Source organism: Vigna umbellata, chromosome 8 (genome assembly GCF_029865625.1).
Source record: "Vigna umbellata cultivar VRB3 chromosome 8, Vumbellata_1.0, whole genome shotgun sequence".
Taxonomy (NCBI): domain Eukaryota; kingdom Viridiplantae; phylum Streptophyta; class Magnoliopsida; order Fabales; family Fabaceae; genus Vigna; species Vigna umbellata.
In genome coordinates, this window is record NC_142172.1 from 27680331 (window position 1) to 27824509 (window position 144179).

The window sequence follows — 144179 nt, forward strand, 5'->3', positions numbered from 1 at the left end:
TTTGAACTTATTCTTACACACTAAAATTAATAAACAAAATCAAATGCTCTTAAGAATGGTTTCAATTCATTTTCTTTCTTATGGGTTAATTCAGTATTTTTTTTAAAAAAATGGTAAGTAAAATGTAACAATATTATGGATGACGCAAGAGATGGGCATGGCACGATGTCCCATCAAGCATCAGATAAACTAGGGCATAGGGAAGTATATTCATGGGCCACACCATAACCATGTTAGCAGGTAGCAGTTGGGTTCCTTCCCGACATGATCAGCATCAGTATGAGGTCCACACCATCGCATGGACCATCATCATCTTTCCTTTTTCTTCATTCATGGACCACCATTTATTACCTTCTCCTCTATCCGATAACCTCATCATAAAAAACAAACTTTTATTTTTTATCATTAATTAATTATTATTAAATACCACTATTTTTATCATAATTTTAATTTATTTTATTTTTAAAAAGAAGAGTGCATTTAAATTATTAGTTGTCTCAGCTATCATACATTTTAAGTTGTCTCAACCATCCTTATAATTCATTGTCATTGTCTCCGACTATTTTACGATAATCATTGTCTGGAAATTTCCCCTTTCCTTTCTGTTATAAAAAAAGACACTTACCCGTGTTTCATAGAGAGAGAAACAACAACCGTTTAATTAAGCTTTTTCGCTAATTAATTATGCCTCCTTAACATATAATCACGACTTCCGTGATTTTCCTTTCCCAACAAACAATCCAACGGCTCAAAACTAGAATGTGATTCGTGGCGTCATTTAGAAGGACATGTCAACGTCGTGTTCAAACAAGGACCACTTTCTTGCCTCTAAAATAATGTAACCGCACTCTTCCAAAATAGCCCTCTAACCTTTCGAGTTTACTCATTTTTTCTTTTTTGTATTTACACATTCCTTTCAAAACCACTTTCAACTTTTTCATCAATATCTTCATAAACGGTACTCCTTTTAAATACCTTAATTATTTTATTTTCTTGCTAAAATATATTTAAAACTTAATTAAGCTAGAAAGAATAACTGAGGCTAAACATATTTATGTTGCACGTACCAAACACTGTTCAAGATCATTGAATGTAAAGGAGAAGAGTATTAAGTGATATCATAAATGTAAAGGGTTTTGAATTTCCACCATGGCCATGCCGCCGTCGAACCCGGTTCAGACCTCGATACTCACCGCACTCCGCCATAACAGTTATCGCATTTTGCCACGTAGGATTCCACGTGGCGTTTCCCTCCCAGCTCATCGCAGTTTTGTCTAACTTCCCTTTAAATACTCTTCTGCTTTCTCCTCCCTTCTTTATCCTCTCTCTCGCCGTCTCCTGCACGAAACCTATAACTTCACGCAACCACACACATACTTTCCCCTAACCTAACCTCCTCTCCGGTGACACATTAGTCTGAAAATTCAACCGCCGTAGAAATGCGGAGGCTCCGGCGATCGCTGGTGATCTTGGGATTCAATTGACATTGTATGGAAACTCTTACCGTATCTGTAGAAGTACAAATACAATTGCAAACCCAAAGCAAAAGCGACTTTACTTAGCATAGTTTTCAAGTTATTCCATGCCTCGTCTCGTAAGCCCGAGGCAGATTAGTATCCTTATATAATAATAGTAATAGGAGGGGAAAAGGGGAGAAAATCGAAGAGACTTGTTCTGATTTCAGCGTCTACAGTTTTACCAGAACATTTATTTTTATTTTTGCTTTTTCTGACTTTCTTCGTCTCCAAATTTTAAAATCGAAGGCGGAGAATCGATAAAGCTGGTTTCGCAGAGCTGCAGAGGGTTCATTACTCTTTACACAGTTCTGAGTTCTGATTCCGACTGAAAATTAAGCTCAGGAATCGGAAATGGAAAAGACGAACAAGTGAGAGAGCGTGAGATTCGTGATGCCTTTTCCGATGAAAATTCAACCAATCGATTCTCAGGTCCCTTCCGAAGGGCCTCGGCTTGAGCTGGCCAAGCCGGTTGTGAAGTCGCGCCTGAAGCGGCTCCTCGAGCGTCAATTCTCCGGCGTTCTGAGAAATTCAGCGCCGGAAAAGATCTCCGGTGGCGAGGAACCGCACAACGGCTCCAGTGATTTCGAGCCGAGTTCGGCTTGTTTGGCGAAAATGGTGCAGAATTTCATAGAGGAGAGTCACGAGAAGCACTCCGTGTCACACCGCAACCGCTGTAACTGCTTCAATAGCAACTACGACGATAGCTCTGACGAAGAATTAAACTCGCTGGGCGGTTACGGGGACTCGAATTACTCTTCCAGCGAGGCGTGCGAAACTCTCAAGGTAAAGTGTTGTTCGAGCGGGTTGTGTTAGAAAATGAAAGCATTCGAAAATAATGAAACGCCATTTTTTCTGTTTTGGACAGGGTTTGGTAGCGTGCGCGAGCGTGCACGAGAGGGATTTGCTGGCGGACACTGCAAAGATAGTTGAGAAGAATAAGATCTGCAAACGCAAGGACACCTTCTGCAGAAAAATTGTGACTGACGGATTGTTAGCCCTTGGATACGATGTGTCAATTTGCAAATCTCGCTGGGAAAAATCTCCCTCTTATCCCGCGGGTACTTTCTTTTTCTAATTCTGAAATTTAATAATGCGGAAATTAAGATCAGCTTAAAATTTTGTTATCTTTTGGATTTAAATTGATTGATGTATATGATTTGGTGCAGGAGAATATGAATACATAGATGTGACTATGGGGAAAGATAGGGTTGTAATTGATATTGACTTTAGGTCAGAATTCGAGATTGCTCGATCGACCAAGTCCTACAAGACTGTTCTGCAGAACCTTCCTTACATATTCGTTGGCACATGCGATCGGTTGCAGAGTATCGTGAGCATCGTGTCAGAGGCAGCAAAGCAGAGTATGAAGAAGAAGGGAATGCATGTGCCGCCATGGAGAAGAGTTGAATATGTGAAAGCCAAGTGGCTCTCCCCTTACACGCGAACCACTTCCTTCAAAGACGAGAAGAAGGAAGAACAACAGCTTTTGAAAGAAAAACCAGTCACGGCTGAAGAAGTAGAAACTTCCAGAGAAGAAAACGGCACTGTGATCGAATGGAAGCCCCCGGAGCTGAAGCCCAAAGGTTCGCTTTCTGGCGTGAAGATCGTGACAGGTTTGGCTGGAGTTTTTGATGAGGATGATAACCCATAAAATTTTGTTTTTCTTTTCGGCTTTTTTTTTTTCTCTTTAATTTGTCGAAGTGAGGATTAAAATCTTTATGACTATAACTGTAACTGTGGTTCTATCCCCTTCTGTGTTTTTTCTTAAGTGAGGGATGGATTTTACTAATATCAATCAATAAAATAAAGTTAGCAACTTTCTCTCATCTCCATTATTTAATTTCTGAGTTTGGTGACAAGTTGTTTGATTCTGTTAGTTTGGCTTGAATTCTGGTTTGTTTTCTTTCCTTCAAGAAGAAAAAATGTTAGTTGATGAAGAAATTTGTTGGTGCAGTTTTAGGTGTCTTGAGGAAGAAATAAAAATAATGGAATCATACCTTACCTCCCATTGAATCCTTCAACGTTTCAGTTTAACTTAGCTGGACTTTTCTTAGTGTTCTTCTGCTCCTGCCGTTTGCCAGGTTTAAAAAAAAGTAAAAAAAACTATATAACTATATATATAAAGTAATGTTTGTTTATGTTATAATATCAATTTTCTATTCAGTATTAATCATCCTTCAAGCTCATCATAATTAGCATACATGCATACAACTGTTTCTTTTTTTTTTAGAAAAAATGTTACATGAAATCATTTCAACATAAACATTGACACACAATCACTTTTTCATGATTAAAACCTTCTCCACGCACTTTGCATTTTTATTACTATAAAATTATACCATTTAAAAAAATTAAAAAGTAGGTAATATTCTTATACAAATAATGTTACTAGGTAACAGTCTTATACAAATAATGTTTAAAAGAGTTCTTGTGTTGAAGAAAATTATTTAATACTGTGACACAACAACTATCCAGCCTATATTAGTAATTTACTATGCTGTTACTTTTAAATAGAAATGTTATCAAATAAAAAAAACTGTTATTTAATAAGGATAAATTAGCTTATAAGAAATATTTATAAATCACTATAATTCCTTTTGATAATAAAATAGAAATGTGATAATATAATGTCTAGAATTATTATAAATCAAATTAAAAATATATATATAGACACAACTCTCAAAACCGTGGGTATGATTACATTAAATGTTATTATAATATAAGAATTTATACAATGTCATTATGACGTCAATTATTTTGTACTTTTACCTATTTTTTTATGTATGATGACACTAAAATATTAATAAACATTTTTTTTTTTTATAGCTTGAATTGTAATCATACTTTTTTTTGTTATATAGTAAATTATTTTAGTCTGAGAAGACTGCAGTTCCCATTTCCCACTGCAACACTTATTCTTTTAGCTGAGAAGCTTTTCTTTTCCTTTTCTTTTTATTTTTAAATACAATGTTGTCGTTTTGTGCTACTCATACCAAATCCACCGGATCCACGTATTGTTCCAGAATCATACTCTTCCTTTTATTCATTATTACATATACACTTCTGTACAATTGCAGACAAATTCTGTGCTTTGTATGTTTGCCGCGTAATAATAATTAATCTACTAGTAATTAATTTCAGATCCAAAACATAATAAACTCATTTTTCGTACAAAAAATTAAAAAAACTCTTCATATTCATATTTTTTTTCTTCAAAATTATAGATAGTTGTGCTATTCTGACACAAAAGTAATATACTACAATAAATTGACAATTCACACTTTATATGTATTTGGTTGACACTTCACATTATCCATCTTTATCTCTTTCCTTCACTATTTTCATATCACATTTTTTGAGTTTCTTCCTTTTTTTTTTAATAAAATTTCCTATGAAATTTGATATCGGTAATACTTTAACGAATACCTGTGTCTTAAGTTAAAAACAGAAAAAAAGAAAGAAAAATAATAGAGTGGTGTCATTAAAACAAAGAGACAAAATTAGAAATAGTTTTAAATGAATAAATAAACATTATTTTTGGATAATTTTGTCAACTAGTGGTGTACAATTATAGAGTTTGTTGAAGGTCACTGACCCTTATTAAGAATCATTAATTACTTTATGAAAGAAACATCCCACCTACCCTATTTAACACATTTAATTTTCTTTTATATAAGACAATAGAGATAAATAGTAATTTTTGTATTCATATCAGTTCATAATTTTTGTAAATAGTAATTTTTAATTTAAAAAGAAAATGTATTTATATAAATGAGACAAAATTCATGACACTATCCGTATACATTGTTCAATATTAATTGAACAAATATTTCTTTTTATATTTTGTTCATTTAATATATAAAAAAGTAAAATCTTAAATATAACTTAATAAACAATAAATTATTTCAACACATCGAAACTAAATCGAACGCAAAAATGTTGGTAGTTTCTCATTTTTGTTATTTATTTAGATTATATGTGTTGTTACACGTGGAAGTGAAATACATGATCAAACATAACTGTAAGATGATTTCTTAAATTTAAAAATATGACAAAATTAATAAAATTTCCATTGTATTAGGTAACTTATAGAAATGACTCGCTAGAATTCGGTTTTCAAATTTCACAAAATCATATTATGACTAATAAGTAGAAGTGGAAATAAATTCATTCAGATTTAAAAAAAACAAATCTAGTCTATATTATTGTATTTGTTTATTTTTTGAAATAGTTATATGGTGCATTTTAAAATTATAGATACAAAGTTAAATTGAGTACTTTAAGATTCTCTTGGCTGAGTCTTGTATTTAAATTTGAATTCAATGGTTAAGTACTTGCTAATTTTATAATACAAAAGATATATATAATTAAATGCTTTTTTATTATTTATATTTATGAAAGTTTGCAAGCTTGTGAATATGTTTTTAAAATATTATAAAATTAGTCAGAAAAATTAATGAAATTTTAGTTTGATTTTATATAAATGTTTGTAAGACACAAAGGAAGTGTGTTTTGTAAAATCAATAATTTGGCTATTAATTTATAACTTACTGTACCAGGAAGTGTCGGACGCCGTACGGAAGGACGCCCAAGTAGATGATCGTCCGCCCATTTTAGTGCTCCGAGTCAGCTAAGGGGTCAACGACCGAATAGAGTAAGGCGGACGCCCATATCACGTGGGCGGACGCCCGTACCTCATTGACCGGCCAAATCACTAATCATTGTGGCTTAGGTAAATTAACCTGGTTTGGAGGTAAGTGGAGATTAGAAGCTATTGGGCTATTTTGGGCCGTGATTAACTTTTCACTAATCCCAAGCCCATAGCAAAAACTATAAATACGGGTCCACGGTGAGTGGTAGAGAGGTTAGATTGAATGCACATTTATTGCTATCCCTAAGAAAAGCCATTGCTCTGAAACTGACTTTGGCATCGGAGAGTCTTTTGCAGGTCTCCGCCCCTCAGGATTGGAAGGAGAGCTAAGACGTGAAGAGAAGATCCGCCGCTGAGACAAGAGGGCAGGAGAATTTGGAGGTTTGGAACAGCACAACCCTACACATCCGAAACATTTGGCGCCCACGTGGGGCCGTGTGATTTCAAAAACCCAATGGTGATCACGAGAAACATGAGCATGGACGACCCCGTTGAGATGATCTGAGTCTTGCAGCAAAAAATGGATGAGATGCAGCAGCGTCACGAGGGCGAACTGGCGGCCGTAAAGGCCGACTGTGAAGCAAGAATAGCCCGGGAGGTTGAAAGGGCGGATGGAGGAGAGACGCGGGCGAAGGATAAGGGGAAGACAGTGGCGGAAGAGCGTACGCCTCAGGATACCGAGTGCGACAAAACCTGGAGGCCCACCGGATCTGAGGCGGAGGGAAGTAAGGCTAAATCGGTGCAGGCGGAGAGCGCTGCCGAGGACGGGCAGATGGTAGTGAAGTCGGAGCCCTCGTCCACCTTGTTACTTCCGTTCACCCAAAACATAATGAATGTCCGAATTTCGGAGCAATTTGTGGCTCCGCAATTTAAAATGTATAACGGGACAACGGACCCCGCATCCCATATTCAGACGTTCTCAAACGCAATGGCGTTCCGAACAGGCAATGATGCCATTTGGTGCCGAGCGTTCTCGCTTTCGTTAGAGGACGAAGCATTGGAATGGTTCAACACCCTCCCTCCTAATTCCATAGAAAACTTTGCTGGGTTAAAACAGCCATTCATCAAACAATTCGCGGCCAGTAGTACCCAAGACTTGACTGTATTTGAGTTAATGACCCTCAAGCAAGGGAAGGATGAAACGTTGCGGACGTTTATGGACAGGTATCAGAAGACCGTCCGGCGCGTGAAAAGCCTGACGCCAGAGCTCGCCCTTCACTACATCCTACCGGCCCTCAAGCCGGGGCCGTTTAAGGATAGCATCTGCAGGCGAGCGCCCAAAACGATGGAAGAACTGAGAGAACGGGCGACAGATGAGATAAGGGTGGAGGAGATGAAGCTCTCGTACAAGAGGGAGAGTCAGGAGGCCAGGGGAGAAAGGACGGACGGTAATAAGCCCGGTTCGTCAACGGGAAAGTCGTCCGGTCCTAGGCACAGGGAGCAGAAAAAGGGACCTCGCTTCCAGCAGTATACACCCCTGAACGCCCCGAGGGAGAAAATCCTCCGAGAGGCCTTGAGCGCAGAGTTGATATCGGAGCCGGAAGGGATCCCGACTCCGAAGAACGCCGACTGGAGTAAGCACTGCGCCTACCATAAAAATATGGGTCATAACACCGAGGAATGCTGGACCCTCAGGGATAAAATAGAGGAACTCATCCAGGCGGGAAAGCTCAAGAAATACGTTCGTGACGAGCGCTCGCCAAAATCAACCGACCGCCCGGCTCAGAGATCGACCTATCGTAAGGATAAGTCGAGGAATTCAAGAGCGGAGCGGCCTCGCTCAGAGAGGAGACATAGTCGAAGTCGCAGCCGCAGTCGAGAACGCCCCCTGAGGGGGCACATCAACACTATTTCTGGAGGATTCGCGGGAGGAGGATTATCTTCCTCCGCCCGTAAGCGCCATGTTCGAGCCCTCCAGTCCGTACATTTGGTTGACAAGCCACGCCACTCCATGCCGCCCATTACCTTTTCAGATGAAGATTTTCACGCGCCCGACCCTGACCAGGACGACCCTATGGTCATAACCGCAGAGATAGCGCGGTACGGAGTCAGCAAAGTTCTAGTCGACCAGGGGAGTTCGGTCAACATCCTCTACTGGAAGACCTTCCTGCAAATGGACATCTCAGAGGATCTTATCGTCCCTTATGATGGGCAGATAGTGGGGTTCGTAGGAGAGAGAGTTGATACAAGGGGATATGTGGAGCTGAGGACAAGGTTGGGGACCGGTCGCTCTAGCGAGGAAAAGAGGATTCGATACCTGCTAGTAGAGGCAAACACCTCGTACAACGTACTGCTCGGGAGGCCGTGCTTAAACGCGTTCGGAGCGATCGTCTCTACACCCCACCTCACGATGAAGTACCCTTGTGAGAAGGGAACTATATGCACGATCCGGGCGGACCAGAAGACGGCACGGGAGTGTTACGCGGCGGGTTTGAAGCTGCAAATCTGACCGATGAAGAGACGGGCGGCCGGCTCTGAGGTGGCCATGGCGGACCTCGACCCAAGAACGAATACTGAGGACCGTCTGGAACCTATTGGAGAAACCCAACCTATCTTGATAGGGAGGGAACCCACTCAGACTACCCTCATCGCAAGGGAGCTGAACCCAGAGATGGAAAAGGGGTTAAGGGCACTTTTGTGGAAGAACCGGGACCTATTCGCGTGGACGGCGACTGATATGCCGGGCATCCATCCCGCGGTAATGTGCCATAAGCTCTCGCTCTTCCAAAACGCCCGCCCGGTGGCCCAAAGAAAGCGAAGGATGGGCGAGGAGAAGCGAAAGGCTGTGGAGGAGGAGGTAGAGAAACTGAAGAAAGCTGGGTTTGTTCGGGAGGTCACTTACACCACGTGGTTGGCTAACGTGGTCATGGTGAAGAAGGCCAGCGGAAAATGGCGCATGTGTACTAACTACACCGACCTGAACAAAGCATGTCCCAAAGATTCGCACCCCCTACCCAGCATAGACGCCCTGGTGGACGGCGCCTCCGGGCATCAAGTACTAAGTTTCCTGGATGCGTATTCTGGGTACAACCAAATACCCATGTACGGGCCGGACGTCGAGAAGACGGCATTCATTACGGAGAAGGCCAACTTTTGTTATGAGGTTATGCCGTTCGGCCTGAAGAATGCGGGGGCGACATACCAGCGCTTAATGGACAGGATCTTCCGGGAGCAGATAGGCCGGTGCATGGACGTGTATGTGGATGATATGGTGGTCCAATCCGCGAATGGAGATGGACACATTAAAGACCTGGAGGAGGTTTTTCGCCAAGTAAGAAAGTTCGGCATGCGCCTAAACCCCGCTAAGTGTACATTTGGGGTAGCGGCCGGAAAGTTCTTGGGCTTCATGTTGACTGCCAAGGGGATCGAGGCCAACCCGGACAAGTGTGAAGCGATACTACAAATGCAAAGTTCGGCCAACCTGAAGGAAATCCAAAGATTGGTCGGACGCCTCACCGCCTTGTCCCGATTTATCCCCAAGCTAGCGGAAAGAATGAGGCCGGTCCTGCGTAAGCTGAAGAAGGGGGCCGGCCCGGTGTGGGACGACGAGTGCGAACAAGCGTTTCAGGACGTCAAAACCATCCTTGTCAACCCGCCGGTCATGAACCGCCCAGTTCCAGGAGGAGATTTGCACGTTTTCCTGGGAGTGTCAGAAACGGCCGTTAGTGCCGTGCTAATGCAAGAACGACCTCAGGCAAGAATAATTTATTTCGTGAGCCGCACGCTCCTGGACGCTGAAACCCGATACCAGCGGGTAGAGAAAGTGGCCTTGGCTTTGTTGCACGCATCAAGAAGGCTTCGTCCTTACTTCCAGAGTCATCAGGTGATAATTAGAACCGACTTCCCCATCTCCAAGATCCTCAGAAAGCCAGACTTAGCCGGACGGATGGTGGCATGGGCGGTAGAGCTCTCAGAATTTGGCTTACGATATGAGCCAAGAGGGTCGGTCAAAGGCCAACACTTAGCAGATTTCGCGGCCAACAATCAAGCCAAGAGGGTCAGAATTCGGCTTCCTGATCTTCAAGTTCAAAGTATCCAACAATCAAGCCGAATATGAGGCTCTGGTGGTCGGCCTCGAGTTGGCAAAAGACATGGGGGCAACAAGGATAACCTGCCGGACGGACTCAGAACTAGTAGTGGGCCAAATGAATGGCAACTTCCAAGTCCGGGAGGAGCGTCTGTTGCGGTATTTCCAACGAGCAACGGAGCTCGCAAAAGCGTTCGATAAGGTTGACATACAGCACATCCCCAGGGAACAAAACACGAGGGCGGACATACTGTCTAAACTCAGTTCGGAAAAGGAAAAGGGACAGTTAACTACTGTCGTGCGACAGGTTCTACTTCAGCCTTCAGTGGAGTGTTCGGCAGTGTCCGTTGGAGGACAAGATTGGCGCACAGAAATCAGAGAAGTCATGACCCGCCAGGACGAAGGACGGACGGTAGGCCCGAGCGAAGCCAAGAAGGTCGCCCGTTACCTTGTGGTGGGGGACGATCTGTATCGAAGAGGATTCTCATCCCCCCTCCTTAAATGCTTTGGAGAGGCAGAGGCACATTACGTCATGGACGAGCTCCACAATGGCATTTGTGGTCTTCATACAGGATGGCGGACGCTAAGAGCCGGGCTACTGAGAGCCGGATATTACTGGCCTACCATGGAAGTAGACATATGGGCGTTCGTCCAAAAATGCATTCGTTGCCAAGAGCACTCCAACAACTCCCACTTACCTCCGCACGCCCTACATTCAATATCATCCCCCTGGCCGTTCGCCCAATGGGGCATGGACATTGTAGGACCGTTCCCAGTAGGACGGGCCCAGAAGAAGTTCCTCCTGGTGGCAGTAGATTACTTCACCAAGTGGGTAGAGGCCGAGCCCCTCGCAACCATCACGGCCGCCCAGGTCCAGAAGTTCTACTGGAAGTTAATATGTCGTTTCGGCCTCCCTTCATCCATCGTTACGGATAACGGCCGGCAGTTTATTGACAAGAAACTTGCCGAATTCTTCAAAAGATTGGGGATCAAGCATGTCACCAGCTCCGTAGAGCACCCCCAGACAAACGGACAAGCATAAGCAATGAACAAGACCATAGTCTCGGAGCTTAAGCGACGCTTAGGAGAAAGGAAGGGGGCGTGGGTGGACGAATTACCCGAAGTCCTATGGGCATATAGATGCACACCTCATGGGACCACAGGCGAAACCCCTTTCAACTTGACTTATGGTATTGATGCCATGTTGCCGGTCGAACTGGGTGAACCATCACTGAGGAGGCAGGTCGAAGACCTGAACCTCAACGACCAAGAACTGAGGATCGAGTTAGACTCCCTGGACGAACGGCGAGACTGAGCAGCGTTAAGGGCCGAAGCATGCAAACGCATGGTGGAAAGAAAATACAACTCCAAAGTCCGGCCAAGGAGCTTCCAGGAGGGGGACCTAGTGTGGAGGAAAGCTGGTGACGCCCGCCGAAACCCAGCACATGGAAAGTTGGTTGCCAAGTGGGAAGGGTCGTTCCGAGTAATGGAGGCCCTAGGAAACGGGGCGTATAGGCTGGAGCGCATGGACGGACGTCCCATCCCCAACACTTGGAACGCCACGCGTCTAAAATTTTACTTTAGTTAATCACCTGTACTCTTATTTCCAAAAATGAATGACAGGATATTCCTCTTCTACAAACGTTACTTTATTTTGAAGAGACCAGAAACCATTCTCAACTTACGACCAAGTTGGTGAAAAAGAGCGTTCCAAAGAGAACGACTCTCAGCTTGGCTGGGCAACGAAGCGAAGGATCGTCCGCCCCATTAAGACCAAGCTGGTGAAAAAGAGCGTTCCAAAGAGAACGACTCTCAGCTTGGCTGGGCAACGAAGAGAAGGACCGTCCGCCCCATTAAGACCAAGCTGGTGAAAAAGAGCGTTCCAAAGAGAACGACTCTCAGCTTGGTTGGGCAACGAAACGAAGGACCGTCCGCCCCATTAAGACCAAGCTGGTGAAAAAGAGCGTTCCAAAGAGAACGACTCTCAGCTTGGCTGGGCAACGAAGTGAAGGACCGTCCGCCCCATTAAGACCAAGCTGGTGAAAAAGAGCGTTCCAAAGAGAACGACTCTCAGCTTGGTTGGGCAACGAAGCGAAGGACCGTCCGCCCCATTAAGACCAAGCTGGTGAAAAAGAGCGTTCCAAAGAGAACGACTCTCAGCTTGGCTGGGCAACGAAGCGAAGGACCGTCCACCCCATTAAGACCAAGCTGGTGAAAAAGAGCGTTCCAAAGAGAACGACTCTCAGCTTGGCCGGGCAACAAAGCGAAGGACCGTCCGCCCCATTAAGACCAAGCTGGTGAAAAAGAGCGTTCCAAAGAGAACGACTCTCAGCTTGGTTGGGCAACGAAGCGAAGGACCGTCCGCCCCATTACGACCAAGCTGGTGAAAAAGAGCGTTCCAAAGAGAACGACTCTCAGCTCGGTTGAGCAACAAAGCGAAGGGCCGTCTGCTCCAGTAAGACCATGTTAGCGAAAGAATGTTCTCTCAGGAACCACTCTCAACGCGATTGAGCAACGAAGCGAAGGTTAAACATCCAAAAGCTAAGCGTTACCGTCCGCCCGGATAAGGGAAGTGCAAGCCCCACCCAGGCCGGACCATTACTAAAGTCAGTTTCAGAGCAATGGCTTTTCTTAGGGATAGCAATAAATGTGCATTCAATCTAACCTCTCTACCACTCACCGTGGACCCGTATTTATAGTTTTTGCTATGGGCTTGGGATTAGTGAAAAGTTAATCACGGCCCAAAATAGCCCAATAGCTTCTAATCTCCACTTACCTCCAAACCAGGTTAATTTACCTAAGCCACAATGATTAGTGATTTGGCCGGTCAATGAGGTACGGGCGTCCGCCCACGTGATATGGGCGTCCGCCTTACTCTATTCGGTCGTTGACCCCTTAGCTGACTCGGAGCACTAAAATGGGCGGACGCTCATCTACTTGGGCGTCCTTCCGTACGGCGTCCGACACTTCCTGGTACATAAACCCCCCAAGTCCTAGTGCACGTAGTGGACGTAGGATTTTGAATAACATCTAAAACAAGAAAAGATTTGACGCAGTGGCCATACATACTTTCCAGACGTTTCATCTCTCGGGATTTTCTTGAAGAACACTTTTTGTGAGTGTAGAGAGTGCGGGGCTATCCTGTGGTGATAGAATTCCCTGTGAGTTCTTCAAAGTTTCACTTACAAACAGAGGTTCTATCCGGTTGGGCGGACGGGCATTTAGCCCTTTGGGTGACGTGGGCACCGGAATATTTTGAACTGTCAAAATTAGGTCCAAATATTTGTAAAATTGAGCCAATGTTGCCTTGTCCGTTAAGTGTTGACAAACGATGTTAAAATTTGCTGACGTGGTGCACATTTAAAATGATGATGTATGTATTTTATATTACGTGGAATTTATTATTTAATTGTTCAAGATTAGGAATTTCTTCGTATCTAGAGATTTTTAATAAGCAGGAAGGATCATTGGATGATCAGGTTGGAAAGTTCAAAAGGCCGGAAGCTATGGCGCGTCGCGGTCGGAAAAGATCCCTCGGCCAATGGCGTCGGTGATGGTTGTTAATGGTGGTGAGCGACAACGACGGTTCATTTCGGAGGAGAGACTTTTTTCTCTCTGTTCTTGCTTTGATTCGCGTCGCAAGGGAGAGAGCTTCTTCCCTCTTTACTTTGGTCCTAGCAAGGGTTTGTAGGAAGGGGTTATGCGTTCAGGTGCAACGAAGGCACGACGAGGGTGCGGCTTGGCTTCTGCGTTTTGCGGCGAAGGTTTCGTTTGAGATTTTGAGTTTCCTATTCTCGCGTAAGGCTTGCAATTTGGGTGGATGCGTTTGGTTTCCTTTTCTGCAGTTTCTAAAACGCGATTTGGAGTTCTACCGTTACGACACTGGGTTGGGTTTTTTCTGAAATTGAATTGGGGATTCCTGCTCGCCTTATCAAAATGTGGGAAATCTTTACCTTAGCTTTCTTGGAGATCCAAGCACTTCCCTGTCATATAAAAAATGATTGATTCCCAACTTAAATGTAACATCTGACAGAGTCCCGTGTTTAAATATTTTTTATCAAACATTTGGATATAATTTAATCCATACCTCAAATTATTAGACTTTATAAACAATTTCTATGAATTTTAATAGGTTTGATTAAATTTAAGTTCCTGATAATTTTTTAGTATTTTCATCCTGTGCGAGGAGAGGCCTTTATTAAGTTGAGCTTGGGAAGAGATAAGGAAAGAAAAGAAGCCATGGAGAAGTTGAAAAAAGCTAGCTACCTCATTTAACAGCTTCCACACAGACAAGTGATGAACTATCTATTTGAATTTTTATGTTGGATAAAAATGCGTTTTTTGCTTACTCTAAAATGGGGCATTGTGTTACCAAGTGAAAAATCTTGAAAGGGTCAATCCAATAATGAGTTTAAGGTAATCACAAAATAAGCCTTTCATCATTTGTGCTGTCACATAATCATGTTCAATTTTTGCCAGAAGATGCCTTCTTTGAATTGAAAACTGATATTTTAACTCATGAGAATACAAGACTATTTTTCTGTCATCTCTTGTAAAACATGACTTGTGGAAAGGTGAAAATTTTCTTAATAGGAATCATTATACATGAATTTAATGTAGAGTATTCAAAATTTTAGAGAACACATATCTCCATTTGAACTGAATCATGGTTCAATGGCAAGTGACGGTTAACATTTAACTTCATTTAAACAGTTACACATCCAAAATAACAAATCTATTTTGGATCAGATTTGCCAATTCCTTAAAAGTAAGAACTTCGGAGAAGATAAAGCGGAAACACGTGCCAGACATAACAATTTTGGAGCATGATTAAAGCTTTTAAAAACCCATTATTACAAAGTCGTCGTCATTGCTAAGAAAAAGGTGATATGAGGTTGTTTCCGCACTCAATCTGATGACCCTGAACAAGGATGATCGAAAAAGGTGGATAGAACTCACAGGGTAAGATCTGAATTTCACAATCCCACCATGTATGAGCACATCTCGAAAACCTTTCATCAAGAGACAAGACAGGACAAGGCGAACCCTTGGACCGCGACCCGCGGTGGCCGGTTGGGTGGAGGCTAAGGCGGATGCCATGAGCGGAGGAGATGAGCGCTTCTGGGGTTCCTCTGGTTCCCTTTGGATTTAAGTGGAGGATGCATAGACCAATTGGTCTAGTGGGAGAGGCGAAAAACCCTAATGGGTTTCACACCGGTAGAATGCAGCTGATTGTCTTCTCTCCTCTTGGATTCCAATTCCCCACTGACCAAATCCCTAATTCTCTTTTTCTAATTTTATTTCAGTAAAAATGGTTTGAACAAATATCTAAATAAACAATTACATTTGGTGCCACCTCAAACATTCTGTATTTAAATAATAAATTCCACGTAATATAAAATACATACATCATCATTTTAAATGTGCACCACGTCAGCAAATTTTAACGCCGTTTGTCAACACTTAACGGACAGGGCAAAATTGACTCAATTTTACAAATATTTGGACCCAATTTTGACAGTTCAAAACACGAGGACCCACTTGAGATTCCCCAACAAATAAGAGGACGATCCGAGGGTTTAAACCTATATAATACTATACGAAAATTGTAAGAACCTAGAAAGTAAAGTATTAGAGTACATATGTATTTTAAAATAATAAGACCAAGTGTTTTAAAAAGTTAAAATATTTCAGTAAAATAAATATAATTTCTTAAACTCGTCTCATTACTTAAAACATCAATCATCTCTCTACAACCCTTTCTCTTAACTTCTTTCCCCTTCGTTCTAAGATTTCTAACTCCTCAATCATCTCTTTGACGATCAGGAAGCTCCTAGGAGATCATGGTGAAGTAATCTACACATTTATTCGATCAATTTCTAGAATAGAGCAAGTAAGTTTCTACCCTTGTTTTTTTTCATTCACGGTCTATGATTATGTCCAAGAATCTTGCATGTAGCAAATATGTTTCTTCTTTGCTTCTTTAGTAAATCAAGGTCCTAAGGACTTTTTTCTGCTTTCAATTTGGTGATTCATAGGTGTTTCCAGAACATTCCTTGTGCAAGAAGTAATAGGGATGTTCTTAGAGCTTTGTAGCATCGGTGTAAGGTAAGGGAAGCTAGAGGTTTACTTTAATTGATGTAAGTTTAGGGTTTGTATGTATGTTAACTTGACTAATGGTGATTTTTGTTTTAAGGTACTATTAGTTCATCTAAACATGTGAATTTGGTTATGTAACAATGAAATTCTGATGTGATGTAATTATGATGATATTGTGATAATGAATTGCATGTGAATATGTTGTATTAATTATTAGAATGTGCATTTAAAAGCTTGTGAAGTAATGAGTTGAAATCTATTGGGTCTTGGTATTTGAAATTGAGGTTTTGATAAGCTATTTGATGAGATAGTGTTTGGAGTATGAAATATGTCATTGTAGGTCTGGTTATGGGTTATTCAAGACTTGTTAATACCATAAGAAAGGCATAAATTTGATGCAAGAGTGTTTAGTAGTTGATGGTTAGAGTTTAGCTTGGTTGGAGTTAGTTTTAGAGGTTTGGAATGGTAAGATTTCAAATTAGAAGGTCTGGGACATAAAGGATGATTTTGGGTCTATCATAGAGTCATTTATGACTTGTTAGGACTCGTAGTTTACATAAATTTGAGTTAGAAGGTGTTGTTTTGAGTTTAGGTCTTTTGGAGTTGTCAAATGGTTGAGCACACCTAATTTCGAGTCTAATGATCAATGGAGTACTTTGGTTTAATTCTAAATATGATTTTCCATCAATTATAAGGTGTAAGAAACTCATTTGATCATTAGAACAAAGCTCAAGCGCATCAAAGACCAGTTTTGGAAGTGTGCAGTTGGTTGTCATGGGGCTCGAGCACCCCTTAGCTAGTTTTTGGGTTTTTAGGTTTTAGGTTGTCCTGTGTTTTCTGAATCACTGTTTTGGGTTCTTGGATGCATGTGTGATAATTTATTATGAGTTTTATGGTGATATATGAAGTGGTATGTTTACTTGTTTATTGAATGGAAAAGTTATGGAAATGAGTTCAAAGGTGGAACCTCTTGGTGTAGTTTCAAGTATCATTAGTATGAATGCAGGAAGCTCGATCTTGGGGGTTATCTTGACACTCTGATGGTCATTCATTCTCAAGTAGAGAGGTTTGACATATATGGTGATAGTAGTAGGATGTCTTAGTCTTGAGCGCTTCCAGTATGATCCAAGACATGGAACAAACTAATCTTGTGAGTGTGGTAGGGTGAAACCTGTTGGCAATAGCTTTGTAAAGCAGTAGAGGCCACCATAAGTTCACAACCCGCCATTACTCGACATTCATTCTAAATATGGATAGTCCAGTCTAAGTCTTGGCATGTTTTAGGATGTTTGATTTAATTGTTCTATGTGATTTAAGTATGATGCTTTATATATTAATGTATTATATGATTTGTCTTAGTATCTAGCTTACTCTTTTTGTTTGTGTTTGTAGTTATGTTTTCTTGTTCTGGTTTTGGCTATGATCATCTGGTGCATGTGAGCAAAGGGTGATGATGTTTTCCTGGAGCAGACTTAGATAGAGGGGTTGCTAATGTCTAGTAGTTGTAGTTAGTTACCTTGTATATAATTTTGATTAGTTAGTTTGTATATAAAGTTTTTTTATGATTATTTTGATGACTGTATAACTTTATAGTTCTTGTCTTTGTTGACGGTTTTTGTTTTTATTAAAAATTATAATGTTTAGGATGTTACAAAAGCTATACACTATGAAATTATAAAAAATAGATGGAAGAGAACTTAAAATGAAAAATAAAAATAATTAAATTTATGAAAATAAATAAAGCTAAATTTGATTAATGTTTATTATATCAACTAGTTTGAATATAATGCTAGTTCAAATGAAAAAAAAAACACATACAACTTTTAAAAACAAATAAAAGTATGGCTTAATACCATTGTTGGTCCCAATTTTTTTCAGCTTTATTCGAAATGGTCCTAATTTTTTTTTACGTTCAATGTAGTCCTAAAGATCGTAATTTGTGTTCAATTTAGTCCTTTTTACAAACGTCGTTTAAATAGTTAACGACCAAATTTCCAGCTCTCAATCAGTTAATGACATGTCATTTAACTGCTGACATGGACAACACCTCACCACCATCAAACCCCACCCGACCCGTCGTCGTGAAGCCCAAATACGCCACCACTCTCCCTTCATTGCGGAGCGCCGTCGCGACACTACCTCACCGCCATCAACACGCAACACAAATTTATTATTTAAAAAGATATAAATATAATTACATGATAATATTTCTTCTTGTAAAGAAAATAATTTTCATTTATATAATAAACATTGTGTCAGTAATATTCTTTTATAACATCTTATATTTATATTTAGTATTTAAGCCACTCCCTCCTTTATTTTTTTTTTCTTTTTTCTATTTTATTTCTCTCTCCCTCTGTTAAATCTCTCTTTTCTTTTTTTATTTTTGAAAAAAATCTTCATATTTCATCACTTTTATTTATTTTAAGAATATTTGTTTTCATCAAGTCATCACATCAATTAAATTTTTAAATAGAATAATTTTTTTTATTTTAAGAATTTAGTTTTTTTTTTTGTTTTTTATGGTTTAAACTCTCGTTTGGTCCTTGTATTTGTGTGTTAATCTCAAGTGGGTCATCTTTTTTTTTTCGGTCTCAATCGGGTCCATAAACTTGTAAAAATGAACCAATTAAGCCATCTTCGTTAAGTTATCATTGGCGCCGTCTAACTTTGCTTACATGTTATATTAACGGAGAGGGCTTAATTGGCTCATTTTTACAAGTTTACGGACCCGATTGAGACCGAAAAAAAAACGATGACCCACTTGAGATTGACACACAAATACGAGGACTAAACGACAGTTTAAACCTTTTTTATTTTTTCATCCATTTCAATATAGTCAATTGGAAAAACATAATTATCTTGGTTTAGCAGGTATTGAAATTTGATTATATTTAGATATTTTAATCTAAGTTTCTAAATTTTGAAATAATTTTATTATTAGGAGTTTTAGAAATTACTTTAAAGATTAATATTTTAGATAAAAATTTGTGTAATGTTTCGAGTGTGAGGTTGGAGATCACAATCAAACACCCATTCACACTTTATTTTAGCCACTTAACGTTATCTTGGGTATTCTTAATCAAATTCTTCTATGTTTTTTATGTCTGGCGAGTATCTGTTAAAGGCACTCTGACACTCAAGTAAGTAATCTAGTCGATCGGTTATCACAATAAAGTCATAAATTCACAATAAATACAAACACATACATCCTCACCTCAGACTTGTTTATAGGTTTTGAGATAAACTTATGATTAGCATAACTATAATTACGGTTACCAACGATTTATGAAGGTCTTGAACCGAGATTGTAGTCGGTATCTAACATTAAGTATTGATGATTACTGGTGTGTTTGTCTTTATTGTCCGGTACTTTTATTACGTTTTTTAGTCATATAGGTATTGGTCGTCACTTGCTTGAGATCGAACGAGTGCATGACGTAGGTGTTCGGTTTGTGTTTGTTGTAGGTCACCATGTTGTGTTATAGATTGAACGAGTTATGTCAATTTTCGGAATGTTTATGTTATGTTATTTTCTCTTATTTTTTAGGTCGTCAAGGTCTTTCATTCGTTCAGAATCGCTTAAATGGCATCTACAAAAGGTATTATAATTCTAAAGTTAGTAGATGACCGATCGGTTAGCAATGAATATTGTTATGCATGTTATATGCATGTATATGAAAGTCATACCTTAAACATTCATTTATAGTGGTTGTTATGTGCTTTTACCTTTTTGTTGGCCTAATCATGATCCAATCATAACTTTATTGGCATTAAGAGATTGATTCTTAATTACCAGTTAATCTGACCATTTTATAAGTGGTTGATAATGTCATTCAGTCAGGGTCGATTGACCACAAGGAGATGCCTAAGAGGTTGGCCTCGGGTAGTTGACCAAGAGTAGTTGGCTCGGAGGAACTCGGCCTAGAGTGCTTGGTCCAAAGGAGCTCAACCAAGAGGAACTCAATCCAAAGTGGTCAGTCCAAAAGAGCTTAGCCCAGACGAACTTGGCCAAGAGGAGTTCGGCCTAGAGGAGCTCAACCTAGGGGAGCTTGGCCTAAAAGGTTATATCGACCTCAGAGTTAGACCGTTCAGGTGATGGCTATGCGTCCAAAGTTGATCGAACGGACATATGGTACACCAACTAATTATAATTCAAAATGTTCTGATTTCAATACATATCAATTAACATTGATAAAGAGATAGAGATAAAGAAAGTGAGAGAATGATAAAAGGTTAACGTAATATCTTTCTAGACATACAAAAGACAATGTCAAATTGGATGCAATCGGGGAACAATATCTTTCTATAATATAAACACATTCATTAGAATATAAATATGGTCTGATGCACATAACTATGCACATCGAAAAATTTCTCACCAGAGTTCACTCGACAACATTAACCGGCCTTCATCTTCTTCGAAACTCATCAATGTTAGATTTGGATAAAAAATTAAACAAAAAGTGTGAAAAATGAGTGAGAGTGAGAAAGGAGTGAGAACAAGAAAGGACTTAGAACGAAAAAGGAGTGAAGTCATAGCGAGAAATATTACACGATAGAATATGTTTTTAAAATTTCATGTTGTTAATTATGTATTAAAATTATTACTAAAAATTATGAAGACTTGTAGGAATATGTAATTACATATTTGAGATAATATGTGCACTATTGTTTAATTTAATTATGAAACTTATGTTCTAATAGATATCTCCTTACTTCATTAATGGTTTAATTCTTCATCTTTATGATGTCAATATTTTATATTTTAATAAAGATGTATTATACATGATATATAATAATAAGCTTAGCCCACTAAGCATTTATCATTTATTAAATACGTCTAACAATTGGATTGTGGTGATTATATTTTAATACAACTAACGAATTAAATTAAAATTTGATAATTTACTGGGAAGAACGAGGTAGAAGGTTTATAGATATTCTTATAAAAAAGCATAGGATCTGAAACGCCAACTTTGTCGTTCCAATGCTGCAGGCATGAAACCTTGTTTTTTAGTATAATCTCTTAAACAAATAATATTTATAATATTTGTTTATTTGCATAGAGATTTGAGAAGGGACTATGAGATGGAAAGACGGGCCACAAAAGATAACGTGCAATACAATCAATTAACACCATCATTTCTCATCAAATAATAATAATCATGATGATTTATTTATAATACATCAAATTTTAAATTATTTTTAAGAAATATAATTTTACTTTTTAAAAATAATATTTTATATATTATAAAATTATATTTTATAATCAAGGATTAAAGTATGGTGTTTAAATATTATTTTTCTTTTTAATTTTGAAAGACGCAAATAGTTATTTTAATTTAAAAGTTAAAATGGAAAACTATATTCGATTTGACAGGGTAAAAATGTAACTGAACCCACAAGATTTTATTTAAAAATATACTTTTCTTTCTATCAATTTAAATATTAAACCGTGAGACATTAGCTCTGTTTTTATATCAATTAAAATACTGAGACAGCTGTATCTATAAATATTAATGTAGATAAATTTTTTTCAATTATTTTTAGCTATTTTTTAATGTATATAATTAACTTTTTATTTTATTTTTATTAATATATTTATTTTATTATTTTACTGTTTAAGCTTTTTACTGTTTTTAAATTCAATTAGTCATTTATAATAACTACTATAAAATTTAATTAATAAAATAAAATTATAAAAAATATTTATTTTATAATTATTTTTTCTAATTTTAATAATATTTTTTATTATAATAAATTATAATATGAGATGTTTTTATTTTTTCATTAAAAAAGAGTTGACACACATACATTTAAATGCACGTTTTTCTACTAATATATAATAAATCAAAATAACGATTTAAAGTGATAATTATTTTTTATGTAAAATTTATAAACCTAATTTATCTTAGGATAACTTTGAATATAGTCCTATGAATTTTGTTAGTCCTATGCGTGAAGGGAATTAGCCTTGTGTGTGGTTTGTGATAAACCCTTGAGGCTCTGACTCTATATAATCTAGAAACCACCACAAGACATGTATTTGGATAATTGAATCTAGTGTCAACTATTTTGTATATCTATATGATTTATTGTATTTAATTCATGCTTAACTTATATGTGATATGATTTAATTGTTTTAGAATAATTCTTTTGCATATTAGCTTACCCTATTGTTTCTTTTGTATTTCTTGTGTGTTTTTTTTTTTTGTTTCTTTGTGATGATTACTTAACAATATGAGTAGATGAGGAATTAAGTGATGATAAGTCTATGGTGAAAATAAGTGATAATGCGAAGTAGTCTTCTTTGACTTCTAGTAGTTATCTTGTATAGGAGTTTACACAATTCTAATTTATCCTAAGTTGTTTTATATATATTTATTATTATAGTTAATTATTTTTAAATAATTATATTAACATTATATATATTTTGAGATAATTTTTTTTATCGATTTTATAATGTTTTATATTATGTTTGTAAAAATGAAATGTTATATATATATATATATATATATATATATATATATATATATATATATATGTGTGTGTGTGTGTGTGTATTTTATTTAAAATTTTACCTATAGCATGTAAGTCTTTCTTGTTTGAAATCGAGAGGATAATATATTAATTGTTAAATCTTAATAAGAATTTGTAAGATTAAACAATAAAAATAACGTGATTTTAAGAAAGTTGTTTTAATTTTTGTTAGACATGGATTGTAATTTTATAACTTACTAATCTCACTCGCATGTATATTTTTTTTCATTATACACATAAGTGCTTATATATACAGGTATAAACCCAAATTCACAATAAAATGTAAATTGAAAATTGAGTTAGAAACTAAACCGAAATCGAAAGGCTCTGCCATAAAACCATGATACAGTGACGAAAGAAGCAAATATAAGATGTATAGAAAGGGGTAACTTTAAGTTGATTATCTTATATTTTTTTGACTTTAGTAAAAAGGGAAAATGCATTCATTGAGCATCCGAATATGACATAAAAAACTGAAAGAGAGGAAGAGAAGCAAAGAATCATTTACTTTTTTTGATAGTGTTAATTTAATGTGATGATGGTTTAAGAGAGAGTGAATTATTGTGAAATGTAACAGAATTAAGAGAGAGGATTAATGAAGTGAAGGGGAGCAGAGGACCACAGAAGAAAAAGAGAGCCTACCGAATCTACAACAGAATGAGTAGTTACAAGAGTTTGAATGAGTAAGGAGTTGATTTTTTTTGAAGGAAAAAAAAGAAAAGCAAAGGAAGAGCACAAAAGAGGAAAAAAAGTTACAAGGGATTGTTTCCCGTGAGTTCAGAGTTTCAAAGGTTTCTGCGTAAGCAAGATTGCAATTATAAGTTTTTGTCGGTGCAAAAGCCACACGAGACTTGTACCGTTTCCTCTTTCATCATCTTCATCATACCCTCACCTTTTCACTTTTTTCTCCTCTCACACCCCTCTCATATAATCTATAAATCTCTCATCAATTTTCCAAACTAAAATAAATAAACCTACTTTTCATATATAACATATTATCGCTACTTTCTATTTCTATCATACACAATTCTTGGGCCAACTTTTAAGGAAGGTAGTTAGAAGAAAGTTTTTTCCTCGACTTATAACCTAAGTTGAGTAATATGATACAAATTTGACAGCATGATAATACTTAATTCAAAAGTAATTTATACGGGAAAACGCCTCTATTTATAAACTTAGATAATCCTAAAGATTTTCCAAATTGTAAAAACAAAATTCTAATACTCTAACTTGGAGTTCAAAATGAAATCCTCTCCATTAGTAGCGTGACACATTATCATTATCAACGAAAAATTTTCTCTATTAAGAGCATGACACATGACTATTATACTAAGGAGAAATTCTCTCTATTAGGAACATGATACATAGTCACTATTAAGGAGTATTTTCCTCCGTTAGGAACATACAACATGGTCACTACTCTCTCAAGGGTTAAAAACCAAGAAGAGCAAGTCACTCTAGTGCATGTTGACTATGAAGTCAACTACAAAATCGCTCAAAGCTATGTCATCTTCAAGTCCAAAAATCCTACATTACTTGGCCCAAATGAAAACCTAGACTACTTGACCCATTATAAAGACCTAAGAAAATCCTATACTATTAGGTCCAAAATACAAGGTCCAAATAAACAAAAACTCATTGATGACCTGTGATTGTATGAGCTTGGGTTCACCTTCCACAAATTACTTCAACTTTTCTTGTATGTGTTTGGCCATGGTTGGGAAGTTTGCAATCATTGATGCTACCTCCACTTCAATAAAGCTCAATCATTACTTGTCTATACTCTTAAAAGAAGAAACGCCAAAAAAAATTGACAATGGGATCGGGAGGTTGAAATTACTCAATCTTATTAAAATTTGCAAACTTATATGGATTATAAATGTTGAAACTCTTAAATTGATTAGAGATAATGCTAATTTAGAGTATATAAATGGTACAAATCTCGTCTTATAGGTCATTTTTGTAAGGTTGAGTTAGGCTTAAAGTTTACTTCTTAATAAGATAGTAGAATAAATCTCAATATATTTTATTGTTTGTTAGGTTTATTTTTCCACTTGCTATTCGACCATTATTATATCACCTATTAATGTCTAGTTTCATGTTCGAGTCCCAACAAACAATACCAGCTTTGTAAGTTGAGTTAGACTTAAAGTCTACTAATTAACATGATATCAGAACATGTGTTAAAGTTTGTCCTAGTGTTGTTTGTTGTTTATATGGTTCCATCCGTTATTAAGTCACTACCAAACCATATATTAATGTATAGTTCTACGTTCGAAATGTATATATATCAATATAAAAAAAGTGTGTTGAAAACTACAAATTAACTAAAAATAAACTCAATTTATAATATATAAATGAATACAAATGTATCATATTATTTTTTATAAAATTGAATTAGATTTAAAATTTAAATCTTAACTATAATACACAAAATTAATAAACAATAGTCATAAAAAAGCGAATAATGTGAAAGAAATCCTTTAATATTCATCGGTGACTTGACATCATATTATTCATCAGTGATATCACATTATATTATATTATTAACAAAGAAAGAAAACGATAGAAATGTTGAAAAAAATTCTACTTGGGAGTACTCAGTTTGGGAGCACTTTTAGTTCCAAGCAGACACTTGGTAACTTTTTCAATTCGCGTACTTAGGTACACAACTATAATACAATCTTCATACACCAATTTCAATTGGACTGTACTCATATTTTCAAAACACAATTTAACAGATACTATTTTAAAGTTTTTCAATGAATTTTGAGGACCTTCAATTCAAATCTACAATGTCACCATCGGGTACTTCTGCCCTGAATCTGTATTTAAACGTTGCAGAAAAAAATTATATATTTTTTCATTTTTTAAAATACGAGAATATATACATATAATATTCTGTAGACTGTTTTGTAAATGATTAATTTCATAGAATGATAATTAAAAAAAACACACATTGTTTTTAACATTACTTCATGTTAATGTATAAACAAATGAATGGCCTGACCCAATGAATTTATTGATGGACTGGTCAGTTGAAGCTGTAAACTTTTAGGGTAGTTTCTTCTCGCACCTCCATAAATGTTTTCCTACACTCTCACATTAAGAAATTTTTGTTTTTTTCTAATTCATAAGTTAAAATGAATTTTGGATTGTATAATTTAAAAGTCAAAAATACTTTCATATTGTGAAATTCAAAAACCAAAAGTAATTTTCAGATTAATTTATAAGCCATATGACTTCGGAATCATAATACAATGCGAAAGTTATTTTTTTAAAACTTTTTTTCAACTTTTAAATTGTATATTCTATAATTTTATTTTAAAAAAAAACTTTGAGATTACATAATAAAAAAAAAAGATAAAAGTGAAATTTTCGTATATTGAGGTGTCGGTAAAATTTATGGAGGTACAAGAAGAAGGTAGAAACTGTTGGAGAAAGTTGATCGAAAAGAGTGTGGGATAAGCTATTTCTTTCTTCTTTTTTTGGAGGGGCTTTTGAAAATCTGAATCATGAAGTGGGGTGTTTCTTTCTAGGTTATCTAAATATTTTTTAATATAAATGTTACATCTCCATAAGCTCCATCATTTATTTCACTATGTTAGTTAGAGTAAATACGCTAATTACTAAGATTATATTGATTTTTACAAAAGTATTTAATAAAAATTCTTAAAATAGTTTATTTTATGAGTTTTTAATTTAGAAACTACACGTTATGCTGACTAGGTTTTTATTTGTTTAACTTTTTTATTACTTATTATATTTTGATATTTTTAATTCTTAATTTTTTTGTCAATGTCATAAATAATGTTCAACACCTTCATTCAACAACTTTTCATTTAAGTAACAAAAGGCTTCAATTCAATGCACTTCAAACCAATGCACCTTCATTTCAAAAGATTTTAATTCATTACACATTTTTTTTATTTGGATTACTAACCAATAACCACGTAGAAAAACATATATTGTGACACCTCGATTTTTGGGATGTCATCGTGTAAATCCTTTAAGACCATCAAACTTTATTTGATTAAAATGCAGAAACAAAACATAATGATAACATTGTCGGTTCAAAATGAAAATCTCAAGTGATCTCTTTTACAATAAAATATCAAGTCTGAAAACTTTTAAATAGAATAAATCATCATTCTCGAAATAAAAGATCTCAACTCTCACGTCAGCTACTTCAATCCAATCTTATTTGCAATGTCATCTACTCCCGTACAAGTATGATCATCGTAGGTGGAAACCATAACCACAACATTTCAAGGTGAGCAACCAGAATTATCATAACACAATATGCAATAACAATTTAAACACATAGTAACTAAATCGTAAACATATATCATCACAACATTAACATCCCAACATTATCATCATAACACACTAGTACAGTCAGGAGAAATGACAGCGGTTGTTTTTTCTTATAGGCAACGGTTCTCGAACTGATGCATATTCAGGCGAGGAAAAAAGTGTAATACTTTTGGCCTCGGGTGTGAACCGAGGCATAAAAGGAGAGGATTTGACATCGGTTCAACCATAACCGAAGCAGTAGAGTTTTTGGTTTTTTTATTTTTTTTTTCGTAGGACTATCTGCCTCGGTTCAGGGGAACCGAGGCCGTATTTCCCACCCTACTGCCTCGGTTGTAGCTTGAACCGAGGCAGTAGAGTCCTTTTTTTTTCAGATTCGCAAAACTTTCTGCTTCTGGTGTGGTTATAAAAATGAGGCATATATCCTTGTTTTTTTTAAAAAAATGAGGTCTGTTTCTGCAACATTCTCAACAACAGAAACAGACCTGCATATATATTTACATCCATAACAGTCCAGAATAATCCAGAAACGTATATTTTGAATGAAAATTATAATAAAACATAAATACATTCAATTGAATCATAAATCAACTTCTTAGAAGCATAAATCAATCAAATGTAATCATAAGTCAAGTTTGAAGCATAAATCAATGTAATGTACAAAGTTAAACGAATAATAATGTAGAAAAGCATCAAACAACTTAGAAACATAGACTTAGAACTTACTATATCCTAATATCTACTACGTACTATTATATAAATGAATTACATATTTAGTCAGTGCTTTTGCTCACAAGTTGAAGTGACTTATCTGGAATTGGAGCAATCCTATTGAATCTCTGCATAAAATAAAATGATTTCAATTAGTGTATTTGAAATCTAAACTATAGGGAAAATAAAATTCAAACCTAAATAATACCGTTTCCCATCCACTAGTGTAATGTGCACGAATAATGGTCATCATCCAAAACATGACGTAGTAACCACATTCATATGACCTCGTTTGTCTATTACACTACAATATATCATCATAATTATAAAATGTTAAGTAACATCATTTGAATGGAACCAAATGTAACAAAGTATGGACTAAAATACCAAACCTTAAGGGCAACCCATGCAAGCTTTTTAGCTGTAGTAGTAGATCTCCCAAATAACATCATATGTGTTGCAAGGGAGCTATTAAAAAAAATTCCTTTAGCATACATTTATATAACAAAAAAAGTCGAAACATTGAGATTCTTACCAATCTACTACATGTCTAAGAGGGCTGGGAGGAGACTTCTGCAATGAACAAAACCAGACAACAGTGTTCTCCGGTATGGAGATCACAAGTAGCTGCCAATGACACCTGAAATTGGTAATAACTTATGAATCATATACCAAAATTAATAAATGAATGTGTTGAAGTTAACAAACTTCACTTACCCATGTATATAAGGGAGAAAATATATCTCCTTCCCCATTCCAAAGCAGGTGGTGATGTATGTTTGGATATCATCAAATTTATTTCTTTCATGAGTCATAGAGGGGTCAGTGAACCCATATACATCGTTGAACCCCTACTTGTTACTAACATCAAACATATACCTAAAATGAGGAAATAATCTGATATAAGTAAGTTGATAAAATATAATTATATAAAAAAGTTTTCATAAACTTACATCATCCACAACTGAATGAGTGTAATATTAATTTCTTCTCTACCTGACGCAAGCTCCCTAACATCTTGATGATGCAAGTACAATGGGATCTGAGCTTCTCTTCCAAATGTAGTAGAATCCCAATGTACATTCATCGGCACATCTGAAATGATTTTAGCAAGCTCGTCTAACGCACCAAGAGGGTCATCCTCAGATAAATGAGTCTTCTTCGGTGTAGGACTTCCCTCTTGACCTATCTGCTGTTAAATGCAAAAATGGTTATGTTATAACGTCAATTAGAAGTAAATATTAAAATTGAGAAGTATATAGTACGAGTGTTTACCAGGGGATTAGATAGATCACCAACCAAATGTCTAGGCCAGGCGACAAAGGACTTAAATGCTTCTTCCACAGTGAAGAACTCATCTGTAGGCACAGGAAGAATGACATCTGCTATGACAACTTCATCCACCGTGACCTTCAACTCATCTTCTGAAAGTTGTACACCATGCACTACAGTGACTGTCTCATAAACTGTACCACGAGCCACTAGCATGGTCCCAGTATCAGAAAGAATATATAACTGACATGGACGAGTTTCATCCATGTTGTCCCCTGGGGCACCGGCAGCTGAACAACTTCCTTTACCGCTTCTACCTGTCAAATTAAATGTTAGGTTATGCAACAAGTAAATTAGTAACCAAAAATAAATAAGTTTACCTGTAGGGGGCACAACATGTTCCGCTACAGGAGATGGCGGAGGACGATTGCCATAATCCTCATAATGCTGCTAGAACTGACGCGCAACCATTTCAACAACTTCATCATACAACTCTGCCCGAACCTTCTTTGTGATCTCCTGCGTTATCTCTTTTCTTATGTCCTCCTTCATCTTTTCGTATGAATATGGACGCGAGGAAGACCCAAAAAACTGTCATATGCCTATGCCAGTCCCGGCACCACGCACCCGTCCTGGGTGCTCAGGTCGTCCAATAGCTGTGGCAAGAATATCCTGACGACCTTCTTGTGTGAATTGACCTTGGGAGCTCTGCTCAACCAAGGAGTCCTATCACATAACAAAAGTTCAAAATCATTAGAAAGATCTATGTAATATATATAACAAAATTAATGTAAAAATATAAGAAATTACATCTTACAATTCTTTCAGATATTTCTCTGGCAAACTCGGAAGTGTAGGAGCCCGATGGTCTTATACGGGCTAACTTCCACTTCTCGTGCCGAGATGGTGGTGAAGGAGGAGGAGGAGGGTCACCACCCTCAGAAAGTGGAAGTCTACTATCTGACTTCTGCTTCATTATTTTTTCTTCAAGCTTCCTATATCCACCACGAGACAGTAGGTGTGGATTTTTATTCTGAGCGCTTATTCCCTGTGCTTTCGACCTTTTTTCCTGTGACAAAATGAAACAATTGTCATAGTAGAGAATTATGAATGATGAATTGAATGATTTTACTGCACTTACCTGCCACGCCTCGGATGAACGAAGCTCTACAAACTGACGCCATGTTTCTTCGTCAATTGCTGAATATTTGGAACATGGATTTTCATTACTTTTTGGTCCAAATATATATCTAGACGTCAATTTTGTCTTAAACCCTCGAAATCTTTCTGCAATTGCAAATAAACACTTATTCCTTAAGCTCTCGACGTTTGGCATATCAAATGTTATCTACAACAAAGAAAGTAATAACCTTATATTAATACAGATTTATCAATATAATGAATATAGAATTTGGAGCAATATTGCTTAACTTACCAATAGATCTTGCCAGATGAGATTCCGACCAGCCTTAGAAACATAGTCAAAGGATGGAGTAAGTATAGAGATACGATCACGTGCTAGTACTCCAAGGTAAGACCTAAATACATCTGCATTTGGGCCAAATGCAACTCCAGTGACCACGTCAATAATGACAGGTGTCCTCTCACCTGCATTTCTTCTAAGTATAAGTTGTCGTAACCTCGGTTCTCCTCTCGTCCGTCTAGAAGTGGTGAGGACTTCATCGCCTGACAAAAGAGGTGACTTAGCCATATATCTGTCACAATAAATAAGATGAAAGATAAATAAAACACTTATAAAATAACATATATTATTTAACAAAAGCCATAAATATTTACACAAACATGAAATTCATACATAATCATATGGATTGGTCATATATATATTCCATCATTGTGATCTTCTCATATTGCTTGTATATCATCAATTAGAGGGTCGTCATCCAAATTTATTCTCGTTTTAAATGGATGGTTGTCAGCGATATGAAGATTACTTAGATTCTCTACTTTATCTTCAATTTGCCTTTTTCCTTGGAGAGCAACATACCAATGGTCAGACGCAGGATCTTTGACATAAAAAACCTGACTTGCTTGATATGCCATGATGAACGGTTCGTCTCCATAACCAACCTTTCGAAAATCAACAAGTGTCATACCATATTCATCTATTTTGACACCACTCATATTGTCTACCCACTTACATTTGAAGAGTGCAACGAAAAACTTAATGTAATTAACTTCCCATATCTCTTCAATTCTACCATAATATCTCATGGATCCAACTACAGGATTTTGATCCTTGGATGTGGAAAATTGTAGCGACTCAGCTTCTAGCGACTCAACTTCTAAACTGACGCCACTATTTTGTACTGTGCTTTTATCATCCAAAGTCTTTGTATAGAATGTGCAATTATTAGTTTCGTAGCCTGTACAACATACAACATCAAACTTCAAGCCATTTGCTAACCACAACAAAGTCTCAAAGGACCGTGATTCTTTTTAAACTTCAGATTTGAACTAGGACAAGAATGTTCTGTTATGCTCCATCAACTGCCATTTCTCTGATTGTCGTGGATAGTTGTCCTTTACAACGGCTTTGTGTGCTTCCAAATATGGGATCACTTCATCTGTGTTGTTTAATATGTACAGATGTGCTTGCATCAATTCTTCACGACTTTTCGTCACCACATTCACACCTCGGATGTTTTTACTTGTAGAATATCTATTCAACCATGATGTTCGAGGGACTCCTATCGGATTTGCTTTAGTCATATACTCAGAGCAAAACTTAATACTTTCTTCAGCAATATATCTTTCAATCATTGAACCTTCTGGACGAAATTGATTTTTGACGTACCCTTTCAAAATCTTCATATAACGCTCAATAGGGTACATCCATCTTAAGTATACTGGTCCACACAACTTTATCTCTAACCAAATGAACAAGTAAATGCACCATGATGTCAAAAAAGGATGGAGGGAAAAACATTTCTAGCTGACACAAGATGATGATAATGTCGCTTTGAAGTTCATCTAACTTTGTAGGATCGATGACTTTACTATAAATTGACGAGAAAAATGAGCACAATTGAGTTATGGTCTGCCTAACTTTTTTGGGCAAAATTCCACGAATTGCCACTGGTAACAACTGTTGCATTAAGATGTGACAATCGTGAGACTTCAGTCCAACAAGCTTTAAGTCCTGCATTGACACTAAGCTCTTGATATTTGAAGAGTATCCTTGTGGTACCTTGATACTCTTTAAAAAAAGACAAAAACTTATCTTCTCTTGTTTGGACATTGTGTAACATGCAGGGGGCAAATAAGTATGTATACCAATCTCTCTTGGTGCCAACTCTTCTCGAATCTTCATATCAACCAAATCCAAGCACGTATTCACTCCATCTTTTGTTTTTCCCTGGATGTTTAGTAGTGTACCAATCAAGCTATCACAAACATTTTTCTCAACATGCATGAAATCTATGCAATGTCTAACATCTAACTTTGACCAATATGGAAGATCAAAGAATATTGATTTCTTCTTCCAAGGGGTCGTTACAGAAGACTTCTTCGTCGTTTTCCCAAATATATGATGTATTCTATTAACTTTCTCAACAACTTCAAGTCCAGTAAGTGGAATGGGTGCATTGTCTTTCTCTTGTTCTCCATTGAATGCTTTCTTTAACCTTCGATATGGATGATTAGATTGTAAAAATCGTCGATGACGCATATACACTGTCTTTCTTCTGTGTTTTAATTGTTGAGCTGCAGTGTTTTCTTCACATATAGGACATGCTTTATGACCCTTCACACTGTACCCCGACAAATTACCGTAAGTTGGGAAGTCATTAATGGTGCAAAATAACATGGCATGCATCAAGAAAGTTTCTGAAGCAAAGGCATCATCAACCCACAAAACTTCAAGTCTTCAACTAGTGGCCTTAGATAAACATCGATGTCATTTCCAGGATGCTTTGGACCAGATATCAACATTGAAAACATCATGTACTTTCTTTTCATGCACAATCCAGGAGATAAGTTGTAAATTATCAGTATAACGGGCCAACAACTGTGATTGGTACTTAAATTACCAAATGGATTCATTCCATCAGTAGCTAAGCCAAACCTAAGATTTCTACATTCTTCACCAAATTGGGGGAATTCTTGATCAATAATTTTCCATTGCTTTGAATCAGCTGGATGACGAAGCAGCCCATCAGTTGTTCTATCATCTGCATGCCATCTTAGGTTTTTAGCGTCTTTGGGATTCGTGAACAAACGCTTAAGTCTGACAACTAGTGGAAGGTACCAAACTACTTTCAAAGCAAAACCATTCTTTTTTGTGTGACCACCATCTTCACCGTTGTTTTTTGACTTGTATCGTGATAACCCACATTTTGGACACTTTATCAAAACTTCATTCTCATTCCTATATAATATGCAATCAATCGGACATGCATGTATCCATTTATATTCCATACCCATCGGACAAAGAATTTTTTTTGCATCATAATTACGATTAGGTAACGTATTTTCATCTGGCAGCATTTCATTCAACAACGACAACAATTCTGTAAAACTCTTATCACTCCATCCATTGCTCGCCTTTAAATTCATGAGCCTTAACACTGCTGACAACCGTGTGAACTTAGTTGAACCCGCATACAAAGGAGTTTTCGCATCAGTGGACATCGTTTCATACACATGCGCTTGGGCAAAAGCTTCTGCGCCAACGTCGCGGATCATGTCCTCTAAGTTGTCTTCTTCTGCTTGGTCTTCCATATCCATTGTGGAATCATAAACATTTTCAGTTGGAGAGACAGTTGGAAAGTCTGTTAATTCGCCGTGCCATATCCATGTTGTATAACTTCGTATGAAACCATCACAAATAAGATGTTCCTTAATATCAGTTGCGTTCAACTTCCTCCCATTCAAACAGTTCACACAGGGACATCTGAACTTGACTTCATCATCACCACTTGTACTCGCATTACGTTGCGCAAACTCTATAAATGCTTCTACCCCTCTCTCCTACTCAGTGCTGATGCGTGGTAAATTAATCCACCCTCTATCCGTACGCATGTTTACTGAAATTGTTTACACAATTTCAATAATCTTGAATGATCACTTTGATCGTGTTTGTATTCAAGGTGTGATCCTATCCCATTCAAGAAGATTCACTTTTTTTAGTTTATTAAACATATCAATTTTACACAACATATCTTAAATTTCACGAAATTTTGCTAGCATTTCGCATTGGTCTTCAGGTTACACAAAATGAAAGTGATTATAAATCAGCAAAAGAAGATTCCTGCAAAGGTGTTAAGGTATTTTCCTTTGAAGCCTCGATTACAGAGGATGTTTTATCATCTAAAATAGCTGAACATATGAGATGGCATGCATCAGAAAGTACGAATGAAGGCATGTTAAGACATCCAAGAGATTCTGAAGCATGGAAGAAATTTGACTTGATGCACCCTCAATTTGCCTTAGACCCTCAAAATGTGAGACTCGGTTTAGATACTGATGGGTGATGAGTCAATATTTTCGTCACTTCACTTAGTTTATTGTACTAGAATTAATCGGGGAATTGTGCTTAAATGTCCGGTATTTTTCCGTTTTTGCTAATTGTGCTTAATTTGACCAGAAATTATAATTTTAATTAATTTGAATTATCTGAGCTAATTATTTGCATTAGTAATTGCAGGAAAATTTTGGAAATACAAATTGGGACATTTGGAAGAATATTCGTTTATACTGTGTTATTTAATTTGAAAGAAGCACCATTATTGGCTTTGAACCAACACACCACACGGCCTAGGAAAAGCATAGGCATGTTGGTTATGTGAATGATATGCGTGGTGGATGTCTTCAATCAGCAATTCATTTATTTAGCAAGAGGTTCATTTTAATTGGTGAAGAATGAAGTGCAATTCTGCTGGAAGGTGCTGCCACATGTTATATTATTTTATATTCACTTTGAGGAAGGAGCACACGTACAGGGACAATCCATCCAGCAACTTGAAAAGAAGATGCACACAACATTGCTGGCTGGAAGGAAAGAGCTGAATCACGTCCAGCAGCAACATTTCACGTTCCCAACTGTTAAGGAAAAAGAAAACAGCAGCAAGTGGTAAGCATCCAGGAAGCATCCAGCAAAGAAGGAGAGCATAGCTCTCGGTCATGGCCTGGCTGGAGAGAAAAGAGAAGCAAGCAGATTTTCATTTGGAAGCAGCTGCACGTGGTGATTAATTTGGCTGGAAGGGACCTTGATTCAAAAAGCGGAAATTGATAGGCTTGCTTTTAGAATAGGAAGAGTTATTTTCATTTAGGAGCAATGCACATGATGAGAATGGAGGGCCCTTTGCTTACTTTTGGTACGTCCAGGAGGTGTATTCTTGTGGTGATTAATTAATTGAAGGAAGTCAAGAGTGCTAGGGGACAAAACTTTATGGAATGAGAAGTGGGGCTGAGCACCATGTTTTCTTTCTTTTAAAATATTGGAGCTTGGCACAAAGAGGGAGGCTTCAATGGACAGCAGCAACACAGCCCACACCTTCTTCCACGGTCCAGCAAGCAGTAGGCCTAACAGTTTGGAGGTGTATGAAGAAGCGTCCAGCAGCTGCCACGTCCACAAGTCCAGCAGCACACGGCCTGCACCATTCAAGTAATCACACGTGGACAACAGCTGGTTCAAAAAAAGGAAGTGGCCTTCATTCGGAGATCCAGCAGCCTAAAGATACCACGGTCCAGCAAGGGATGTAGCGCGGAAGGAGGTCCAGCACGTAGAGGATGGTCCAGCCGCCACCTAAGTTGGAGGATTTTCTTTAGCTTAAAAAGAGGGGAGAGCTGGAAAAAAGGAGGCGACCTAGAGGGGAGCTGGAGAAAGAAAAGCACACATGGAGGGCTACGGGTAGCAGAGGAAAGCATTTGATTGATTTTGGAAGTGATATTTACTCTTTGCATGCTGAAAGTACACTTCAATTAGATGAAAAAGGGTGCTGGATGTGTGAAGGGGCGTGCGCCAGCTGCCACACACAAAGACATCTTTTATCACATTCATTTTTCCTGGGGAGAAGAGAAGCACAGTGGTGGTGATTCATTTCTCTTTCCATTTGTTTTGAAGTGCTGCATATTTCTTTACTGTTTGCCATTGAAAAGAGTTTTTATTTATTGTTGAAAAGAGAGCACACTCTCACGACCAAAAGGGAGAGCACTAGGGAATTTGTTTTTCTTTTCTTTCTTTAGGAGATATATGGCTGATTTTATTTAGCAAGGGTGTGACGGCCAGTGAGAGAGAAAAAGGCCACACACGGTGTCATTTGGCCTTTTAAAGAAGAGAAAGCAATTATTGATTGTAACAACTCTCGGTGGTTCATTTTGTTGTTATGGAGAAAAGTGGTCACGCTTCCAACCTTTGTCACTTTCATTGGTTTTATTACTTTATACATTAGAATGCAAAGCAGCTGACTTGTTCCCTTTACTGTTATTGTTTCTTCTTAGTGCTATTTCCGTTGTGAATTGCATTTAAATGCTTGGTTTACTTGTTGCATTTTTTTTTATTTTACTCCCGCCTTTTTGCATTGAATGTTTGATTTCAGCTGCGTGGTGTTTCTATTGGCGTGTTGCATCTCCACAACATTAATGTGCATTTCCTTATTAGCCAAGAGTTTAAGTGTTTCTTTCCGACACCTTGCTTTAGTATAATTCAGTTACTGTTTTTGTTCACTTTGTTGTCTATTCCGTTCAGTTTCTTTATTTTTCTGCATTTCCAATTTCAGCACTTGCTTTAGAGACCGTTCGATCTCAATGTATAAACGTTCGGTCATCTGTAGGAACATTCGGTCTATATGCTTTGTTCATTTAATTCAGTGTTTTCAATTACGTTTGGATGTATTTAATTTCTAATTTTAATTTAAGTTCTTCCGCAAACAAAAACAAACCTTTCAAAAAAAAACCCCCACTACGTGTTTGACCTGAGACTCGAACCACATTTGGTCCTTGAGAGACGACCTAGGAGTCACTTCCTAGTTTATACTGCATTATTTCTTGCAATCAACTTTTGTGTGAGGTGCGACCCTCTCAACAATGGGTTCAATCCATATGGGAACTTGAGCACCAATCACAGTATTTGGCCAGTTGTTCTCATACCGTACAACCTTCCTCCTTGGATGTGTATGAAACAAAGTTCATTCATTCTATCCATGATCATTCCTGGAAAACGAGCACTGGGCAATGATATTGATGTTTACTTACAACCATTAATAGAAGAGTTGAAGGAGTTGTGGAACACTGGCATTAAAACTTTTGATTCATATGGGAATAAAGTATTTGATATGCTTACAACCATATTGTGGACTATTAGTGACTTTCCAAGACTTGGAACCTTATCTGGGTGGAACACACATACAGGATTGGCATGCCCGAGATGTAATTTTGACACTACTCCTAAGAAGCTTGTCAAAGGTGGGAAATTTTGTTTTATAAGTCATCGTCGGTGGTTAGATGGAAGACATAAGTTTAGATTGGCTCATAGCAGGTTTGATGGAACTATTGAAAATAGAAGCCAACCAATGGCAATCTCAGGACATGATATCCTACAACAACTTGGGAATGTTCACGTTGAATTTGGGAAAGAACCTATAGTTGAAGAAAGGTCAAAAAGACAATGCATAGTTGATCCTCATAAGGTAGATACTCTACAATGGCGAAAGAAAAGTATATTTTTTGACCTTCCTTATTGGGTAGATAACTTATTACACCACAATCTGGATGTTATGCACATTGAAAAAAATGTTTGTGACAATTTATTGTTTACATTGTTGAATGATAGTACAAATAATAAATGCAAGGACAATCTAAAGGCAAGAAAGGACTTACAACTTTGGGGTATTAGACCAGATCTGTGGCCTGATGAGAATGATAGATATCTTCCTGCTATATATACATTGTCAAATGTAAATAAGGATATATTTCTAAAAACTTTGAAGAATATAATTGTACCTGATGGTTACTCAAGTAACATCAATAGATGTGTTGATGTCAAACAACGTAAGATTGAAGGACTAAAAAGTCATGACTCAGATGTGTTGATGGAGCAACTTCTCCCTTTAGCAATAAGAAAGACACTCCCTAAAGAAGTGTCCTCTATTTTGATTGATCTATGCTCTTTTTTTAAACAATTATGTAATAAAGTTTTGAAGATAGATCAACTTGTCCAATTACAAGATAGAGTTGTCCTCACATTATGTCACATGGAGATGTTATTCCCTCCTTTTTTCACAGTGATGGTTCATTTGATTGTGCATTTAGTTGAAGATGTCAAGCGTGGAGGACCTGTCCAATATCATGGATGTATCCTATTGAGAGGTACTTGGGAAAATTGAAGTCTTATGTGTGTAATAAGGCACAAGCTGAAGGCTCAATAGCTGAAGGGTACATGGCTTAAGAGTGCTTAACTTTTTGTTCTAGATACTTAGATGGAATTGAGATTGTGTTCAATAGATTGCGTCGTGTTAATGATGAACCGAGCATTGCCTCTTGTACTGTAAGCACTTTATTCCCATCGATCGGAAAAGCAGTTGGAGGTTTCACTTATTTCACTTTATCTAAAAAGGAAAAGGTACAGACACATCGTCATATCCTAACAAACAGTGCCATAGTTGACCCATTTCTTCAGTAAGTATTTTCACTTGATTAATTGTATTAATAAGTCTTTTATTAGAAAGTAACTATGTATAATTTGGACACTTTGTGTAGGGAATTTAGAGACACTATACGGAGACAATTGAGAAATCAGAGTCGACAACCATCTTTGATAGACAAGAAAGTTCATACGGAATTTGTAGATTGGTTTTCACGTCGTGTACGTATATTGGGTCCATTGCTGACTGGTTTCATTCTATGTTATAATTAATAATTGACTTGGACATGTTATTTTATTTTTCCTTTTAGATAAGGAATGACTCAACTAGCCTTCACTCAACTGATTTCAAATTCTTAGCCATGAGTCCAATTGATATTGCAAAGCGATATAATGCCTACAATGTTAACGAATTCAAGTTTAGGATCTTGGAGCGTGACATATGGCTTAAAACACAAAATAGTGGAGTGTTTGGTACATTTGGGACAAGGATTTATGCAAGTACTAGTGATAGTCAAATGCAATTTGGAGGTGTGCCTTATTATGGTCGATTAGTGGACATAATTGAAATAAACTACCATGGTCGTTTCTCAGTTGTGTTGTTCAAATGTATGTGGGATAATACGACTACTTCTAGGGGGATTGTGACTGATGAGTTGGGATTTACAAGTGTATGTTTTGGACGCTTGATTCATATCGGTGATAATGATGATGATGAACCATACATTCAGGCATCAGAAGCATAAATGGTATATTATATAGATGATGAGTTTGATAAAAATTGGTGCCTCCCTGTACATATAAAGCCTAGAGACTTGTACAACATGGGTGAAGATGATGTTGAAAACTTTCATGAATGTGAACCATTTCAACAACAAAACTTAGAAACATTATTTCCCGATGATGAAAGAAATATACCATTAACAAGGTTTTAATTTTAATTTTAATTTAGTTATTCTATTTATTTTCTTCTTTATTATATCTTATATAAGTGGTTTAATTTTTATTTATGTAATTGTTTGTAAACCACTTGAAGATGAAGAAAATGACATTTAAGAAGAAGGAGATAAAACATCATATAGAGCAAAGTGCCTCTCATACATGGGTCACACAACTAATCATCCACCAGCTCCTCAAGTCCAATCCTCTCCCTCTCTTTCTGCCCTTCAAAGAAGTAAGTTCCCTTTTGTTAAATGTCTAATACTTGTTTTATTCATGTTGTTATCATTTTTTGACATTCATTTATTTGTAGGAACATACAAACAAAAGATACCTTCCACAAGCCAAAGCACATGCACTCCTACTCATATTCAATCCCCAAATACATTTGTTTTTCAATCAGCATGGACTCCTGCACCTATTCAGTCCCCAGATGCATTTTTTTAGTCATCAGTTCAAGTTAATGTAAGTGTTTTGTTTCCTTCAATAATTAATTTATTGTTCCCTTTTCATCACTATGTATGTTTCCTCATCTTTTGTTTGCTTATGTTCTTCCAAAACTGTATTAAACATGTTGCCAATTTATTTTCCTTCTAGTGTTATTATTAAATGATATTTCCCTTTTAACTTTGTTAATTTGTGTGAAGTTATTAAATGAATTAATACAAAGATTCCTCTTACAGTAGAAAAGAAATAATTTTTAATAAAACTGTAAACAGAAAAGGATAAAATAATTAGAATGACAGAAGACAACTAAGCAAAATAGGATTGTGAGGAAAGAAAGGAGTGTGAGGGCAAAGTATATAAATAGTAATTATTGGTAGCTTCACTATACAAATATCAGTTTATAAACTTTAGGGGATGTCAGAGGATGGAAGCCATTCATTTCCACCACTCTTCTTTTCTCACTTCTAAAAGAACTTCAAAATTTAAATCCTCACTCCATAACATTTTTAAGAGATCGTGATGTAAAAATGAACTTTACAAGATATTCTTAGTAGATGTGGGATGAAGACATTATCTACAATAGAGTAAATACAATAGAGACAAATTGATATCATTAGTCACTCTAAAAGTGAGACGCACTAGTCAAGATAAAACACTTAAACCATTAGACAATCTTGATATATCCAACAATATTAGATGATTTCAAAACTTTAATAACATTTTTAGTGAGTTAATCCTCACAAATACTCTTCCGTGATTGCATACTATGAAATTGTAAAAGAATGTTTTTTTTTGGCTGAATTAGGGTAACAAGATAAAGTTTATTTCTACTAAATCCTCACAAAATTAATATAAAGTTTATTCATTGGAATCCAAACTTCACTGTACATAGGACAAGTTTAAGTCAATGTTGATCTGATGTACTGATTTTAAATGCGAATTTAAAGAAGTAGGCCACTATAATTAATATATCTTCATTTGTGTAGCCCTCAAATGAAGATGCTCTTCATTCACCACCTCAAGTAGGAGGAAATTCTCATGTACAAGATGAACATGAATAAGATGAAAATTAGGATACTTTGTTGGAAGTTGAACAAGAAAGGCCACCAACACACAAGGAAGCATGGTTGGTTGATGTTATTGGTAAGACACAAGTTCAACATATTAATGCTTTCATTATGTTACTTATATGAATAGTTACTGTTGAAGTTGTTTGACATAAGAGTATTTGACACAAATTTTCTTTCTTCACAGATGACCAATGTAAGATGACTACCAAACACTTAAAAACAAATGATGTTTGGAATTTGCCTCAAAATGAAAGGATTATTGTACATTGGAATGAGGAATATCAACCAATTGGAGATGGTGGCGCATTATTGAATCAATTCTTGGGAAGTATCGCTAGAAACTTAAAGGTATTCCCTATTTGTTATTCTACTTGGAAGAAGATTCCTAAAAATTGCAAAGAAGACATAATTCAAAATACCATTCAAGTAAGTAATGTAAATTCAAAATACCATTACAAAGAAGTCATCCAAAATTTATTTATCGGGTAATTGTTGTTAATTTTTTATTAAAATTTGTTTTGAAGGTAAAGTTTGTAGTGAATTTCGATATTCAAATCAATTACATCTTGAAAGCGCTTAATCATAAATGGAGAGATTGTCGGCAAGAATTGTGGCAACAAAGAGATGATGGCACGCGTACTAGAGATGAATTGATTGCCATGGCTTCAGAAGGCATAGATAGAGATTATTGGGCTTCTTTTGTTGACTATCGACTTGATGAAAGAACAAAAGTGAAACCTATATTTCTTTTCATAAAATTTTGTTATGATTTAATAACTTTTTTTTATCACAATGTTAGGAGATTGCCCTGAAAAATAAGCACAACAGGACAAAACAAACTCTTGCTCACACAGGGGGATCCAAGAGCATTGCAAGGAAGAGGGAAGAAATGGTGAAGTGTTATTTATCTTCAATTTTCTGTTTCTGATAATATTTATGACATACCTAATAAGCATTTGTTAATTTTCATAGGAAAAAGAGTGTGGGCACAAAGTTAGCAGAGAGAAGTTTGGATAGCTACTCATAAGAAGACCAATGGAGCTTTTGTCAGTGATGAGGCAAGGAAAATTGGTGTAAGTTCAATCTTTGTTTTGTGATTGTTTTACCCATATCATGTGATTGTATTCATATATATGGTGGAACTATAAATATTTTTAATTCTGATATATGGTGGAACTATAAATATTTTTAATTCAGATATATGGTGGGACTATAAACATTAAGAGAGAAAGAACATTAAGATCTAACTCTAATAAAAAAAATTATAATCCACCTTAGAGCTCGTGATGTGGACAGAAAGGCATAACATGGATCTACAATTTCTTAGATTATGACAGTGAAATAAAATATCTTAAATATGACGAAACCTAGCAACACTACCTTGCAAGAGGCACATCCTAAGTCTAATATAATAATTAATTCTGAGATTCATTATCACAGTGATCCAGTTGTTGAGAAATAGAAAGGCTTTAATGTAGAGACCACATAGCACTCAAACATACCCTTCCTTCAATGAGATCTTGAGTTCCAATGTTGACTACTGTACATCCAATTGCTTTAGCTAAGTTCAGGAAAAACATGTGGTTTTCATTCCTTTCCCATGGATTAAGTAATCCTTTTGTATTGATTGCCCTTTCATCAATGGTCTGTGAAACAGCCACATTAATCAGCTTACTGCAACAAATATAATTCTTATTAAAGGATGAAAATCTGAGTTATATTGAGCAACATAAGAAGATAAAAAATAAAAGTATAGTACCAAAGAAGAACACCATCTTTTGCTATCTCAAATAGGTCATTGGTTGAAGAATCAATAGGAAGGCATTTATGATGTTGCAACATATGATGCCTTCTCAGATTCACTTATTCTATGAAGCAATGTGGTTGTTGCAGCCTTGAGGAACGCTGATGAGTTTTTTTGCATTACTCCCCATCCTAGAACTTTCAAAACTTTGTAGTTTTAAGTAAACCTGTCATCATTATAGCACCATTATTAAAATCACTCAAATTAACTTTGATTTGGACACAACTACTAAAACTGTTTCACTTTTTAAAAGGTGAACCATGTTCCACCATAATCTAAGAAAATGTAGATCCATGTTCTTTCTCTCTTAATGTTTATTTATTAGAAACTTGTTCTCTTATTTCATTGTTTGCATTTCTAGATGTAACCATGATTAAGGTGGTTAACCGTGAGCTTAGCTACAGACTTGGTTGACAATTCATGGTGTATCTCTTTAGTGATATAATTATTGGTTGACAATTCTTGCTACTGTTTTTGCACACATCTTAAGTTTAAATATAAGTATACTGTTGCCAACTCAATAGTTTGTCTCTTTATACAAATGCAATGTTTTTAATGTTGGCATCATTGATTACGTTGTATGTAGGAAAAAATTCAAACATATGAATCTACAACATCGTCTCAATTAAAAGAAATATCAAGTTTAGATTCATTGGCTCATGTTTTAGGAAGCCAAGAGCATTGTGGACGTGTTCGCGGTCTAGGTTTGGGTCCTTGCCCATCTAAAGTCTTTGGAGTCCATGCTCGTTCTCATATTGGATCATCTTCATCTACTTCTTCTAATGTTGAATTACAATCTCAGGTTAATGAGATTAACATGTTAGGTATCATATTTCTCACTTTTTAAATAAATTTTTTTGTTATAGGTATCTTCATTGACTTCTTCTAAGGTTAAATTAGAATCTCAGGTTAATGAATATTTAATAAATATTTACTTGGTTTGTTCCTTTTAAGATTAACATGTTAGGTATCATATTTCTCACTTTTTAAATAATTTTTTTTGTTATAGGTATCTTCATTGACATCACAAGTCAATGAAATGAAGGCAATGATGACACTTTTGTTGCAAAATCATCAAGGTCCATTGCCTTCACAATTTGTAGTATTTCAACGATCATCGGTAATAACTGTTAAATTTATTTGTATGATTTTTTTATTAAATATATTATCGACTAACTATTATGTTATATTATACGTATCTGATCAAGGGAGTGGACCAAATAATGGATGTAATGAAGAAGAAAATTAGATATTGTTATTGAATATCTTTATGAGTCATACTTTTAGTATTGAACATTTGTATTGAACATCTATATTGAACATATGTAATGAACATCTTTATTTTTAATTTTTATGTATGAACAATTAGTTGTATGAATGATATTAGGTTGAACAATGTAGTTTATTTTATACAATATTATTCAATTTTAGTTCATATTAATTTATTATTTGTTTTGTCAATAAAACCATTTTTATCATAATCTAATTTATCACAACAACAAAAAATGAACTGTATAAATTCTCGGTGATTTTAAAACCCCGGTAAACTAAACCATGCAAAATAAGGGCGGTTTTGAGATCACCCCAGCTAATTCTGGCGATTTTTGAGTAACCCGCTATTCCCGACGGTTTTCACAAAACCCTCGATATTCCCGACAGTTTTCACAAAACTTCCGCTAATACTGGCAGTTTTTTTCAGAACCGCCAGTACTTATTTGGCGACGGGCGTTTTCCAACCACGTGAAATGTGATTTGCGGGGGTTAAAACCGTCAGTAATATTGAAAAAACCCCGGGTAAAATTACATATTTTTGTAGTGACAAATGGAGTAATTGGTAGGAAAAAGATGATAATTTTCTATACAATCATTTAACTACACAATTTTTACTTTTATTATGTCACATTTTCATAAAAAAAAACATTTTCCATTATTGTTGGGTCAAGAGAAAAATCGTTATTACATTAATTTAAAATAAATCAATAGAAAGTAATTGTATTATAGGTTAAACAATTTTCTTTTAAATGAAGGACTCGTTCCTTTCAAACAATCAAATTCAACATTGTTATAATACATCACTTATTAATTATACAAGTCTCAAGTTTCTTATAAGCATGACCAAATCAATTGCAAAAATTAATGTGGATAACACTTGGCAAATTTGATCAGCCTTACTTCTTGAAGGTCCATATCATAAAAGTATAAAATATCTCAACATGTCATTTAATACGTTTCAAAACGTAAACGTATTGCCAAAATAAATACGAATTTGTAAACATGTCATTTAATACGCTTCAAAAACGTCAACGTATTACCAGAATAAATCCGGTAATTTGTAGAGAAAGAATATTAACAAAAATAGGGTGTGAACTTAGATATATGAGTTTGGGAATAGCAACCCCGATTGGGCCTTTCCTTTTACACGGTCTTCGTTTTACCGGTGAGAACGAAAACGTTCCCCCTTCAGCAGGTCTTGCTTCAGATCCCAATTTTCCAACACATTCTTCCCTTGGTCATGAATAATACCATTGCTTCAACCCTCCAACTTCATTCTCCTTCACCTTCCTTCAGATTCCGCAGATAGAGGCTCACGAAGAGACACCTCTCTCTCTCTCTCTCTCTCTCTCTCTCTCTCTGCATTATGGACTCTCCGTTTCCGCTTCTGCTTCTGCTCTTCCTCTGCCTCTCTCCCATTCCCTCATTCTCCATTGACAATTTCCACCAAGCGTGAGTATTGCTAAATTCTCCATTTCTTTCGCTTTCTTCTGTATTCAACTTCTATTCAGCTCTCTTTCCTATTTCCGAGATCTGAGCCTTCAATACTTTGCTTTTCTTCACCTTTTAGATCCTCGATACGCGTGCATTGTTTTCCGCAATGCTAAAACTGTTTCACACAAACGGGAAGGGTGATGGGATGGATTTTTGCCAGTAACGTGTGAGATATGTTTATTGTACGTTGACTTGTAGGCTTATTGAATAATTCAGAACACGAATATAGGCAAAAGAGACACTACAGACTTGTGGCCACAACGAGAGAGAGAACATTTTCGAATTTGTGCTTTCCCTCAGATGTGTGTTGATATGTGTAGATTTAGTGCGGTGTTATTTTCGCATTAGAGTTGTGCCGACGATAGCGTTCACTGTGTGCGTATATCTGTTTGGAGTATGGGATTCGTTTGTTGTTGTTATTAATGATTTATGCATGTAGTGAACAACTTTCTGTGATGTATTGTTATTCTTTGTCTGTTCCCTATCGTGGTTTTAGTGACCTTCTTTAGGGCGTTGTACCGCCGAGTTTCATTGTTTTCTTTATGTGAAGTGAGTTTTCCTTTTGGTTTCAAGTTGTGGGGAATTTTACTTATTCTTGCCATTTTTTGTATGCGCAGCTTTCCCATTGTGGAACCTGATCCTGGTCACACGAAACTTCGTCTTTCAAGAGAAGGTTTGGAGGCTATCGAGAGAATAACCAACCCCATTGCTGCAGTGGCGGTATGTTTGACTGAAACTTTAAAGCTTGCTTTATCTGTTTTGGACTTCCGCCTGCTGTTTATGCGGATTAGTGGGAGTATTTAATCCATTTTGTTTGTTCTAACACTTGATAGGCAGCAGTAGGCTGTAGATTCTACTTGAAACATGAATATAATGTTAAAGGCATTTGACCTTCTGCTACAAAGTGTGGTCATATATATTTGAATGAATTAATCTTTTTAGAATTGTTCGTGTGCAAGTGTTTTCCTAAGTGTGGATCTTTTGATATTTCATAAATTAAGATGATCATTTCCATCCCTATAAGATGAGACAAAATAACTTCTTAAGAGATTAAAACTTATTGGAGGTTCAAAAACTACACATGTTGATGATCCTGTCTCTCCCCGCCTCCATATACTGAGTATTGATTTTCGTTCCCTAAACTATTTTCAGTTTTAGTCTTTAAATCTGGACCATCAGGTCATATTAGGAGAGGAAATGACACGATCAATTATGTTAAGATCCTCTGTCATTTATGTAGGGACCATTAATTTTGCTAGTGTGTCTCTCTTATGACATGGACATGAGTACCTTACATACCCTCCCATCTTTTAGTAAGTAATGTGGGAGAATTCTAATCATTTATCTTTTCCAGAGTGTTTAAATAGTTTAAATGCTAGGTTGTGTAAGTCTACCAGTTCATGAGTGAAATCTTGTTTTGTGAAGATGAGTTTTTCATTTTTCATTCCTTTCCCCTCATTGTATTTTTTTCTGTGATTGAATTGTTTTATTGTGCTGTAGTTTCATTATAGGAACCTATATAACTGCTTTCATAATTGATGTTATTTTAATGTTATTGGTTATCCCACAAAATCAATTTGATTTGTGATTCATATTGAAAAAAACTTGTGCAGTATTGAAGAAATGTTGTTCATTCACTGTCTACCTCTTTATGGGCTCTGCTTTTATCTTTTTATGGTTCTTTTTATCAGGTGATTGGGCCGTATCGTTCTGGAAAATCTTTTTTGCTTAATCAACTTCTCTCTCTTTCTTGTTACGAAGGTGTATCTTTTATAGCTACTAGATTTTTCCCACAATACCCATATTTTGGGATTGTTTTGGAATATATGTTTGGTTGAAAGGTTTAACGTGATATTTTTTGTTTGCTAGGATTTGGTGTTGGGCACATGCGTGACACTAAGACAAAAGGTAGGTAGAGATTGCCATTTTTCGTATGATATACTTAATTGGATATAATATTTTAAAATATATTTTTAATCTTTTGGTTCACTTCTTCAGGAATATGGGTTTGGGGAACACCTATAGATTTGGACATTAATGGAGTAAGAACTTCTGTCTTTTACCTTGACACCGAAGGATTTGAAAGTGTGGGGAAGTCCAATGTATATGATGATCGGTAATTGCTTTTTGAGCATGCATGCTGTTTTCTGTGTTGAATGCTATGTGTGATTTTTTTGTTGGCTTTCTTTTGTATTTTCTTTTGCAGGATATTTGCTCTGGCAACTGTCTTGAGTTCTGTACTTATATATAATTTGCCTGAGACGGTTAGTAATTGCTGTCATCTCCCAATTTATTTTTTATTGCTGGTGTTTATCTTGTAATGTCAAATGCACAAAAGAATTGGTATCAGGGATGCTTTCAAAGCGAGGATACTGAGTATGGGTTGGAGAGAGGATTTGCGAACCCATGAAATTGAAGCATGTACACTCATTAAATAAATTGTGAAAAATAGAATAGTGGACAACTTACCTCACTATTAATAATTTGATGACTCGTTCTAATATTATAAATTCTCCTATGATGTGCTAGATTGGTTATTGCTAGGGTTTTACACTGTTTAGACTTCAGTAGATTTGCTAGGATTTCTAGTCACCTAATAAAAACTAAAGCTAGAAATTACCCAATTCCCAAATATCAGCTGTTATTTTGAATATATACTCAACGTGTTGAGAACTATATTGATCATTAGTTAGTTAGAACTTTGGGCAATGTACATTTAAGTACAAGAGGGAAACACTTTGAAATACCAGAGAGAGAGCGAGAGAGAGGTGTCATTCTCTCCTTTCTTCTTGGCTTCTGGTTTTGTGACTTCTAACCAGTACCTCTGTTCACCCATTTTTCGGCCCACTTTCATCTACAAATTACCGTAGTCCAATGTGGGCAGAATAAATATACCTACCTGGTATTTACAATTCTAAATTTGTCACAAATTATGGATTGCCTTTTGTCTTTGAACCATTGAGCACAGATCAGTTTTCTTTTGAAGAAAATTTTCTGGTATCAAGTTTCAACTTGTTAGAACTGAATAGTCTTAAACTCCTCAATTTTAGGTCAGACTGAAATGTTAATTTTGTGTGTTCAGATACGTGAAGCTGACATCTCTCGACTCTCTTTTGCGGTTGAGCTAGCTGAAGAATTTTATGGGAGGTCTGCATCTTGATAAACTTTTTGTTTGTTATTGATAATTTTATTTTTAATTATCAATGCTGCTCTCCCTATCCCTTTAATATTTCAATGTAAAACCACTTCTTTTGGGGTTAAGTCATAGTTACTAATTTCTTTGTTTAATTTGCAAATTTTTCTCATCCTAAATTGGCAACTCCGGTGTGTTGAACAGAGTGAAGGTACGCCAAGGCCTTAGAGTTGTTATCTAATATTCCTTTCTTTATATTTTTTTTTAATGCAAACTTTGTCATTGGTAAATTGATTATATTTGAATGTTTGGATATTTTATAGGGTCAAGATGTTGCATTTGAACCTGCTAAGCTCTTATGGCTCATCCAACGTGATTTTTTACGTAAGTTAACTTGGTACAGAAATTAGAGACTTAGAATTGAGGGAAAAACTTGCTTGAGTCAGCAAGTCAAGCTTGTAATTATATAAATACACTAAGACAAGATAGATCCCAAAAAGTATGGAAAGAGTCATACATAATCTGGAAAATATTCAAGCCTAATAATGTATATAATGAACAAATAATTAAAGGAGATATTTACAGCAACCAACAAATATTCTAACATCTCAGTATTCTCAGCCTTTATCAATCAAATTTACAAAGAAACTTGGTCCAATCTCGTTATCTACATATAATCTCAAGATAGTCCTTTAAGTTGGTGCATGTAAGTCACATACATCTAACTTGCTATGCATGTAAGACACCTTTCCTGTGAAGAAATTGGCAGTTTAAGCAGGTTGATAATTGGAACTAATAAAAGACGTAATAATTTCTCTAGAAAAAATTCTCTCATGAACAAAATAGCAATTAATCCAATTTTGTTTTATTTTGCTTGTGAAAAAATAGGAGTAGAAGCAATTTGCATTGTGAAAGGAACTTGGGTATTATAGGTTGTTCAAGTCCCACATTGAGTTGTATGGGATGCTCGGTAGAGTATTTAAGTGTTTGGTTCTTCTCTCGTTATAACTAGCTTTTGAGGGTGAGTTGCCCTAGTGCTTGGGTACTTGCTGTTAGGATATTTATCCTATTTTATCATCATTATAGTGTGTCAAGGGTTACCCTATTTATCATGATTATATTGTGTCTAGGATTACCCTATTTATCATGATTATATTGTGTCTAGGGTTACCCTATTTATCATGTATTTGTGTATCAATTTATTCTTATAAATAGAAGATTGTGAGAGGGATCAATTAAGCCCTCAAGAATTATTTCTTTTCAATCTTAAGTTGGTATCAGAGCGGGTCGATCCCGCTCTGGTTTCTGTCTCGTAATATATATCTGTCCGGCGCCACAGTTCTTCGTCGCCCGCCACCGCCGCCGCCGGCCACCGTCGTCCGTCGCCGGCTGCCGTTCACCGCCGGCCGTTGCCGGCCACCGCCGCCGCCGGCCACCGTCGTCCGTCGCCGGCTGCCGTTCACCGCCGGCCGTTGCCGGCCACCGGTCGTCCATCACTGTCACAGTTTCCTTCGTCTAAACCCTTAGGGTTTTCTTGTTCCTCGCTAGTACTATTTGTCTTCTTCAGAGATGGCGTCTGGTAGTACTCTTTCCTTCTCTGGAAGTCCATCAATTACCTCCGAGAAGCTAAATGGAAAAAATTATCTATCATGGTCTGCTGCGGTTGAAATGTGGTTCCTCGGCCATGGGCATTATGACCACCTTGAGCGAGATGGAAGCCATGTGCCTATTGAAAAAGCTGCTCAGTGGAAACAAGCAGATTTCCAGTTGTGTACCCTGTTATGGCAATCAGTGGAACCCAAACTTCTTGTATCTTTGAGGGCTTTCAAAACTTGTCACTCCTTTTGGAAGAAAGCCCAAAACATTTATGCCAACGATATTCAACGTCTCTATGACACTACGAACAAGCTTGCATCTCTTAAAATGGCTGACCATGATATGGTGTCCTTCATGGCTGAAGCCCAATCTGCTGTCGAAGAACTTAGGATGTTTTTGGAAGTAGATCCATTAGAGGATATCAAAAAGAAACTAGACAAATTTTACATGGTGTTGATCCTTCGTGCCCTACATCCCGATTTTGATCATCTCAGAGATCAACTTCTAACTAGTCATGAGGTCCCCTCTATGGAAACATTGACCACTCGCCTTCTGCGTGTCCCGGTATCTCAAACTCAAGAAGCGCATGAACTAGTGGAACCATCTGTCATGGTTGCCACACGAGGAAGAGGAAGACGTGGCACTAGAGGAGGAGGACGAGGAGGTCGGGGACGTACTCAATGCACATATTGTAAAAGGATGGGTCATACTCAAGAGAATTGCTACTCCTTACATGGTTTCCCTTCCAAAACCGCCAATATTTCGAAGACTGAAACTTCCACTTCGAAAACTGAAACCTCCACTTCTATGTTTTCTGAGGATGAATATCAAGAGTATTTAAGGTTAAAGTCTAACAGCTTGGCACAACCATCTCAATCTCCCAATACATCAACAGCCTGCGTTTCTCAATCTATGGAATGTCAAAATTCATGGGTAATTGACTCAGGTGCTTCTGATCACATTTCTGGTAATAGCTCTTTGTTCTCATCTATTTCCTTTCGAGAAAAACCTCATTTCATAACCCTTGCAAATGGATCTAAAACTTCTTCCAAAGGAGTCGGTCATGTTTCTTTGTCTCCCTCCCTCAATCTCAACTCAGTCCTTTTTGTCCCTAATTGTCCTTTTAATTTAATTTCCTTAAGCCAGTTGACTAAAATGTTAAATTGTTCAATAACCTTTGATCATAAATCTTTTGTTATACAGGAGCGTGGTTCGGGGAGACAGATTGGAGAAGGATATGAAGCTGGCGGATTATACCATTTTGGATCTCGTCCAAGGGTGTCTTGTGTTGCTGCTCCTAATCCTAAAGTGCTACATGATCGACTTGGTCATCCTCATTTGTCCAAATTAAAAAAGATGTGTCCTGAACTTAGTGGTCTCCAAACCTTAGAATGTGAGTCATGTCAATTAGGAAAACATGTTAGATCTTCCTTTCCTAAAAGGTCTCAATCAATATGTAATTCTAGTTTTTCCATCATCCATTCTGATATATGGGGACCTAGTCGTATCTCCTCCTTTGGTTTTAGATATTTTGTTACCTTTATTGATGAATATTCAAGATGTACTTGGGTTTATCTTATGAAAAATCGTTCTGAATTGTTAGCTATCTTTACATCCTTTTTGAATGAAATCAAGAATCAATTTGGTCAAGTAATCAAAATATTAAGAACTGATAATGCAAAAGAGTATTTCTCATCCTCCTTTTCTGCCATCTTGAGTTCCCATGGTATCTTACATCAGTCTACTTGTCCTCATACACCACAACAAAATGGTATAGCAGAACGAAAAAATAGACACTTGGTTGAAACTCCAGGGATGAATCGAAAAAGCACTCTTTATTGGTTCTACCTCCTCTTTTTTATGAAGAGAATGAATCTTTTTATCGAAGGATCATAAAAAAATGGGTCCAGACCTCTTGCGGAAATAATGTGGAAGATCCAAAACCTAAAATAGTTGTATTTGCTAGCAACAACATAATGGAGGCAGTCAATCAATATAGATTATATAGCACCCATGGTTACATAAGAAATGTATTGAATCGATTCAATTGCAACTTCGAATATGGAATTCAAAGGTATCAAATAGGAAATGATACTCTGAATCATCGAACTAGAATGAAATACACGATCAACCAACATTTATCAAATTTGAAAAAGAGTCAGAAGAAATGGTTCGATCCTCTTATTTTGATTTCTCGAACGGAGAGATCTATGAATTGGGATCCTAATGTATATAGATACAAATGGTCCAATGGGAGCAAGAATTTCCAGGAACATTTGGACTATTTCATTTCTGAGCAGAATAGCCGTTTTCAAGTAGTGTTCGATCGATTACATATTAATCAATATTCGATTGATTGGTCTGAGGTTATCGACAAAAAAGATTTGTCTAAGTCACTTTGTTTATTTTTGTCCAAGTTACTTCTTTTTTTGCCCAAGTTTCTTCTCTTTTTGTCTAACTCACTTCCTTCTTTTTTCTTTGTGAGTTTTGGGGGTATCCCCATTCATAGGTCCGAGATCCACATCTATGAATTGAAAGGTCCGAATGATCCACTCTGTAATCAGTTATTAGAATCAATAGGTCTTCAAATCTTTCATTTGAAAAAAAGGAAACCCTTCTTATTGGATGACCAAGATACTTCCCAAAAATCGAAATTCTTGATCAATGGAGGAACAATATCACCATTTTTGTTCAATAAGATACCAAAGTGGATTGCTCGTACCCTTTTGCTTGGTGCCCATATTCCTGTCCATCACTGGGGGATGCCATCTTAACTGCATGTTATCTTATTAATAGGATGCCCTCCTCCTCTCTTGATAATAAAGTCCCTTTCTCCATTTTGTTTCCTAATGATCCTCTCTTTCATACATCTCCCCGAGTGTTTGGCTGTGTATGTTTTGTTCATGACATGTCTCCAGGTCTAGACAAACTCTCCGCTCGCTCTCTCAAATGTGTCTTCTTAGGCTATTCTCGACTTCAAAAAGGATATCGGTGTTACTCTCCTGAAACTAAGAAGTATTACATGTCTGCCAATGTCACATTCTTTGAACAGACTCCTTACTTCTCTCCATCTGTTCAGGATGTTTCTATCCTCCAGCAAGTCCTTCCTATTCCAATGGCTGAGTCGAATAGCTCCACTGTCTCTGTCATTCCAAGTCTTGATCACAATCCTTCTACACCTGTTTCTCCATATACTGAGATCATCCCACACAGGGCCTCAATGGATAGTCCACCTCCCCAAGACAATGGTGAATCTCCTACTTCAGATTCTTCTCCCTCGTCACCTCCTCCCACGCCTCCTGGTGCAAATGATTCAGCATGGTCTATTGCCCTCAGAAAAGGTACTCGTTCCACTCGGAACCCTCATCCCATTTATAATTTTCTAAGCTATCATCGATTGTCGCCCTCCTATTTTTCTCTTTTATCCTCAGTGTCCTCTGTTGTTATACCCAAGAATGTGAAAGAAGCACTTGATCATCCTGGATGGCGACAAGCTATGATTGCAGAAATGCAGGCTCTTGACCACAGTAATACTTGGGAGCTGGTGCCCCTTCCCCCAGGAAAGAAGGCGGTTGGTTGTCGATGGGTGTATGCAGTTAAAGTTGGCCCTGATGGTGAAATTGATCGGCTCAAAGCTCGGCTTGTTGCAAAAGGTTACACTCAGGTTTATGGTCTTGATTATTGTGACACTTTCTCTCCTGTTGCCAAGATGACTACTATTCGTCTCTTCTTTGCCATGGCAGCCATTCGTCACTGGCCACTTCATCAATTGGATATCAAGAATGCCTTCCTACATGGTGATCTTGAGGAAGAAGTTTATATGGAGCAACCTCCTGGGTTTGTTGCTCAGGGGGAGTCTGGTATGGTATGCAAATTGCATCGATCTCTATATGGCCTCAACCAATCCCCACGTGCTTGGTTTGGAAAGTTTAGCTCCATTGTTCAAAAATTTGGGCTAAAACGCAGTGAAGCAGACCATTCAGTTTTTTATTGTCATTCTTCTCTCGGGAAATGTGTTTACTTAATAGTATATGTTGATGATATTGTCATTACAGGAAATGATGCTGTTGGAATATCTCCACTAAAAGAGTACTTGTGTAGACATTTTCAAACCAAGGATCTTGGAAGTCTCAAATACTTCTTAGGCATTGAAGTAGCGCAATCAAAAGATGGAGTTGTAATCTCCCAAAGGAAGTATGCTCTTGATATATTACAAGAAACAGGCATGATTGATTGTAGACCGGTAGACAGTCCCATGGACCCAAACCAGAAATTAAGGACAGAAGAAGGTGAATTATTCTCTGATCCAGAGAGGTATAGGAGGCTGGTTGGCAAACTGATTTATCTCACTATTACAAGGCCAGATCTATCCTTTGCAGTTGGAGTGGTTAGTCAGTTCATGCAGGCTCCATGTGTTGACCATTGGAATGCTCTCATTCGCATTCTAAGGTATGTAAAGAAGGCTCCCGGGCAAGGATTGTTATATGAAGATAAAGGAAGCATTCATGTATCTGGGTATTGTGATGCAGATTGGGCAGGTTCACCTATTGATAGACGGTCTACAACAGGATATTGTGTTTTTCTGGGAGGAAACATTATTTCATGGAAAAGTAAGAAACAGAATGTAGTAGCTCGATCAACCGCGGAAGCCGAGTATAGGGCAATGGCATCATTAACATGTGAACTTATATGGGTGAAACAATTCCTTCAAGAGCTTAAATTTTGTGACATCCATACTATGAAGATGTATTGCGACAATCAAGCTGCTCTCCACATTGCATCAAATCCAGTGTTTCACGAGAGGACTAAACATATAGAAATTGATTGTCATTTTGTTCGTGAAAAGTTGTTGACCAAAGAAATATGTACTGAGTTTATTGGGTCAAACGATCAACTCGCAGATGTATTGACTAAGTCATTAAGGGGTCCTCGGATTGAGTTTATTTGTTCCAAGCTTGGTACATACAATTTGTATGCTCCAGCTTGAGGGGGAGTGTTAGGATATTTATCCTATTTTATCATCATTATAGTGTGTCAAGGGTTACCCTATTTATCATGATTATATTGTGTCTAGGATTACCCTATTTATCATGATTATATTGTGTCTAGGGTTACCCTATTTATCATGTATTTGTGTATCAATTTATTCTTATAAATAGAAGATTGTGAGAGGGATCAATTAAGCCCTCAAGAATTATTTCTTTTCAATCTTAAGTCTTGGGTATTGGAGCTGGTTGTCGGTGTCTAGCAAAAGGCTGTCGAGATGTCAGCTCTTTATGGGTGATGCTATGATAGGAACTTGGGTATTATGGAGGCCCAAGTCACTGCTGGCAAAGCTAAAGACAAGTTGAGGATTCTGCTCTTTCTTGTGAAACTAAACCAAAGGAATTAGTTGTTAGAATTTGGTTTTTGGTTTTGGATGGTTCATAGTTCTTATGATAGCCATGAAAAAAGTGTAGATAATGCAAATATTGTCGAGCTTGTCCACAATCTTAGATAGTTTGGGGGTGATGCTATGATAGGAACTTGGGTATTATGGAGGTCCAAGTCACTACTGGCAAAGCTAAAGAGAAATTGAGGATTCTGGTCTTGTGAAACTAAACCATAGAAAAATTAGTTGTTAGAATTTGGTTTTGGATGGTTCATAATTCTTATGATAGCCATGAAAAGTGTAGATCATGCAATAATTGTCGAGCTTGTGCACAATCTTAGATAGTTTATGGGTGTTGCTATGATAGGATATTGGGTATTATGGAGGCCCAAGTCACTACTGGCAAAGCTAAAGAGTAGTTGAGGATTCTGGTCTTTCTTGTGAAACTAATCCGAAGGAAAATTAGTTGTTAGAATTTGGTTTTGGATGGTTCATAATTCTTATGATAGCCATGAAATGTGTAGATCATGCAAATATTGTCGAGCTTGTCCACAGTCTTCGATAGTTGATAATTGGCATAATGGGTACTTGCTAATGGGTATTGGAGCTGGTTGTAGGTGTCTTGCAAAAGGTATTTATCAAGGGTTTTTATTGGTGTCATACAGTGAAAGCTGTCGAGATGTCAGCTCTTTACGAGTGATGCTATGATAGGAACTTGAGTGTTATGGAGGACCAAGTCCCTACTGGCAAAGCTAAAGAGAAGTTGAGGATTCTGCTCTTTCTTGTGAAACTAAACCGAAGGAAAATTTGTTGTTAGAATTTGGTTTTGGATGGTTCATAATTCTTATGATAGCCATGAGAAGTGTACATCATGCAAATATTGTCGAGCTTGTCCACAATCTTAGATAGTTGATAATTGGTCATAAGGAATTTATATTCACCAATTACATACCGAGTCTATTGAGAACAAGAACACAACTTGTCCACAACGAAATATGATGTAAAGATAACAAATGAGATTATTAGTGGCAATCAATGAATAGTCGAACATAACCTCAGCTTATATAATCATGTCCACAACGAAATCTCAGAGGCAATGTCACATAATTTAGACAGAATCTGAACAAGTTCATTAATAATTTTGTTGCTCGTGTTTTATTTTCTATGCCAAGTCTTTTATCCCTCTTGTTCACGGTCACCAATCTGCCATCTCATTAAATGCTTGAGTTAGTAATGAATTGTAGGCATCACATCCCTTGTTACTGCACTTGTCAATTATTAGACATAATAAAATCATTCACAAGTCTTCACCTCATAGATTAAGCTTTAGGATGGTTGGTCCTTCGCATGATGTTAGAGCTTTTGATTCAGTAGCCAAAAGTTTGATCCTTGCAATCCATTTTTCTTTGAAATAAAATTTGAGTTTCAACATATTGTAAAAATAGCTTGTGCATTGACTTCTTCTAGCTAAAAGAGCTTGCGTAAGCAGCCAGTTATATTGTGAATGGACAAGAAATGTGATATTTTCCTTAATTGTCTACAGAAGGGAAATCGGTGCAAGAAATGGTGAATGAAGCTCTCAGACGAGTCCCCAATATTGATGGTTTGTTTACACCACCGCTTGTTTGTATAAAATTTACTTTTTCCATGGCTTGGGTTTCCATTTGTTTTAAATTCAATGATCTGATGGAAGGTTTTCTTACTACTCAATTGCAGGGAACAAAAATATTGATGTGGTATTTTATCTTCTAAATTCAATTTCCAATTTTCAGTAAAATAGTACCACTCTAGGATTGAATATTTTCTATAACACTAAAAGTCAACTCCATCAGGTCAATCAAATCCGAGATTCATTGGCTGTTATGGGTGACAACAGCACTGCCTTTAGCTTACCGCAAGTATGTCTGGTCCCTTTGTTCAACTTTTCTTTGATTCCCTACTTTTTCAACTCAAATATGGTGTTCCTTTTGATTTCTGTTATATGGAGCTTTGAGTGTAAGTAAAATGGTATGAAGATGGAAACTATTGTAGTTATATATTGATTTCCATGGGAGAGTGAGTGATTTTAACTGTTATCATGGCTACCCTATTGTATATCATATATGTGGCAAAGAAAAATAACAATGTTGTAAGTTTATCTGACATTAACATTTGCCTGTGTGGTTTTCTTCGAGCTAACACAAGAAAAAATTTGCGTCTTCTGCTGGTGGACGCTGTTGTCTTCTCATTCCAATGTCTTTATTTAGGATTTAGAAGATAAACTTATAAATAATATTAGTGTCCAAACTTGGATCATTAGGCACATAACCATTTTTCATCCCTATTGTGTTAGTTGTCTCCTACTTAGTTCTGAAATGTATTTGAGGAACACCAATGGCAGGTTAAACCTACAAGGCATAAAGGCTGAGTTATTTATTTGTATTGTTGTTTTATTGCTCTCTTTATTAGGATTATGTCACTGGGAAAAACCTTTGACTTTTTTGGTCATGAAGAAGGATATTGTAGTATGGGAAGTAGTTTATTTCTGACAAACGAGTTTAGGTGTTTTTTCAAATAATAATTATGTATAGTTTTCTTTTTATTTTTTATTCACCTGCCTGGCATAGTAGTTGCCATCTGTGTTTACATATTTCTTGATAGAAAGTTTATCAATATTTTATGTTTAATTTTTGATAAAACCATTTGTGAGTTGATATTTCTAATTGTCGAGACTTGATGTTAACAGCCACATCTTCAGCGGACAAAGCTTTGTGATATGAAGGATGTGGAGCTTGATCAATTATATGTTAAGAGAAGGGAGCAATTGAAAGAGCTTGTTGCTAGCATAATCTCTCCAAAGATTGTACAGGGAAGGACTCTTACTGGAAAGGAGTTTGTCTCCTTTTTGGAGCAGGTACTTTCATTTTGGATGTTCCTTTTTTGGAGCAGGTACTTTCATTTTGGATGTTCCTATTAGAGGAGAGACCAATTACAAATTGATCATAATTGTGTATGGAGTGAAATATCAAAATATTTACGGAGTGTACACGTTTCTTTTAGTAATAATCAATGGAGAACCTTTAAAGAAGACTCTGCATGTTATCCGATCTTATAACTATTGTACAATAGAATTTGCAGATCAATTACGTAGGACAAATGATTTCTGAATCATTCATAGTGATGTACTTCTCTTACGTCCTTTATGTAATTGTTGGTTTTCTTAAAGAGAAGTAAGTTATACTTTTGGATTCAAGTTTTTGTGGAGACAATTTAATTATGAATAATTTAAACTATCGGAAACGGAATTTTTGAATTTGTCTTCTGCAATTGTTTTCGTTGGTGAGAGTATAATTAATTTATTCCTAATATTTTTCTAAACATGACACTTAACGAGGTGCTCATATTTTACCATTTTTGCTTTGTCATACAAGAATCTTCTTTTTGCGAGTATTTTACTCGTCAGTTCTCATATGGTCAGATTTAGACTAACGATTAAATGAATTAAGGCTTTTGATGTGACTTCACTCTGTGAATCTCCATTACACGACTTATTTTCTCCTTTCAAATCTAGATACTTGAAGCCTTGAACAAAGGAGAAATTCCATCAACAGGCTCTCTCGTTGAGGTTTTCAACAAGAATATTCTTGAGAAATGTCTGAAGTTATACAGTGAAAATATGGCAACGTTAGTTCTACCTCTTACTGAGGAATCTCTGCAAGGGGCCCATAATAGGACTAAAGATAAAGTCATGCAAGTTTTTGATCAGCAGCATTTTGGTCGTCACCATGCAAAGAAATCAGTTGTGCAGCTGGATGAAGAAATCCAACAGGTAGCGTTTGAATTATTATAGTAGGCTGAAGGCTCAAAATATCCTTGGTTTATTTCTGTTAGCAATTAAAGTTATATTAGCAAAAGCTAGTTCAGTAGTTTTCTATGTCAAATGTATTTTATGTTTTTAGTTTAAAAAGGTTCTCTCCAAAATTAAATGAATTAAGTTAATAAATAAATTCTCTTTACTGGTATTTTATATGTTTGGAAAGATCCTGTATATGATATTTCATCTTGGAGTTTTCAATAAATCAAATAGAGCAGCATGTCTGTCCGGAAAATAACAAAGACCATGTGGGCTAATTGAATCTTATCATAGTGTGCACAGTGGTAGAGTCAGAACAGTGAGATTATGAGGAATTGTACCTAGTAAAATATACCATTTGGTGATCTTTGGGTTATATTTGTAGATTTGGTAATCTTTGGAAATTTGCTCTGCTCTTCCCTGGTCGTGGAATTTGAATCTGATGATTTAAACTTAAAATTTGTTGGGGATAATTATGCAGGTGTATAAGAATATTGTTGTGCAAAACGAGCTTCAATCTTCAAAGCTGTGTGAGGGTCTGTACACCAGATGTGAGGACAAAATGGATCAACTTCAAGTTCTCAAACTTCCTTCCTTGGCAAAATTTAATGCAGGTTTCCTGCAATGCAATAATAGTTTTGGGCATGAATGTGTTGGACCTTCAAAACCAAAATATGAGCAACGCATGATGAAGGTCTGATATATTAACAGTGTGTTCTTTTTTTCCTAATTTATTTCTTGCGGGGATCATCTTTGTTATTATTACCTTTTGTATTTAATTGAACATTGGAGTTTAAGGCGTCTTATCTCAGTATGCAAAAATAATTAATTTCATGTGTCTGTCTGTGTCACTCTATTACTTGTGAGGCTTATTCATTGTTATTATTACCTTTTGTGTTTACCTTAACGTTGGAGTTCATAGCGCCTCATCTCAGTACATAAAAATTATTAATTTCATATTTTCTGTGTCAGTCTGTATCTCTATTCTTAGTGTAGGTGTGACAGTATTCCTTACATATTTCAAGTTGACCATTTTGGCCATATTTGGCTTACTTAACATTAAAAATGGAACTATTGCAATTCTCCACGGAGTATCTAAATTTTGCTAATTCATAATTTCCCTGAATGAGAGATTGGTTTGAATTCTTACTGCTTTTTGTTGTAACTAATTGCTATGCAGATGTTGGGGAAGTCTCGGTCTCTGTTTATAAAGGATTATAACCAAAGACTCTTCAATTGGTTGGTGGCCTTCTCTCTAGTTATGGTAGTGATTGGCCGCTTTTTTATAAAATTCATTTTGATTGAAATTGGAGCGTGGGCACTCTTCATATTTTTGGAGACATACACAAGAATGTTTTGGTCAGCAGAGGCACTTTACTATAACCCAGTTTGGCATTTTATAGTTGCAACTTGGGAAACTGTGGTTTACAGCCCTGTTCTGGATCTTGACAGGTAATTTGAACCTTTTCCTTTGGCTCCTTGAACTGAATTTATGTCAAAACCTTTCTATCAGTTGCTATTAAAATCCACTTTAGATATGATTGGTTAGTGTCACATTTCTGCATTTGATTCATGGTAATGAAAAGTTGAAGCCAAGAAAACTAGGTGTGATAAAAAAAACATGTAAATGCATTAGTTTCACTTTCTTGTCTGAGTTCCACCTTAGTTCGATTTTTCTATTCATGATAATTGTCATTAAAATTCAGTTTGTAATCTGTTCCATGCTTGTCTTTATGAGTTTTTGTGCAATGCTGGTATTTTTATATTGATATATAATACTTTTGGTGCTAAAAACAGATGGGCTATTCCTATCGGTGCAGTGCTATTATTGTTTATTCTTTATTGGCGGTGTTATGGGAAAAGGAAACATGGTTCCCACTGGCTATTACCTTTATACAGAACCAATAAAAATGGTTCTAATCGACCACGAACGGACTAAATCTGTGATAATGGTTGCAGTTGCCGGCGAGTTTCAAGAGTTTGGCATGCTGCTCCGCAATTTGTCTTATATGGCGAGCTTTTTATTTTATTTTTTACTTGGAGCTCGCTGGCCCCTTCATCTTCAAAAGGATCTTCTGCCGAGTGTATAAAATGGTGAACTGAGGGTGACTGACCAAGTAACTTCTACAACTTTGGCCCCTCAAAGATGTTCTTTGTTGCCACAATGGCACTGTATCTGATTTTATTTGTGTATCATTTACCAATTGCTTATATAGGATTTTAGAGTAAATTACATGTTATATATCCTCCGCTGTGCCACAGTCATGTGTGGACTTGTAAACTGGTAAATTTAAAGTAGAAAGGAAAAAATGTTTATTCTTTTTTCTTGTTTGCACTCGGTAAGTAAGAGCGACCCCTGATATCACAACTTAATTTGGGGTTTATCCACGTTGCGGGATGGGGAATATCTCCACACTTATGATTACTCTAATTTCTCTAAAACTAGCATCATCACTGAGTACTGAGAAATATAGGAATAAACCACAATTTTTTCATTAATGGAACATGTGGATTAGTTGTATACAATTTACAACAAACTGCAACATTTAAGTATACGATGAAAATTAAATACAACTAATAACTAAGGATATTTTTTAGGATAATATATGATGTGATGAAAATTAAATATAGCTAATCATTGAAAATGTTATTTTTTATGACAATTTATGATAACAAAAATAGTCATAAATGTTAGAACCAAAAGTAAGTTTGTAATAAATGTAAATGAATAATTATATACAATGAAAACATACTAACATCACAAACATTACACGAAATTAAGTTGTTGCTTAAGTGCTTAATTTTTTTATTTAAACAACAAAAATTCAGTGGTCGCTATTTTCGTTGTGCACTGTTCAAATTGAAATGTATTGCTCAAGGGGGTTTGAAGGACGCTTTGAAGATAATATATGCATGCTTAAGTGAATGTATGTAAATTGAAGAACTTTGTATTGCTTAAAATGCTTGAGTGCTTATACACAACTTAAAATTTTCTATGTATTTCGTTTCGAACATTTATGGCTAAGTGGATACCCATAGGTGCTGAAGCAAATGCATGCTAGCTCACATTGCAAAATAACCTCTTAGAGTGATCCTTAGACACATAAGCGACAACAACTATATACTTAAATTTTTCCAATTGCTTCTCTTTGATCATTCATGCTTAAGCAAATATTAATGTGCTTAAGCAAATTTATGTAAGTTGATGAAGTTCATATTATTAAGTATTTGTTTGAGTGAAATTGTGTAGCATTTAAGCGATATCATCTTAGCATGATGTCAATGGTTATCATATTTATTTCGTCCATTTTATTTAACTTAAAAGTTAAGGTTTAAGATTTAAAATTGTTGTGTAATAGTTAATTTTATGAAGCGGTGTTGGCTTATTTCATATGTACTAATAATATTAATTAAAATGTTTAAAAAAATTATGTAGGAGTTACTTTTAGGTAATGATGTTGACTTATTGTTGATTTGCATTTGTTACACACATACATTTAAAGGTGTTATATGATATTTTATGCACAATGTAATTAACTTTTAAATTTTCATTACTTTGAACATTAAAATAAGAAATTTGTAAATTAAGTTAAAAAAATTCAAGAGTCTATTATGCCTCATCAATTACCTCATCTTCTTTAGAGTTAAAGGTAGAGTTAGTCTCTTTAGAGCTTAGGGAAGAAAATTGGAGATTGTCCTAAATCTGGTTGACCAACCAACATAAGCAACATATTATTGTATGAGATATGAAAATGACCTAGGAACATGAACATGCAAAAAAATCAATCCATGTAATGTTTTCGTAACCATGATGATACCTTTTTTGTTTTTCTAAAATTGCAACTACAACTTGTTGCACGTCTTATAGAGGTGGTGTTGTTTGTAGTTGGATCATTTTTTTTTCTCAACATGTATACTTTACAAGTCAGTTTTATGGTATTGAGTTAGACTTAAAGTCTACTTCTTAACATACACAATAATGACTTATTAAAGAACAAATGATCAAGAACCAAAATTTGTCCATATCCATGATTCAAACTCCTCATCTTATTTGGTCACCTTCTTGTAATATGCATTGGCATATTGTTCTCTAACTATACTTTCACCGAAATTCGTGTCAAGATTTAACTCAAATTCATTAATATTGTGATTCATCCATTCTCTTTAAAATGGATTTTTTCTTCCTTATTTGCTTATATAGTTGTGTAGGGTAGTAAAAGATTTGGTTGTCCACATGAGAAACTACCTCTTAGAGAAGAGTTTTTTTTCTTTCTTTTTTTTTTTTGCAACTTACTAACTCAATCACTTATGTAATATAGGAAAGAAATAACGAGAATCACCATTTGATTTGAGAAAAATGATTGAAGTGCTTCTCACCTAAAAGAGACAAATGCATCATTTATTCGAGAAAAATCTTAAATTAAATTGAATTTCATTTAAAGCATCACTCGCTTAAGACTCATGAAACTTACATAAGTGATAGATATTTAAGCAAATGATTCCATTGAAATCATCATCTCTTTAAATGAAATATTGATTACGCTTAAGCAACAAAAGACTTGTCTATGCTAGTAAAAGTAAGAGATAAAAAGATAAAGAATTAATTATTATAAAAAATAACAAGAGTAAACATAATTTTTACTCTTAATGGTTATAAAGAGTTAAACATTTACTCTTTATATATATATATATATATATATATATATATATATATATATATATATATATATATATATATATTATAACACAAATTACATCATTACAAATTAATAAATAAATTATAGTCAATATTAAATTATATATTATATATTTTATTTAATAACATAATAACAAGTATGATATACAAATATTAAAAATTATAACATATTAGATTATCTAATAAAATACATAATTTTATATGTATATATAAGGTTTAAATTCTAGGATGGTCCTCGTATTTGTTGAAGAATCTCAAGTGGGTCCTCTGGTTGAAAATGATCTCAAGTGGATCCTAAATTTTAAAAAATTGTATGCTGATGTTAATTATTTTATTATGTGATTTTTATTTAAATTAAGGGATTTTGACGTGACAAAATTTAATTGGTTTTTTGCCTACGATGAAACCCATTCGGGTAATTCATACTGAGCTCTAAACACTATTCTATAGATTCTCATAACTTTCTCACCTTGGAAGGGTAAATAGCTGTAAAGCAAGGCGTAAAGAATTACCCCACAAGACCATATATCAACCTTTGAACCATCGTAGCCCTTTTTCTTTAGAACATATGGTGCCACGTAAGCAGGGGTCCAACACAACATTACAAGCATGTCCTTCGTGCGGCGTTGCTTTGGCAGCGCTGAGAGTTTAAAGTCAGAGAGTTTGAAGTCCTCGTTCTGGTCCAAGAGGAGATTCTCCGGCCTGAGGTCGCGGTGGGTGACGCCGCGACTGTGGCAGTAGTCGACGATGTTGATGAGTTGTTGGAAGTACGTTCTGGCAAGGTCTTCAGAGAGTTTTCCTTTGTTGACTTTTGTGAAGAGCTCACTACCCTCAACGTATTCCATGACGAGGAATATTTCTCCTTTTGTGGCCATGACTTCCTTGAGTTGAACGATGTGGGGATGCCATACCAGTTTCATGATCGAAACGTCGCGCTTGATCTGCTTCACCAGTCACTCTTTCTTTAGCTTCTCTTTCTTTATGACCTTGACGGTGACATTGTCGTTGGTGACGAGGTTTCTGCCGTAGTAGACCTTGGCGAAGTTTCCTTGCCCTAGGACCTGCCCCATCCCGTATTTACTGAATATTATGTTTTTGGGTTTGCTTGGTCAGATTTGTTCAACAAATCCATGGGAGGAATTAGTGGAGATGGGAAGAACCTAGATGGGAAAGATTGATGCTTTTGATGAATATGGTGTCCAAGGGACATACCACCAAAGAAAACATTAAGAGGGGTTGAAAATCTTCATGGTGCAAGTATGATGAAGAAGAAGAATACCTAGTGTAGTGACAAATGAACCGTGAAGGAGAAGAAGAAAACAAAATCTGTAATCTATTATTTTAACATAAACCAATTAAATTTTGTCATGTCAAAATCTCTTAATTTAAATAAAAATTCCGCATAATAAAACAATTAACATCAGCATATTAACTATGCAACATGTTAGCATCAGTTAACGTCGTCTGTCAACACTTAACGAAAAAAACTTAATTGTTACGATTTTTCAAAATTTAGGACTCAATTGAGACGATTTTCAACAAGAGAACCCATTTGAGATTCCTAAATATGAGGATCATCCGAATATTTAAACCTATATATAAATGATATTGTTTGTAAAAGTTAATTAAAATATTATAATAGAATCAAACTCACCTTAATTCTAATCCTAACTCACTTGAGTTTTGAAAAATGAAGTTTTCTTTGATCTCCTTTATTAGGATTAACTCATGATTCGTTTATCAAGATGTGGAGGGTAAATTGAATTTAGGAAACAAGGAGTGTAAACAACAAAAAGACATAAAACAATTCCTAATTTATTTAGTGGGTTGTTTAATTACCAGATTTGCTACTTTGTTGGGAAAACTAATCAAAACCCGAATGTGTTTCTTCCCTTTGTTTTATGGGTGTTGCTCCCTACACCACCACCCCGTACTTCCTCCACCTCCCCATTACTGTTTTGCCCTTCAGTAAAATTTTATTTTTAGGGTTAATATTTTTGAATTTTTTCCCACTCCCAACCCATTTCAGTGACATATACCTGGTACCCTACATGCAGTGGCAAACACACAATCTCTTCTTTCTCTTTAAAGTTGAACTTCTTCCTCTCATTCGTTGTGCTATGTGAGACTGCGGTAGAATTTCATTACGTGGTGTGCGTGGGAGATTACAAAGGTTAGTGGTGGTGGAAGGAATTGATCCAGTGCCAAGAGTCAGTCTTGGTGGTGTGGTGGTGCTCAAAGGTTGTAGAGGTGCTTCGTTCAGGTGCGTAATCAAATAAACCCTAAAATAAATATTTAAGCTTTAAACAGTTGTCATCTTTCAACGGATGTCAACATCCGTTTAAGGTGAAACGGATGTCGACATCCGTTTAAGGCCGAACAAATATCCCACATTTGTTTTGGCCTTCGCAGCTCTCAGAGACAACCAAACACAACAACACATGATAAACAAATATACATATTTAAACTAACTTGAGATGGAAATATAAAACCAGATCTACCGCTAGATCTACGCTCCTCCTCTATGCTTCTCCACACTAGGAATCAACACCAACAACGGAAAGAAGCAAAGGGAAAGGAAAGTTGAGAAGAGAATGTTGAAAAAAAAAGAAAAAGAAAAAGAAAGAAAAGGAAGAAGAAAACCTTGAACGAAGATGGGAAGAGAAGAAGAGTGAAAGATGTGGTGTGGTGGTAGGGTGGAGCTGCCACATGAATGAAATTGAGAGATAAATTAGAGTTTTGAAATATGTTAAAAGAATCCCAAAAGATAAAAAATAAAAAAAAGGTAAATTAGAGTTTTGAAATATGTTAAAAGAATTCCAAAAGATAAAAAATAAAAAAGTTAACATAGAAGGATAGTTTTGAAAATAAAATAGATTTAACAGGTGGGAGGGAATAAGGGGGGTGGTGGAGCAACACGATTATTTTACCAATGGTCATTCATTGGGGGAAACACCAAAATTGTAACAATGCCATGCTAATTCTATTCTTTTCAATTTATGCTTTCAGGTTAGTTACCATTTGACTATAATTTCCATTTTGCCCTTTGATAATTCTTTAGGGTTTCGAATGAATTCGGTTTTTCTGCAAGAGGACAGTAAGCAATATTGGGCTTTTCATATGGAGAAATTGCTCTATTGCTTGGAGCCACTCTGCTCTGATTCTTACATCTGTTTATCATATAGAGGAATATTTTCCCACTTGCTGTTCTTGCATATGAATTTGTTTTTTGTCTAAACAGGGAAGAGTGCAAATTGTGCTTGCCATGGCCTTGTGCACGCACATCCATGATGACTTTCACAGAAACCCAGATTTTGAGCAATGAAAAATGTTGGATTGAAGGTGCTTTAACGAAGTTGAATCCTTCCCGGTGCTGGAATTGATATCACATTGTCCCATATGGCTTTTCAGTCATTTTTTTCAAAGTATAAAACCTTACCCTCTTTCTTCTGCACCCTTGTCCAACACAAACCCAATTACCACATTCATTCTTTCCCAAACCCTCAAGTCTTAGGGCCATCATTACCAGACCTTGTCAATGAGATATCCCGTGTACTCAGTGACCATCGATACCCTCACCATGATCTAGAACTCTCTCTCAAGCCATTTTCTCCACAAATATCCACTAATTTGGTCGAACAGGTCTTGAAAAGGTGCAAGAATCTTGGCTTCTCAGCCCATAGATTCTTTCTTTGGGCTAAATCAATTCCAGGTTTTCAGCACAATGATGTGAGCTTCCACATTTTGGTGGAGATATTAGGAAGTTGCAAACAGTTTGCCATACTATGGGATTTTCTCATAGAAATGAGAGACTCTCGTTCATATGTAATCAACGGTGAGATTTTCTGGCTCATCTTCAAGGCATATAGCCGGGCTAATTTACCAGATGGTGCAATTCGGTCTTTCAATAGAATGGATGAGTTTGGAGTTATGCCAACTGTTCATGATTTGGATAAGTTGTTGTACTTTTTATGCAAAAGGAAGCATCTCCAGCAGGCTCAACAATTTTTTGACAAAGCTAAGAATCGTTTCTCTTTATCTGCTAAAACTTACAGCATTTTGATAAGTGGATGGGGTGAGATTGGTGATTCAGATAAAGCCCGCGAACTGTTTGAAGCAATGCTTGAACAAGGATGTCCAGTGGATTTGCTTGCGTATAACAATTTGTTGGGCGCTCTTTGCAAAGGTGGTTGTGTGGATGAAGCTAAGAATGTTTTTCACGATATGTTGTCAAAAAGAGTTGAGCCAGATGCTTTTACTTATTCAATATTTATTCATTCGTATTGCAGTGCAAATGATGAGCAATCAGCTTTCAGGGTTCTTGATAAAATGAGAAGGTACAACCTTTTGCCTAACGTTTTTACATACAATTGTATTATAAAACGACTATGTAAGAATGAACTTGTGGAAGAAGCTTATCAATTGTTGGATGAAATGATTTCAAGAGGAGTTAAACCAGACATTTGGAGCTATAATGCAATACAAGCTTACCATTGTGATCATTGTGAGGTCAATAGGGCCCTGAGGTTAATGTTTAAAATGGAAAAAGATAAATGTCTTCCTGATCGCCATACATATAACATGGTCCTCAAATTGTTGATCAGGATAGGGAGGTTTGATAGGGTAGCTGAAGTTTGGGAGAACATGGTGGACAAAAAATTTTTTCCATCTGTCTCAACATATTCTGTCTTGATTCATGGTTTTTGTAAGAAGAAAGGAAAACTAGAGGAGGCATGTAAGTATTTTGAAATGATGATTGATGAAGGAATACCACCTTATGTTACTACTGTTGAGCTACTGAGGAATCGACTCTTGGGTTTAGGGCTTTTAGATCACATTGGAATACTGGTTGATAAAATGAGGCAGAGCACTTCCCATGCAATTCAAGAATTGGCAAATATTATGATTGGTAATAGAGCAGCTCATAATACTTTGAGATGTGATGAGACAGATATAGAAAGTGACTGAGGAAGTGGCTATTTGTTTCTCATACTACTTTCTCCTTATTCTATTTTGATGAATATGTCGAGGAAACCATTTCATTGCTGCAGAGCACATAATGGAGATGTTAAATCTGTAGGCTATGGTTAACTGACGCATTTTGAGGTTCTAACTGTTACTATAATCCTTCAATGTAGCTTGTATGATGCAAGTTAATCTAAATTTTAACCCTTGGAAATTTTACATGAAACACCTTAGTTTCTGTATCATGAAGAAATGATTGCCAGCTCAGTTCATTCATTACGGCAGAGATTATGAATTTTATACCTTTAGTCATTATGGGTGTGGCTGAGATTTAGCATTATGCAACTTCTTTTCGGGCATGTGAATTTTGTAAACTTTTCATTTCTCATAATGTTATGGATGAGAAGTTGCTCCCGCATTTGGATGCTACCAAACTGGTCCTGATATTTGTATAAAATAGGCATCAAAAGAATAAGAGGAAAGTTAAAAGCGTGTGTAGCTGATCAAATGGAAGGGGAACAAACATGCATTAAGAGTTACGATACTCTACTGCATGGGATATGATTGAAGAAAATTATTACTATAACTTGGGATATACCTCCTCTTCCTCCTAAGGTTTTTTATTTCTTTCTTCTCTGCATGATTTGTTTCCCTTGCATTTTAACACGGAATTCATGAATGATCCTTACCTTCTTTGCATAAGTGGACTTGTGTGTTCGTAATTCAATGCTATGTGAATTGATTAATATGTGGACGAATGATAAAGCTTGGTGGATTTCAACGGTAAGCCTTTTTTGTTCTAAAAAATAAATTAAATTAAATTGAGGTTAGTCATATTGAAACAGGTACACTGTCTAGATTTATAAATACAATGAGGTTACCGTGTATGCATTTGTTGTTATTTTGGTTTGTACCTTAGGCAATGGAAACATTTTGCTTGAGTTTTGAAATGTTAATTTGTGAGGGGTTGCAGTTGCATCTTCTTCCTACTACCCAGGAGGTTGAAAATGACGAAATATAGTGGTTCCACATCATGCTTATCTATCTGTATTTTATAGGAGATAACTTGCAATGAATCACTACTGGAGGCCTGCTGATAAAGACAGTCCCTATACTTTTGCTATTGACGAAAATTTAACTCTTAGATAATGATAATTCATCATCATTTGAAGTTTATCGGGTCCAGTGTACGCCCTCCCCTGTTTACTCGCGCTTAAAATGGTTGCATTGCATATGAATATAAATGGTTGTTTCCAACAATTGAATGTGTTAGTTTGGATTAGTTTGTCTTACATGTTTGCATAGCTGCATTAGTTACGTGCTTATTTTATGAATGCAATTCTTCTTAAAATTGTTATCTTTGTTGTTTTTGTAGACAGAGTTCTTAGTAAAATGGGTGAAGGGACATAATGATTGGTTTCTAATAGTTTTAATTCAATATTCTGCATTTTCTAGATCAATTACATCAATATGTATTCTTAGAGCATTGGCCTAAGGCTGTTGTCTAAAATTATGCAGGAGCTTTTGGTCAAGAATTGGAATGTTTTTCCAATGAAAAGAAAGAAATTGTGGCAAGTAAAACAGATTGCTACATAAATTAGTACCGTGAGGCTGCATGACCGAAATCCATGTCTTGCTGAGGCTTGCCAGATATGATGTTGATGGTTCACGTTTCTGGTTGTATTTTAGTATTGGTTGTATGCTAAAAGAGATTGAGGTATAAGTTGGTTTCATTTTTTACAGATGTGTACAAATACGGAGTTGGGTTTACTATTGTTAACATATTTGTATTGTAAGTATTTATTGATATTTGTTTTTGGATTAAATGACAAGAATGTCTATTCAATCATTCTTAAAATGGTTGGTTAAAAATATTTCTGGATGGATTTAAATGGTTTCAATATGTATTTGAGAAATTTGAACCAAGATTATGCGATTTTCTCCACAAAAATAGTTGTCGTTCTTTTCCTATTGATTTTGTTAACCATGATGAACTGACACATCAGATGATTTTAACCAATTGTATCTTCCAAGTCATTTATTGTGTCTCATATCAACAATTATGCATGCTTTATGTTTGATCAATACTGATTTTAAAATTATTCTTCCTATGTCGCCAGAATTCATTGAAGTGTCAGACTATAAGGTATCATCTTAATTATTCTCCCACTTTCCTGATTCGATTTCATTTATCACTTATCAGCTAGTGAAACTAATGGTTAGCACTAGTGGAGGGTGTATGTAAGTAACTTTTGGATCACAAATTTTTACTCTAAATAAAAAAGAATAATATGGACCTATGAACTCGTTTAGTAGATAGACAGATACTTTTCTTTGATTAACAATGTTATCTTCATAAACATGGCGGTGGCAATGTGGAGTTTTTAACATGGTGGCCGCTTTGGGTGTTACATAATAGCGTTGCATAATGGACGTGGCAAAAGGAACAGCAACAAGTGTGCAACTCTTACATCATATTTTGTTGTATTTTAATTTTGAATCTGAAATTTGTGATGTTTTAACTTGATTTTATTTTTATTTAAATTTCTTAGACATAATATTATTATTAGTTATTTATATTTATATTTTTCATTTTAAAGTATTTATATCCGTATATTTTACCTTTTTAGATCATCTATATGTATATATTCTATTTTATTTTTATCCGTAATGCTTTCATATAACCCATTACGATTTTTGATATATTTGCATATAAAGGAATTTTAGGTTTCGATATTTTTCGTACCCGATGCCCATGACATTGCTAATTAATTGTTTGATGTAACTTTAAGATAATATTTCTTCTTTATCATTTTGCCTATAATATCTTGTCAATGCAGTATATTCTTTTTATCTTAAAGAAGAAAATTTAGTTAAAAGATAATAAGGTATAAAATATCTTATCTTACTCTTACTCTTTTTAATATTTGATTATGATTATTATTACTCTCATCACGTCATCATCGTTTAAGATTATCTTTATGCCGTTATCACGTCAAATGCAATGCTTTTACAATCATTTTCATTACTATAATATCAATTATTAATGCTATGAGAGTTCTAAATTTTACCATTACTTTCATTATTATTATTGTCAAAATTTCTTATCATCCATTTCATCATCATTATTATTATGGTTAAATATGTTTTTAGTCCTTAAACTATCAAACGATTTTGTTTTTAGTTTCTCTTTCAAATTAAGGTACTTTTTTATCCTTCTCCTTTAAGAAAACATAATTTTCGTCCTAAAAAACCAACAACCTTAAATAGAAGGTGAGCTGGCTGGCTAACGGTGGAGTGTCATGCTGTTATCTTTGAAACTCTCTCTCTCCACAACCATCACCATCTTCGCTTCTTTTCATCCTCCGTCAGCAACGACGTCATCAGTTCTTTTCTCCCTCCCTCCGCCACCAAACTTCTTTTCTCTTCCTTCCACAGGAAAAAGTGTCACTACGTCGGTGTCGCTGCTGATGGAGGATGAAAACAAGCGAAGGTGGTGATGGTTGTGGAGAGAGGGAGAGTTTCAAAGATTACAGCGTGATACTCCACCGTTAGCCAGCTCACCTTCTATTTAACGCCGTTGGGTTTTGAGGACGAAAAATTATGTTTTCCTAAAAGAGAAGGACCAAAAAATACCTTAATTTGAAAGAGGGACTAAAATCAAAATCGTCGGATAGTTTAGGGACTAAAAACATATTTAACCCTTATTATTATTAAATAATATTTATGCCATCTTCAACATCATTATATCCTTGTTATATTTATTGAAATGTGTTAAGCTGAAACTTGTAAAAAGGAAAAAGTTTGTTTGACATTCTCTTTAAAAAATGTTTGACATTCGTTTGTCTTTTGTAATGTCAAAATATCACCTCTCTTGTATAAATAATGAATGGTGGTTTGGTCTGTTGCTATGAAATAAATGATTTTGATTTTTTTTCATCTCATGACGCTTTTTAAAAGACTAAAATGCTCCTAATAGTAATCAGTTCCCATTTCCGTGTCGAACCATGAAATCTTGCTTTTTAACTAATAAAAGGTTTAAAGAATAATTCTGATATATTATTTCAAAGAGTAGAGTAGCATATATATACATTTAAGGATCCTATAATCCTTCATCTATTAAAGAAATGACAGGTGCACAAATCTGCACAAATTATAATAATATCTAAATTATAACTAACACAATATTTGATTGCCTAATATCCTTTAATAAAATATTTGGCATATCTTAACACCCCCACTCAAGTTGGTGCATGGATATCACACATTCCCAACTTGAATAGAGACTCACTAAACAATCTTCTTGATACTCCTTTGGTGAGAAGATCAGTCAACTGCAATTCTAATTTTACAAAAGGAAATGAAATTATTTCAGCTTCAACCTTCTCTTTGATGAAATGTCTATCAATCTCCACATGCTTTGTTCTATCATGTTGCACAGGATTGTGAGCAATTGTTATAGCCGAAGTATTGTCACAGTACAAACTCATAGCTTCATTTTGTGTAAAGCCCAAATCTGATAGCACATTTTTAATCCACAAAAGTTCACATACACCTAGTGCCATGCCTCTGAATTCTGCTTCAGCACTAGATCTTGCTACTACAGGTTGTTTTTTACTCCTCCAAGTTACAAGATTTCCTCCTACAAAAGTAAAGTATCCAGAGGTAGATCTTCTATCATCTTTTGAACCTGCCCAATCTGCATCAGTGTACCTTTCTACCTTTAAGTTTTCATGATTTGAGAACAAAATTCCTTTTCCAGGAGCGGACTTCAAATATCTCAAAATCCTTTCAACAGCATCCATATGAAGCTTCCATGGGTCATGCATAAATTGACTAACAACATTCACTGCATAGGTAATATCTGGACGTGTATGGCACAAATAAATTAATTTTCCTACCAGCCTTTGGTATCTTCCTCTGTCTATGCTTGCTGAATTTGAGCATTGAAAAAGTTTATGATTTTGTTCAATTGGTGTATCAGCTGGTTTACTCCCAAGCAACCCAGTTTCCGATAATAAATCAATAGTATATTTTCTTTGGCATAGAAAAATACCATGTTTTGATCTAGCTACTTCAATACCTAAAAAATATTTAAGATTTCCAAGTTGTTTCATCTCAAATTCAGATGCAAGGTATTGTTGTAAACTAGAAATCTCATCTTGGTCATTTCCTGTAACAATCATGTCATCTACATATATAATCAAAGCTGTAATTTTTCCTTTTCCTCTCTTAAAAAATAAGGTGTGATCAGAGTTACTTGCTCTATAGCCAAAAACCTTCATAGACTTGGTAAACCTTCCAAACCATGCTCTTGGGGATTGTTTTAATCCATATAGAGCCTTCTTTAATTTCCAAACCTTCATTCCAATTGTCAGTCATGCATGGTGGAGAATCCATATAAATTTCTTCTGAAATTTCTCCGTGTAGGAAAGCGTTTTTCACATCAAATTGTAGAAGAGGCCAATCTTGGTTTGCAGCTAGCGACAAAAGTATTCTCACAGTATTGAGTTTGGCTACTGGTGCGAACGTCTCTTGGTAATCTACACCATAAGACTGAGTGTAACCTTTAGACACAAGTCGTGCTTTATACCTCTCAATAGTTTCATCAGCTTTATGCTTAATTGTAAAGACCCATTTGCAGCCCACAGTTTTCTTCCCTTTTGGTAAGGACACAAGATCCCAAGTGTTGTTTTTTTCTAAAGTTGTCATCTCCTCAACCATTGCTTCGGTCCATCTAGGATCTTCCAAAGCTTCCTGTACATTACTAGGAATAGAAATTGAAGATAATTGAGATATAAATGATGCATATGACTGAGATAACTCGTGAGATGACACATATTTACTAATGGGATATTTAACTTTGGCTTGGAGGTCTGGTTCATATTTAACTGGAGGTTGACCACGGTTAGAACGAGGTGGAAGAATATATTGAACAGTAGTAGACTCAGTGTTTGGTGTGCTGGTGGTCTCACGCAGACAAGAATCAATTCCATGATCAATTTCATTAGTATTATCAGAGATAGTATCAAAAGGTACCTCTGAAGAGTCAAGTTGAACCTGTGGAGAAGATTGAGTCAATTGGTTATGATCAGAAGACACTATATTATCCAGAAAAGAAGGGTCCATATTTAGGATTGGCTCACTTCCTGCAGAATGATCCTCACACAATAATTTATCTTCACAATCAAACATACCAACATCATGATTATGCACTTCACTTTCATTGCCTCCCTGAAGTGGAGAATCAACATAAAAAAATTCATGCTCATTAAATGTCACATCCATAGAAATATAAAATTTCCTTGATGGTGGATGGTAAGCACGATAACCTTTTTGAGTTGATCCATACCCAACAAAAACACATTTGATCGCTCGTTCTTCAAGCTTTGTACGTTGATGTGGGTGTAAGTGAACATATATAACACATCCAAAAATATGAGGTGGTAAATAAACTATGGGAGGAAGGATACAATGATCAGACAACACATCAAAAGGCCTTCAAAAGTTAAGCACACTAGAAGGAGTTCGATTAATTAAATAAACGGCAGAGCTCACAGCCTCACCCCATAAATGAGATGAGACATTACCATCTATCAAAAGTGATCTTATCACCTCTAATATATGTCTATTTTTCCTCTCAGCCACTCCATTTTGTTGTGGTGAATAAGGACATGTAGTTTGATGCAAGATGCCTTTAGAGTTCATGAACTCTATTAATTCAGTCTTAAAATATTCTCCTCCATTGTCTGATCGAATGACCTTAATAGATGTGTTAAATTGTGTAACAAGCAAATGATAGAAGGAACGAACCACATCACACACATCACTTTTATATTTAAGCAAATATACCCAGGTTACCCGAGTACAATCATCAACAAAACTGATAAACCATTTTTTTCCATTATGTGTAGATTGCGGGGCAGGGCCCCAAACATCTGTGTGAATTAATGGAAAAGGAAAATTAGTTTTGTTATTGCTTAAAGGAAACACAACACGATGATTTTTTGCCAAAACACAAGTTTCACAAAAAAAATCAGAAATATTGCATTTATGAAATAGTGATGGAAATAGTTTTTTTAAATAACCAAAAGAGGGATGTCCCAACCGTCTATGCCACAACCAAATTTCTTTTTTGTTTTTATCTTGTATGTGATCGTTCGCAAGACAAGTCAATCCTTTTTTATGGTTTGATTGTGAGACATTTTCAAGATAATACAGTCTTTCACTCTCTCTACCACTAGCAATCTTCTCCTTGGAATAGATGTTCTGAAAAAGACAATGGGTTGGGTAAAATAAGGCAACACAAGAATGTGATTTGGTTAACTTGCTGACGGAGATAAGATTACAGTTTAATGTAGGAACAAATAAAACATCAGGAATCGAGAAGGAGGGTGAGAGGGATATAGTACCTATACCTTCAATAGGAGATGAGACCCCATTGGCATTAATAATAACAGTTTTAGAACAATTAGAGGAAAAATTAGTAAATATATGAGGATCACAAGTCATATGATCAGTAGCACTCGAATCACTTATCCAATTACTATCCTTAGTAACAACAGAAAGATTAAGGGCAAAGTTAGATACACCTGACTTGGTCACAAATCCGACAGCAGTAGAAATATAACTCTTGGAAGCAGCAGAAATTCCAGAATCATGTTTCTCCGATTGATTGTCATCGGAAAAAGCCATCAGAAATATTCAATGAAAAAAGGCACTGATTCCTATATCTTAGAGGATATCAGTGTTAGCTCTTGATACCATAATAAAAGATTTAAAGAATAATTCTGATATATTATTTCAAAGAGTAGAGTACCATATATACATTTAAGATCGTATAATTCTTCATCTATTAAAGGAATAACAGGTGCACAAATATACACAAATTATAATAATATCTAAATTATAACTAACACAATATTTAATTGCTTAATATCCTTTAATAGAATATTTAGCGTATCTTAACGTTAACTGCCACTAAGGTTGTAGTAGAATTATGTCGCTTTCTGTGTGTTCATGATTTCGGCTACGGGCAAGGAAAAATGTCAACAAACGAGGAGAATAATAGTGTAAACTCCAACTGCAACATGAATGAGAACAGAAAGATAAAATGAATTAAAATATCTGTGTACAGAGTGGGAAAAGGCAGAAACAAAGTAATAGGAGCATAAACAGAATGGAGTCAACGCGAGAATTGGAGACAGAGAAAAGCGATTCAGAAGAAGCAGTGAGAGGTAAAGGAACATGGAAGCAAGCAGCTTTCCATGTTGCAACCACCGTTGCCACCCCTGCTGCTTATGCCCCTTTGCCCTTTGCTATTGCTTCTCTCGGTTGGCCTCTTGGTAATTTCTTATTTATTTATTCATTCCTGAATTGCTCTTAACGGAAATTTCATAATCAGACAATTTATAATTAAATTCTACAGTAGTGGCGTTTTGTCTCCACCAGGGTGGTGATCAAATTTTATATATTTTATTCATTTCAAATGAGGTCACTTTCGTATGTTTTGTTCGACTTATGTTGGATAATTAGTTAACTGGTTTTTTTTGGTGTTTCTCTCTATGAATGGTTTCAGGTGTGAGTAGTCTGGTGAGTGCAACACTAGCCACCTGGTACTCTAGCTTTTTGATCGCTTCTCTGTGGAAATGGAACGGGGAGAAGCACTTTACCTACAGACATCTGGCACATAGTATTTTCGGTTGGTTTTACTGCAAATAGTTTCCTTTTACCACCTTATCCTTATGTTAGTCCTATAATATGTACATGTTATTTAATTTCTCTGCTTGTGGCATTAATAGCTATGATCATTGTCAAATTCAATAGTCTAATTTCTTGTTTATTGATTCCTGAAGGATTGTGGGGGTACTGGTCTATTGCCATTTTTCAGCAGGTAGCTTCTCTGGGAAATAACATTGCCATTCAAATTGCAGCTGGCAGCAGCCTTAAGGTTATGCATCTACCCAGAGTTTAATAACTTCAACTCTTTTTATATAAATCTTCTTATGGACAATAAAAACCATTTGTTTCCATTTTTGGGGATGTGGATATGTTCTTTTTATACAGGCAGTTTACAAGCACTATCATGATAATGGAACATTGACCCTGCAGCATTTTATTATTTTCTTTGGAATCTTTGAACTACTTCTCTCCCAGCTCCCGGATATTCACTCACTGCGATGGGTAAATGCACTCTGTACTTTCAGCACAATAGGCTTTGCTGGTACAACCATTGGTGTTACCATTTACAATGGTAAGCTGGTGATGGATCTTTTTCTTCTTGTCTATCAAAGCCTCAACACCTGATTGATTCCTCCTCTTTATTTCACGGACATAAACTGTTTGAATATTTGATTTCCAACATGTCTTAGGGAAGAAGATTGATAGGACTTCAGTAAGTTATAGTTTGCACGGTAGCTCTGCTTCTAAGTTCTTCAAAGCCTTCAATGCGCTTGGGACCATTGCCTTTTCATTTGGTGATGCAATGCTTCCAGAAATACAGGTACCTATTAGTTCTAAGTCTCTTACATTGTTATACGTGTTCTTTTTGCCTTGATATTGTAAACAAGGTTTTAGTTTGCGGTCCTGGTATCACCATGATCCCTGATGTTGTTGCGGAAAATTATAGATAAATGTGGCCAACAACAATTGTGATCATTGACTCCAAAAAACCTTGATGTTGTAAATGGTCACTGGGCCTTTTGTGACAGTGTATTCCTTTTGCAGAATACGGTGAGAGAGCCTGCTGAGAGGAATATGTACAAAAGCATATCAGCAGCATATACTGTCATTGTATTGACTTACTGGCAATTGGCCTTCTCTGGATACTGGGCATTTGGATCAGAAGTCCAACCTTATATTTTAGCTTCACTGTCTATTCCAAAATGGACTGTTGTTATGGCAAATTTGTTTGCAGCAATTCAAATATGTGGATGCTTTCAGGTACCTCTCTTGCACTTCAATATAAGCATATATCATAACATTTGTAATGTCAATCAATCTTTATGTCACTAGTGTTCTTTTTTAACTTACCAGAACGAATGAATAATGTTATGATGTATGAGATGACCTAATAATTTTTTGTTATTCCGAATACGAAACTTATATCTATCATGGTTCAAGTTCCTTTGCTAATGGAGTTCCTTGCTTGCATCATTTGTCAGATATACTGCAGGCCAACATATGCCTATTTTGAGGAAGGAACGGGATTCAAGTCTAACAAACGTACTAGCTATTTTCCCTTCAGAAATCGGCTGACACGACTTATTTTTACTTCCATATACATGGTTCTTGTTACTCTTATTGCTACCGCAATGCCCTTCTTTGGAGATTTTGTGTCCATCTGTGGGGCAATTGGGTTTACTCCTTTGGACTTTGTGTTCCCTGCTTTAGCATACCTTAAGGCTGGAAAAACGCCCAATAACTCCAAACTCGGCCCTTTCCTGCGACCATTAAATATTTTAATAGCTACCTGGTTTTCATTAGTTGCTATCTTGGGTTGCATTGGTGCAGTCAGATTCATAGTGGAAGATATCAAGACCTACAAGTTCTTCCATGATATGTGAGGATTTTGGACTAAGTTGTACTTTTATCATACATTTTTTTCCCAAATCAGCAGCTTCATAGTCTTGATCCCGCTATAAATATTAAGAAACATCATGGTTGGTGATAATTTCATTATACAATATACCACTATGCATTTAGGTAGTGATCAATTTCTTGTTAGAAAAGGCATGAAAAGGTATATGAAAAGGTTTTTATTTATTTATAGATAGCGGAAACAATAGTCAAATGAAAGTCCCATTATTGTTTTGATTTTTTGGCGCCTTTATAGATGGCAAAACCCCGTAACCGACGTGCTTCGCTTCGCACTGAATAGTTGATAAGTACTTAACAGAGCTTCGTCACAATCACAAAATAACACTTTTATTACACTGAAACGACACGAAGTACCTTTTCTTCAAACACGTTCCTCCTCAACAGAACACCAACTTCTTCTTCGCGTTCCGGTTAGGGTTAGGGTTTCCAACTTCCACCCAATGTCGTCTATTAATCTCTCGCCCCTTTCCTCTGGTTACAATTCAATCCCTTCCATCTCACGCGCCACGCCTCCTTCCGCCTTTTACACGCGGCGTCCATGGCAGGAGTTTCTTGCACTGCGCTCTTTCACGCTCCCCTACTCCCTCGGCGAAGCCACACTTCGTGTCAAGCGCAATCTTGGATACTTTCGTGTGAATTACGTCATGATCGCGCTCTTCGTCCTGTTCCTCAGCCTCCTCTTTCAACCGATTTCACTCATCGTGTTCATCGCCGTGTTCATCGCGTGGTTCTTTCTCTATTTCTTTCGTGACGGCCCTGTGGTCGTGCTCCACCGCACGCTCGACGACCGCCTCGTCCTTGCCGCGCTCACTGCCCTCACTGTGACGGCGCTCGTCCTCACCGGCGTCTGGCTGAACGTGGTTTCAGCTCTGCTCGTTGCGGCGGCGGCGGTGGCGCTGCATGCGGCGTTTCGGAACACCGATGATTTGTATATGGATGAATTGGAAGTTTCTGATGGGGGTTTGGTCTCGGTTGTTGGCGGTAGCCCAACGAAACGAACAGGGCAAACTAGAATATAGTTGGCTGTGGTATATACAACAATTTGTTTCGTTTAATCGTTGTTGTATTTCTTGCATTGCATCTATTCGAAGAATATAGAGGCTCCAGTTTAGGTTTTGGTCACTTGGAAATGTGAATTGTGTCAATATGATAGTTTTACGTACCGTGTTGTTAGCATGGAATGGGTTCGATGGTGGCCCTTTCTTTTTTCGTGTTCACTGAATTCGTGTAAATTCTTGAAGAAGTACTCATAGGTTGAAGCAATCGCATTCAATTTCTGTATTTTGAGTTCCAATTTGGTTTATGGTCTGGTTTGGTGTGCTTTTTGCATTTATAATAGGTTAGTAATAATGGATAAAAATTGATTTTTTTGTCTAGTGTAAGTATAGATAGATTTTGGTTGCTTTGAAGAGTGGACCATTTTGGTTACTCATTTGTTGTTTTTACTTTCATTTTGTTATTCTTGCTCTTTTTGTGAGTATATAATATGATTAAATTAAGAACATATATTCTATAGTGGCTTCCTTTTGTGTAATGTTATGCTTTTTGGAGTGGCTTGATTGCAGTTGTTTTGAGATTTGATTTTGTTGATAGACATGCTTTTGTTATATTGTGAAGACAATGCGCTACAGAGCGTCTTCTAGTTCCCTGTGTGAATCAAGTATTGAGAGAATTGAAAAGAAAACCACAGAATTGCCAACTTATTATGGTCTAGTTAAACAATATGTCAAAGTAACTGCCTGACTGTTTAGCTGACGCCTAATTTAATCAATGCCAGTTGCCTCCTTTTGGTTACCTAGTTTAACTGTTGGGTGGAAGTTGAGATCTAATCTCACAAACATGGAAGGGAAGAATGTAAAGGTTACGCAACCAGACTGAGGGTTGAAACTCTTCCCTCATCCATTCTTGAGTACTCTTGTGGGTTCTTTTCTGGAATGATGGAAATGGGTTTCCTGATGTTTCACATCATAAGATTGGATCTGTAGTTCTTAGGGTCATGGGTAAATTGGATATGTAAAAGAATATGTTTTCATTTCTTGTTTTACCAATAACTATAAATTTTTCACTTTGTTTTAAAATATGTGTCTATAGGAAGTGGTGCAAACAGCTTTTTATTGTTTTTACTATTTCTTGTGCAATTATTCTAAAACAGGAAATTGTTGAGAATGATATAGCACTTTTGTATTGATGAGTGAAAACAGGAAATGAAATATAACATTTTTGCCCGCAAACTGAATCTGGTTCTTAAATTACCAAATATTTGTTGGTTATTAAGATATAAAATATATGTAATCTGTCCATGTTTCATCACTTACCTCCATACTAGACTGTTCTGCTTGGAAAAATTGATTTTTTTCGCCTGAAAATTATTCCTTAAGAGTGATTCCTTGACAGATTTCTTACTATCATGTTAAAATATAGTCATAAAATCAATCATGGTAATTTATATTCGTTGGACATGCTTAGTTGTGCTGAAATTCTACTTAATAGTTGTATATTTGATAAAGATTGTTGATCTATGTATTATTTTCTAAATTCTATTTGAAGCTATTGTGTGAAGAAAGAAGTTATGTTGTAGACGTACCAAGAGGACAAATAGGATAGGAGTTTCTGTGTATAAGTACTGCCTTGTATGTACTTCGTATGTGCAGGACATGTGATGGAAATAAATAAATAATTTTGAACATAATTGCTAGAAATAGGAGACTGTCACTCTGGGCTTTAGGACAAAAAATCGTTGTTTGGCAATTACTTGGGCATTAAATGTTTATAAATGGCAATTACCCATATTTTGATAAATCAACCCATCTCGACAGATATTATGTGAATTTTATCCTTAATTCTTTAACTTATTTTTTAGATATATTTAATTATTTTTAATTTTTATTTTATTAAATTCTTTTATTTAATCTTCTTATTTATTATCACTATAATTAAGTATGATTAACTAATACAGAATTAACTGAGTACTAGCAATTACAAACAAGTGTAATTATTTTTCTGTTTTTTTATAATTGTTTATCTCATTGACTATATCAATTATTTTACCGTCAAACTAAATGTTTCTTATTTCCAATTATTACGATTACTTTATGTTGACTTTTATACATATGTTGCAAATTTTATATTTAACTACAAATTCTTTATCTCGTACCTTCCTTGTTATTATTCTCATCTTCATATTATTTTTCATCTGTGATCATGTTCTTTTCAATTTTGAAGACTGGAATAGTTGAAGTAATATACAACATCAAACTTTTACCAAATCCAAAAAGATTGTTTTATGCGTGCAATTGTTATTATTTTCATGCTCTATCATTCATCATTAATATATTTTTTTTGTCCATTTCATCGTGTTTTCTTATTTAACTTTACAATTTTTTTTACTTCATTTTGTGGACTTTTATATTTTACAAAATTAAAATGATAGAAATGTCAAATAGAAATATGAATATGGTTTCAGAAACTAAAGAAAAAGAAGAATAGATAATCAATTAAGCCTGAAGCTCTGGATGAATTTGCTATTGTTCATAAAAAGATAAAACAAATCCAAATGATAAAAAAAATTATAGCACAATTCAGCTATCGATAATTTTCAAAATATTGATAGTACTAATTATAATCAAGAGCAAGAAAAAAAAATATTCAAACAAAATATATTGTTTGAAGTATTGTACATGAGAACACTTAAGTGAAATTCTGAGAAAATATTTATGATTCATGATAATAAACAAATATTAATGAAAAATTTAGAAATCTAATAATAAAAAACACTTCAATTAGACATGACAATTTGCAAACTCTTATAGACACTTTTTCATCATTTTATCAATACATGTGTATAACAATAATTAAATAGATTTAATTAATATAAATATTTCCAAAAGTATATAGCCGTAGAAAAAGTTGCGTGTATGAATAGTTAGTATCAATAGACATTCTTATGAATATTTATGTAAAACATCTGCAGACAGGTAAATCATGAACAAAAAGGAGAAATGATAAATTATTTTGTAGAACGAGCTGAATATTTTGTTTCATTTGTCTATTTAGTTTTATTATGCATGACTCGCAGCTCACATAAATCAATAACGGTACAGGACATTCCAATCTCACAATTTACATTATATAAATTATTATATAAATTTGTCTCAAAATATTTTAATAGCTTATGATATTTCCGCTATACTATTGCCTGAATTTGTCATTATTTAAGTTTATTTATTTATTATTTTTATTTGACAATTTTAATTATTTAAAATTTAATTTTCATTATTATTTTAGTTATAACATCGATTACAAAAATTTTAATAGATTTATACTTAAAAATTAAAAATTATAAAATCAGGAATATTACTTATTTTAAAAAAAACTTATAAAATTTATTAGTTTTACTAATTTTATTAAATAAAAATAAAATTATTAAAATCCTACATCATATATTTATAACTTATAATTTAGGGATAACATTGTAAAACAAATAATTGCTTATGCAGGGTGGATTATAGAAATTATGGTGGATTGCCTTTGCTTAATTTGTAGACACTGCACTGCTTTAACAAGAAGATATAATGTGATTTTGTGGCAAATATCCAAGAAAGAAACCATCTGTGGCAGCCAGTGTGCAAATGAAAAGGCATGCTCTATAAAAATCAATCACTACCATAACTAACTCAACATCATCCTCTGCTACTCCACATTTAGCATTCTACAAGGAGAGGAGATTCCTCATAATTATTCAGCCTATTATCCTGCTACATGGTACTGTAGCTATTGGCAACTCATGGTCAAGGTTGTTGGACCTTCCGACCATAGGTTAGGATCATCACAAAATCTTTCCCTGAGGATCCTATGGTTGCAGGAATTCTGTGGCCTGTAGATGCCGTATCAAGCCACAATTCAACTAAATTCTGTACCTGTAGTGAAGGAAGCACAGGATGTCCCATGCATTTGATCTCAACCTGCAACAAAAGTAACTTCAGACTATAAGCTACAAGTGCTCGTCTTTAAAGATAGAATACTGCAACATGTCATGCACTTTAATGATAACAAAATGCAAATGCTAAAACTCCAGAACCCTTTGCCTGAATATGAATCTATTTTACATATCCAACAAAGACTTACCTCATCCTCACTTTTCAGGCCCAGTTTCTTCATTAACAGTTTTTGGATAAATGAGACAGGTATGCTTCCGTCCCTTGAGCAAAATGAATAGACAGACATGAGAAATCAGAGCTCGGTTAGTTCTATATTTGAAAGCATAACCAGTTTCTCAAGCATTCTTCCAGATGGAAAAGTAGAAACTTGTACAAAAAGAGAAAAATACATTATACACTAATAGTGCTACTACAGTTATTGATAAGAGGGGAGGGAGGGATGCATCCCTGCATGACAGTAGAATTGTTCAAAGAATTCTTTAATTTTGAAGTGGTCAATCATTTCGTGCATCCATGGCCTCTTTCCATCCTTGGGACAGTCACAGATTTTTATCAAGCTTGTCCTTTTGCTATTTCCTTTTTCCAGTATCATGCTTAAATAGCTAACGTATTACCTTGATATGAATATGTTCCTACTAGTTCAATTCTCCTCTTTCTAATTGATGGAGTAATAGATCATTGACTACTGAGGCATAATCAGCCAAAGGTCAAACCAATCACTTCCTTTGGTGTTATTTGATAAGTTGCATGAAAGTTTACTATGAGTCTATTTGGGCAAACTTCTAACATGATCTCATGATAAAAGAGGAAAAACTAAAATTAACTTCTTCATAACTAAAACTAGCTTATGTATTAACTAACATGTAGAAGTTCTCTCATAACTTTTTTAAATTTTTTTTTTAACTTGTGCATAAGTTAATTTGAGCTTATGAAGAAATTAATTTCAGTTTTTTCTTTTCCTTTTGGCTTCTTAAAAGGGCTTACGAAAAAGTTTGTTCAAACAAATCCGTACCCTGCTGTGGATGGGCTTATATAAATATTAATGAATAGCAAAGTAGGATATTTTCATTTAAAAGATATAATTAACTTGTAACACTGTCTACATTGGTCCAGAAAATGACAAGGAACTTACTTTATTCTTACATAACTTGAAGGAATTTGGGGTAAAGGTGCATCTCCTTCCCTGAAACATTAGTGGGAACTAAGTACAAGTAGAAATATTCAAAAGATGATTTACGAAACATATATAATAATTACTGGATGCCAAGATAGAATTTGTTAATTCAAGTTTCAAAGCTATGTTTTCTCACTGATTTTCAGAAGCTGCTAAGGAGAACCAAATTGAGTCATTCCATAAGAGGTTACTATCATTAGCATCCAGAACAGCCTGAGGGGATATTCTAGATTCTCCAAAAACAGGTTCCTTTTTTGGGCGAACTCTTCGCAGTTTGTTGGGTTTTGCTGTATCTGGAGAGACATGATCAGTGCTAATCTTTTCATCTTCAACTTTTGCCTTGCGCTTATTTTCCTCATGTTTGCCTTTCAGCACTTTATTATCGCTGTCATTTACTTTCACGGATTCTGGTTTAGCATTAGACGATTGCACATTAGACTTGAAAGACTTACTCCTACTTGCAGCCTCTGCTAAATAATTCAAAGTTTTCCAAAGATCCCATTTTGCTTCCTGTGTTTCAGCACCATTCTGCAGTCCTCTATTGCATATGGATTGACTATTTTTACAAGGTGACAAACTCTAAACCAATAAGAAAAACACATTGTAAACTTAGGCAGGTGCCATCAGGGAAAACAAATAAACCAAAAAAAAAAACAGTCAACAGAAACATATATGGTGAGCACAACGAGAAGAGCATGATCGTCTTTCCTACCTGTCCCGCACTCTTTGCAGACTTGTTTGAAGTGTCAGGTGAGCACGAACTATCTTGGCGATCTTCCAGTAATTCCTCTTCTTTTTTAATGAGCTTTTCAACAGAGAAACCAGAGCCCTGCAGGCCTAGTGCCTTTCTTGTAGGTTTTGTTCTTCTCCCTGTCATGGTTGATTGTGTAGATACCCTTGGAGTGTTGACAACCAAAGATGACAGTGATCTTTCCTTTCTTCTAGCTGGTAATAGTACTGAAGGGATGGCTACAGGTGCCTTCTGCTTTCTTTTATTGAAAGGGAAAATTTTGTTCCTTAAATCCTGCAAACTGTTATCTGGCCTGGGAATAGGAAAGACGTGCAACATATTAAAAGAGAAAAGCTATTTAAAAAAAAAAAAAACTTAGTTGTGTGCTTCCATGCATATAAAGAATAGTGATGAAGGCAATTAATATAAAGCATATATTATTAAGTTTTGCAAGTTTTTCACATCTGGTTGAGACTTGAGACAGTTTGCAAAACTATCTATGTATTGTCTCTAACTAATTCACCAATACTAATGCCTCCAATGTTTGATCCAGTATTGCCAATATATTAACATTATATGCTCTTATAGTCCAAAAACTTTGCTAATAGGATAAATCCACCAATTTTGGGCAAGGACTAAAACCAATAGCAACTGCCTCGGAATGAAATCTTCTACAGACAAAGCAAAACTAATAAATTGAACTTAAAGATACTCAGCTAAAGAATATTCTAAACCCCAAATAATGGGGTCAATTATGTCAGCCGTTCCATCTATTAATGGGATCACAACTATTTTTATGATTAGTCCTTATCTGATTCAAGCTAATACTTCAGATGAAAAATTATTAAATCCATCTGATGGAGTTAAAGCACAATGGTTAAAAATTTTTCTTGCTTTAAGTTTTGGTTTTATGCATCTTAAATGCTTTGATATTTTCTATGCCAAACATCAGACGCGTAAAATGTATACATGAATGGAAAACTTCAGAAAATAAACTGCAAGCATACTATGAAAATAGTAGGCTATGTTATCAATGGATGACAAGATGAATGTATTTTATTCCCTTGGATGTCATAGTTCACTTGCATGAACATTACAACGAGTTATTATGATGCCACAAGTGGATTTCGGGAGCAAGTTCCCAAAAAAATTAAGAAATGAATGACTTTATGTGATGACCACATCACATCAACAGTTCTCTTTCTTGCGTGATGTTGCAACGTAATACCAACCTAGAGGAAGATCTGATTGCAGCATGATTGTTTCCTTTTTCTTTCCATAATGTTTGAGCAACTTAGCAGTATTAGACAGCTTTTAAGTGCAAATTTAGACACGTCAACAATAAATTAAATTTTTAAATGAAACGGTGTATCTTGCATCTCTATTTTAGCAGCTTTCAAAAATTGACATGCAGAACAGAATCTCTTGCCGGAACAATAGAACAAGGTAAATCAACACCTTCCATTTTTGTAGTTACTCCCCCCCTCCCCCTCCACTTCCTTTTGAAGAAAAAGTACAACAAAAGAGGGATTAGTCACAATTATCTGAAGGGACTGACCTCATTTTCTCCAGCGGAACAATGCCCAAATCAATGTTGCATACTGGACAATTTTCCAATTCTTCATCTGTAATTTTATCATAAATGCACTTCCTGCAAACTGCATAAATTCTACGGGATCAGTTTGTCCTTCATCCATGAAGCATCCATAATAAACACAAATTTCACATCACAATGTCCATGAGAATCGAGAAAAACCATCAGGCATAGTTACTTACCGTATAAACCTCCCCAATTAACAACATAAGAAATGAAGCCAAGTAAATTAAGAAAGACTATTGTTGAATGGTTTATAGAGTTGGATACGATTTTCCTAAATATATAGGCATTAAAAAAAAACAAGAAAGTTTATTAGCTAAAAAAAAACACCAGAAAAGTACAGACGCAAGAAAAGTTCCTATCACGGAAAAGAAAAAACTAGCTGTTGACACAGTGGGCCAAATCGAAGCACAGAACTTCCTATTGTGTAACAACCACGTTCTGAATGGTGTGTAACATGGGTATACTCACAGCAGTAAAAATAGAATTTTCAAAAGTATTTACTTACAAAACACCCATATCTGTAATTAAGCAAATACCAAATACTCCCCATCTTGAGTATAACAAGCAACAAACCCAAATGAACAACGCAGAAACCGGGACAAACCCCATGAATGGAAAACGCGGAAAGAATAAAAATTTGAGAAAATTGAGATGACAAGTGAATAAAAAGGCAAAAGGGAAGGAATAATAGAAGGGATACTGAGAAGAGATTAAGAAGGAAGCGATTAATTACACGTATGAAGGCAAAGAGAAATGGCAGTGGCCTCCTTGAGGAACTTGTTGCAAAGCGGGCAAGTCATGCATGCTGCAATCGCATCCCTCTTCACTCTCACCAGCCTCTTCATCGTCATGGATCACCCAACCTTAACTCTCACACCTCACGTATGTATGTATATGAGTGTGTGTCTGTGTGTATTCTATGCTATCCACCAGAGTGCATGCAAATTTACGTCCACTTCGGCAGAATCACCTGCATTAACACCACCATGACAAAGAAGCATAGATATAACACTCCGAAATCAAGAATCAAAGGCCGAATAATAAGATATTATGAGCAGAGAAAGAAGGAGCGAAAGGGACCTAGGTAGTGTGGATCGGTGAAGAATGCTATAGAAAGGAGATGGGTCGGTGAGATTGGACGTGGATTTAGGGGTAGCTTGTTGGATTCGAACAGCGTTGGTGTTGTTGAGGTTGATCTCAATCGAAAGGAGAAAAGCCTTTAACCAACGCTCCAAACTGGTTTTCTCTCTTTTGTCTTTTTATTCTTTTTTTTTTCCTTTTCTCAATCAAACTTTGCATTTATTTTGTTCGATTTCTTCGAGCAGATAGATTGTGATGTCGGATGCAAAGATAACGTGCACCTTTGCGCTATCCTACCTTATGCTGCGCACTCTAGATTAACAGACTATTACGTGTAATCGCTTTGTTGGCGGGGATTTCTCTTCTCTGCGCTCGCCTGCACCCCAAGGTCAATGTACTCGCACCTCAACTGAATTTTTTTAGCTTCACATTTAGTTGTTAGTATTTATGGTTCTTTATATTTTTAATTATTCCATTTTGATTTTTAACTTCAAATGAACAGTTTTTATTTTTCTTTTATTTGTGTGACTTCAAAACCTATTATATATATATATATATATATATATATATATATATATATATATATATATATATATAAAGGAAGTATTTGAAGTGTTTTAATCATCATATTATATATTGATTTTTTAATAACATGTTTATACTAATTTCTCACTCAAATCAAATTAGGCTTTATAATACATCAAGTTTGTTTATAAGACTATAATTCCAACTTTTATGTTATATTTATGCCATCTTTGTAGTTGACTATTGAATTAGGTAAAATTGTTTTTAATTTTATATTTAACTTTATATCTTTTGAATATGTTGCTAGTTTTATATGTTCATTTTTTTTTCTTTACTATTCCATTTTGCTCAATTTTTGAAAATATGAGATTAATTTTGTCATTTAGCGACAATTTCCTCTTTCTTCTCACAAAGGCATCTACCACTTATATAAGGTTATATCTTAGATTATTATTTGTGATCACACTATTTAACAAAACTTGTTAAGCAAAAAAATTATATCCATAAAATTGCTCTCACTCCTCAAAATTCAATGAACATATATGAACACCTTTTGTCATTTTTATTTTTCATTCAAGTGTCTTCTTTTTCCTGACTAATAACTTCATGTTATTTTCTCTAGTGTAAAATTTTGATTTTTTTAATTTGATTTTAATATTTAAAAAAAAGTTAGTAATTTTTTTATAAATTTGGCTTCACAACATTATATAGACAATGTTATATAAAGAAGTGCACCTCTTCCTTTTTCTCTTTATCGTGAAAATTCTATCAATTTTTTCTCGCGAAATCACATGTTTTATCTTAAGTAAATAATTTTAAAATTTATATTTGATTACAAATATTTGTATAATGATGTTATATTGTTTGATGTAATACAAATATTGTTATATTTTGTCTTGTATGAGAAATGTAAAAAAGTAAAGTAACAAATAAATGTAACTTCTGAACATCTATTTTAAAAAAATAATATTACATATAGGAAGATGAGATATTGCATTGACCTACAACCAATATAGAAAATGAAGATATTACATTGGTTGGATACACAATTAACATAGTATGTAAAATTTTTACATGGTTATCAATTAAGGTAAAAGGTCTTTCATTTTTTACCTCAGTGAGATCTACATCAATTCTAAAAATTGATGTAGAATGTCGAAAACAATCAATATTTTCTAGTACTGTTTCAAACAATAAATTTGCTTGAGACTTTTTTCAATTAAACCACTCTTTTTTAAAATAATGGTTCATTTCCACATATTATCCTTCCATTGTGCATGCTTATTTAGTGTTACATGTTTCATATTTGAATTAGCATACCATCTAGGATATATGTGCCATGTAGTTTGTCTTTAACCTATATATCTTATTAGAATTGTATGTGTACCATATAACCGGTTGGTCAACATACTCCTCTATGTTGATCAACCGGTCAACTTTCTCCCAACTGCGAACATCTGCCCAAACAGGCTTGGGGCCTTGTTTCATATAATTGGTCGGTCTTCGTTACGGAACTGACTAATCGGTAAGTATAAGGTAAATTGCTCTTCATAAATCCAGCATGATTAACAAGGCAAAACATACTTATGAACTATTGGCTCGTGATTGGGTTGACTCTAATCAAAAGTTTATTTAGAAACCTATAAATACAAAGGTAAGGTAAGAAAGTAGATGATTACATTTATTGAACATTTAAAACTTAAATGTGACAACCGATCGATATAAATTATTAACTTGAGAGTCAAAGTGCCTTTTACAGGTACTCACCACTCAGCTTGAATTTAACTGAAGAAAACTAAAAAATATTATGAAAGAGACCTTAAATAAGACGAAAAGAAGTAGTAGAAAGTGTGAAGGAGCTATTATAGACTCCTACATCCAAAATAATATGTTATTTTCTTGTCTTACATTTCCTTCTATTATGTCTTCAAACCATGTATTCCTTATACTAGCTTCACATATTTAACTATCTTCACATATTCAACTATCTTCACATATTCAACTATCTTCACATATTCAACGTAAGTCTCTTTATTTCCTCACATTTTTTATTCCAAAATTTCTTTCTAAAGCCCTTGCTTTTTGGTGCCTAATCTTCAATTTCATCTTGCCTTTTATATCTTTAAAACCAAGACTTTTTTCATCATTTAATTTACATAAACTATGTTAAACCTATCCTCAGAAAATCATGTCTCTAAAATTTAGCCATATAAATAAGCTCGTATATAATTAAAATTTAAGAAATTATTGTGATGTTAGGAATGCTGATATTGATGCATAAGAATGAAATAGATGGAAGAAGAAAACTTATATTGTCGTGTGGAATATGGAAACTTTCACAGAAATTGAAATGAAAGAGTCAAAAAGCTGACAGCAAAAATAACAGAATGGCTAGAGAATATCCTAAAAAGGGTCAAGAGAGAGAAAGAGACAATTCCAATCTTCTACCCCCTCCTCTATAGCAATATCCTCTCTTATACTCACGTAGTGCTCCACAAAAAATCCTTCAGTGCAGAATTGGTTATTCTTTTCTTGACACTTTTGCGGTTGCTCTTGTTTTTCTCCTTCTTTGCCATGTGTCCATTGGGTTCTGCGTTCTTCACCTGCTCATTGCCCGTGCCATTCATAAAATTGCTTTCTCCATGGAGATCAACCTTGTCCTCAAGGTTGAAGTTAGGATGTTCCATTTGCAAAGTACTCACATCTTCCCAAGTAGCTCTGGAGATATCAAATCCTTCCCATTGGATCAATACTTGAGGTATATGTTGATTTGCGCGTAAGATGACTTTGGATTGTAACACCTTGAGCGGTTGAATGACAGGGTCATGTTCATCGGTGATAAAAGGCAAGGTCATATATGGTTGTTGATTTTCTCCTTTGAATGGATTAAATAAGGACACATGGAAAATTGGATGAATCTTTGATGTGGGAGGCAATGATAATTTGTAAGCAACAAGTCCAATTCGTTGCATTACTGGGAAGGGACCAAAGTAACGAAGGCCAAGTTTCTGGTTTTTGCGAAGGGTGACTGAATGTTGCCGATAAGGTTGGAGTTTCACAAGCACAAGGTCTCCCACTTGGAACTCCACATGAACTCGTTTATTGTCCGCATATTTCTTCATTAGATTTTGCGCTTTTGCCAATTTTTGCTTGAGACAGAGTAGTGTGTGATCACGATACATCAACATTTCCTGTAAAGAAGGGGGTTCTGTAGCATCCTTCACATGATTAGGAAGAGTAGGGGGGTCTCTCCCATAAACTTCTTTGAAGGGTGTCATGCCAATGTTAGTTTGGAAGGAAGTATTATACCAGTATTCTGCCCATGACAACATCTTACTCCAGCCTTTCGGGTCATCAATGGTGAAACATCTTAAATACATTTCCAAGCATCGCTTAAGAGCTTCAGATTGACCATCAGATTGAGGATGGTAGGTGGTGCTCATCGCTAATGAAGTGCCACTGAGTTTACAAAGTTGTTGTCAAACATTACTTGTAAAGACTTTGTCACGGTCGGAAACTATGAATTTTGGTATCTCGTGCAACTTCACAATGTATCGCATGAAAACTTCAGCTACTTGCTATCTTGAATAATCTGCCTTAAGCGTGCAAAAATGTGCATACTTAGAGAGACAATTAGTGACGACCATAATCATAGAGAAACCATGTGATGGGGGAAGGCCAAGAATAAAACCCATGGCCAAGTCTTCCCAAATTTGGTGGGGGATAGGGAAGGGCTGTAAGAGTCCCGCTGGCAAAGTAGTGGAGGATTTGGCTTGTTAGCATATCAAACATTGTTGTACATAAGATTTAATATCCTTGTGCAAATCTTGCCAGTAAAACTGAGAAGAAACCTTAGCCGATGTGCGCGCAATACCCAAGTGGCCACCTATGGGAGAGCTATGGAACTCCTGTAAGATATTTGTAATCAAGGGATGTTGAGCTGGTACCACCAGTCTGTTCTTCTAGAACAATAACTGATTATGAATGGAGTAATAAGGACTTGGGGGTTTGCCTGCGTTGCAAAGTCTGATAATATCAAAGAGTTGTGAATATGAAACAACTGCATCACGTAGGTTTGTGATGAGATCCCACTTAGGCCTAGAAAAAGCCATGAAACAGGATCTAGACAAAGCATATGCAGCTAGGTTCTCCTTGTCAAGCTTATACTCAATGGTAAAATCATACCCCCAATAACTTGTGTAGCCAAGCTTGTTGTTCTAGAGTATGAATGGTTTGTTCCATGAGACATTTTAAGCTTTTCTGATTGGTGCGTATGACGAACTTATGGCTAAGTAAATAATGCCGAAATTTCGCTATAGCCTTAGTGACTACATTAAATTCTTGCGTATAGGCATATTGCTTCTGCATGTGTGGTGACAATTTCTTGGACAAGAAAGCAATTGGGTGTTGGGATTGACTAAGAACAACATTGATGTTTGTCCCTGATGCATCAGTTGACAATATGAATGGCTTTGGAGTAGTTCGGCAATGCCAATACAAGAGCCTTGGTGATAGTTGTCTTGAGGTTATCAAAAGCAAGATTGGCTTGAGAATCCCAATGGAAATTAGACTTTTTAAGCAAATTGGTTAAGGGAGCAGCGATGGAAGCATAACCCTTTATAAATCAACGATAGTACCCGGTCAAGCCCAAAAATCCTCGTAATTGCTTCACTGTTGTTGGGATTTGCCAACCCAAAATTGCCTTCACCTTATTGTGGTCCATCGAGACACCCTTACTCGAGACAATATGACCAAGGTATTCCACCTCTTGTATATCAAAATGACACTTGGACAATTTGGCAAATAGCTGGTGTTGTTGTAAAATTCGAAGTACAGCTTCCAAGTGGTGTAAATGAAGTGGCCATGATGCACTATAGATCAATATATCATAAAAAAAACTAACATTGATTTTATCAACAACCCGTGAAAAATTGAATTCATTAAGCTTTGGAAGGTAGATGGGGCATTGGTGAGCCCAAACGACATAACTAGCCATTTGTAATGGCCTTGATGAGTTCGAAAAGCAGTTTTGAATCTATCCTCTGGTGCCACAGAAAATTAATGATAGCCTGAGTGAAGATCAAGCTTGAAAAAATATTGAGCACCCCCCAATTCATCAAGTAATTCATCAACCATAGGGATGGGAAAGCTGTCCTTAACAGTGATGGTGCTTAGAGCCCTATAATCGGTACAAAATCGCCATGTACCATCTTTTTTCTTTAATAATAGTATTGGTGAAGAGAATGGGTTGTTGCTAGGAGAAATGATGCCTTCATTCAACATCTCAGCAACCATGTGTTCAATCTGCGCCTTATGGTTGTGGGGATACCGATAAGGTCAAACTTGCACAGGATTAGTACCTGGCAACAAGGGAATCCGGTGATTATGAGACCGATCAGGTGGTAAGCCCGAAGGTTTGTCGAAAACAGATCTATAATTATATAGGAGAAGGGCTAGATCCGGTTGTAAGTCAGTAGAGAAATCAACCCCTTGATCCTTTTGCCTCCTCTTAAGAACATGAAGTTGTAAAGTATAACATTCATCAAGAGCATAGGTGTGAAACATTCTCCGTATATGATGGAATTGTGCTGGGGTTGGAGTCATAGAGTTATCACCATGTAGAGTAACAAATTCGCCATTTAAGTAAAATTTCAGAGTCAAAACACTGTAATTTGAAATATGAGGGCCTAATGTCGTCAGCCAGGATGCACCCAAAACCAAATATGCTCCAGAAATCAGTAATAAATAGATTGGAAGAGTGAGTGTATGACCTTGTACTGCCACCTTGAGTTCTCGAATCAGGCCTTCCACTATCAAGGAGTTTCCATTGCCCACCATAATAGGAAAGGTACCTTGAATAGAGCCCTGGAAGTGCATGGTACCCACGCCGTGAGAGCCTTTAAAAGCGTTGAAGGAGAGATGATGGTCCAAAAGAGGTTCAGTGTTGGCATCAGTAAGTTGCGGAGATGGGTTTGTTTCATCTAAAGGTTCCTCATCCTTCTCATATTGCAACAAAAGGTATTGTTTATTAGGACATCTATGGTTAGGGGTGAATTTTTCATCGCAAGTATAACACAATCCTTTCTCTCTGCGACTTTGCATTTCAGCTAGTGTGATGTTTTTAAAAGTGGGTGGTTTGAAAGGTTGGCTAAATGGTTTCATGTTCGATGGGGTAACAGGAGTGGTAAGACATTTGGTTTCAATTGTTGGCTTGTGATTGGTTTTGTGTTGGAGGGTTTGGGGTAGCTAGAGGGAAAGTAAGATTTCAATTGAGGAGTGTATTTTTCTTCAAAAAGTTTGGCTAAGGACACAACTTTAAGAATAGAATTAGGTGACTGAGCCAACACATATCTTCTTATTTCAAGTTTGAGGCCACTCAAGAAACAATCCAATATGGCATCGACTGTAAGTCCTGTAACACGATTAGCCAAAGCAGTGAACTCTACATAATAATCATTTACAGATTCCAGTTGTGATAGTTTAAATAGAGCAGAGCATGGGCATGCATAAGGAGAAGAACCAAATTATAGTTCTAATGCCTTAGTAAAACCTTCCCAGAATTAGAAGGGGTTGTTTTTTGCATCATTTGAAACCAAGGTACAACATCCTTCTCGAAATAAATCGCAACAATAGTGAACCATTGGAGCTAAGGAGTGGAGTAATACTCAAAAAATTGTCCAGCCTTAAAAATCCACTGCAGCACATTTGTACCATCAAATTTAGGAAAATTAAGTTTAATATTCCTGACTTGAAACAACGGTTTACTTCTAGAGTTCAAACCACCAGGGTTATTCTACTTGGAAACGTCCTCGAGTGCCAACTCAAGCTTCTCAAAGTGTCGGAGTGTCTAAATACATGCATTACTTACCGCTCAGTTACATTAGTAACTTGAGAGTCGGAGTGTCTTTGACAGGTACCCGCCTGTCCGGCTCGGAGGAGGAGGGAGAATGAACAACTTGGAACATGGGAAGATCAAGGTGGTCGTCCGGCCTTCAACGAATCCGTCTATTCCTCAACGTGTCCGTCCAGTTATCAAGAACCGTCCGATCTCGAAACCATCTCGAAATGTTTTAAGGGGTCTTCAACGTTCGTCCAGCTCCCAATGGTAGCCCGCTTTGAGCAAAGCCCGCTTGGTCTTCATCTTACAGTACGTTGAACAGTGTTCGTCCGTCCAGTCTCTAGCATCCACCCAGTCTTCAACACAATTAAGAGTGTTTTAGTAGGGTCACACCAAACCCGACCGAAGTCTCGTTAAAAATAAGAACATATTAATTATTTTAAAAATTAAACTATTATGAATTTATTCTTCTAAAAACATAAATGGTTGTTTGGAAACTTTTGTATATATAAATAATAATTTTCGCAGTCAATTATACTTGACTTTGCTCGTTCTCACCGACTGTCACTCACAGGTAGCCGTGTCGGAACTATAACCACAGTCAAAGCTAAGCTTCTGCTTCTTTTTTCTCTATCTCGCTGACACTAACTATCATCGGAAACGGTAAGTGAAACCCTACGTGCGTGTTTCTTCGGGTTGAAACATCATATCCCCTCCAAGATCTGAATCTACGCAATGTAATGTAACGCACTACTTCTCCAGTAGGATCCAGAAGAACCAAACTCATCAATGAGCAAAATCCGTCGCTGCCAGAGGATTTTCATCCTCTCTCTTCTCTCTCTCTCCGTCGTCGCTCCCCTCGTCTTCGTCTCTCACCGCCTCAACCTTCTCACTCCTCTCGGTAAGTTCAATTCCTCTATCTTTCTCTCTCATCACGTGCTTCTTTGCTACTTGTTATTTTGCAATGTCGTTTTGCTTTCACCATTTTTTGTGACTCTTTCGATTGATTCTGCGCCTTTATGTTGCCGTCGTTTCAGGAAGAAGAGAGTTTCTCGAAGAGTTATATCGCGCTGTAAGACTCCGGATTCCTGTTTTTTTTTTTTTTGAAATCTGTTTCTAGCTCTTCTTGCTTTTGGTTGCCACGAAAGAGTTTGAGCCGGAGGATATGTTGCTTGCCTTGGTTTTTAGTACTGGATTTTAAAATGTAGTGTCGGTGAGTGGAGTTGTCAACGGAATTTCTCGCACTTTCCCGGAATTTATAGCGGAGAATCGTATTACTTCGGATTTGTTTGTTTTAAGTGGAGGAAACATTTGTGTTCCTTTCAAAGCAGCTAGTTGAACTATACCAGCTTTTATGCTCCGCTTTGGAACTTGAATTTATTTTAGGATAAAACTTAGATGCAGTTTGATACGTGCTACTGGTGTATTTTTCCAGTTAGAACTATAATTTTATATCTGTTTTTTTGTGTCATCAAGGTTTTTCATTCTCGATGTAAAACTTCAATTTTTATTTAATAACAATACCAAACACCTATGGATTGTTTTAAACGATCTTTGCTATTAATTTATTTTTGTTGTAGGCATACAGGACGGATACTTTGAAGTTAAATGCTGTAGAACAGGTAATAAGGGTTTTGATAATGAATTTTCCTCATTGCGTTAAGTACTTGTTTTCTTTTCCGAGTGAATTGACATATAATACTTTTAAATTTTCTGCCTGTTTTTGAGTTTCAGGAAGCTGCTGAAGAATTAGATGAACCAAATCAAGTTGTTTATACGGAAAAAGATTTTGTTTCAACAATTGGTTACGATTCAGAAAACAATCATGATTCTAACGAATCTAGAAATGCGGGATACAGAGGCGCCACTTTGGAAATAAATGGTTGGTATATATGAGTTTATGTTTTATTATTTAATTTTGGGCTTGCATATGGCCACTTAAGTGATAAAGTATATGGGACTGTCTGAAATTTGTACTATTGTCGAGTTCAGGTTTCAATCAACACGGAAAAGAACACCAGGGAACTCAGCAGAATGATTTATCCTTCACGTCTCAAGGTAGGAATATACATGATTCACAGAGACTGTTAGAGAAGAATATTGAAGTAACAACCAAGAAGGTTCAAGAGATTAAGAATCAACTTAATTTAGCCAAGGCATACTTGAAAATTGCACCACCAAGCAGCAATTTGCGCTTGAGAGATTTGGAGCGGCTATCAAGAGAGATGGAATTAGTAGTTGGTGAAGCCACCCAGGATTCAGATCTGTCAATGAGGTAAAATTTCCCATGTAAGTCTATGCTTGCATCTAGAACTTTCAAGTGAAAACTGCTAATGTTTTGATCCTTGAAGAGAGTAAATATGAAACTTGAATTTGTCCCACAATCACTATGGTTAATTGCTAATTTTTTAACTGAATACAGCAACAACAAAAGCCTTATTCCGCTAGGTGAGATCAGTTACATAGATCACAGTGTCACTGGTTTGATTAAAGATCAAATCATCAAATCTGAAATGAGTTATCTTTGATCCATGTTTGTATATTGATGGGTTTTACGTTGTTTGTGAATAGCCTAACGCACTCATTTACCTGGGTTTAGGATTGGCTATAACACATTCATTTTTTGTTTGATAAGAATTGTTAACAAAATTTGACAATTTTTTTCAATCTGAAAACAAGTGAAGTTCACAGTGCTTTGCAGAAAATGAGACACATGGAAGCTTCACTGTCTAAAGTCTACCGTGCTTTTCCTGACTGTTCTAATATGGCTGCCAAGCTCAATACAATGAAGCGTCAGGTTGAAGAGCAAGTCCGTTCTCAGCGACATCAAGCAACATATCTTGTACATCTTGCTGCAAGGACTGCTCCAAAAGGCATTCATTGTCTTTCTATGCAGTTGACTGCAGAGTACTTTGCATTGAGGCCAGAGGAGAGAAAACTTCCAAATGAAAATAATATTCATCGCACAGAACTTTATCATTATGCTGTCTTCTCTGACAATGTTCTGGCATGTGCAGCAGTTGTTAACTCTACTATCTCATCTGCCAAGGTAAAATAACTTACTTTTTTTTTTGGATTAACTTTTATCTTGTTTTTTCTTTCAACACAGATACTCTCTAATATTTTTTGAGCTAATGTTTCTGTTGTGACTCCAATGTGCTGAAAAAGCTGAAAAAGAAAAAGAGATACTAACTCATACTAATAAGTTTAGCTGTCACGTTATTTCAAAGTAGACAAGTCCCTAGTGGTTAGTGGTTGCTTTGGTGGTTGATGACTTGATGTCCCTCTCTCCAATATTACTCGAAAATGCTTGTTTGACATTTGAGAGGGTGAAAATAGGAACTTGGGGGAAGAACCTGATCTATGATTATAATCCCTCCCCCTAACCTTGGGGAGTTAATTACAGGACAAATTGTACACAATGTTATTTGAAGTTGACCCTGACTACTTGAAAATTAGAATAGTTATTCTAGTTGCAGCTTTCAATGTTACAGAACTTATTTCAGAATCAAGAAGCCAAATCAGCAAATACCTAAGATGATTTATGATCTATCTCAATGTAGTTTGTTAGAAAATAAAATTCTCCTTTCACTTTCTTTCTACAGTATGTCGCCTTTCATTATTTAATTGGGTTGATATATATATTCCAAAAGAAAATTATTGTTAGTCACTCCCTGATAAACAGTCATTTCCAGTTAGTGGGAGCTCGTTTTACCTCGTCAGATTTCTCAGCATCTGTATTAAAGTGTCTAAATAAGTTTTTTTTTTTTTTTTTTTCAGAAGAATGTTGTCTCTCTGCATCAATTCATGTCACTTTATCTTGTAAAGTTGTGGATTCATTATAATTTAGTTGCAGTTGTGGGAATCTCTGAGAAAATTATTGTTAAAAGTATGCTAACTTAACATATCTTTATATTAGTTTCTAAAGTACTTAGAAAATATTATAAAATCAATTAATCATCTAATTAAGAAAGCAATATTAGGAGTTGTTTTCCTGATTTTTCAATATTTCACGTTTTGTTTCCTTATTTAGTTTGGTTTGTTAATGGGCTGGTTTCGTACTAGTAATACAAGTACCTGGCCGATTTATTAGTATAAATAGGAGTATGAGATGAAGGTACTGCAACAAATTATAGATTATCAACAATATACTTTGTGTTATCATTTGCTTTACTTTCTCTTCTCTCATTACTCCATAAACATACTATTTTTAATAGTTCTCATTAAGTGTGTATATATATTGTGGTTAGAAAGCTTGACAATGAACTCCAAATTGCAGGAACAGGGGAAACTTGTTTTCCATGTATTGACCAAATCACTCAACTTACCAGCAATCTCAATGTGGTTCTTGATAAATCCTCCTGGGAAAGCTACAGTCCACGTACAGAGCATAGACAACTTTGAATGGTTGTCCAAGGACAATTCCTTCCTGGAAAGTAACTCCAGCGATCCAAGATACACCTCTGAATTGAACTACCTACGTTTCTATCTTCCGGACATTTTTCCTGCTCTAAATAGGGTTGTGCTCTTTGATCATGATGTGGTGGTACAACAAGATCTCAGTGCACTGTGGAATATGGATATGAAGGGAAACGTAATTGGAGCAGTTGGAACTTGTCAAGAAGGAAAAATCCCATTTCATAGGATTGACATGTTCTTAAACTTTTCAGATCCATTAATTGGAAAGAGGTTTGATATCAATGCTTGCACATGGGCATTTGGGATGAATTTGTTTGATTTGCAACAGTGGAGGAGACACAATTTAACTGCTGTCTATCACAATTATTTGCAAATGGTACGATTAAAAAATGTCTTTATTTAGTTTTGTGCACTTCAATATTTTACACTAAAGGTTGTCATGGATTGGATTTTTCAAAATCTAGTCTAGATCCAATCTAGATCTAGTAAAATAGATTGGATCTATAATCCAGATCCATTTTAACTAGATCAACTACATATGATTTTTTTCGGTCTAATTTAAATTGGATTAAATCTAGATTAATCCACTTTGTCAATTAGATTAAATCCTGTAAGATCAATCTAATACACTTGACTATAAGGCCTATTAAGACTTGGGTGGGACTAACTCAATTTGACGTGAACCCAAGCTGATTCATGTTGACCTAGGTTTGGCTCGACTTGGGTTTGAGCCTAATCATCTTGACCTTTATATTGGGTCAATTAATCTTGATTCTTCGGTTTGGGCTGATTGGGCTTGACCTACGGTCATGACCGATTCAGTTTGACCTTTGACCGAGGCCAACATGGCTTGATTTTTTGTCTTAGGCCAACTTAACTTGACTTTTGGTGTGGACGAACTCATCTCAAATTTCGGCCTATATTGACTTGGCTTGACCTTCGACCTTGTTCTACTACGCTCAATTCTTTCGTCCAGACCAACTCATCTCGATTCTTCGACTCGACTGATTCGACTCAATCTTGGGTTTTTGATGACTCGACTCCACCCTTTGGCCCAGGCCAACTTGCCTGGACCTTCAGTCTAGGCAGACTCAATTTGACCTTCGAACCAGACTAACTCTCCCCAATCTTCGAGTTGGTAGACATGCCTCGACCTTTGACTTGGGTTGACTCATCTTGACCTTTAGCCCGAGCTAATTTGACTTCACTTCCTAGGTCAACTTGGCTCGACCTTTGACCGGGATGACTCGAATCTACCTAGGCCGATTTGGCTTTACCTTTGTCTTAGGCTAACTTGACTCAACTTTCAGCTTGGGCTAACTCCTCAACCTTGGATTGAGCTGACGTGGCTAAACCTTTATCTCAACTTAGAACCCCCTTGATTTTGGATTTTCAAAATCCAAAATATGATCCAATCTAAATTTAATTAAGTGGATTGGACTTAAAATACAAAAGTATGGATTTGAATTGGAAAAAATCCATTTAAATAGACTTGAAGTAATATGGATTTGGATTATTCTGGATTGGATTTCATAATTTGGATCTTTTGTCCACCCTTATTTTACCCCAACCAAATTTCTCCGATGTAAATTTCATTAGATTTTCGGTTAGACTCTTGACATTAATGAGGTAATGGTAATTTGAAGAACAATGTTTGGCATCCAAGTTCTTGAACCTCAATTGTATTGATCATCACTTGCGATTATCTTTTTTGCATTTTAGCATCCTTAACCAAGTAGTTTGAGTTTTGATTCTGAATTACCTGAATCGGATGCTATTATCAGGCAAAGATTTGATATCACCAAGGCATTTTTTAGATTTGTATTCAAAATTGGCGTTTTCTTCTTGTATCTAATTTTGGTGGTTGAATCATAATGGGAGTACGTCTCATCATTCAAATTACTGTTTTAGATGGAGCACAAATGTTAATTTGTTTGAGCAACTTTTCATTTCTTTCCCCCGATATTGTTTGAAAATAAAATTATAATGGAATAATTGTCTTGTGTATTTGTCTGGGATAATGTTTGCAGGGGTTGTCGAGCGTTGGAAGTCTACCTTTAGGCTGGCTCACTTTCTATAACAAGACAGAGTTGTTGAATAGACAGTGGCATATTCTTGGCCTTGGTTATAGTTCAGATGTCGATCGAAATGAGATTGAGCGGGCTGCCGTTATACACTATGATGGTCTTAGGAAGCCGTGGTTGGATATTGCCATGGGCAGATACAAAAGTTTTTGGACCAAATATGTGAATTATGACAACCATTTTTTGCAACGGTGCAATCTCCAGGCATAGTTCAAAATTTAAAGTTCCCTCGACCCGATTTGAGTGGGCTTCGGTTGTTGACAGGCTCGAGGGTTCATTCACGGATTGCTTCACGTTATTATTTCTTCAATTCTTCTTTAGAGTTTTCCACATCTCTGACTACCCCAAATTTCCTTGCATTTATTTCTGGAACTTTGGCAAATTATAGTCAAGATGAAGATTCAGTAGCTGCTTGCAGATGCAATTGGTTGTATATATAAATATTTAGTGTCTCTTAATTTATACCGACATTCTCTGCTATTCGGTGTGTATTTGGTTGGGCGACACAAGGCCTGAATGTGATTCATGTTGAAGCAACTCATACTTGCTTTCCTGTTAGAAGAGATTTTAATGTGAATTTGGAGCAAATGTGGGTCTTGCCCAGTTCCATGATGCATCGACTGGGAGCTGGTTTATTTACTTAGAAGAACACAATTGCAAATTGGGATGACGGCTGTGTTTTGAATTGTTCCGTGCGGATGATTTGATCTCTAGTCTTTACAAAGTGGAAAGGAGTGACGTCTTCATAGTGTTTATGATGGTTTTTTTTTTTCTCATTCTCTTTCCTATGGTGTGGCTATGAAATATCAGAAGTTATATTGGTCACGAGGGTATTACTAGGAAGGTTTGGAAATCATACTGCACGAAAGGCAGCAGGCCTATTATTAGTAATTGAAGTTACATTTTGAGTGATTTGTTTGAAATGCTGATTTTTTTTTTTTTTTTATATTTCATTTTCATGTGGCTGTGTAACGATCCCTCTAGTTTTGTAATCCTGGGAAATTTTTCCGAGGGCAATGTTAATTATACTTTTTTAATATATTTTAGACATATTTTCATCATTATCTGAAATTTATTAGTAATATATTATACAACAATGTGTGAGAATTGTGCTCTGTCTGTAAAAATCTGATTTTCTCTATGAATTTTTAAGTTATCGCAATCGAAATTAACAAATTTATTATATATAAATAGTTGTTATTGGATGATAATTACTGCTTGATCATTTTTCTCTTATTAAATAATTAGTTCAATTAACAAAAAAAAAGTTTGCTCCAACTTCCTAAAATCAGCTTAGATGAATGAGGAGAAAGTTGATCGTCAAATGGATTAATTGACACATGGCTGGAAATGATTGGATTGCTAAAGATAAGGATATCTAACAAGGGGCCACAAATCTATCCATGTTTTGTGGTGTATAGGACTCTCTTTGGATCGGTGATATTAACTTGAACATTAGGTTTGGTACTAAGCTGGTACCCTTACTCTTTACAGCCAGATCATACTCTACCACTTCAGTTCCACACTCTGATCATTCGTAGTTACTGAAAAAGATGGCAACCATCTCCGCTGCTACCACCACCCCCTCGATCACATGTCTTGTGCAAAAGCGGCCTCTTGGGGTCTCATCTTCTGTTCTTGGTTTGTCTTTTCTCATCCTAATTTGCCATTGTAAATAACGACTTTAAGCTCTTTCATGTCTGATTTCTTCAACATGCCATGCAACCAGAAAGTAAATAAGTAAAGCTTGAGAGTTTTGGTTATCTTATCTGGATGGATGAGAATTTTAAGATACATGTTTCAATTGATTGTTTGGTTTAGAATAATGATTTCTGATGCAGCAACCCTTTTCTTAAGCATTAAATTATTTTATGTAGGATTGCCAACAATGGGTAAGGTGGGAAGAGTGAGGTGCTCCATGGAGGAAAAACCTTCTGTAAAGGAAGCAAGCAGCTCAAGCATGGTGATGGGAGCATCTTTGATGGCAGCCACCTGTGCTGCAGTCATGTCTGGCCCAGCCATGGCCTTGGTGGATGAGAGACTAAGCACTGAAGGAACCGGGCTTCCCTTTGGGCTTAGCAACAACCTTCTTGGTTGGATCCTGTTGGGTGTCTTTGCTCTTGTATGGGCTCTCTTCTTTGTCTACACTTCAACTCTTGAAGAGGATGAAGAGTCGGGATTGTCCCTTTAAATTCTGGATTCATCTTCTGTTGTGTTAAAACAAACTTGTGTGCTTAATTTCTTCTTCTTTCTTTCAACTTCAACACAATCTTCACCACTCCTACTTCTTTCTGTTGTCTGTTCAATTCTTCACACACTAAATAACATGAACAGCTACTCCACGGTGGAAGTGTAAAGTGGACGAGTAGAAGAAGAAGCATTTGTGGCGCTTAAAGAATCAATTTAAGAAATGCTAGAACCAATGTTTTCAATTAATTTTCCAAATCGCAATTAACCAAGAACCAAATTGCAATAACTACACCTATTACTTATATTTCTTTCGACCATAGAGTGCAGATCTGGTTAATTGTAATAATTTAAAATAAAATTATACAACTACGATAGGTTTATCTAGCTTTGGCAACATTAAATAGCGTATCTGATCCATCATCTAAATTGCAGAAGTTATTTATCTGCCCATTTTAGTTATGTTTTTACCAAAGTGGTTTTATCAGTCTAAATAATCAACCTTGATATTATTTGGATAGTGATACTTTTAGACAAAATTTTTTTATAATATTTTAATATTATTTATGTATGATTGGTACAAAATTATTTTATAATTAATAATAATAATTATAAATATTAATGTGGATCAATTAATCATAAAATGATATGTATACGATGTTAAAATGTTGTAAAAAAGAATATTGTTAAAGTATAATATCCATATTTTGATTATGGGTATGTTCGAAATAAACAAGGTTTAAGTTTGAGTAGAAAATCTTAAGATGGGTAGATCTGAACAAGAAGAAAAAGTTCCTGGTCTTGGGTTAACTTCTCTATTGCAAAGGAGACAATTTAGGCTCTACAAATAGGAACTTCGTTGCAACAACCAACGTCGTCGAGGGAGAAGCTGTAGGAGTAGAAAAATTAAAAAAATGTTAATGCTCTTTGTAAGACCCATGAAAAATATTTATAATAGTAAATTTTTTTTTACTATAAATAGCCATGGGAGGGAAGGTTATTCTGCACCAAGAGAAGAGAAATCAAGTGAGAGCTTGAGAAATAGAGAAGAAAGAGTTAGGGAGAAATTTTTAGTTGCAAGAAGAGTAGAGGTTCTGAAGGGTTTCGGGGAAACAAATTCGGAGCAGGAGATTAAGTCTGGAATAGAGGTAGGGGAGCTAACCTTTCTATGTTTTTTTTATGATTTAATAGTTCTATGCTTTTATATTATGATTTAGTATTATTTTATTACTATTCATATATTGAAATTCTGTGTGAATATTGTTAATGTTTACTGTATGTTTATCTATGTTGAAATTCGGTATAAATATTATATGCTGTTGTTTTGAATCTGTAAATAAGAAATTTGTTAAAAACTAGTTGAGGAACACTTTGGCTAAGGAAAGACTTGGTACTTAAGTTGTCCATTGTGACGCACCTCTCTTTCTTGGAAGTCTACTCGACAAGTTTTTAACTTAAATCCTATTGAACAGATTGAGTACTGTTAAATTATTATGCAATATATTGAGTTTGTGTGATTTATGCGATGATTGTATTTTATTATATTGCATTTAAATTTATGCATCTGAACATGTTATGAGTATTATGGGGAGATTTTGTAGGGGTATAATGTGAGTTGAGGAAAATGAGTATGGCATGAGTCTCGTGGAGAGATTCAGTAATATTATGGTATTTGTGTATATGTTGATGTTGAGGGTCCCATAGTTGGAGGTTATCCTGATACTCTAATAATCATCTAGTCTCAAGTAGAGAGGGATGAATTATGTGGTGAGAGGAGCAGGAGGTTCTGATCTATGTGCCGGTTTTGGACATAGTGAGGGGATTAACCTTGTGAATGGTATGAAGTATTTTGAAAGTGTATTTGTAAAAAGAAGTAGAAGTCATTACAAGTGCATAACCTCCCGTGACCGCTCATCAACGTATCATCCGGATGAGTGTCTATTGGGTATTGTGGTGTCTATTGGGTATTGTGAGATGAGTGTCTATTAGGTATTGTGGTGTCTATTGGGTATTGTGAGACGAGTGTCTAATAGGAATTGTGGTATGAGGGTGTCGAACATAATTATTATATGATGTTTATATCAAGGTAATTATACATGTTTTATAAATGATTTGTTGCATGTTAGCTCACCCTACTTGTTTGTGTTTGTTTTGTTTGGGTATGTGCGATGATCGTATAATTCGTTATACGGGAGCAGATGAAGGAATGTCGTCTGATCCAGTGCCAATGAAGAGAGAGACAGAAGAATAAGTTAGAAGAATTCGAATTATATTTATGAGTTTATAGTTGAAATTTGAGTTTAAAACATGTGTAGACATATATTAACTATGAATTTATAAGTGTGAGATTACGGGATATTACCGTAAATGTAATGTTACAATATATAAATTATGAATTATCCAGTGTGAGATATTGGGATGTTACACTCTTAGTGTTGAAAACTTTTTTGTCTTAGAAATGGAATAAAGTGGTTCTTTGATATGAAATATTATTCTCCTTCCTCAAGTGCTACACAGTTGTATCAACATTGCAGATTTTTATTTTGATATGAACTTCACTATCCTATAATCTAAAATTATAACTATTTTAAAAAATCAAAATAATATAAATTTAAATACATTAAATATATAAAAAAAGTTTAAAATATAAAAAACAAACTTATATAATAAGGACCAGACATTTATGTTCTGTATAAATGAATGTTTTTCACATAAATTGTGCTATTTCTCTTATTTTTTACTTTGATGGTGTAGTTCATTATTATTGTTATTTTAATTTAGAGTTCATTCAATTTCATGTCTTTATTTAACAGATGACTTATTAGTACATTAACATTTTTTATTCGAAATATTTTATTTATAGGCTGATTGCATTAGTTGATTGATAGGCAATTGAAACACTTTGAATATTTAGGACACTTATTTTATTTTATTGATTTTTAATTAAAAATAATCACTTTATTTTTAATCTATTTCATGTTTTTAAAGAAAGCTAAAGTTTAATACACTTATTAACCCTTATACATATGACATTTTTTTAAAATATTTTCTTAAAAATAATTCTTACTACTTATAAATTAAATTATAATATAGTATTTTAAATATGATATTTGTTTGGAAGAAAAAAGAAATACTATCTTCTTATTTTCTTGTTTGAATCTTTTGTATTGGCATATACGTATATTATTTTATGGAATATATTTGATGATTCTAAAATTACATAATTAGGGTTTTCTATTTTAGAAGTGAAAAGGAGTATAAAGCAATATTGCGACAAGTAAATTTGCATTAGCAAGCAAAAGGAGTCCACAAAGAGAGAAGTGAAAAAAACAGAAATACAAAAGCAATGGCAACTTCGCTCTCTTTTTCGCCATCGCTCTCTCTCAACACTCTCTTCTTCAACAAAACGCTTCCATTTCCTCGCTCTTCTTTACTCCGCCGCCCTTTCTCCAAATCCCTAATTCCAATTTTCACGCGCCGCTGCACCTTCGCCGTGCGCGCCCAATCTCAAAACGGAGCTGATGCTGTCGCCGTCCACTACGACTTTGACCTCTTCACCATCGGCGCAGGAAGCGGCGGCGTCCGAGCCGCTCGCTTCGCCGCGAATAACGGTGCTTCTGTTGCTATCTGCGAGCTCCCTTTCTCCACCGTCGCTTCCGAAACCACTGGAGGCGTCGGCGGAACGTGAGTTTCTCGTTTTCCCTCTGTTTTTACATTTGCGATTTGTTAAACTAGGGTTTCTTGTTGTGGAGGACAGGGATTAGTGGATTTCAGGCTAACAGGCTCTTTTGACAAGTCACACAGTGTTAAATATGGAATTGCTTTTTTGATGCAACGTAATGAAAATATTTAAATACTGGTATTACTGTAATTCCTTTCCGTCCTTAAATTACAATAGATTTAAAATGTTTAGTGTAGGTATTAAAAAAAATTTAAGTATGGATACTAATTTTCTTTTTGGAAGTACAAAATAGTAATTAATCAATTATAGATAATAAAAAATAAAAAAGAGTTAAGCTTTTCTCATATTACTTTCATAATCTCATTTGTAGAAGTTCTATCTATATCTATTAGCTTCTTCAAAACTTTATTTAAAGTGTTGCATACAGCTAGTTTTAACCAATTGGAGAAACTTAGTTCATTTTTTTAAATATACAATTGCAATTTATCCAAACCGGCTTATTTTCTTTACGATATCACAATAATGACTGAGCCTTAAACTCAACTGGTGGTGGTTTTTGTATGAATAAGTGTTTACAACTTAGCTATTTCAATTAATTATCCCTCTATTATGGCCTTCTCACTGTGTTCATTGATTGTGCTATTCAGTTTTTGTTCCTTTGTAAAAGAATTCAAATGCTTATTTTTTATGTTTCCTTTTTGTCTTCTCCTTGTAGCTGTGTAATACGGGGATGCGTGCCAAAGAAGTTGCTTGTTTATGCATCAAAATTTTCTCATGAGTTTGAAGAAAGTCATGGTTTTGGCTGGAGTTATGACAGTGAGCCCAAGCATGATTGGAGTAGTTTGATAGCTAATAAAAATGCTGAGTTGCAGCGTCTTACTGGCATCTACAAGAATATCTTGAACAATGCTGGGGTCAAGCTGATCGAAGGGCATGGAAAGGTAGGATAATGCTATGGTTTGGTTTTGAAGTTCTTTATAGCTTTCTATATATTAATCAATGAATGAAGATTTTGTTTTTATTTTATGGTAATGTTGCTTTTGGAATCCGCAGATTATAGATGCTCACACGGTTGACGTTAATGGTAAGCAATATTCAGCCAAACACATTTTAGTTGCCTCTGGAGGTCGTCCCTTCATTCCTGATATTCCTGGGAAGGAATACGCAATAGATTCAGATATTGCCCTTGATTTACCATCACAACCTGGGAAAATAGCTATTGTTGGCGGTGGTTACATTGCCTTGGAGTTTGCTGGTATCTTCAATGGTTTGAAAAGCGACGTTCATCTCTTTATACGGCAAAAGAAGGTTCTGAGGGGATTTGATGAAGAGGTATGCACTCATGAATGATATATAATTGGAGAATTGGTACTGCGTAGTAAACTGTCCTATTCAAATTGTGAACTGTCTGCAGATTAGAGATTTTATTGGAGAACAAATATCTCTGAGAGGTATTGAAATCCATCCTGAGGAGTCTCCCCAAGCTATTACGAAGTCAGCTGATGGTTCATTCACTTTAAAAACCAACAAAGGTACAATGAATGGTTTCTCACATATTATGTTTGCTACTGGACGAAGACCTAATACTAAGGTATTATTTCCAGTTGTATAGTTTTACTTTTTAGTAGCTACCGTTTGAAATTTACATACGTGCCTATATTTTTTAGCTTAGAAAATGATTTAGAGGCAAGGAGTTTGATTGACCTTACCTATATTAACAACTTACATCATTAAATATATCAATAGAAACAAGTGTTTAACTATTGTTTTAGTTCGTTATGTGGCAATATTTTCCCTAAGTTATGTGCTTAATTTTCTTTGAATGATTCTATGCTGATGCTTCATGCTAATTTCTGTCTTTATTGAAGTTCAAAGGTCTGGAACTTTTGAACTATGGTGTATTTTCTCTTGTTCCATAGTTGGCCTAGTTTCCTTAATAGTTGAGTTACATGTTTCAAATTTTAATATTTAAATTTTTACTTTGCAAGCATCTTATTTTTACACATTGAACAGAAAGAGACAAAAACATAGAGAATATGTATGAACTTTGATTTCACTGCAGAACATAGGGCTGGAGTCTGCTGGTGTGAAACTAGCTAAAGATGGAGCAATAGAGGTAATTTAAGCTTTATCATTGGTTCTATTTGGTGTATATTGATATGATCTTGGTCTCACACTTCTTCATTCCAGGTTGATGAATACTCTCAAACATCAGTTCCTTCAATCTGGGCAGTTGGAGATGTTACAAACAGAATAAATCTGACCCCAGTTGCTTTGATGGAGGCAGGGGCATTAGTTAAAACACTGTTTCAGGATAGCCCAACAAAACCTGATTATAGGTATTATATACGTAATGCATCATGTTTAGTTATAGGTTTTTATTTGCATTTTGCTGGAGGTCACATGGATTTTTAAACAAAATATCATTGATTATAAATTGGTAAAAGAACTGATAGAGTGTAAAAGTAGTCCTGTGACAATAACGGTTGCTTATAAAGTTTGTGTAAAATATAGCTTGACTTTTTGTATTATTACTATTCCTTCATACCTATAAAATATAATTTTTCCATTTATTGCAATTCAATCCTGGATAATCATTTTAACTGCTTGTTTTTATTGTTAAAAACACAATGAAATATCCTGGTCGCTGGACTCCAGAAAACATTTATTTGAGATGTCAAATGTGGCAATTATGTAATATAATTATTAACCTTAAACATATGCTAAAAGATAGAATCCATATTCTAATATTTTTAATCTTCATGAATTGCTCATACATTTTAAGACACCAGTGTTAGGATTAAGAAATTCAAATATAACCTTCAATGTTGACTTAGTGGCTGGTCTGGGACTCAGTTATATCCTCAAATGACATCACTATTTACAGAGAATATCATTATACAAATCCAACTGTTGAATCATCGGTATCTCTATTCTGCCAATCTTGCACACCCAATGATTACAATTTTGAAATATTTTTATTTGTTTGAAAGCTTGTTCATAAATCTTTGATGATTAAAGAAGTAATAGACAATGTATCTCAATTCACATTTGTGATGGAATTAATGAAACTATTTGTTAAAATGTCAAATTACTTGGAATTCCGTTACCTTATTTGCAAATATTGAGAACAGAGCTGAGTAGTTCAGCAAAGGTGAAGAAACGAAAATCTTTATTGTATTTCAAACAGTTTGAAATTTTAGTTCCTGAGCTTAGTTCCTATTTGTTGGGACCCAACCAAATAGAATTTCACCCAATAGTTAATAATAGAGAAACGGTTGAAAAAAATGCCAAACAGTGTCTTGCTAGTAAATCTTCTGTTCAATCATTCATTAGTGCATACGTAATGTTCTAGCTTTTCGTTGCCATAATGTGTTTCATCATTCCTAAACGTGCAGGTAATATCGGAAGCTAATCTTGGTAACTTGTACACACTATGTTTTAGTAAATTCATAGCTTACCAACTGATTCTGTTACTTTCCTCTTTATCTAGAGCTGTTCCTGCCGCTGTATTTTCTCAACCACCAATTGGACAAGTTGGTCTTACTGAAGAACAGGTGAGAGAATTATGCAGTGTCTGATTCTCATACATGCAAATGGTCTTGTGCATATTTTAATCGGTTGTGCAGATTAATGTTTTATGACGTTTTTTGTGATTTTCCAGGCTGTACAACAGTATGGAGATATTGACATCTTCACTGCAGATTTTAGGCCACTGAAATCTACTCTCTCTGGGCTTCCTGACCGGGTGTTTATGAAAGTAGTAGTCTCTGCAAAAACAAATGAAGTTTTGGGTCTGCATATGTGTGGAGAAGATGCTCCTGAAATTATACAGGTTTTTAGAGTTGCTACTGCTGCTCTGTATTGCCTTGTTAACGATACGTGAAATTTCAATTCACTTGATATGCATTCGCTTGATGCCCAGGGGTTTGCAATTGCTATTAAAGCTGGCTTAACCAAGGCTGACTTTGATGCCACAGTAGGCGTTCACCCAAGTGCAGCTGAGGAATTTGTTACCATGAGGATTCCTACTAGGAGGATTCGAAAGAGTCAATCATCTGAGGTAAGTCGATGACTCTTAGCTTGTCTTCCATTGATTTCTTGTCTAGAATTTTGGTCAACAAAATGAATACCTTGGTGATTTAAGTGGTAATGAATAATACACCAATTATAGATTTTTGGAACTGAAGGCCACTACATTTATTGAAAAATAACAATAAAACAGAGCTGCGGCTGCCCTATTTGTTTTCTCTGACTGGCTATCGAAGGTCTGGCAATGTGATTTTCATTTGGGCTTTAAAGTCTGTAATTTTCAATACTATTGATGCATTCTTCTAAAAATTTTGAATTGGTAGTTTTGCAACTTTCTATAATATAATGTTGCGAATGAGTAATGGTTGTTCCGTTTAATACCAGGGAAAGTCAGGTTCTGTAAAAGCTGCAGCAGGAGTTTAACAATATTGCTGTGCTTAATTGTTATACTCGAAGAAACCAGTCGGTGCCTCAAGGTATCAATGAATTTCTGTTTGCTGAAAGAATACATATTTTTTCGTAGGGACTTGCTGCGTTAAATTTCTTAATGGTGAGTTTGGACTTCAATATTTTAATTTCAGTGGATATTAGTATCTTGTTCGTGCAGTGGTGCCATATGACACGTGGACAAGTAAAATTACGAAATGATATGTTCTTTCAGTAACTGACTGGGTTAGTTGTCTATTTTCTGATTCTTAACCAGATTGGTTATCACTGAAATTATCGTGATTGTCAAATTGTTGGACGAAATTCAGGACAATCTTCAGCGACTGAGTTTTCAGCACAGTGCATGGAATGTTAAAGTGACCCCGGAGAAGGCGAGTGAAGTTTTCGTTGCCATTTTATTTAATTATTTTCATTTTTCTTTCGCCAGTCCTTTCATGTATAAAAATAATAGGAAAATCCTTGTGGGAGTTTGATTTAAAATAGTCTTTTTGTATCGAATTTGTAGTGGGGATCAAGACAAAAGTCAATGGTCATAATGAATAATGGTTTTCTTTTGTGTAATATACATGGCGTTATTCACTGGAAAATTTATCCATTCTTGTGGACTAATGATAGGACGAGCGGAGTTAGGCTTAAGAAATAAAATTTAGTGGTCAAATTATATGAGAGTTATGAATGTTATAATATGTTTATTGGTTAAAGGATTTATAGGATGCGTTTAGGATAACTGTAATTTGCTGATTAGATAAATAAAAGGGTAGCTTGGGGATAGCCACCCAATTCTTCTTGCAACCCTGTCCAGACTTTGACACCCATGGATTCATCTCAATAACGTCTGTCTCCTCATGCTAAATATATTAATAAAGATTAAAACATTTTATACTATTTTGTTTCTTTCTAAGTTGGTTCTTCTCGGGCTAGAAAAATATGGAAAGGAAAAATGAAGCATATCCAGAATAACTACATAACCATGCCTACAAGTATTTATTCTTTTGGTCAGTAGCATTAATTGATGAAAGCCGCATATGTCGTTTTCATAATGATAGAAAAAGAAAAACACAGGATAAATATGCGGTCTAACTTTTTTTCATCTCTCTCTCTCTTTCTATATATATATAATTTTTTTAATTTATGTTTTTACATTTTTTTTATTCAACTGAATTATTATTTTTTTTAAGTAGAATAAGTGTGATTTTTTTTTTCATTAAATCAATTTAATGCAGTGTGAGATATTAGGTGTCACAATGAATACTAGATTATTTTCTATCTCTATAATTTTATTTATAACTTTTTTTTTGTAATTTTTTTTTCACCTTCTTCCATCTTTTATCATTTTTTTCTATTTTCTTTTATTATGTACTTGTATGTTTTTGTTGTTTGGTATAAACTTGTATCATTTTTGACATTGTTGATGAATATATGACTGTGTGAAAATATATATATATATATATATATATATATATATATATATATATATATAATTATGTTGATGTGTGATTTGGTTATTGAGAGAATTTTAAAGAGAAATTTTATGTTTTGGTGATTGTTTAATGTATGTTTGACATATGAAATTTCATAAATGAGATATCGTGATATATTATTAATCATTCAACTCATATAAAGATGAACGAGGTAGGGGAGAAAATGGTGGGAGGTCATACTTTTGATTTTAGGTGTGAAAGATTAACATCGTGAGTACTAGGATAATAACTCTTATGTTTATGATTATGTAGAGTATAAATACTACTACGAATGCACATATATAATGAGATCTTATGTTAAAGCATGTATATTGATAATTGAGTCTAAATTCAAGTGTATATATGTTTTTAGTTTCTAATACTTTATAAATATTTATCTAGTATTTGATATGATTAAATGAGCTAATTAAAGTACCTGAAAACACTAGAAAGGGGTTGAATAGTATTAATGAAAACTTTTCGCAACCCTTTTGATATAGCATGTAATCGAGTTATTGAAATCTTCTTTTAAATAATCGTAGGCTCGATTTAATAGGATTTTTCAATAACTGCTTTTAGCGTGCTATTCAGAATATATATTGCAGCATTTTGTTAAGAACTTCCTTTATGAAATAAATCGTTTAGCTTAGAAGATTCTTGTATTTAGAAATAAAGCACAACTGCAGGTTTTTACAAGATGATTCTTTAAGTAAGAGAAGATATAATTGCACAAGAGATTTGATACTAGTTCACTTTAACTGAGCTATGTCTAGTCTCCTCTGTAGAGGGTTCCACTATAATCTTCACCCGATTACAAATGAGTATTAGCATTACTCCTGGTATACTCAGCAACCTTGCCGAGATTTTCTTTAAGTATTCATACCAATTTTGGTACTCAACAACCTTGTTAAGATTCCTTAACTTAAACATAGTTCAGTTAACGATTGCTTACAAGTAGTTCAGACTATATCTCTCACAGAGAGGATTTGATTACAATACAAAACAGTCTAAATACTCGCAAGTGTTTTCTCTCTTCTCTCTTACAATCGTAAGCAATATGACTATGAAGCTTAAGAGTATTTCTTTCTCTTTTTCTCTTCTTTTATCTTTTCTTCAGCTTAGATGTACTCTTTTTCTTGAGTTCTTTCTCCTCTCTTTTTCAGGTTGAATATGTCGTTGTAAGTTTTTCTTTTCTTATGCTCTTTTATTATTCTCTTGATTTTGTTTTTGAGAGATCTTTTATTTATAGGCTTCATGGTTATATGTCTGTGAGATTGAGTTTGTAGTTTAAAGTCTTGATTCTTGTGTTTTCTCTTTCTTCTTTTTACAGCAGTCGTTGTGTAAGTCAATTTTGTCAGAGCATACGTTCTTTTTCAGTCCTTTGCTTGAAGTAGGTTGTATGATCTTTTTAGACTTTGCTTCAAGTGATGAACATTTTGTGAATATCTTCTTTGTCTCTAACGTTCACTTTTTTATATTTGATCTGTAGCACCATGAATGCTTGTAGTATAGCTTATCTACAAAATTAGAGTAAACTGTGCATGCAACATATATGTCTTTTCTTATCATTTTTGTTGTTTTTGAATGTTGAACATTTAATGTCATTTAATGTTTGCTCGAAACAATAAAGTGTTTTTTGATTTTCTATAGTTGGGTAACATTTTTTGATTAAGTGTTTTTCTCTAAGGATACCAAGCATAGATATATACTTCATCATAAGATGAGATATTTGTTAAACTCATGACATCGTTTAGTCAAGTAAACACTTCTTTGGCTTTTGTATCTTTTTAGATAGATATCGTTTAGCTTGCTTAAGCTTTCTTACACATTTTAATCATTAAGTTTTTTTAATATATTTTGTCAGAGACATTGTCTCGATTTATTTTGTTTTCGAGAGAGGTTGTATACCTGTTCAAGGTATTACAATCATTGAGCGTTTAACTTAATCTCTCTTGGACACTTTTAGGCAGAACATCATTAAGTCATGCGTCTGAGTGTTTTAACATAGATGCTTTTCTATTTCCTATGACCTAAGTGTTTACCTAAGTTTCCTATGTTTTCTATGTTTGGGATTCAAGCTCTAAGTCTTGTGTTTTCATCCTAAGTTGTTTTTTGATTATTATCCCGTTTTAATGTTATTTCATTAAACTTCAAAACATGAAAGCTTTTGGGCACATAGGCGATTTTATCTTTAACACTAATGATGTTTTCTTTTGAACACTAACTTATCATGTTGTCACTTTTGTTGTCTTTTGTGTATTCTTTATTTCTTTTACGATGATCATGTTATTGACATGAGCATATGAGGGATAGGTGTTGAAGCATCTTTGATGGAAAACGATGACATTGTAGAGTTTTTTTTTGGTTGTCTTATGGTTATATTTAGTTATTTTAGATATACTTATTATTATAGTTATTTTGAAGGATTATTTTTGTTAAACATGAAATTTCGCATCAAACTTTTTATGATGGGACACCTCAACAAAATTAAACATCATCATATTTTTAATTTAGCAAGAGCTTTATGCTTTCAAGCAAACTTACCTATTAAGGTTTTGGGTAAATATGTTTTTACAATTGGATATTTGACTAATAGCTCTCTTGGATGAAAACATAATTTAGATGTTATAAGGATAGATACCTTCTTATGAATATATTGAAAAAAAATATGTTTATGCTATATGTCCATTGCAAGAATTGGAACAAAAACAAATTTACCAACTTGAGTCAAAAATGTATTTTTTATGGATTATATGTTCATAAATAAAGGATGAAAGTTGTATGATTTGTAGAATGGAGAACATTTTATTTCAAAGGATGTGTCTTCATCAAAACATTATAAGGACCCGAAAAATATTAAGTAAAATAGTAGACTAAGTGCTAGAGCTTAGTAAAAACTACGAAGTATGAGTGAGGCGCTAGGTGTAGTTACATATAGTTAAGATATTTTGATGATGACAAAAATAAGTTCAAGAACGCAAACATACAAAAGATATTGGAAGACTTGTGATTTAGTATGTTTGGAAATTAAACTTTTGTAATACGTCTTGTCATGAACAAAATTGTGTGTAAGAGTTAGTTTAAAGAGTCACAAAGCAGCCTTGCACAATATCACTCAGGAAAGCTTTAAATAATTTAAAAAATCTCTTTGATAATCAATTAACTATAGTGGTAATCGATTATTCAAATGAATTTTGATTTCCTAGAAAAGTCTCTATGATAATCGATTATCACCTTATGGTAATTAATTATCACATTAGAAAAAAGTATTTTGAAAAGTTTCTATGATAATCGATTATCTCTTGAAATAATTGATTATCAGCGACAATTACAACTTGACTCTTCAGTTTCTTGACCTAATTTTCAAAAGAGAGAGTCTATATATTTTTCCTAAACCTAGTTTCTAAAATAAATTTTCTTTCAGAAGTTTAAAACTGAGACTGCGAAAGAAACTCTTTGTGTTTGTCAAAAGAGACTTTGTAAGACCTAGTGTTGGTAGAGCAATAACTTTCACTAAGTGTGTTCTTGAGTGTTGTTATAGTTACTAGAAAAAAATGTTCAGCTTTTGTGTAACTCAAAGGAGATATTTCATTTCTTGTGTGATTCAAGGAAGATGTTGTTTATCTCTTAGTGTCTTCAAAAGAGGTGTTTTCTAAACCAAAATTATCATTACAAGAAAAAAAACTCATTATCTATAACAAAAATTCGTAGGTAACGCAAAAAATTCGTAAGTAATATTATGTTACTTATGAATTACCTACAAATAAAAATGTATAAATAAAATGATCGTAACAACCGTTATCACAAATTTATCAGTAAATAAATTATCTACGAAAAAATTCGTAAGTAACTACATACAAAGTTATCCATAGATAATTATATATAAATAGATAATTCGTAATTAATTATTTACATATCAATTTGTATGTAATTATTTATGAATAAATTCATATGTAATTACTTACGAATACATAATTATTTATAGATAAATCCATAACTAACGTGCTCAGTTTATATATAATGTTTCACTGGTAAGATCATTACAAACATAATAAATAGCATCAAGTAATTAACATAAAATATTCTTTATCTAAATTTAACTCTCTCGTAAAACCAAACATTATAAAATCAAACTATATTAGATAAACAAAATCCAACCTTACGAGAAAGTTACTAATGTAACATAGTCTAATCTCTAACAATATTCAAACAAAAGTTTCTAACACAGTAACAATAATGATTAAAGTTCCTGTAAGTACAAAATAATTTATGTTGTTTTTCATCTTCTTTCTACTCTTCATTTCAAAATCTTTTATCATCTTCTTCATCATGATGAAAAGCAACAAAAATAAAATAAAATAAAAGCAATAGAGTAGAGGGAAAACGCCTTTTAGAATTACAGACCTCCCTAACCTGAATATTGGAAAAATATTGGTTTCCAACTATATCTTTGTTGGATTCTTCGTAGGTTTATCAACCCATCCTTGAGACAACACTCGATGATTACGCACTAATTTTTCATCTCCAGTACCATTCGAATGACTGAGTAAAACTCTGTGCAAGAGTAAATTGCAAAAGTTAAGCAACAATCGTCTATACTACAATGTGAACTAAATGGACATCATGCAACATCTAATTTGAACATCTCTCTCAAATTCCTGGAAATATATGCTAATGTAATCATGCAAAGAAAGCACAAGAAAAAAAATATGGGAAAACATACATAGATCAAGCACGTGAAACCTTCAATTCATTAGTGGTCAAAGTGCAAATTACAAAATAAGGGGTTGCTTATGTTTTACTTACCTATGGATCGTATCTTTAGAAAAATTTCCACTATAGAACCCCAATATTACATATGGAAAATCGGTAGATAATTTTTTTACTATTACCTACAAAAAAATTCATATAACTCAAATTTTAACACTACTTTACTTACAAATTCAAATATGTATATAATAATTTGTAGTTAAACTATATCTTATTTGGGAATGCAAGTTATAATTTATTTTAGTAATTTGTTAATCTTCTTTAGTGGTTAACAACTAGATATTGAGTCTTTTAATCTACGCGAGTATAAAATTACTTGTGTAAATCTCATTTTCCTATACTCTTTACTTTTTTGTTATTATTTAAGGAATCATTTTTAATTATGAGGTCACTTTATAAAAAAGTAAAAAAATAAAATAAAAGCATAATTTTATTAAAAAAATCAATTCAATTCCCTTCTTTATTTTATCCTAACGCAATTATTCTGTTGGGTGATTCTAACACACATTTATAATTTTAAGACAAATGTATTACATACAATATTATTAAAAAAGAAAATAATAACTAGTAGCCCTGCTTGTCAAGTTGTTCCTACAAGGATAATTTAATTAATCTTTATACTCCGTGGGTTGTTGTTTAGGCAATGAGTGAAAAATTAACTTTTCTTTTAATATTACATCAAATGTATTTTTAGTCCTTTTAATTACAGAGTCACTTGGTAACAAGGTCGTCTCTTTAAATTAATAATTAACATGTTCTTAAATTGAATGTATCTTATAGAAACTTTTTTTAGAGTTAAATAAATAAAAATAGATTAATATCTTGAAGCATTTAATTTTATAGTATGAAATTGATAATTATATATGTAAGAACCTAGAAAATAGAGTATTAGAGTTGATAGATATTTAAAATAATGAGACCAAGTAGTTTAAATATTAAAATAATTCAATAATATAATTAAAAATTCATAAACTCGTCTCATTATTTAAAACACGTACCACATCTCTAGAACTCTTTCTCTAAGTTCCATTTTTCTTCTTTCTACGATTTCTTACTCCTTGATCAATTGGTTGACGATCAGAAAAATCCTAAGAGATCACAACAATATATTCTCCATCATCATCCGATCAGTTTTCTTTCTAGAACAAATAATTTTCTACTAATTTTCTTAAATTTGTAGTTTAGATGCAGGCGACAAAAGTTTCTCGCATGTGTCGTTCATCCCTCCTTTCTAGTTCTTTATTGATCAAAGCTCCTAAGGACCCACTTTGATCAAAATTCGATGATTTGTATGTGTTCCTAGGATTCCTTGGACTCGAAGCAAGGGTAGAGCACTGTGTAGAGCTTGGTAGATATTCTGATAAGGTAAGGGAAGTTAGTGTTTTCTTTTAATTGAATTATTAAGTATGAAATGATATTTGGTAGTATATGAAACTAATGCATGTTGTTTTTATGTTAAAAATTGATTGTTATTAAGTATTAAGTATTTTGGAATGATGCTACTTGGTTGAATGATGTTGGTGTATTTTTATGATTTGTTTGGATTTGAGTGATTGTCATGAATTCTGTTATTGTGAGGTTAGTGGTGTCAAGTGGATGAGATGTTGAGAAGAAAGGTTTATGTGAAATCATAGGCCATCTTGGTCTAAAATAAAGGTTTTGATAGGTGAAATTTTTTAACAGTGGTCAAAGAGGGAGAACTAGACTTTAGGGCCTGTCTTGTAGTCATTTGGAACTTGTTTGAGTTATGAGTAGGTAGATATATAAGTTAGGACAAAGTGATAATCAATTAGTTGCAATTTGAATGGTTTTAGAGGTATTTTAGAGGTTTTGAGTAGTGAGTTTTAGAAGTAAAAGATCTGAGGCAAAGTGGAGAACTTGAGGTTTGTTTTTAGGTCATTTTGGACTTGTTCAGACTCCTAACTAGCTTACTTATGAGTAAGAATTGGTAGAAATGATTTATGGTTGTTAAAGTAACATTTTAGTTGATTTTGAATGGAAGTTCTATGGTAGAATGAGTTAAAATTTGTTTGGATTAGATTATATATATTTGAATAGGTTTATTGTAGCTTAGAATACCAATTAGAAGTTGGTAGAAGGGCATAGGATAGGAGATGTGAGGTTGAAGGAGTGTTATTTTGGCATATTTGGAGTGTTGCAAAATTATGCAAAGTGGGTGAACGAGCAAACAGCTCGCTGGGCGAGTAAATAGGATTTTGACAGTGAGTTTCAGGGGCTGAGCGAGCTCCTTCGATGGGCTGTGGGAGCTCCTTGTTTTCACTTTCGTCGGGCGAGTGAAATTGCTCGCTGGGTGAGCTAGGGCTCGCTGGGTGCCAGGATTTCAGGCGTTGGGCGACTAGTTGTTCTGCCTAGGTGGATTCTACTTTCATTTCTCTTATGAATCTGAATGTATATGGTATGATATCAGTCTTATGTGCAGTAATGCAACTTCAACTATATGATGGTATGGAATAAATCTATGTAAAGGATGTGAAATATGGTTATAGGGATTTCAAAGAGAAGTCCTTAAAATGATTTTGTGTAAGTGTATGTATTGATATGGGATGCTATTAATTAGAGTTATTTTGACGCTTTCAATAACTTCTAGTCTTAAGAAGATAATGATAGTTATGTGGTGGAGAGTAGCAGAAGGTCCTTAGTCTATTGGTTAATTGTTTGGTCATAGATGCTTGAAAGGATTAACCTTGGAGTGTGGTGATTGTTGTTGAGGAAGTTTTTGTTGTTCCACCTCAAAGGCATAACTTCTATAGTTTGAAATCAATACATGTATCTGGATGGTCAGTCTAGAGTTAGAGGAAGAAGTGTGTATGAATATTGTTAGTGGTTTATAATTGACTTATAAACCATTGTTGTAATTGATTATATGTTCATTCTTTAATAACAATAGCTTACCATGTTTTTTGTGTTTGTGTTTGCTTATTTCACATGATTGCCATAATTATCTTTATGATGCAAGCATATGAGGAGCTTTCGTTAAATCAATTGTTAGGTGGTAGAGATGCAGCAAAAGAGTAGATTTAGTTTCTTATCTTGTTAATCTTGTAATTATATATGTATATATATTTCCTTTTGGATAACATTTAGCTACACTTATCTTTCTAGTGTAAAGTTATCTTGTTGATTTCAGATTTATTTGACTTTTTTTAGTACATGTTATACTTTATAATTATACCTAGATAGCGGTAATAGTTCATATATACTTTTATTTAGAGTGTTCTAATTTCATTGATGTGTGATCAATTCTATAATAATATTAATACTATTAAAAATTTGGAATGTTTTATAGTAATTACAATTGTATAATTAATTGCTATATATATATATATATATATATATATATATATATATATATATATATATATAAATCTAATTTATATATTACTTTTAGTAATTAATTAATTAATCGCCATTAATAACTTCCTCAAAATAGCATTAAAAATAAATAAATAAAAACGATATGAAACTTAAAAAGAAAAATTAGTTCAATAAAAATTTCAAACCTTCCCTAAAATTTTTGTGGACAAAATTATAAACCATTTTTATGTAAATTTTTGTGAAATTTAATATATTGGATGCACGATCAATCATATTTATAAAATGCCCAAGAAAAAAAATATAATTTTGCAATTTTTTTGATTCGTCTAAAGAATTAAAACAGCGTAATGAACTTATTCATCACATTTAATCATCATTACATCTATATTGAATTAAAAAACAATAACAAATCAGCAGCATAAAATTACCAAAAAAAACTGATTTTGATAAGAATTGAAGGTTAAAAAGTGCATTTTTAACATGCACAACGAAAAAATGGATCTATTGTAGATAAATTATGCATACCAGAAAATAATGTTTAATTTTCTTTAATAATATTTTGTCTTTAATAATCCAATGATCCAATGATGAAGAACAAGTCTTTAATTTGAATGAAGAATCTTATCCTATAATATGAATGACAATAAAATAAATAAACAAAAAAATAGTAAATAATTTAATTACTACTAACATAACATAACCTAATAGATACCTCAAATCCAACATGAATTTGGATGGTTGGGAGCTAAAGCAATTAGGATTCCTGGATATATATAACACTTTTTATGAGTTATGAGATCTACCTGATCCTTAACAATACACACCCTTCATAAATGAGACTAAACAAAATGATGAACATTGCAAACCAACTTTGAGAAGTGTTCAGTATTTGAAGAAAAACTAGGACAAGGTATCTTACAAGGTGGTAATTAATTATGATCTTGTGTTTATTTTAAGTGAGAGTTTTATATATATGATGAATGATTAATGATGAATGATGAGGATATGCATGGAAGCATCATGCATGAGATGAATTGGTGAGACCGAGTTGGGTGAGATGGTGATGCATATCTTGAGGATGAAGGTCAAGGTTTGGTCGTTCAGGCTGAATCCAGCGTCCATCATTGCTCCTCATCATGCCCTTGTTCGCATCTTGCCTCCAGTTTGGTGGAATCATGTGATGGTCTTTCAGGAAGTCACATCCTTTATTCACCAGTGCTGGATCTCTTCCACTCGCTAGCACGAATCTTTCACCCTTTCCATGGTATCTGCACATCATCAACCATTTCACTTGCTTCATGGTTGTAAGAATACATGTTTCTTAGGTTTGACCAAACAACTATTACTGGCAATGTAAACACGAAATTAACAACTTATACCGAGCTTCCAAGAAAGCAGTCAAATAAAAAAAAAAACAAGTATTTTGTCCTTGCTAGTATATATTCAATATAGCTTCAACTTCTCCAATAATGAAATTCATGGATGGCAATGCCACTATCTAGTAATTTATGATGCATATGGTCCCATTCTTATCTAATTTATTACCATAATACATATCTATATGAAGACCAACAAAAATGTTCATCACTAATTAATTCAAATATTGATCCAGTCCTTTTATAATACCAATATATCCCTTTCCCTCAACTGAATCACTATTAATTCTTGTCACTGACGTTATGTATTAGGTTGTTCATATCATCATCATCATCAGTTATTGCTTCTTAAAATAATCAATGCCCTCTAAAATCTCTCCCTATCTCACCTAATAGCGACGTAAGTTACAACTAATATATTATGTTATTTATTCTTCTTCACAAAACGTGCTATATCATACTATATTGCCAACTATACCTTCTTTCTCAACCGACAACACAAGTTTTCAATACAAATATTTGCAATCGTACCATGTGCTTTGATTTTATTTCAATGTAATCTCAAATTAAAACTAATATATTTTATTTTTAATTTTTTGTTTCTTAAATATGGTTTTAGTTTCTAAAGCAAAATTAAAATTTACTATTATTCTAAATTTTGATACAGTATAAATATCAAACTTTAAAAATAAATAAATATAATTTTTTCACCTAATTGCATTAAATTATTTTATGTGTCAAATCATGTTTTAGGTTGACTTTTGTACTATATAAGGTGGACGATCGGTACTGGGCGTTGAGGACGATCCACTGGAGGTGATCAATGCAGCAGTAAATAACCGATCGGAAGGCGATTAATGGCATTAATGTGTATTAATGGTGAGTAACTCCTATATCGTGCGAAAGACATTTATAGCCAATTAATGGGTAATATCGGGCACATTATGCCGGATATAAAGACGTTAGCGAATGATTAGACACAAGATTTATTGCATTAAAGGGCATTAAATGACGTCCAATGGGCCGGATGATTACAAAGCCTATAAATACAGCACTAATGATCAGGTACATTTGATTTGATTGGAGACCTTGGAAGACACCCCACTAACTTGAGCGTTTACATAGGAAGAGAGGAAGCAAGTGGAGTAAAGACCTCGGATCCGCTTTAAACATAAACAACTTTTAAATTGGTTCTACAATTTCACTCATTTCTAAATCAAATATGAATATGAAACACTATTTAACATTAAAAAATTTTAAGATTATTAGACTGAGAAAATTATATTAATTGATTTTTTAAGTTTAACATCAAAATATATCAAAATTTTGATACTAATTTTCCGTCTCAGTTAAAAGATTACAAATATATTTAACTCTAAAAATTTTATTTAGATTTTAATTTGATAATTTAATAAACAAATTCAATTAATTGATTTAAAAAAACATTTAGATAGATATAAGGGCAACCAAAAAATTGCACATAAAATATGACTATATTCCAAATAGTTCATAATCAATAATAATAATAATAATAATAATAATAATAATAATATAAATAAATAAAAAAACTAGCAAAAGACACGCATATGATATGATGTCGTCTACCACCCCCGTTGCAGATTACATATGCAACATAACTCGCATGATTTATTCTACCCTTATAGGTTGGTTCAGGAAAACAGCACAGAAATCATAGCAGAAGAGCTTATAATGCAGAAAAGGGTTTGAAAGATGAAACTGACCCGTCCAGAAGATGCAGAAGAGCTTCCAAGTTATGGGCACAGACTGCATCACCGTTGGGATTCAGAAACGGCGATTTCATGTGGTCAAGCGCCAGCTCCACCCCAACGTGCGAGTAGCTCCACGGCAGCCCCTCAGCCACCTTCATCACCGCCGCCGGCAAGTTCTCGTTAAACAAAACTCCGGGAACCTTCGGCACCACATCATGCACGTTCACCACCCTCAACACCTTCACCCCCAGCCTCTCCAACCTCTCCTTAAACCTCACGTTCCCCACCCGCGGCCCCGAAAACGACATCACCGTAACCGCCACACCCCTACTATCCCTCATAACATTCACTCCCGTCTCCACAATATCATACGCGCTCAAAATCGCCAACGCACTCCCCAAACTATGCCCTGTTATCGTAATGCTCACTTCCTCCTCGCTATGAATCTCCAGCAATCTCTTCACCTCCGTCAAAACCTGTTCCCGCGCCGAGAACTTGCAGTAACCGCAACTCTCTTCTTTATCCGTGTAAAGATCTACAAATCCTGACTCCACCTTCACCGTCTCATCAGGACACGAGATCCCGTTTGAGGAGATTGGTTTCAGGAAATCCATGAGGTCCGCCACCCACTCGAGGCACGTGACTGTGCCGCGCCACGCTATGACGATGTCGCGTCTGCCGAGACGGCTGGTCATGGCGTCGTCGGAAACTGCGACGTAGCCCGCCCAATTGGCGTGCTTGCTCCACATCTTAGACCAGCGCGAGTGCTTGAAGAAGTTAGGGAGGTTGATGTTGGCGGTTGCGTAAAGGTAGCGCGTGACGGTGTAGCCGACGCGTGGCATTTCGAGGGAGGAGAAGAAGTTGTGGGGCGTGAACCTGCAGCTGCCGCAGTACTTGGAGAAGGGGTCGAAGTCGAAGGCGTCGTAGCAGGCCTGAGCCATCTCGCCGTAGCGGATCATTTCCATCCGCATGAGCGGGTCCATGGGCTCCAGAAGCCCGGCCCAGTCGTCCTCTCCTTGGATTTGGCGCCAGGCTTCAGGGAGGCGATTGAGGTGTTCCTCTAGCTTTGGTTTGTAGTTGTGGTTATGCGTGTGACGCGATGTTGCTTCCTCCTGTTCTTGGTCTCTAACGGTGGAGCTTGAGGAGTTCTCACGTGTGGCTAGTTTGATTGAGTTTTGGGTTCGTGTGAGAGGTGTTTGGAATTTGGATCGGGGTAATGGGAAAGTAAGTTGGCGCGTTTTGGGGAAGGGAAAGAACATGTTTGAGAGTGAAGGACCAGCCATGGCCATGTTCTTGAGGAAGAAGCCTTCTGTCAACAAAGAAAATTATACCTCCTGCTTTTATATAATAAGAAAAATGTTTTTAACAACTTTATATAAACTATTCATACCCTAGAAATATTTTCAATAAAATATTATTAATATAGGTGTGTACAACCTCGTGGATTTGGAGAATATTGGATTGGAAAGTGGGTTTTATTATTAAAACATGTATATAGTTATTTGTGAGTTTATTTAAAGAGATTTAGAGGTTGAAAAAAAATATTTTTAAGTTATGAATAGAATTAATATGAAAAATTATTTATAGATTAAAAAGTCAATATGTTTCTAAAATTATAAATAGTACACTTTGTAAAAATATAAAAGAAAAAATAAGCGTAAAAATATAGATTAAATTTTAAAATATAAAGGACATATAGATAAATATGTAAAGTAGACTTTCTAAAAATATAAATAAAGTAGTATAATGTGTATTATTGGACCAGAGTATTGACAAACTTGTTTAATACATATTAAATGATTTGTAAGGATAGAATAATCTAATGTTTATTAATAAACTCATATAATGTGTAAAAATAAACATGTATCATCCTCTAATTAATGTACAAACAAACTTGTCTAATGTATATTCTTAGACTCATCTAATCAATGTATAAAATGACTCATCTATATCAATATATGGAAACACTCATCTAAATTTTTTTGCTATACATGGCTATCAATGTATGGAAACACTCATCTAATGTGTATTTATACTCATATAATATTTTTCGCTATACTAATATAACCAGAATATGAACAATTTAACTAATGTGTATTAATAAACTCATATTATTTGTGAGTGGAAATAATTGTCTAATGTTGTCTAATCAATATATGAATTATTCATCTAATCTGTATTATTAAACTTGTCTAATTAATATATCGAAAAATTTGTCTAATATTTTTTCCTTTAGTTATCTAATTAATGTATTCTTAGACTGGTTAACAAAATAAAGAGAAATAGTAAGGTAAATTTTCTAGTATCTTATTTTCTTATATTATAATATATTATTTTTTTCTAATGTTTTGTCTAGTTTTTATTGTTAAATCCATCTAATAAATATTCTTTAATAATTTATTACATGATAAAGTAATTGAAAATTAAAAAAGAATAAATTAAAGGAAAGAAATAGTATACAAATATTAAGAATGTAAAGAATATAATATAAAGATATTTCTAGTTTTAGCGTAAATCAATTTAAAAATGAAATAAATCAATAAAAAAAGTAAATATCTGCATGTGAAAAAAAATTAATATAAAAAAAAATTAATTTAATAATGTACTTAAAAATTATACTTGCCAACAAAATAAAAATTGATAATAAGGTAAATTTTATAATATCTTTTTTTCTTATATTATAATAGATAGATTATAATAAATTATTTTTGTTTAATGTTCATATAGTTGATAGACTTATCTAATAAATATTCTTTAATAATTTATTATATGACCAAAAATAGAAATTATAAAAGCATAAAATGAAGAATAAAAAAATAATATAGAAATATTCAAAATAAAAAATAGTATAAAAATATTTTTTAATTTTTAAGATAAATAAATTTAAAAATAAAACAAATGGATAAAAGAGTAAATAATTTCTATGCTAATGTGACAAAAAAATAAATATAAATAAAAAGCAATTTAGTAAGGTACTAAAAACACAACTTTTAGGATACTCATCAACAAAAATAAAGATGAGTAATAAGGTAAATTATCTAATCTTCTTTTCATAAATTATAATAGATTATTTTAGTCCATTGTTATATCTCTGGTTAGACTCATTTATTTAAAAATAAATCCTAAATCAATTTTAAAAAAATGGTAAAAAAGTAAATAATATTTATGCACATATGACAAAAAAAATAAATGTAAATAAAAAAATAATTTCGTAATGTTCTAAAAAAACCAACTTTTAAAACACTGGTCAACAAAATAAAAATGAGTAATAAGGTAAGTTTCTTAATATCTTCTTTTCTTAAATTATAATAGATTATAACATTCTTTTTGTCTAGTATTAGCATTGTGTTTGTTTATCTAATGAATATTTTTTAATAATTTATTAAATGACCAAATAATTAGAAACTATAAAAACATAAAATTAAGAATGAATAAAAAATAGTATAGAAATATTAAGAATGAAAAAAATAGTGTAAATATATATTTCAATTTTTAGTATAAATCAATTTAAAATTAAAACAAATTGATAAAAGAGTAAATAAATTTTATGCACATGTCATGACAAAAAATAAACGTAAATAAATTTAGTAATATTTTAAAAAACCAACTTTCATAACACTCGTCAACAAAATAAAAATGAGTAATAAAATAAGTTTACTAATATCTTCTTTTCTTAAATTATAATAGATTATAATAATTCTTTTTGTCTAACGTTAATTTAGTATCTATTGTTAGACTCAGCTAGTAAATATTTTTTTAATAATTTATTAAATGATCAAGTAATTAGAAATTATAAAAACATAAAATTATAAGAATGAAAAAAGTATTATAGAAATATTAAGAATGAAAAAATAGTATATGTAACACCCCAAAATATAAAACATCTCACACCCAAATTTATTTCATTAATAAAGAAAACATCGTACAATATTACAATCCTCCATTTAGGAGTAACATAGTTCACACTAGAAATACATTATAATTTCACACATAAATAAAACACTCTTAATTTTATTTATGTTTTATTTTTTTTTTCTTAAAATATTCTTCATTTTTCTGCTGCTTCCTCCTTCACTTGAATTGGTTCAGACGTCGTTCCCTCATCTGCTCCCGTAACAAAAACATTATACGATCATCGCAAAAATAAGATTTTTCCGGCACAAACAAACAAGTAAGGGTGAGCTACCATGCAACATTCAAAGAAAAACATTACACTATTGCTATACGTAATACATTCACCATAAATTCATGTAAAATGCAATTATCATTCTAGACTCTATTATCCGGATATAATGTTGATGGAAGTCTCGGGTGGTCATGCACTTGTGGTGATTTCAACAACAAAAATTTTGGCCAAATATAATATATCATATCACCCACAAGGTTAATCCATTAATGTCTATAAACATAGACTAGAACCTCCTACTACTCTCACCACATAACACATCCTTCTCTAATTGATACTGGAAGATTATTAGAGTTTTAGGATAACCACCAACAACAGGACCCTCAACATCAACATATACACTAATACCATACCAATATAGAATCTCTCCATGAGACTCATATCATGCTCATTTTCCTCAACTCATGTCATACTATTACAAAATCTCCTCATAAAACTCATATCATGTTCAGATTCATAATTTCATATCAACATCATAAAATACATTCAACACAGAAATCATACAAGATAAATATATTACAAACAAATTAACAATAATAAAATCTTACTATAAATAGTCAACGGAGAAGAATCAAATGTTTGACAATCATTAAAATAAACTTAATAAAAACTCTTGGGGAAACAAGAAGTTGAATCTGGCAGAGCCGGTTAGACAACTTCTCATCCTTCCAAGAATACAACGTAATTAAATAATAAGAATAATGACAGGTTTGGGGAAATAAGAAGTTGAATCTGGCAGAGCCGGTTAGACAACTTCTAATCCTTCCAAAAATAAAAACGAATAAGGAAAACAATATAAAGTATGGGGAAACAAGAAGTTGAATCTGGCAGAGCCGGTTAGACAACTTCTCATCCTTCCAAGAATACAATGTAATTAAATAATAAGAATAATAACAGGTTTGGGGAAATAAGAAGTTGAATCTGGCAGAGCCGGTTAGACAACTTCTAATCCTTCCAAAAATAAAAACGAAAAAGGAAAACAATATAAAGTATGGGGAAACAAGAAGTTGAATCTGGCAGAGCCGGTTAGACAACTTCTAATCCATCCATAGGCAATTAATAGCATACATATGCATAACATAATCAACATCACATTTTACAACTATCACACTTGGATCTAAGCACAAAAGCAAGTTCTCATCAAAAATTCAAAATCATACAGAAACAAAATACTTCACACTCAAGATTTAAGATCAACCAAAAGCAACATATACAAGACTCAAAATAATACCAAACAAAATGTAACTCCCCTTACCTCTATTCCAGACTTAGGTTCCTCTTCTCAAACCGTTCTCCAGAAACTTCCAGAATTTCCCCTCTTCAACTAGAATTTCCTCCAACTCTCTCCTCTCACAATTTCCCTAGAATTTTGGTGCAAATCTTCATCCTCCCCCTCTTGGCTATTTATAGCCAAAAAATTTTTACTATTCATTTTTACTATTCATTTTTACTATTCACTTTTACTATTCATTTTTACTATTCAAAAATTATTTTTTATTCACCATTCTTATCTCTAATTAATTGATTCTACGTGGAGTGTCCTCTTCCACAATTTATTTTAATATATTTTTTTTTAACTATTCACTATTCACTATTCACTATTCACTATTTACTATTTACTATTTACTATTCATTCATTTTTTTTAACTTTTAAAATAAATTCTCAAATTTTTAAACTCCTTCCTTTGAAATTATTATTATTGTTACCTATCATAAATTTTAATTTATTTTTTTTTTACCATACTTTTATTAACTTTGAAAAAAACTATTTATTAAATTTAAATATTTTTCATGGGTCTTACATTCTCCCCAACAACAAAAATTTTCGACCTCGAAAATTCGACACTTCACAAAAAAAGATGGGGATAAGAATGTTTTACATCATCTTCTAATTCCCAGGTAGAGTCACCTGTTTTTCTATCCCAAACTACTCTCACTAAGTTGATAGTTTTCCCTCTAAGCTCTTTGGTTTTAGTGTCTTCTATACAAACAGGTTGCACTTCTACAGATAGATCCTCTCTGATTTCAATATCTTCTACTTCTAAAATGTGAGAAGGATCATGAACATATTTTCTTAGTTGAGAAACGTGAAAAACTGGATGGAGTTTGGCTAACTGAGGAGGTAACGCCATCTCGTAAGCGACTGGCCCAATTCTTCTCAAAATTTGATATGGACCAATGAACTTAGGAGAAAGTTTCTTCGAACGAAGAGCCCTTCCTACTCCTGTAGTTGAAGTCACCTGCAAAAAGACATGATCTCCGACTGCAAACTCCAATGGTCTCCTTCTTTGATCAGCATAGGACTTTTGTCTGCTCTGCGAAGCCTTCATTCTTTCTCGTATCAACTTTACTTTGTCTGTGGTCTGTTGTAGTAATTCAGGTCCTATCAGAGCCTTTTCACCGTCCTGGTACCAGCATAAAGGAGTTCGACATCGTCTTCCATACAGAGTCTCGTAAGGTGCCATTCCAATACTAGCATGAAAGCTATTGTTGTAGGTGAATTCCACTAGAGGAAGTACTTCATCCCAGCTACCCAGATGATCCAATACACACGTTCTGAGTAGGTCTTCTAACGATTGGATGGTTCTTTCAGATTGTCCATCGGTTTGGGGATGATACGCAGAACTCATTCGTAACTTGCTGCCCATAGCTTCCTGTAGAGTTTGCCAGAATCTAGAAGTGAATCTTGGGTCTCGATCTGACACAATGCTTGAAGGGACGCCGTGCAATCTTACTATCTCTTTTATGTACAGTTGTGCCAACTTAGCCATCGACATTCTCAGATTTATTGCTAAAAAGTGAGCAGTTTTTGTCAATCGGTCAATGATAACCCAGATAGAATCATTACCTCTTATTGTCCGTGGTAAATGGGTGACGAAATCCATAGCAATGCTATCCCATTTCCATTCTGGTATGTCTAATTGTTGTAGCAATCCTCCAGGTCTCTGATGTTCCACTTTTGCCTTCTGACAAATTAAACAAGTCGCTACAAATTGTGCTACTTCCTTCTTCATTCCTGGCCACCAAAAGGACTCCTTGAGATCTTGATACATTTTAGTCATACCGGGATGTATGCTAAAACGACTTTTGTGTCCTTCTTCAAAGATTAGTCTTTTTATATCTGCATTGTCTGGTACACATATTCTACTTCTGAATCTTAATACATCATCAGATCCTAGCCTAAATTCTTTCGCCTTTTCTGTACCGATCATTTTTGTTATCTTTTTCAAGCCAGGATCCGACAATTGCTTCTCTTTAATTAAAATAAGAAAATCACTAGATATAGTCAGACTACTACATCTAATGAAATCTTCTCCAAACTCCATCTGTAACTTCAGATCTCTGAACTTCTCCACCAACTCTTGTTCTTTGATCATCAAATGAGAAACATGAATTGCCTTTCTACTCAAAGCATCGGCTACCACGTTTGCTTTTCCTGGATGATATAGGAGTTCAAAATCATAATCCTTCAAGAATTCCATCCACCGTCTTTGCCTCATATTCAGCTCCTTTTGGTCGAATAAGTACTTCAAGCTTTTGTGATCGCTGAATACTTGAAATTGAGCTCCATAGAGATAGTGCCGCCAAATCTTCAAGGAAAATACCACTGCTGCCAATTCCAAATCATGAGTAGGGTAGTTCTTCTCATGAGTTTTTAATTGTCTTGAAGCGTATGCCACCACTTTTCTTTCTTGCATGAGCACACAACCTAATCCCTGATGAGAAGCATCACAATAAACTTCAAACTTTTTACTTGGTTCAGGGATTACCAAAACCGGTGCACTAGTCAGCTTCTGCTTCAGCTCCAAAAAACTCTTCTCACACTTATCCGTCCAGACAAAAGGTTGATCTTTACGAGTTAGTTGTGTTAAAGGCGCTACTATTCTAGAGAAATTCTCTATAAACCTTCTATAGTAGCCAGCTAATCCCACAAAACTCCTTATTTCTGTTATAGTCTTCGGTCTTTCCCATTGCAACACTGCTTCAACTTTTGTTGGATCCACCGCTATGCCTTGAGATGATATAACATGTCCTAAGAATTTCACTTCTTGCATCCAAAACTCGCATTTTGACATCTTTGCATACAATTTCTTCTCCCTCAAGATCCCAAGGATGGTTCTTAAGTGTTCAACATGTTCTGCTTGAGTCTTAGAATAGATAAGTATGTCATCTATAAAGACTACGACAAACTTATCTAGGAATGGTTGAAAGATTCTGTTCATGAAATCCATGAATAGAGCTGGAGCATTAGTTACACCGAATGGCATAACTACATACTCGTAGTGTCCGTATCTGGATCTAAAAGCGGTCTTCTGTACATCTTCTGGCTTCACCAAAATTTGATGATATCCAGACCTGAGATCTATCTTTGAAAACACCTGAGCTCCATGCAACTGGTCCAGCAGATCATCAATCCTAGGTAGAGGATATTTGTTCTTGATGGTTAGCTTGTTCAACTGTCTGTAGTCGATACACAATCTAGAGCTTCCATCCTTCTTCTTTACCAAGAGTACAGGTGCTCCCCAAGGTGACACACTTGGTCGAATAAATTGCTTCTCCATTAGTTCTTCAATTTGCTTCTTCAATTCAATTAACTCCGCCGGAGCCATTCGATATGGGGCTACTGATACTGGTCCAGCTCCGGGTATTAAATCAATGGAGAATTCTATTTCTCGTTGAGGAGGCAGTCCTGATACTTCTTCTGGGAACACATCACTAAACTCATTAACTATAGGAACATCGAGATTTTGTTCATTTTTCTCGACTTCCACATGAGTCAAGATAACGAAACACGAAGATCCTTCTTTGACTTCCTTTAACACTTGTTGCACTGACAACAACTCCGCTTCTTCAGGATTAGGGAAAATCAACTCCTTTTTGCTACAATCAATAAGGATACGATTGGCAGATAACCAATCCATTCCTAAGATTACATCTAAACCTTGTAAGGGTAAAGATATAAGATGTACTTTGAACCTACGTCCTTCTATAACTATTGGACATTGAGGACACATCCTCGATGTTTTTATCAGTTTAGAGGCTGGTGCAGATACCATGAGATCATATTGTAACTCTCTCACGGGTAGGTTCAACTCTTGAATAAGAGTTTCAGACAAAAAGGAATGTGTCGCTCCAGAATCAAATAGCACATTCAACTCTCTACTAGCTATCATACAACATCCAATGATGAGATTACCTGATTTTGCAGCTTCTGCTCCAGTCAAAGCATAGACCCTTCCAGTTGCTTGGGGCCTATTGTCCGTCCTTCTCTGTTGAATCGGTTGTTGAGGTTGAGTTGCTTCTCTTTTAGAGGGACAATTTCTAGCAAAATGTCCTTCTGCTCCGCAAAGGAAACATTTGATGTGTGAATTAACTTGTGGACAAACGTTCTTCAGATGAGGTCCTCCGCAAACGTAACATTGGATTGTTTTATGTTGGGATTGCATTTGATGAGGATTCCTTTGAGGTTGCGGTCTTTCATAAGGACGGATCCTTATGTTCTGTCCAACTCGTGACCCAGATGGTCCTCCTACCCTTGGTAACTTCTGAGCTTCAACCTCACTTATTAACCTTTCCACAGCTTTGGCATGTTCCACTAAAGCAGCAAACTCCTTAATAGCTAAAGGATTCACAGCTAGTTGAATGTTTGCTCTTAATCCATTTTTGAATTTCCTGCACCTCCATTCTTCATTTGACGGTTGGGTGTAGAAACGAACCAAGTGTTTGAACCTGTCGGCATATTCAGCTACAGATTTGTTGCCTTGCACCAGCTGCAAGAACTCCACCTCTTTCAAATGTCTCACACTGTCCGGAAAGTACTCAGCATAAAATTTACTCTTAAAAATTTCCCAAGTGATAATCTCACCGCTTTCCTCTAATACTAGCTTCGTGTTGTTCCACCAGTGTACTGCTTCCCCAGATAGCTGATACTCAGAGTATGCCAACCTAGTTTCGGGTGGACACCTTTTCGCTTCAAAAATCTTTTCCATGTTCCTTATCCAGAGATCAGCCTCATCCGGACTTGTTTTCCCATTAAAAATAGCTGGACGATGTTGCAGAAAATTTTCTAAGGTCCATTCCTGAACTCTTTGAGGTTGAGTTTCCACATGGGTGCCATTCTCGGCTAGTTGTCTTAAGGTTTCCACATGTTGTCTTTGGCTTGCTTCAGAATTTAGTCTGGCCGTTTCTAACTGTTGTAGGGCCGTTGTGTGCTGTTGCATTAAAGCAGCTCCTTGTTGTTGAAGAGCGGATGCGATAGATTCTAAAGCCCTTGCAAGGCTGGGTACCTCAGGGGTTTCACGGTTGGGTTGTCTACGAGCCATTTCTCTCTGTTCACACAGAGAATTATTGTTATTATGAGTTATAATATGAGTTTGTAGGATTAATCCACAACTCTTAGGTCGTCTGTAGGACGAACCGCTCTGATACCACTAAATGTAACACCCCAAAATATAAAACATCTCACACCCAAATTTATTTCATTAATAAAGAAAACATCGTACAATATTACAATCCTCCATTTAGGAGTAACATAGTTCACACTAGAAATACATTATAATTTCACACATAAATAAAACACTCTTAATTTTATTTATGTTTTATTTTTTTTTTCTTAAAATATTCTTCATTTTTCTGCTGCTTCCTCCTTCACTTGAATTGGTTCAGACGTCGTTCCCTCATCTGCTCCCGTAACAAAAACATTATACGATCATCGCAAAAATAAGATTTTTCCGGCACAAACAAACAAGTAAGGGTGAGCTACCATGCAACATTCAAAGAAAAACATTACACTATTGCTATACGTAATACATTCACCATAAATTCATGTAAAATGCAATTATCATTCTAGACTCTATTATCCGGATATAATGTTGATGGAAGTCTCGGGTGGTCATGCACTTGTGGTGATTTCAACAACAAAAATTTTGGCCAAATATAATATATCATATCACCCACAAGGTTAATCCATTAATGTCTATAAACATAGACTAGGACCTCCTACTACTCTCACCACATAACACATCCTTCTCTAATTGATACTGGAAGATTATTAGAGTTTTAGGATAACCACCAACAACAGGACCCTCAACATCAACATATACACTAATACCATACCAATATAGAATCTCTCCATGAGACTCATATCATGCTCATTTTCCTCAACTCATGTCATACTATTACAAAATCTCCTCATAAAACTCATATCATGTTCAGATTCATAATTTCATATCAACATCATAAAATACATTCAACACAGAAATCATACAAGATAAATATATTACAAACAAATTAACAATAATAAAATCTTACTATAAATAGTCAACGGAGAAGAATCAAATGTTTGACAATCATTAAAATAAACTTAATAAAAACTCTTGGGGAAACAAGAAGTTGAATCTGGCAGAGCCGGTTAGACAACTTCTCATCCTTCCAAGAATACAACGTAATTAAATAATAAGAATAATGACAGGTTTGGGGAAATAAGAAGTTGAATCTGGCAGAGCCGGTTAGACAACTTCTAATCCTTCCAAAAATAAAAACGAATAAGGAAAACAATATAAAGTATGGGGAAACAAGAAGTTGAATCTGGCAGAGCCGGTTAGACAACTTCTCATCCTTCCAAGAATACAATGTAATTAAATAATAAGAATAATAACAGGTTTGGGGAAATAAGAAGTTGAATCTGGCAGAGCCGGTTAGACAACTTCTAATCCTTCCAAAAATAAAAACGAAAAAGGAAAACAATATAAAGTATGGGGAAACAAGAAGTTGAATCTGGCAGAGCCGGTTAGACAACTTCTAATCCATCCATAGGCAATTAATAGCATACATATGCATAACATAATCAACATCACATTTTACAACTATCACACTTGGATCTAAGCACAAAAGCAAGTTCTCATCAAAAATTCAAAATCATACAGAAACAAAATACTTCACACTCAAGATTTAAGATCAACCAAAAGCAACATATACAAGACTCAAAATAATACCAAACAAAATGTAACTCCCCTTACCTCTATTCCAGACTTAGGTTCCTCTTCTCAAACCGTTCTCCAGAAACTTCCAGAATTTCCCCTCTTCAACTAGAATTTCCTCCAACTCTCTCCTCTCACAATTTCCCTAGAATTTTGGTGCAAATCTTCATCCTCCCCCTCTTGGCTATTTATAGCCAAAAAATTTTTACTATTCATTTTTACTATTCATTTTTACTATTCACTTTTACTATTCATTTTTACTATTCAAAAATTATTTTTTATTCACCATTCTTATCTCTAATTAATTGATTCTACGTGGAGTGTCCTCTTCCACAATTTATTTTAATATATTTTTTTTTAACTATTCACTATTCACTATTCACTATTCACTATTTACTATTTACTATTTACTATTCATTCATTTTTTTTTAACTTTTAAAATAAATTCTCAAATTTTTAAACTCCTTCCTTTGAAATTATTATTATTGTTACCTATCATAAATTTTAATTTATTTTTTTTTTTACCATACTTTTATTAACTTTAAAAAAAACTATTTATTAAATTTAAATATTTTTCATGGGTCTTACAGTATAGAAGTATATTTTAATTTTTAGGATAAATCAATGTAAAAATAAAAAAAATGGATAAAAGAATAAATAACTTTTATGCACATGTGACAAAAATATAAATGTAAATAACAAAATAATTAGTGATGTTTAAAAAAAATCAACTTTTGGTTAACAAAATAAAAATGAGTAATAAGATATGTTTCCTAATCTTTTCTTTTCTTCAATTATAATAGATTATAATACATTTAGTTTATCTAGTGTTAGCTTTTCTTTTCTTTAATTATAATAGATTATAATATATTTAGTTTATCTAGTGTTAGTTTAGTATGTTGCTTGACTTAATGTAATGTATATTCTTTAATAATTTATTAAATTATTAAGTAATTAGAAATTATAAAAAGCATAAATTTAAAAATTAAAAAAATAATATAGAAATATTAAGAATGAAAAAAAAATAGAAACATGTTTCTATTTTTAGGATAAATCAATTTAAAAACAAAATAAATGGATAAAATATTAAATAACTTCTATACACACGTGTTAAAAAAATAAAAAATAAATAAAAAACAATTTAATAATATACTAAAAAATTAACTTTTAGGACACTCATAAAAAACAAAGATGGGTAATAAGCTAAATTTTCTAATATTTTTTTTATATTACTGCCAAAAAGTTATAATATTGATGATAGTTTAAATTGTAAATTTTAACCATTAAAAACCATTGGAATTTGTAACAGTTAAAATAACCACCAAAATTACACATATCAAATACAATTTGTGACAAAAATATTTAACGGGTGGTATTTTTGTTAGAAAAAGGGAAAAAAATTCTACCAGTTCAGAACAGCCACAAATTATATTCTTTTTTTTTATAATCTTTTATCATATTCTAATAATTAAAAACTGATATAAAATATATTATATTTTTTTATTATTTGACACTTATTAACAATCTGGAATCACCACAAATTATTTAAAACATGTTTTAAAATTTTCAATTTTTTAATTATTAATTATTTTCACTAATTTTATAGTAAATAATTAAATTATCTATTTTATCTAAAGTTATTCAAGAGTCAAAATGGCAAAAGCTAAGAAATGAAATAGACTATCAAATGACAAACTCTACATGTTTTACATTCAAGTTTTACATTTAGAGGAATTAAATTAAGATGGAAAAACTTAACTAGAGCAAATTGAAAAACTTAAGGAAAATATTGCTATAGTCTAAAAGCTTAAGTAAATGTAGGTCTGAAATAAAAGTCTTACTCGAATATTATAAAATAGGAGTAAAATCTTTGAATTGTGGCCTCCTTCTCTTATTAACCATGAATGTTGTGGCCAGGTATAGTAAAAGGTGTGGAGCACTCGTTTGGATAGCATTTAGATACCTTAATATTGCATTATATTTAGAGGAAGCAACATTGCAAATATTAAACAAAGAAGAGATAACTCGTCCCAAAGAGAGGAAATAATTGATTAGTTTGACGATCATTAATAGTTAAAGGGTTTAATTATTTAATTGGTCTTTTTTTTTTAAGTTGATTCAATTTTTATTCTAAATACATTTTAGTTTAATTTAATCCTTTTTTTTTTTAAATGTTCAATTTAATCTTCATCGTGGACGACGTTAAAATTGCTAACATCAAAGTGAGTTTTAGTGATTAGGTGATATCTATGTGAAATATGGGTACAATATGTTGGTTGATGTGATTTATAGTGTAAATTTTTTATTTAGGTTTAACATGAATGAAAAAGGGTACAGAGATTGGAAACCTAAATTTGGGGATTTGTTTATTCCGTTCTCATTTATGGAGAAGAACCTACTGCATTTGGTAATTGGAGTCTTCTTCTTTGTCAAAGGTGAGTTTGAACTATTACTTTGGTTAGTGGTTTCCAATTGTACGTTTGTGGGTTTTAATTTAGAGTTTTATAGTGCTTAACTACGTGACAAAAAAAATTCGATTGCTGCTTTCACATTTGTTGTGAAGTGTATTTTATAGTGTTTACCTTGTATTGTGTCAATTGTGTATGTAGTAGGTGGGTTGAACTTGTAGACCCCTTTAAAAGATATTACGATTTTGTGTTTGTTTTGGGGTATCAGTTGTAATTTGTGTTCTTTTTGTGGCATTGGTATTTGACATTGTAAGTGGTTATATTATATAGGTGTGGATGTGTGATGATTTCTTTAAAGTTGTGATCTACCATGGTGGGCATTTTGTAGATAATGGGACTCTCAAATATAGTAATGGGAAAATAGGTATATCGGTTTATAACCCTAATTGGTAGAGTTATTTTGAGATAATGGAGAAACTTAAAAAGATGGGTTATAATGTCGTGAATGAGTTATGGTATAGTTTTGGAATCGGTTTTGTGTTGCTTAAAAAGTTGAAGCTCTTGTGTGATGATAACGCGAGAAATGTATATGACCAATATTTTGAGAAGAAATGGTGAGGTGTACTTGTGTAGTATACATAATGACTGAAGTTGAAGTAGAAGATAATTTTTGAAATCTTACCTTGCGAGTGATGAACCTAATGTTGAAGTGGAGTGTGAGATGGATGATTATAGTCGTTGTGAGGCTAGGGATCACATGGATCTTGATGTTAACATTGTGGACCAGGATGGTGGGGCTGGTGAGGCGACATGTAGGATGAGGTTGATCTTAGTGTAAGCAAGAGGTGCAGGGTGAGTGATAATAAGGTTGACTCTAAACTAGAGGATGATATTGATAATCATCATGAGGAGGGAATGGGGGTTGAGTGCGAGGTTGAGGATGATTTACGGGTGAAGGCTTAGTCTGAGGTTGAGGCTGATTTTGGGGTAAAAGGTGAGTGTGGGGTTGAGGCTAATGAAGAAGGGGGATAAGTTTGCACATGAAGGTGTTGACAATGTAGAAGAACTATAGTTCATGTTAGTGTTGATTATGATCAAGATAATATAGTTAACCAAAATTTCTGGAGGGTAGTGTTGAAGTAGAAGTTGCATTTAGTGAGGTAAGTATAAGTCGAAATACCAAATTGGGGGATGATGAGGCTAAAGGTTTGGGATGTGATGAAAGTGGTAATATGAAGATGCATGATAGAGGATTATTTGATAACGAGTGGGAATCATGCCACTTTGACAATGGTGAAGATAGTGATCAATCATTGGGTTTAGAAAGCAACAGTAAATAAAGATTTGTGACATTTTCAATGTCTAAAAACCTGACTGAATACAAGTGGGAAATTGACACATTTTTCATAAATAAGGCATAGTTTGTAGAAGTCAAAGGACATATGAAGTGTATTATGAAAGGAAATTAAAATTACAAAAGAATGATAAATGCAGAGTTAAAGTGATATGTTTGGGGGCAAAATGAAAGTATAATTTCGTTTGCATATTGTGGGTACGTGCTTACAACAAAGATATGTCAATTAAGGAGAATATATGACAATCAAACATGTACAAGAGAATTCCATATTAATATATTGAATGTTAAGTGGTTAAGTGGAGAGTTAAGGAATACAATAAGAGACAATCCAAGTATAAGGGTAGTCGATATTCGTAACAAAATAACCAAGAAGTGGAATGTTGCAATCACTAAGTTAATGGCACATAGAGAGAAGGGATTAACCACTAAGCATGTTGAAGGTTCTTTTAAGGATCAATTTAAAAAAATATATTATTATGCCCATGAGATCATTAAATTAAATTTGGGATCTACTACAAATGTTAAAGTGAAAACAAATGTAGGGGAAACATATTTCATGAGATTTTATGTGTTTGAAAGCATGCAAAGATAGTTTTACCTCTTGTTACCCTATAATTAGTTTGGATGAGTTATTTTTTTCAAAGGAAAATATGGAGGTGAATTGTTTGGTAGCTATTGGAATGGATGATAATGATCAGATGTTGCCAATAACATGGGTTGTTGTTGTAGTAGAAAATAAAGATACATGGACTTGGTTTTTGGACTTGGTAGTTGAGAATCTTGGTGGTCATGATGTTTATGCCTCAATGACTTTCATGTCAGATGAACAAAAGGTATATATTACAATTTTTGTTTTTGGTTTAACTTTAATGGACATGCAAGTGTCTTCTTGTGATAGAGTTTGTTGTCTACTATACAATTATATTTGTTTGGAGTTGATCAAAGATTTTGTATGTGTCATTTATATGTAAACTTTAGGAAGAAATTTTAAAAAATAAATAAATGTTTGATGGGAAGGCATAAGAATAAATATTAAGAATGAAATGAATAATTTAGAAATATATTTCTATTTTGAGGATAAATTAATTTAAAAATAAAACAAATTGATGAAAGAGTATATGAAAGTGACACAAAAATAAATAAATAAAATATTTAGTGATGTACTAAAAATATAAATATTTAGGACACTTGTCAACAAAATAAAGATGAATAATAAAATAAATTTCTTAACAGTATTTGTTGTTAAACTCATCTAATAAATATTTTTTTAATAATTTATTACATGACCAAATAATTAGAAATTATAAAAACATAAAGATAAATAATTTATACGAACAAATAAAATTGAAATTAAAAACATTTTAGTGATGCACTAAAAATATAAACATTTAGGACACTTGTCAACAAAATAAAGATGAATAATAAGGTAAATTTTCTAACATCTTATTTTCTTATATTAAAATAAATTATAATAGATTATTTTTTCAATTGTTAGACTCATCTAATAAAATTTTTAATGATTTATTATATGACTAAATAATTATAAATTATAAAAACATAAAGATAAATAATTTATTTGCACATGCGAAAAAAATAAATATAAATAAAAAAATTATAATATACTAAAGAAAACAACTTTTAAGAGAAGATAAATTTCCTAGTATTTTCTTTTTATTTTTTTATATTATAATAAATTAATTTGCATTGACGATATTGTTTTTGTTTTTGTTTTTCTAATTTATTAATTTGTGTCATTCATATAAGTAAGTCATTTAATGGAAATGGGAAATAATTAACTTCTCAACTAGGCAAGACTACTGTAATCATGACTTTAAATCTATCTTCTAAATCATTTTAAATTAACAAGTGGAAGATTAATTAGATTTAGA

General features: G+C 34.6%; 10 protein-coding genes and 4 pseudogenes across 19 annotated transcripts; 11 read left to right on the top strand and 3 right to left on the bottom strand.

Moving 5' to 3' along the window:
- Window positions 1-1154: 1154 nt before the first annotated feature.
- LOC124824396 (uncharacterized) lies at window positions 1155-3343 on the top strand. Its single transcript, XM_047296823.2, has 3 exons — window positions 1155-2300; window positions 2383-2575; window positions 2684-3343. Exons 1-3 carry the CDS (start codon window positions 1908-1910, stop codon window positions 3166-3168), a joined length of 1071 nt encoding a protein of 356 aa, XP_047152779.1. The 5' UTR covers window positions 1155-1907; the 3' UTR covers window positions 3169-3343.
- A 3345-nt stretch (window positions 3344-6688) lies between these two features.
- Window positions 6689-10225, top strand: LOC124824381 (uncharacterized). Its single transcript, XM_047296812.2, has 2 exons — window positions 6689-8597; window positions 8730-10225. Exons 1-2 carry the CDS (start codon window positions 6689-6691, stop codon window positions 10223-10225), a joined length of 3405 nt encoding a protein of 1134 aa, XP_047152768.2.
- Window positions 10226-37296: 27071 nt separating this feature from the next.
- Window positions 37297-39670, top strand: LOC148194377 (uncharacterized; annotated as a pseudogene).
- A 110-nt stretch (window positions 39671-39780) lies between these two features.
- Window positions 39781-44410, top strand: LOC148194378 (uncharacterized; annotated as a pseudogene).
- Window positions 44411-45407: 997 nt separating this feature from the next.
- On the top strand, window positions 45408-62015 carry LOC124846360 (Guanylate-binding family protein). The gene is made up of 17 exons (XM_047323601.2): window positions 45408-45719; window positions 46379-46481; window positions 47453-47522; window positions 47631-47669; window positions 47760-47877; window positions 47968-48025; window positions 48844-48908; window positions 49099-49105; window positions 49218-49278; window positions 57405-57464; window positions 57578-57597; window positions 57694-57759; window positions 58587-58754; window positions 59412-59669; window positions 60175-60387; window positions 60874-61145; window positions 61491-62015. Exons 1-17 carry the CDS (start codon window positions 45634-45636, stop codon window positions 61630-61632), a joined length of 1806 nt encoding a protein of 601 aa, XP_047179557.1. The 5' UTR covers window positions 45408-45633; the 3' UTR covers window positions 61633-62015.
- Window positions 62016-64715: 2700 nt separating this feature from the next.
- LOC124846359 (CBL-interacting serine/threonine-protein kinase 25-like) lies at window positions 64716-65521 on the bottom strand (annotated as a pseudogene).
- Window positions 65522-67432: 1911 nt separating this feature from the next.
- Window positions 67433-71228, top strand: LOC124846361 (pentatricopeptide repeat-containing protein At1g52640, mitochondrial pseudogene; annotated as a pseudogene). Its single transcript, XR_015781782.1, has 2 exons — window positions 67433-69969; window positions 70873-71228. The product of XR_015781782.1 is annotated as a pentatricopeptide repeat-containing protein At1g52640, mitochondrial pseudogene (transcript).
- A 6205-nt stretch (window positions 71229-77433) lies between these two features.
- LOC124832570 (GABA transporter 1-like) lies at window positions 77434-80124 on the top strand. Of its 2 annotated transcripts, none has more exons than XM_088095598.1 (7): window positions 77434-77699; window positions 77933-78055; window positions 78210-78304; window positions 78466-78607; window positions 78726-78856; window positions 79081-79296; window positions 79518-80124. In XM_088095598.1, exons 1-7 carry the CDS (start codon window positions 77534-77536, stop codon window positions 79917-79919), a joined length of 1275 nt encoding a protein of 424 aa, XP_087951724.1. In that variant the 5' UTR covers window positions 77434-77533; the 3' UTR covers window positions 79920-80124. The 2 variants fall into 2 exon arrangements, with proteins under 2 accessions (XP_087951724.1, XP_047162765.2); XM_047306809.2 differs by having other exon boundaries at window positions 77437-77699; window positions 78421-78607.
- Window positions 80125-80249: 125 nt separating this feature from the next.
- LOC124832571 (PRA1 family protein D-like) lies at window positions 80250-81234 on the top strand. Its single transcript, XM_047306810.2, has one exon. It carries the CDS (start codon window positions 80394-80396, stop codon window positions 80970-80972), a length of 579 nt encoding a protein of 192 aa, XP_047162766.1. The 5' UTR covers window positions 80250-80393; the 3' UTR covers window positions 80973-81234.
- A 3273-nt stretch (window positions 81235-84507) lies between these two features.
- On the bottom strand, window positions 84508-89698 carry LOC124832568 (E3 ubiquitin protein ligase DRIP2-like). The gene is made up of 8 exons (XM_047306808.2): window positions 89475-89698; window positions 89128-89364; window positions 88353-88452; window positions 86777-87107; window positions 86201-86643; window positions 86023-86073; window positions 85078-85150; window positions 84508-84914 (listed from the first exon to the last, which is right to left on the bottom strand). The coding sequence occupies exons 2-8, from the start codon at window positions 89243-89245 to the stop codon at window positions 84741-84743; spliced, it is 1290 nt and encodes a 429-aa protein (XP_047162764.1). The 5' UTR covers window positions 89246-89364; window positions 89475-89698; the 3' UTR covers window positions 84508-84740.
- A 7670-nt stretch (window positions 89699-97368) lies between these two features.
- On the top strand, window positions 97369-104401 carry LOC124832567 (putative galacturonosyltransferase 6). Of its 4 annotated transcripts, none has more exons than XM_088095923.1 (9): window positions 97369-97500; window positions 97600-97738; window positions 97875-97909; window positions 98418-98459; window positions 98572-98719; window positions 98830-99112; window positions 99529-99886; window positions 101117-101632; window positions 103287-104401. In XM_088095923.1, exons 2-9 carry the CDS (start codon window positions 97627-97629, stop codon window positions 103548-103550), a joined length of 1758 nt encoding a protein of 585 aa, XP_087952049.1. In that variant the 5' UTR covers window positions 97369-97500; window positions 97600-97626; the 3' UTR covers window positions 103551-104401. The 4 variants fall into 4 exon arrangements, with proteins under 4 accessions (XP_087952049.1, XP_087952050.1, XP_087952051.1 ...); XM_088095924.1 differs by having other exon boundaries at window positions 97370-97500; window positions 97603-97738; XM_088095925.1 differs by having other exon boundaries at window positions 97373-97738; window positions 101123-101632.
- A 386-nt stretch (window positions 104402-104787) lies between these two features.
- On the top strand, window positions 104788-105598 carry LOC124832572 (photosystem II reaction center W protein, chloroplastic-like). Its single transcript, XM_047306811.2, has 2 exons — window positions 104788-104981; window positions 105218-105598. Exons 1-2 carry the CDS (start codon window positions 104894-104896, stop codon window positions 105529-105531), a joined length of 402 nt encoding a protein of 133 aa, XP_047162767.1. The 5' UTR covers window positions 104788-104893; the 3' UTR covers window positions 105532-105598.
- Window positions 105599-108807: 3209 nt separating this feature from the next.
- GR (glutathione reductase) lies at window positions 108808-114251 on the top strand. Of its 5 annotated transcripts, XM_088096502.1 has the most exons (12): window positions 108808-109211; window positions 109925-110150; window positions 110263-110541; window positions 110624-110800; window positions 111272-111325; window positions 111400-111548; window positions 112703-112766; window positions 112874-113044; window positions 113135-113272; window positions 113626-113717; window positions 113823-113913; window positions 113997-114251. In XM_088096502.1, the coding sequence occupies exons 1-10, from the start codon at window positions 108874-108876 to the stop codon at window positions 113662-113664; spliced, it is 1635 nt and encodes a 544-aa protein (XP_087952628.1). In that variant the 5' UTR covers window positions 108808-108873; the 3' UTR covers window positions 113665-113717; window positions 113823-113913; window positions 113997-114251. The 5 variants fall into 5 exon arrangements, with proteins under 5 accessions (XP_087952628.1, XP_047162759.1, XP_047162760.1 ...); XM_047306803.2 differs by lacking the exon at window positions 113823-113913 and having other exon boundaries at window positions 113626-113791; window positions 113945-114251; XM_047306804.2 differs by having other exon boundaries at window positions 113823-114251.
- Window positions 114252-123959: 9708 nt separating this feature from the next.
- On the bottom strand, window positions 123960-127730 carry LOC124832565 (phospholipase A1-Igamma1, chloroplastic-like). Its single transcript, XM_047306801.2, has 2 exons — window positions 126373-127730; window positions 123960-124522 (listed from the first exon to the last, which is right to left on the bottom strand). Exons 1-2 carry the CDS (start codon window positions 127647-127649, stop codon window positions 124273-124275), a joined length of 1527 nt encoding a protein of 508 aa, XP_047162757.1. The 5' UTR covers window positions 127650-127730; the 3' UTR covers window positions 123960-124272.
- Window positions 127731-144179: the final 16449 nt, after the last annotated feature.

What these genes read in the sequence shown, in the direction of transcription:
- LOC124832571 (XM_047306810.2), top strand. Translation starts at nt 80,394, where the DNA reads ATGTCGTCTATTAATCTCTCGCCCCTTTCCTCTGGTTACAATTCAATC.
- LOC124824381 (XM_047296812.2), top strand. Translation starts at nt 6,689, where the DNA reads ATGGATGAGATGCAGCAGCGTCACGAGGGCGAACTGGCGGCCGTAAAG. An exon ending in ACGGGAGTGTTACGCGGCGG is followed by an intron (nt 8,598 to 8,729) that starts GTTTGAAGCTGC and finishes CTATCTTGATAG; the next exon opens with GGAGGGAACCCACTCAGACT.
- LOC124846360 (XM_047323601.2), top strand. Translation starts at nt 45,634, where the DNA reads ATGGACTCTCCGTTTCCGCTTCTGCTTCTGCTCTTCCTCTGCCTCTCT. An exon ending in ACGAGTCCCCAATATTGATG is followed by an intron (nt 57,465 to 57,577) that starts GTTTGTTTACAC and finishes ACTCAATTGCAG; the next exon opens with GGAACAAAAATATTGATGTG. An exon ending in TTGTCTCCTTTTTGGAGCAG is followed by an intron (nt 58,755 to 59,411) that starts GTACTTTCATTT and finishes TTTCAAATCTAG; the next exon opens with ATACTTGAAGCCTTGAACAA.
- LOC124824396 (XM_047296823.2), top strand. Translation starts at nt 1,908, where the DNA reads ATGCCTTTTCCGATGAAAATTCAACCAATCGATTCTCAGGTCCCTTCC. An exon ending in AGGCGTGCGAAACTCTCAAG is followed by an intron (nt 2,301 to 2,382) that starts GTAAAGTGTTGT and finishes TGTTTTGGACAG; the next exon opens with GGTTTGGTAGCGTGCGCGAG. An exon ending in ATCTCCCTCTTATCCCGCGG is followed by an intron (nt 2,576 to 2,683) that starts GTACTTTCTTTT and finishes GATTTGGTGCAG; the next exon opens with GAGAATATGAATACATAGAT.
- LOC124832567 (XM_088095923.1), top strand. Translation starts at nt 97,627, where the DNA reads ATGAGCAAAATCCGTCGCTGCCAGAGGATTTTCATCCTCTCTCTTCTC. An exon ending in CTACTATCTCATCTGCCAAG is followed by an intron (nt 99,887 to 101,116) that starts GTAAAATAACTT and finishes TCCAAATTGCAG; the next exon opens with GAACAGGGGAAACTTGTTTT. An exon ending in ATCACAATTATTTGCAAATG is followed by an intron (nt 101,633 to 103,286) that starts GTACGATTAAAA and finishes TAATGTTTGCAG; the next exon opens with GGGTTGTCGAGCGTTGGAAG.
- LOC124832570 (XM_047306809.2), top strand. Translation starts at nt 77,534, where the DNA reads ATGGAGTCAACGCGAGAATTGGAGACAGAGAAAAGCGATTCAGAAGAA. An exon ending in TTCTCTCGGTTGGCCTCTTG is followed by an intron (nt 77,700 to 77,932) that starts GTAATTTCTTAT and finishes GAATGGTTTCAG; the next exon opens with GTGTGAGTAGTCTGGTGAGT. An exon ending in TCTGGCACATAGTATTTTCG is followed by an intron (nt 78,056 to 78,209) that starts GTTGGTTTTACT and finishes TGATTCCTGAAG; the next exon opens with GATTGTGGGGGTACTGGTCT.
- LOC124832568 (XM_047306808.2), bottom strand. Translation starts at nt 89,245, where the DNA reads ATGACGATGAAGAGGCTGGTGAGAGTGAAGAGGGATGCGATTGCAGCA. An exon ending in GTTCCGCTGGAGAAAATGAG is followed by an intron (nt 87,108 to 88,352) that starts GTCAGTCCCTTC and finishes TCCTATTCCCAG; the next exon opens with GCCAGATAACAGTTTGCAGG. An exon ending in TTAGCAGCTTCTGAAAATCA is followed by an intron (nt 86,074 to 86,200) that starts GTGAGAAAACAT and finishes CTAATGTTTCAG; the next exon opens with GGAAGGAGATGCACCTTTAC.
- LOC124832572 (XM_047306811.2), top strand. Translation starts at nt 104,894, where the DNA reads ATGGCAACCATCTCCGCTGCTACCACCACCCCCTCGATCACATGTCTT. An exon ending in GGTCTCATCTTCTGTTCTTG is followed by an intron (nt 104,982 to 105,217) that starts GTTTGTCTTTTC and finishes TATTTTATGTAG; the next exon opens with GATTGCCAACAATGGGTAAG.
- GR (XM_047306803.2), top strand. Translation starts at nt 108,874, where the DNA reads ATGGCAACTTCGCTCTCTTTTTCGCCATCGCTCTCTCTCAACACTCTC. An exon ending in GACGAAGACCTAATACTAAG is followed by an intron (nt 110,801 to 111,271) that starts GTATTATTTCCA and finishes ATTTCACTGCAG; the next exon opens with AACATAGGGCTGGAGTCTGC. An exon ending in CTAAAGATGGAGCAATAGAG is followed by an intron (nt 111,326 to 111,399) that starts GTAATTTAAGCT and finishes TCTTCATTCCAG; the next exon opens with GTTGATGAATACTCTCAAAC.
- LOC124832565 (XM_047306801.2), bottom strand. Translation starts at nt 127,649, where the DNA reads ATGGCCATGGCTGGTCCTTCACTCTCAAACATGTTCTTTCCCTTCCCC. An exon ending in CTTCTGCATCTTCTGGACGG is followed by an intron (nt 124,523 to 126,372) that starts GTCAGTTTCATC and finishes GATGATGTGCAG; the next exon opens with ATACCATGGAAAGGGTGAAA.